Source organism: Balaenoptera physalus (genome assembly GCF_965194825.1).
Source record: "Balaenoptera physalus genome assembly, contig: HAP1_SCAFFOLD_1340, whole genome shotgun sequence".
NCBI classification, from domain to species: domain Eukaryota; kingdom Metazoa; phylum Chordata; class Mammalia; order Artiodactyla; family Balaenopteridae; genus Balaenoptera; species Balaenoptera physalus.
This window is the reverse complement of record NW_028125456.1, coordinates 22,852-167,030: the sequence shown is the minus strand read 5'-3', so window position 1 is coordinate 167,030 and position 144,179 is coordinate 22,852. Positions and strand designations below refer to the sequence as shown.

At 44.2% G+C, this 144,179-nt stretch overlaps 1 protein-coding gene, 2 long non-coding RNA genes and 2 pseudogenes across 14 annotated transcripts; 2 read left to right on the top strand and 3 right to left on the bottom strand.

Annotated features, from left to right (window-relative positions):
- Positions 1–30,248: 30,248 nt before the first annotated feature.
- Positions 30,249–32,159, bottom strand: LOC309653868 (uncharacterized protein C2orf78 pseudogene; annotated as a pseudogene). The gene has a single exon. The product of its transcript is annotated as an uncharacterized protein C2orf78 pseudogene (transcript).
- A 1,150-nt stretch (positions 32,160–33,309) lies between these two features.
- On the bottom strand, positions 33,310–48,187 carry LOC309653864 (uncharacterized protein C2orf78-like; the record flags this gene model as incomplete). The annotated part of the gene is made up of 4 exons (XM_082478645.1): positions 33,310–34,192; positions 37,080–37,195; positions 47,044–47,183; positions 47,639–48,187. Coding segments are annotated over 4 exons (1,584 nt in total), but the record flags the coding sequence as incomplete, so codon positions are not given.
- Positions 48,188–57,483: 9,296 nt separating this feature from the next.
- On the top strand, positions 57,484–133,446 carry LOC309653867. The gene is made up of 2 exons (XR_014259584.1): positions 57,484–57,602; positions 130,797–133,446. It is a non-coding gene; the product is annotated as an uncharacterized lncRNA (long non-coding RNA).
- Positions 74,382–119,532, top strand: LOC309653866. Of its 10 annotated transcripts, none has more exons than XR_014259575.1 (5): positions 74,384–74,400; positions 111,215–111,275; positions 117,248–117,421; positions 117,579–117,625; positions 118,309–119,532. It is a non-coding gene; the product is annotated as an uncharacterized lncRNA (long non-coding RNA). The 10 variants fall into 10 exon arrangements; XR_014259576.1 differs by lacking the exon at positions 74,384–74,400 and adding an exon at positions 99,734–99,811; XR_014259577.1 differs by lacking the exon at positions 74,384–74,400 and adding an exon at positions 99,924–99,940.
- Positions 112,405–116,534, bottom strand: LOC309653865 (RING finger protein 11-like; annotated as a pseudogene). Its single transcript has 3 exons — positions 114,435–116,534; positions 112,711–114,220; positions 112,405–112,575 (listed from the first exon to the last, which is right to left on the bottom strand). The product of its transcript is annotated as an RING finger protein 11-like (transcript).
- Positions 133,447–144,179: the final 10,733 nt, after the last annotated feature.

Genomic DNA, 144,179 nt, shown 5'->3' with positions numbered 1-144,179 from the left:
ACAGAAGTATATACAGTGTGGCAGTTACCGTAATCTCCTCCCCCTTGCAAACAGCCCCTCTAGAATCTCGGACCTCTAGGACTCTCTGTCTTGCATGCTTGGGTGCAAGGCCAAGCACAATGAGGTGGAGAATAATTAGAGAAAGAGGAGGACATTGGTGGAGAACTGGGAGCAGGTAAGGTGAAAGGGCACCGGAGAAAAGAGATGCATGTAGGTTTTTTGGTTTCTGTGGGAAACAAGTTGACACACTTGGGCCTCATTTTGTATTAACAGAACAGAGAGTTGTAGATATAAGTAGCTAGATCGTGCAGCAACTGCCATGAAGTCTGTACACTGAAGAGAACAGTCTCACATCTAGTTTTCATTTTGTTTTATGTCATATTACCTTATTTATAGCATTCACTGGTATGTTTGTAGAACGCAGATGTTTTCAAATGCTCTGGTTTTGTCTACATGGTTATTTCCTTGTCCTATTTGTAAGGAATCCAACATTGTAAGACATATTGCATGTTTTTCTCTTGACGATTGTTTACCTTGAAGCGTCATGAGCTAACTTGAGCTGTTGGATTTTGTGGAGAAACTTTAAAAAGGGTCTGTGAAAAAGGCATTGTGGTGAGTCGCATTATGCACCCGAGCGTAAGGAGCAGATATCTGCCACCAGCCCAGCTTGGCCTGGAATGCCTCTGTGTTAGTTCCCCTGGTTAGTGCTTTTCTCCCTAACCACTCTTGTGACTGTGATAATGTGAGTTAAGGGCTGAGTTGCTAGTGATTTATGTGTGAGGTAGGCTGGTTTGAGGGAGGAAATCTATGGACCTAGTCATTTTCCTTGGTGGTAAGCTTTCAGGGGTGCAAAGATCGATCTTCCTGGGGACTTTTCTGGTACCAGGAAGATATCGCATAGATGGGACCTCCAAAGACACACATTTAATTTTTAGGCCTGTTGTTCCTATTATGAGATGTGAGTTTCTTCACTGATGGGGATGCTGCTTATCTGAGAAGAAACTGTGAAAGGTGGTGTAGTATAGAGGTGTGGCTTAAGCTTTTAAGTTTTCTTCAAGGTTTTTCCCCTAAGCTTCATACTTCAGACGGCCTACTTACATGAGACTAGTATGTGATGTCAGGCTAACAACTTCCTAAATACCTGCAAGCCAGATCAGTGTCTCTTTTCTCTATATTCCCATGGAAATCAAGGGTCCCGCCGAATTTTCCATCGAAACAGTTGATTTGTGCTGTCTCTAGGAATTCTAAAGGGCGTACCGTTGCTTCCTAACCGGTGTCATTTGGGAGATCCCCCTCTGTACGTTCAAATGATTAATTTTGAGACTCTGCTCATGTGTGCAGTAAACCCTTTAATTCCCTAAGACCTTCCTTTCCTCCATCTCATACCCCATGATGCCCGCCTCAGTTTATCTCCTGAATTTCTTTGGAATCTGTCAGCTCTCCCTCAACATCCTAATACTGAACTTGCCTGTCTGTTGCGATTAGGTCCTAACTAGTGTCCATATATCTTGTTTCCCTCCAATCCATTCTTCACACAAGAAAGCTTCAAAGCAAGTTGGAACATTGCTCATAAACATCGCTCACAAACATTGTTTTGAGAATAGAAAACACACTGGTGGCCTTTAAGACTCTGCGTGCTCTAGAATCCTCTCTGCTTCTCTAGCCCCATCTTGTGCCACGTTTGCCCTCACTTTCTATGCTTCAGATACACTGAATTAACCTTAGTTCTCACTCATCTGACAAGTCAGTTGAGAAATTATTTTTCACTGTGATTCCTAGCATTAAGGAATTTGATGATCAGGTTTTGTATGAGGACTAAAACTAAACTGGGAAGTGGAAGAATTGCGTTTCAACTGTTTCAGTCAACACGCATGTATTAATGATACCTAAGTATTGAACACCGGGCTAGGTTTCATGAGGGATACAGAAGTTCTGGCCATCTCTGGTTTTGGGTATCCCTTATTTGTTGAGACCTTTGCGTTGTTTGGTTGCCTTTTGTCTGTTTTCCAGATGGGAAAACAGGAACAAGGGAAGTATAGGTTATTACTAGGTGGGGTTGAACAAGTGGAGCAGCAAACTGCAAAGCAGAAAGAAGAGGGACGTACTATAGAGGGATGTGATTTCCATTTTCAAGGCGCCTGCGTCCTGTGCAGGGAGACAGCCTAACATAAAATGTGCCTAACAAAAGATCTATTGACTTCTTACTAAAAATCTCCAGTTCATATAACCCAGGGGTTTATACCTTCTCCTTTAAAAGTTCTATTCCTGGGACTTCCCTGGTGGTCCAGTGGTGAAGACTCTGCGCTTCCAATGCAGCAGGCGTGGGTTCAATCCCTGGTTGGGGAGCTAAGATCCCACATGCTGCGCAGCCAAAGAAATTTTTTTCAAAAGTTATACTCCTGTGTTGTTGAATTTAGTGGTTTAGATTTTGTTTGAATGTTAAGAAGATTTCAGTTTATTTACCAGGAACAAACAAAACATAATGTAAAAATAGTTTCCCAGAAACGATTTCCATCGTTCTCTTCTTCCCTTTCTCCCGCAGACTGACTGGTGTTTCATCTTGACAAGTTCTCTGAAGTTCTCTGTCATTCCATAGGAAAGCGGTCTGGCTTGGAGGTTGCAATCCCAGGGAATTTTTCATCAGCGGGGAAGTCTCCATCACTACAGAGGAATCAAGGTTGAAGTCAGTCCCGGGTAAGTGAGATGCTCCCCCTAAACACCAACACAGCAGTCGTGTACCTTTCAAGGGGTTCAGGGGCAAGATGGGCAAGGCATTTCTACTAACTCTTCTTAAGGATCATGGACAGTGTGCCCTATGCTACGAGGTAAGCGGTGACTGTTGTAATTCTTACTGGTGATCATTTCATGTCACTGATCCTTGGCTCTCTTTGTATCTCATAGGACTGTTGTAAGTCCAATACAAAATGAGTCTTCTTTTTAAAAAACTGAAATGTTTTACAAAGCCTAGCATTCTCATAGAGAGTCCTTTAAATTCTCCCCACTTTCCCGAGAGGCTAAGAACACTTCACACCATGAACTAGGAGAGGGGGTAGAGCCCTTTCTGATGAAATATAGAAACAAAGACAGAGTCTTAGCCTGCTTGCTCTCTGGACAGGATCTCGGACCACAAGGTCTTAAATCCTGGTATAAATGACGGAAGTGAGGACAGTTCAACTGGCACTCTCATAACAAGAGTTCTGAAACACCTTCCAAAGAGACTGTAGCAGTAGACGAGGGAAGGGAGTGCTACAGTGTGGTAGTACAGGGGGAATGCTCGGCTACAGCAGTGAAAAATGTGGTACCTATTGGTGTGCTCTTGGGGTTCTTGTACATGTAGCATAGATGACCTTTACAGTGTCCCTCCCACCTTCCCACCTGCATTAGGTGTTCTGTTTTTTTGTTTGTTTGTTTGTTTTTAATTTACGTTTATTGATTGATTGATTGATTGAACTTATTTATTCTACGTATTTATTTTTTTGGCTGCACTGGGTCCTCATTGGTGTGCACGGGCTTTCTCTAGTTGCGGCTAGCGGGGTCTACTATTGGTTGCGGTGTGCGGGCTTCTCATCGCGGTGGCCTCTCTTGTTGCGGAGCATGGGCTGTAGGCGCGTGGGCTTCGGTAGTTGCGGCTCACGGGCTCTGGAATGCAGGCTCAGTCGTTGTGGCACATGCGCTTAGTTGCTGCACGGCATGTGGGATCTTCGCAGACCGGGGCTCGAAGCCGTGTCCCCTGCATTGGCAGGCGCCACCAGGGAAGCCCTAGCTGTTCTTATATAGAGTCTAAAAACAGAGAGCACTGAGAGAAGGTAGTGGTTATTAAAGGCTCAGGATCTAAATTCTACCTGTCTCTACACCCCTTCCCAGCTGTCGATTTGACCCCGTTTGTGAATGCCGACCTCATTCTTCAACTTTCTCTGCCGTTTGTATACTCACCTTGAAAACTTGTTTCTGTGATGCGTTGAGCAGACACAGGGTGGCAGATTGCAGAGGTGGAAGCTGGTGGTCGGATATTTGTGGGCTGAATCTCCTTCAGTCCCATTCCCATTTCTGGTTGCGCAGAGGCCCTACTTCCTGTGTATGACGCGGAGCCATAGGATTGCGGGCAGGAGCCAAGTTCTCCATACAGTGAAGACCCCAGTGTGCCTTGGTTATAGTAATATACCTGGCTTCCTTCCTGGTAGGGAAGTGACAGGCGGCTATGCCCCTGATTTGTTCGTGGGCCTCCTGATACAGCAGTTCCCTTGGCTCTGGCCCTGTCGTCAGCTGCCCCTAGGAGGACTCTGAGCCCTAGCCACTTCTCTGGTAGATTTGCCTATTCCCCCACTATAATCACACCTGAATAAGGCAACTCAAACCTTTCAGAGATGTGTCGTGAACCTCTTGTTTTCTGAAATACCTATCTGGTGGTTGTGAGACTTAAGGCCAACCTCCCCGAGAGACTTTGTTTCTATTTCTCCTAGTAAACCTAGACTCATCTCCTGTCACCTTCAACTCTACTCCAATTGTGTTCTTTCAACCCAGACCCCTGACCCTGCTTTTTACTTCTGCCATTTCATCCTCACTCCTGCTTCCTTTCCTAAATCCATACGTCTCTTTTGGCCTTCCTAGCCCTGGGCCAAGTTCCTTCCTCTTTCCTCAGTTTTTACCCCTTTCCTTCATTCTCCCATCCAACTTTCAGGCCTTCCTTTCTCACGCTCCAGTTAGCAGCATCTCAAAATTCGAAAGGTTTATTACTCATCTATTAATTCTATTCCATTTACTTATTCGGTTCTATACCTATCTTACCTATGTATGGAAGAACCGCTGGTAGCCAAGGTGGCAGCAAGAATCCTAGCAGCTGTCACCTGACGTATCCGTAGTAGTCAGCAATTTCCATTTCTTTGTCCCTCTGGGTGAAAAATTGCAGCTTCCCCGAAGAGGTGTATCTGGCAGCATTCTCCCGTTGTTGTTGAGCCCGCCTCTTCATGGCCTCTCGCTCTGGCCTCTGCTCTTGTTCGATGGGCTTTGACATGACTGGCTCAGGCACGTTGGGTTCCCTCCATGGAACTCGTTGCTTGCTGAAGTCTTGGAGTAGAAGTTGGGTTTGGAGCTTGGGTGGGGACTGGCGCTTAGTCACAGCAGGGGGAACAGGCTCGCGCTGGAGAGAAGCGCCAGATGAAGTTTTGTAGGGTGCAGGCCTAGGAGTAGCAGGCTGAGGGACACGAGGCTGGGTATGGTTGGTCCAAGCCGGTTGGGTTGGGTTGGCCACAGTTGGCTGAGCTGGTTTGGCGGGACCTGGCAAAGAGGCAGGAGCTGGCTGGGATGAATTGACTGCAGCAGGTTGAGCTGAGTCAGTAGAACCAGGCTGGGCACGGTAAGCCACAGCAGGCCGATGTGAGGCCAGAGACTGTGGCCTCCGAGGAGCGGGTCGAGCTTGAGGCTTGTCCCAGGCAGAAAAAGGCAGAGGTATCAACTTGACCTTCCCAGGAGGAGGCCGCTCACACTGGGATGGAGATGGACACTCTGTTTCAGCACTGCTGTCTGGTTTCTGGGCTTGGACTTGCGTTTTCTCAGGCCTCTTACCCTCACGTGGGGTATGCCGCCGTGGCTGGATCGCTGGGGGTGGCTGGGGGTCTTTGGGGTTGCTTGAATTTCCCAAGAGCCGACAGGAAGAGAGCCCAGTTTTCGTCTCATTCTTCTTCCCCAGCGCATGAAGAACCTTCACAGACTCCAGCATGCGCACGCCAAGGGAGGTTCGAGGCTTTTGAAAGCTCTCTTGGCGAAGCTCAGTTTGGTGTTCCTTTCGCTTCGTGTTGGGGATTGCTGGCTTGTCTTCTGCCTTGACTTTGTTCCCTGACTGCTTGTTCTCTTCAGCCTTGTTTCTTCCTCTGGTCCTTTTGGTCTTTTCCTGCCCATGGCTCTCAGTTTTGCTGATCTTTCCGGATGCAGCTTTCTGAGGTTTGCCTTGAGAGTGCTTGGCCGTGTTCGCAGGAGCCCTGTCACTGACTGCAGCAGTGCATATAACCGCTTCTCCCCCTAACAGGCACTCTGGATCCTTTGGCTGGATTTTGGCCTTGGGAGCACCACCGATAGGCTCAGAGGCTTTCTGTTTGTTCTTCCTGGGTTGATCAGAGGGAACCTTTACGACACTTGGCTTTTCCTGCACCTGATTCACCTTAATGGCTCTGGTGTCTTCAGCTTTGATCACGTTGGGACCTTGGGATCGATCAAGATCTTTCCAAGAATTAAAGAGCTGGGGAAGGTGAATATCCTCCGCCAGTGTAGTAATGTCTGCAAGACCACTGCTAGGTTCAGTCCCATTTTCAAGTGTCCCTAGGTCCTGACGACTCAGGCTGTTCTCTCCCAGATCAGCATTTTCAGAACCAGGCTGCTCCTCTTGGCTGAGGGGATCGGTGCAGGCCAGCGGCTGGGGAATATCAGGGATTCCTAAAGGGAGTAGTGGAGGATCTTGGTTTTCTATTGGGATCTGGTAGGCCTCCAGAGGCTTTGACAGCTTGGTTTTGATATCCTCCACGTTCTTACTCTCTGTTTGTCCCTGGCTTGGAGCTGGAGGCAGGGCCAGGAGACGCCTGGCACTCTGGACTGGAGCTGTCACTGAAATGTCCCCAAGTTCAGATGGTGGGTTACTCTCAAGTATGTGACTGTTTCTGCTACTGCAGGACTTGGGGAGTTCTTGAGTTTGTGTCACACAAAACGTCTGGCTTGGAGGTTGCAATCCCAGGGAATTTTTCATCACCAGGGAAGTCTCCATCACTACAAAGGGATCAAGGGAGAAGTCAGTCCCTGGTAAATGAGATGCTCCCCCTAAACACCAACACAGCAGTCATGTACCTTTCAAGGGGTTCAGGGGCAAGATGGGCAAGGCATTTCTACTAACTCTTCTTAAGGATCATGGACAGTGCCCTATGCTACGAGGTAAGCGGTGACTGTTGTAATGCTTAACTGGTGATCATTTCATGTCACTGATCCTTGGCTCTCTTTGTATCTCATAGGACTGTTGTAAGTCCAATACAAAATGAGTCTTCTTTTTAAACAACTGAAATGTTTTACAAAGCCTAGCATTCTCATATAGAGTCCTTTCAATTCTCCCCACTTTCCCGAGAGGCTAAGAACACTTCACACCATGAACTAGGAGAGGGGGTAGAGCCCTTTCTGATGAAATACAGAAACAAAGACAGAGTCTTAGCCTGCTTGCTCTCTGGACAGGATCTCGGACCACAAGGTCTTAAATCCTGGTATAAATGACGGAAGTGAGGACACTTCAACTGGCACTCTCATAACAAGAGTTCTGAGACACCTTCCAAAGAGACTGTAGCAGTAGACGAGGGAAGGGAGTGCTACAGTGTGGTAGTACAGGGGGAATGCTCGGCTACAGCAGTGAAAAATGTGGTACCTATTGGTGTGCTCTCGGGGTTCTTGTACATGTAGCATAGATGACCTTTACAGTGTCCCTGCCACCTTCCCACCTGCATTAGGTGTTCTTTTTGTTTTTTTGTTTTTTTGTTTTTTTTTAATTTACGTTTATTTATTGATTGATTGTTTGAACTTATTTATTCTACGTATTTATTTTTTTGGCTGCACAGGGTCTTCATTGCTGTGCACGGGCTTTCTCTAGTTGCGGCTAGCGGGGTCTACTCTTGGTTGCGGTGTGCGGGTTTCTCTTGTTGCGGAGCATGCGCTCTAGGCGCGTGGGCTTCGGTAGTTGCGGCTCACGGGCTCTAGAATGCAGGCTCAGTCGTTGTGGCACATGGGCTTAGTTGCTCCACGGCATGTGGGATCTTCCCAGACCAGGGCTCGAACCCGTGTCCCCCGCATTGCATTGGCGGGCGGATTCTTAACCACGGCGCCACCAGGGAAGCCCTAGGTGTTCTTACATAGAGTCTAAAAACAGAGGGCACTGAGCGAAGGTAGTGGTTACTAAAGGCTCAGGATCTAAATTCTACCTGTCTCTACACCCCTTCCCAGCTGTCGATTTGACCCCATTTGTGAATGCCGACCTCATTCTTCAGCTTTCTCTGCCGTTTGTATACTCACCTTGAAAACTTGTTTCTGTGATGCGTTGAGCAGACACAGGGTGGCAGATTGCAGAGGTGGAAGCTGGTGGTCGGATATTTGTGGGCTGAATCTCCTTCAGTCCCATTCCCATTTCTGGTTGCGCAGAGGCCCTACTTCCTGTGTATGACGCGGAGCCATAGGATTGCGGGCAGGAGCCAAGTTCTCCATACAGTGAAGACCCCAGTGTGCCTTGGTTATAGTAATATACCTGGCTTCCTTCCTGGTAGGGAAGTGACAGGCGGCTATGCCCCTGATTTGGAATCTGAGATGGTGCTCCCTGAGCAAGCCTGGCAGAAAGTGATGGATATAGAGGGACCATGTTATTGGCGTCTGAAGTTTTATCATACTGGGCTGCCATAAACATGGAGGAAGCAGCTGGGTGCCGGTCAGTGAGTGCCAGAGTAAAGTCTCCGAGTGAAGAGGAATTCTTTTCAGTGCTTCCTGTGATGTCCCACTCAAGAACACCTGGATAGGAAGGAGCTGAAGTGGAGATCTGGCTGTGGTCAGTAACTCCAGATAACATAGTCGTGCTGGAATGTTGGTAAAGGTAGGCACTACCCATGAGTGTCTGGAAAGAGGTACCGGTAGCCGATGCCGAACTGACGGCAGGGGCAGAGACTCTGGAGAAGTTGCAGACACTTCGTGTTAGGGAAGTTGCATTGCTCACCACAGGAAGAGAATGCTGCAGAGAATTTAGAGTTCCAAGTAGAGATGGATTTTGGAAATTTTCTGTAAGAACAAGAGGGTCATGAAAAACTCAGGGAGGTTGAGAAATTCTCACTACGTTTGAGGAACAGCATTATCTTAAGGTTCTTGCTCTCAGGACACCTCTACTATCGACCCTTCCTGAGAAACCCAAAATCAGACAGTTAATGATGGCTGTAAGGACTGAGCAGTTTTCCACTCTTCTGTATTAACTGCCTGTGCTCCCATCTTGGGCACAGATGGGCAGAAGAGCCAAGTGGTATGGTTCAGACATTGTTCTCTAGGCTGGAAGCAACCTTCTCCCTGCCCTGTCTTTCCCTTCAGCCTGCACTCGTATTGACTTCTATGCTATTTCCTAGACTGGAAGCATTTTAGAACTAGGAGGCCCTTAGAGAACTTTCTCTTTTTTCAGTCTCATTTCACAAGTAAGGAAACTGAGGCTCAGAGAGGTCGGGTTGACTTGTTCAAGTTCTCTCATTATGTTAGTGTCATTACCAGGTTTCAGAACCTAAGTATCCTGACTTCCTTGCCAGGACTCCACTCTGAGCATGATAGTGCCAGAAAGCAGGAGAAATAGAACTTATAATATAAGCATTTTTTTTGTCCATTAGAAAACAGTACGGCCATTACCATTGTCATCTTCAGTGTCTCCCTTTGCTTGTGCAGTTCCCACGCTATTACCTAGAGTTGACGTATAGCTCAGTCCAACTGGTGAACTGAAAGAGTCATTTTTGCCCTCTTCAAGCCTGGTTTCTCATCCTACCTCAAAATGATTACCCGAAAGTGGATTTCTTAAGTGCTTTTGGAAAGAGAAAAGTTATCTGATTACTTCAGATTACTCATCTATAAAGTGGTTATAACACCACCACCAATAATAATAGCAGTAATAATTAATAGATGAATAAGCTGATCTATTGCGTATGATTTATATGGAGGAAGATACAATAAGTTCTAGAAAGACAAAGAAAAATCATGAAAAACATGTTACGTAACGAAAAAGAAATCCATAGATATTAATGAAAACTGGGGTATGTGGGCAAGTATCAAAGCCTAATGAATTTACTAACAAATGACATTCTGTACCATACATGCAATATTATGAAAGTGAATTTTGCCCACTCTATTTTAGTGAATACTATTAACCAAAAAACACGATGGAGGTGATAGAGGTGAATGAATTCCTAGCCAATGCATACAGACAGAGACGATAAATCAGTAAAAAATGCACAACAAGCAACAGAATGCAACAAATGTGAATGTATAGGTAGCCACAACATATATAGACAAGTATTTCAATGAAAACCGGTACAAAGCAGACAGCAAAATAGTAAGTGTAAAAGAGTTTCATTATTGTGCTCATTCATATTTTTACCCAGCAAGTAACAGGTATTAAGCCTAGGAGAAATATATCTTTCCATGAATATAACTCATATAATAAGCAGAAAGGAAGCTTAAAAAGTATCAAGAAGGTTTTTGTATTTATCCTAGAACTTAGAATCATCTTCCACATCCAAGAAGATGACATCCCAAGACCTCAAAAAACCATCATCCCTAGAATCCAATTAAAAAAGATTTTCAAATGTAAGAAAATCCAAAGGACTCCACAACATTGTTTTAGATAAATGTGGATGTTTGTGTTTTCTTTTTTTCTTTTGCCGTGCCGCGTGGCCCTGGCCGTGAAAGCACCGAGTCCTAAAGCGCTGGACCGCCAGGGAATTCCCTAAATGGGGAATTAGAGATGTGGGGCTTGACTTTTTCTTTTTCTTCTCCGGTAGCTAAGATCTACAAGCGAACGATGGCTGTTGATCAATGTGCTCTCTGTGTTAGGAAGGAAATAACTGTAAAAATGAAAAGCAACCTTGCCTTAGAAGCTACATATCACACAAAGGAAATAGTCCTTCTGATTCAATGTAGAAGATATCATTTAAAATGTTTAATTGGTCAAATGTCTACCTAGTTTAAAAATTAGAAAGAATAGAACACTGAAAAGCAGCCCCCTAGATAACCACTTTGGTTTCTGGTTTCTAGGAAGCATCATTTCTAAAACATACTTCTAAAATGTTTCTATTCCAAACTGTCAAGTGCCAGCTGTATTCAGAGAGGCAATAAAAGAAAGAAAACGGAGTATGACTTTTCTGATAGGCTGCCCTTCCTGGTGATCCCCTGTTCTGGCCTTACTTTCCTTCTTAGTCTGTTAATGTAAGGATTTGCTACCATCAGCTTTGTTTTGCCCTGCTCTGAGCAGATTTCCCTCTGTGCTGTTTCTGCTTTAATTTAAAATCTTTGGCTCCCATCAACATTCCATGGCAAACTGCCTCTTTCTTGAGAGCTCCTCTATGCTTTCCCTCTTCATTCTTATATTTTTTTCCCATCTCTTGGTTCCTGTTGGCCTGTGCTAATGAAAACAATCCTAAACTTGCTTACGTTTGACTCTGTGCCTCCCTATATAGCCCAGTACTCTCCATCCTCTCTCCCTATTCTCTCTTTTCAACTAGTCGAAATACTAGTGGAGGGAGACCATTGGAGATGAAACATCTTGGTATATATCGCTAGTTTTCTGTGTCACCTGGCTTTTCTATGTTTCTGTTGAAACACTCTTTTGAGAAGTCTCTGATTTCATTTTCTACATGGGTACCCTTTAAGGCTCAATATTGGAAAAGAAGGGGATCAGAGTGATCAACCCAATGTGGTATCCTAACGTAACAGATAAGGAAAGCAGCAGGCTTTGTGAGGCAGTCAGTGATTTGTCCAAAGTCACACAGACAGTAAACGTCAAAGTCAAAACTGAAATTAGGTCTCCAGACTTGTAGTTCAATACTTTCCCTCATTATTCCACGCTATTTTGAATCTCCTCCTCAATTTAGGGGCAAAAGAAATCGAACGCAAAACTTTCCAAAGTTTCTTTTCTTACCTGACATGGTCAGAGAAGAGGAGACATCAACTGCAGGTACAAGGGATGAGGAGACAACACTAGAGGATGTCTGAGTGGCTGCAGCTGAACGGCGCACGTGTCCAGTACAAAGGTCACTGGTTACTGGTCCAAACGGCTCCACGGAAACCCCAAGACCTCTACCAAGTGGTAGTAGGTTTGGTAGGAGAGTGATGTCACAAAGCAGGCAGTTGAAAGGTATGAGCTAGCCAATAGGGAGGTCCGATCCCCAACAGGAGGGCGGGCTTGGGTGAAGAGAGCGTAGGAGAGCTAAAACAACCCCTCAATTTCTGAGCTCTGGGGAGGAAATCCTAGAAGACAGATTTACCTCCCCCAGGCTCTTCCATTAGGGAAATCATTGCAACATTTCTTACAGACGTTCATTAATATAATTAACTAACAGTTACTTATATTCTACAGAGTATTCTATTTTATGTATCATATACTTAGAGCTATATAGATCTTATTTAACTAGTATCCTTAGGAAGGAAAGAGCCATGTAGTTTGAACTATTACAGTTGTAACTTGGTTAAAGAGCAGGGTGAAGTTTGTTGAGTGTACCCTGTGGAGAATGTTGTGGTCCAAGGCTCTTCTCTTTTAGTTTCTTCTCCTTGACTCCTACCTTCCTTGGGCTGGGCTAGGCTGGGGGCCAGGTTGGACTTGCGACTTAACATTTCTCTTCCGCTTTCTTTTTTTTTTTTTTCTTCCATTATGGGCATTGCTTCTAGGACAAGCCTTGGTCTTGCATTGGATGTTCCTTCCTGTCAACTTCCAGCAGCAGGAGTCTTCTTTTCAGTGCTTGATGCTTCACGAAATAGACTCTGCCCATTGGCAGCAAATACCAGAGAGCTAGGAGACAGAGCTGGTTGCAGACCTTTCCTCTTCCAGCCCTTGGTTGCAATTGTTTTGCCCATGATTTGCTAGCTCTAGTTCCTTGGGCCACACAGGTATCCTGCCATCCAGCTCTTTTTATATGTGAGAGACATTCTGAACACTGTCCCTCTTTCTTTGCACAGAAGTATATACAGTGTGGCAGTTACCGTAATCTCCTCCCCCTTGCAAACAGCCCCTCTAGAATCTCGGACCTCTAGGACTCTCTGTCTTGCATGCTTGGGTGCAAGGCCAAGCACAATGAAGAGGAGAATAATTAGAGAAAGAGGAGGACATTGGTGGAGAACTGGGAGCAGGTAAGGTGAAAGGGCACCGGAGAAAAGAGATGCATGTAGGTTTTTTGGTTTCTGTGGGAAACAAGTTGACACACTTGGGCCTCATTTTGTATTAACAGAACAGAGAGTTGTAGATATAAGTAGCTAGATCGTGCAGCAACTGCCATGAAGTCTGTACACTGAAGAGAACAGTCTCACATCTAGTTTTCATTTTGTTTTATGTCATATTACCTTATTTATACCATTCACTGGTATGTTTGTAGAACGCAGATGTTTTCAAATGCTCTGGTTTTGTCTACATGGTTATTTCCTTGTCCTATTTGTAAGGAATCCAACATTGTAAGACATATTGCATGTTTTTCTCTTGACGATTGTTTACCTTGAAGCGTCATGAGCTAACTTGAGCTGTTGGATTTTGTGGAGAAACTTTAAAAAGGGTCTGTGAAAAAGGCATTGTGGTGAGTCGCCTTATGCACCCGAGCGTAAGGAGCAGATATCTGCCACCAGCCCAGCTTGGCCTGGATTGCCTCTGTGTTAGTTCCTCTGGTTAGTGCTTTTCTCCCTAACCACTCTTGTGACTGTGATAATGTGAGTTAAGGGCTGAGTTGCTAGTGATTTATGTGTGAGGTAGGCTGGTTTGAGGGAGGAAATCTATGGACCTAGTCATTTTCCTTGGTGGTAAGCTTTCAGGGGTGCAAAGATCGATCTTCCTGGGGACTTTTCTGGTACCAGGAAGATATCGCATAGATGGGACCTCCAAAGACACACATTTAATTTTTAGGCCTGTTGTTCCTATTATGGGATGTGAGTTTCTTCACTGATGGGGATGCTGCTTATCTGAGAAGAAACTGTGAAAGGTGGTGTAGTATAGAGGTGTGGCTTAAGCTTTTAAGTTTTCTTCAAGGTTTTTCCCCTAAGCTTCATACTTCAGACGGCCTACTTACATGAGACTAGTATGTGATGTCAGGCTAACAACTTCCTAAATACCTGCAAGCCAGATCAGTGTCTCTTTTCTCTATATTCCCATGGAAATCAAGGGTCCCGCCGAATTTTCCATCGAAACAGTTGATTTGTGCTGTCTCTAGGAATTCTACAGGGCGTACCGTTGCTTCCTAACCGGTGTCATTTGGGAGATCCACCTCTGTACGTTCAAATGATTAATTTTGAGACTCTGCTCATGTGTGCAGTAAACCCTTTAATTCCCTAAGACCTTCCTTTCCTCCATCTCATACCCCATTAAGCCCGCTTCAGTTTATCTCCTGAATTTCTTTGGAATCTGTCAGCTCTCCCTCAACATCCTAATACTGAACTTGCCTGTCTGTTGCGATTAGGTCCTAACTAGTGTCCATATATCTTGTTTCCCTCCAATCCATTCTTCACACAAGAAAGCTTCAAAGCAAGTTGGAACATTGCTCATAAACATCGCTCACAAACATTGTTTTGAGAATAGAAAACACACTGGTGGCCTTTAAGACTCTGCGTGCTCTAGAATCCTCTCTGCTTCTCTAGCCCCATCTTGTGCCACGTTTGCCCTCACTTTCTATGCTTCAGATACACTGAATTAACCTTAGTTCTCACTCATCTGACAGAAGTCAGTTGAGAAATTATTTTTCACTGTGATTCCTAGCATTAAGGAATTTGATGATCAGGTTTTGTATGAGGACTAAAACTAAACTGGGAAGTGGAAGAATTGCGTTTCAACTGTTTCAGTCAACACGCATGTATTAATGATACCTAAGTATTGAACACCGGGCTAGGTTTCATGAGGGATACAGAAGTTCTGGCCATCTCTGGTTTTGGGTATCCCTTATTTGTTGAGACCTTTGCGTTGTTTGGTTGCCTTTTGTCTGTTTTCCAGATGGGAAAACAGGAACAAGGGAAGTATAGGTTATTACTAGGTGGGGTTGAACAAGTGGAGCAGCAAACTGCAAAGCAGAAAGAAGAGGGACGTACTATAGAGGGATGTGATTTCCATTTTCAAGGCGCCTGCGTCCTGTGCAGGGAGACAGCCTAACATAAAATGTGCCTAACAAAAGATCTATTGACTTCTTACTAAAAATCTCCAGTTCATATAACCCAGGGGTTTATACCTTCTCCTTTAAAAGTTCTATTCCTGGGACTTCCCTGGTGGTCCAGTGGTGAAGACTCTGCGCTTCCAATGCAGCAGGCGTGGGTTCAATCCCTGGTTGGGGAGCTAAGATCCCACATGCTGCGCAGCCAAAGAAATTTTTTTCAAAAGTTATACTCCTGTGTTGTTGAATTTAGTGGTTTAGATTTTGTTTGAATGTTAAGAAGATTTCAGTTTATTTACCAGGAACAAACAAAACATAATGTAAAAATAGTTTCCCAGAAACGATTTCCATCGTTCTCTTCTTCCCTTTCTCCCGCAGACTGACTGGTGTTTCATCTTGACAAGTTCTCTGAAGTTCTCTGTCATTCCATAGGAAAGCGGTCTGGCTTGGAGGTTGCAATCCCAGGGAATTTTTCATCAGCGGGGAAGTCTCCATCACTACAGAGGAATCAAGGTTGAAGTCAGTCCCGGGTAAGTGAGATGCTCCCCCTAAACACCAACACAGCAGTCGTGTACCTTTCAAGGGGTTCAGGGGCAAGATGGGCAAGGCATTTCTACTAACTCTTCTTAAGGATCATGGACAGTGTGCCCTATGCTACGAGGTAAGCCGTGACTGTTGTAATTCTTACTGGTGATCATTTCATGTCACTGATCCTTGGCTCTCTTTGTATCTCATAGGACTGTTGTTAAGTCCAATACAAAATGAGTCTTCTTTTTAAAAAACTGAAATGTTTTACAAAGCCTAGCATTCTCATAGAGAGTCCTTTGAATTCTCCCCACTTTCCCGAGAGGCTAAGAACACTTCACACCATGAACTAGGAGAGGGGGTAGAGCCCTTTCTGATGAAATATAGAAACAAAGACAGAGTCTTAGCCTGCTTGCTCTCTGGACAGGATCTCGGACCACAAGGTCTTAAATCCTGGTATAAATGACGGAAGTGAGGACAGTTCAACTGGCACTCTCATAACAAGAGTTCTGAAACACCTTCCAAAGAGACTGTAGCGGTAGACGAGGGAAGGGAGTGCTACAGTGTGGTAGTACAGGGGGAATGCTCGGCTACAGCAGTGAAAAATGTGGTACCTATTGGTGTGCTCTCGGGGTTCTTGTACATGTAGCATAGATGACCTTTACAGTGTCCCTCCCACCTTCCCACCTGCATTAGGTGTTCTGTTTTTTTGTTTGTTTGTTTGTTTTTAATTTACGTTTATTGATTGATTGATTGATTGAACTTATTTATTCTACGTATTTATTTTTTTGGCTGCACTGGGTCCTCATTGCTGTGCACGGGCTTTCTCTAGTTGCGGCTAGCGGGGTCTACTCTTGGTTGCGGTGTGCGGGCTTCTCATCGCGGTGGCCTCTCTTGTTGCGGAGCATGGGCTGTAGGCGCGTGGGCTTCGGTAGTTGCGGCTCACGGGCTCTGGAATGCAGGCTCAGTCGTTGTGGCACATGCGCTTAGTTGCTGCACGGCATGTGGGATCTTCGCAGACCGGGGCTCGAAGCCGTGTCCCCTGCATTGGCAGGCGCCACCAGGGAAGCCCTAGCTGTTCTTATATAGAGTCTAAAAACAGAGAGCACTGAGAGAAGGTAGTGGTTATTAAAGGCTCAGGATCTAAATTCTACCTGTCTCTACACCCCTTCCCAGCTGTCGATTTGACCCCGTTTGTGAATGCCGACCTCATTCTTCAACTTTCTCTGCCGTTTGTATACTCACCTTGAAAACTTGTTTCTGTGATGCGTTGAGCAGACACAGGGTGGCAGATTGCAGAGGTGGAAGCTGGTGGTCGGATATTTGCGGGCTGAATCTCCTTCAGTCCCATTCCCATTTCTGGTTGCGCAGAGGCCCTACTTCCTGTGTATGACGCGGAGCCATAGGATTGCGGGCAGGAGCCAAGTTCTCCATACAGTGAAGACCCCAGTGTGCCTTGGTTATAGTAATATACCTGGCTTCCTTCCTGGTAGGGAAGTGACAGGCGGCTATGCCCCTGATTTGTTCGTGGGCCTCCTGATGCAGCAGTTCCCTTGGCTCTGGCCCTGTCGTCAGCTGCCCCTAGGAGGACTCTGAGCCCTAGCTACTTCTCTGGTAGATTTGCCTATTCCCCCACTATAATCACACCTGAATAAGGCAACTCAAACCTTTCAGAGATGTGTCGTGAACCTCTTGTTTTCTGAAATACCTATCTGGTGGTTGTGAGACTTAAGGCCAACCTCCCCGAGAGACTTTGTTTCTATTTCTCCTAGTAAACCTAGACTCATCTCCTGTCACCTTCAACTCTACTCCAATTGTGTTCTTTCAACCCAGACCCCTGACCCTGCTTTTTACTTCTGCCATTTCATCCTCACTCCTGCTTCCTTTCCTAAATCCATACGTCTCTTTTGGCCTTCCTAGCCCTGGGCCAAGTTCCTTCCTCTTTCCTCAGTTTTTACCCCTTTCCTTCATTCTCCCATCCAACTTTCAGTCCTTCCTTTCTCACGCCCCAGTTAGCAGCATCTCAAAATTCGAAAGGTTTATTACTCATCTATTAATTCTATTCCATTTACTTATTCGGTTCTATACCTATCTTACCTATGTATGGAAGAACCGCTGGTAGCCAAGGTGGCAGCAAGAATCCTAGCAGCTGTCACCTGACGTATCCGTAGTAGTCAGCAATTTCCATTTCTTTGTCCCTCTGGGTGAAAAATTGCAGCTTCCCCGAAGAGGTGTATCTGGCAGCATTCTCCCGTTGTTGTTGAGCCCGCCTCTTCATGGCCTCTCGCTCTGGCCTCTGCTCTTGTTCGATGGGCTTTGACATGACTGGCTCAGGCACGTTGGGTTCCCTCCATGGAACTCGTTGCTTGCTGAAGTCTTGGAGTAGAAGTTGGGTTTGGAGCTTGGGTGGGGACTGGCGCTTAGTCACAGCAGGGGGAACAGGCTCGCGCTGGAGAGAAGCGCCAGATGAAGTTTTGTAGGGTGCAGGCCTAGGAGCAGCAGGCTGAGGGACACGAGGCTGGGTATGGTTGGTCCAAGCCGGTTGGGTTGGGTTGGCCACAGTTGGCTGAGCTGGTTTGGCGGGACCTGGCAAAGAGGCAGGAGCTGGCTGGGATGAATTGACTGCAGCAGGTTGAGCTGAGTCAGTAGAACCAGGCTGGGCACGGTAAGCCACAGCAGGCCGATGTGAGGCCAGAGACTGTGGCCTCCGAGGAGCGGGTCGAGCTTGAGGCTTGTCCCAGGCAGAAAAAGGCAGAGGTATCAACTTGACCTTCCCAGGAGGAGGCCGCTCACACTGGGATGGAGATGGACACTCTGTTTCAGCACTGCTGTCTGGTTTCTGGGCTTGGACTTGCGTTTTCTCAGGCCTCTTACCCTCACGTGGGGTATGCCGCCGTGGCTGGATCGCTGGGGGTGGCTGGGGGTCTTTGGGGTTGCTTGAATTTCCCAAGAGCCGACAGGAAGAGAGCCCAGTTTTCGTCTCATTCTTCTTCCCCAGCGCATGAAGAACCTTCACAGACTCCAGCATGCGCACGCCAAGGGAGGTTCGAGGCTTTTGAAAGCTCTCTTGGCGAAGCTCAGTTTGGTGTTCCTTTCGCTTCGTGTTGGGGATTGCTGGCTTGTCTTCTGCCTTGACTTTGTTCCCTGACTGCTTGTTCTCTTCAGCCTTGTTTCTTCCTCTGGTCCTTTTGGTCTTTTCCTGCCCATGGCTCTCAGTTTTGCTGATCTTTCCGGATGCAGCTTTCTGAGGTTTGCCTTGAGAGTGCTTGGCCGTGTTCGCAGGAGCCCTGTCACTGACTGCAGCAGTGCATATAACCGCTTCTCCCCCTAACAGGCACTCTGGATCCTTTGGCTGGATTTTGGCCTTGGGAGCACCACCGATAGGCTCAGAGGCTTTCTGTTTGTTCTTCCTGGGTTGATCAGAGGGAACCTTTACGACACTTGGCTTTTCCTGCACCTGATTCACCTTAATGGCTCTGGTGTCTTCAGCTTTGATCACGTTGGGACCTTGGGATCGATCAAGATCTTTCCAAGAATTAAAGAGCTGGGGAAGGTGAATATCCTCCGCCAGTGTAGTAATGTCTGCAAGACCACTGCTAGGTTCAGTCCCATTTTCAAGTGTCCCTAGGTCCTGACGACTCAGGCTGTTCTCTCCCAGATCAGCATTTTCAGAACCAGGCTGCTCCTCTTGGCTGAGGGGATCGGTGCAGGCCAGCGGCTGGGGAATATCAGGGATTCCCAAAGGGAGTAGTGGAGGATCTTGGTTTTCTATTGGGATCTGGTAGGCCTCCAGAGGCTTTGACAGCTTGGTTTTGATATCCTCCACGTTCTTACTCTCTGTTTGTCCCTGGCTTGGAGCTGGAGGCAGGGCCAGGAGACGCCTGGCACTCTGGACTGGAGCTGTCACTGAAATGTCCCCAAGTTCAGATGGTGGGTTACTCTCAAGTATGTGACTGTTTCTGCTACTGCAGGACTTGGGGAGTTCTTGAGTTTGTGTCACACAAAACGTCTGGCTTGGAGGTTGCAATCCCAGGGAATTTTTCATCACCAGGGAAGGCTCCATCACTACAAAGGGATCAAGGGAGAAGTCAGTCCCTGGTAAATGAGATGCTCCCCCTAAACACCAACACAGCAGTCATGTACCTTTCAAGGGGTTCAGGGGCAAGATGGGCAAGGCATTTCTACTAACTCTTCTTAAGGATCATGGACAGTGCCCTATGCTACGAGGTAAGCGGTGACTGTTGTAATGCTTAACTGGTGATCATTTCATGTCACTGATCCTTGGCTCTCTTTGTATCTCATAGGACTGTTGTAAGTCCAATACAAAATGAGTCTTCTTTTTAAACAACTGAAATGTTTTACAAAGCCTAGCATTCTCATATAGAGTCCTTTCAATTCTCCCCACTTTCCCGAGAGGCTAAGAACACTTCACACCATGAACTAGGAGAGGGGGTAGAGCCCTTTCTGATGAAATACAGAAACAAAGACAGAGTCTTAGCCTGCTTGCTCTCTGGACAGGATCTCGGACCACAAGGTCTTAAATCCTGGTATAAATGACGGAAGTGAGGACACTTCAACTGGCACTCTCATAACAAGAGTTCTGAGACACCTTCCAAAGAGACTGTAGCAGTAGACGAGGGAAGGGAGTGCTACAGTGTGGTAGTACAGGGGGAATGCTCGGCTACAGCAGTGAAAAATGTGGTACCTATTGGTGTGCTCTCGGGGTTCTTGTACATGTAGCATAGATGACCTTTACAGTGTCCCTGCCACCTTCCCACCTGCATTAGGTGTTCTTTTTGTTTTTTTGTTTTTTTGTTTTTTTTTAATTTACGTTTATTTATTGATTGATTGTTTGAACTTATTTATTCTACGTATTTATTTTTTTGGCTGCACAGGGTCTTCATTGCTGTGCACGGGCTTTCTCTAGTTGCGGCTAGCGGGGTCTACTCTTGGTTGCGCTGTGCGGGCTTCTCTTGTTGCGGAGCATGCGCTCTAGGCGCGTGGGCTTCGGTAGTTGCGGCTCACGGGCTCTAGAATGCAGGCTCAGTCGTTGTGGCACATGGGCTTAGTTGCTCCACGGCATGTGGGATCTTCCCAGACCAGGGCTCGAACCCGTGTCCCCCGCATTGCATTGGCAGGCGGATTCTTAACCACGGCGCCACCAGGGAAGCCCTAGGTGTTCTTACATAGAGTCTAAAAACAGAGGGCACTGAGCGAAGGTAGTGGTTACTAAAGGCTCAGGATCTAAATTCTACCTGTCTCTACACCCCTTCCCAGCTGTCGATTTGACCCCATTTGTGAATGCCGACCTCATTCTTCAGCTTTCTCTGCCGTTTGTATACTCACCTTGAAAACTTGTTTCTGTGATGCGTTGAGCAGACACAGGGTGGCAGATTGCAGAGGTGGAAGCTGGTGGTCGGATATTTGTGGGCTGAATCTCCTTCAGTCCCATTCCCATTTCTGGTTGCGCAGAGGCCCTACTTCCTGTGTATGACGCGGAGCCATAGGATTGCGGGCAGGAGCCAAGTTCTCCATACAGTGAAGACCCCAGTGTGCCTTGGTTATAGTAATATACCTGGCTTCCTTCCTGGTAGGGAAGTGACAGGCGGCTATGCCCCTGATTTGGAATCTGAGATGGTGCTCCCTGAGCAAGCCTGGCAGAAAGTGATGGATATAGAGGGACCATGTTATTGGCGTCTGAAGTTTTATCATACTGGGCTGCCATAAACATGGAGGAAGCAGCTGGGTGCCGGTCAGTGAGTGCCAGAGTAAAGTCTCCGAGTGAAGAGGAATTCTTTTCAGTGCTTCCTGTGATGTCCCACTCAAGAACACCTGGATAGGAAGGAGCTGAAGTGGAGATCTGGCTGTGGTCAGTAACTCCAGATAACATAGTCGTGCTGGAATGTTGGTAAAGGTAGGCACTACCCATGAGTGTCTGGAAAGAGGTACCGGTAGCCGATGCCGAACTGACGGCAGGGGCAGAGACTCTGGAGAAGTTGCAGACACTTCGTGTTAGGGAAGTTGCATTGCTCACCACAGGAAGAGAATGCTGCAGAGAATTTAGAGTTCCAAGTAGAGATGGATTTTGGAAATTTTCTGTAAGAACAAGAGGGTCATGAAAAACTCAGGGAGGTTGAGAAATTCTCACTACGTTTGAGGAACAGCATTATCTTAAGGTTCTTGCTCTCAGGACACCTCTACTATCGACCCTTCCTGAGAAACCCAAAATCAGACAGTTAATGATGGCTGTAAGGACTGAGCAGTTTTCCACTCTTCTGTATTAACTGCCTGTGCTCCCATCTTGGGCACAGATGGGCAGAAGAGCCAAGTGGTATGGTTCAGACATTGTTCTCTAGGCTGGAAGCAACCTTCTCCCTGCCCTGTCTTTCCCTTCAGCCTGCACTCGTATTGACTTCTATGCTATTTCCTAGACTGGAAGCATTTTAGAACTAGGAGGCCCTTAGAGAACTTTCTCTTTTTTCAGTCTCATTTCATGAGTAAGGAAACTGAGGCTCAGAGAGGTCGGGTTGACTTGTTCAAGTTCTCTCATTATGTTAGTGTCATTACCAGGTTTCAGAACCTAAGTATCCTGACTTCCTTGCCAGGACTCCACTCTGAGCATGATAGTGCCAGAAAGCAGGAGAAATAGAACTTATAATATAAGCATTTTTTTTGTCCATTAGAAAACAGTACGGCCATTACCATTGTCATCTTCAGTGTCTCCCTTTGCTTGTGCAGTTCCCACGCTATTACCTAGAGTTGACGTATAGCTCAGTCCAACTGGTGAACTGAAAGAGTCATTTTTGCCCTCTTCAAGCCTGGTTTCTCATCCTACCTCAAAATGATTACCCGAAAGTGGATTTCTTAAGTGCTTTTGGAAAGAGAAAAGTTATCTGATTACTTCAGATTACTCATCTATAAAGTGGTTATAACACCACCACCAATAATAATAGCAGTAATAATTAATAGATGAATAAGCTGATCTATTGCATATGATTTATATGGAGGAAGATACAATAAGTTCTAGAAAGACAAAGAAAAATCATGAAAAACATGTTACGTAACGAAAAAGAAATCCATAGATATTAATGAAAACTGGGGTATGTGGGCAAGTATCAAAGCCTAATGAATTTACTAACAAATGACATTCTGTACCATACATGCAATATTATGAAAGTGAATTTTGCCCACTCTATTTTAGTGAATACTATTAACCAAAAAACACGATGGAGGTGATAGAGGTGAATGAATTCCTAGCCAATGCATACAGACAGAGACGATAAATCAGTAAAAAATGCACAACAAGCAACAGAATGCAACAAATGTGAATGTATAGGTAGCCACAACATATATAGACAAGTATTTCAATGAAAACCGGTACAAAGCAGACAGCAAAATAGTAAGTGTAAAAGAGTTTCATTATTGTGCTCATTCATATTTTTACCCAGCAAGTAACAGGTATTAAGCCTAGGAGAAATATATCTTTCCATGAATATAACTCATATAATAAGCAGAAAGGAAGCTTAAAAAGTATCAAGAAGGTTTTTGTATTTATCCTAGAACTTAGAATCATCTTCCACATCCAAGAAGATGACATCCCAAGACCTCAAAAAACCATCATCCCTAGAATCCAATTAAAAAAGATTTTCAAATGTAAGAAAATCCAAAGGACTCCACAACATTGTTTTAGATAAATGTGGATGTTTGTGTTTTCTTTTTTTCTTTTGCCGTGCCGCGTGGCCCTGGCCGTGAAAGCACCGAGTCCTAAAGCGCTGGACCGCCAGGGAATTCCCTAAATGGGGAATTAGAGATGTGGGGCTTGACTTTTTCTTTTTCTTCTCCGGTAGCTAAGATCTACAAGCGAACGATGGCTGTTGATCAATGTGCTCTCTGTGTTAGGAAGGAAATAACTGTAAAAATGAAAAGCAACCTTGCCTTAGAAGCTACATATCACACAAAGGAAATAGTCCTTCTGATTCAATGTAGAAGATATCATTTAAAATGTTTAATTGGTCAAATGTCTACCTAGTTTAAAAATTAGAAAGAATAGAACACTGAAAAGCAGCCCCCTAGATAACCACTTTGGTTTCTGGTTTCTAGGAAGCATCATTTCTAAAACATACTTCTAAAATGTTTCTATTCCAAACTGTCAAGTGCCAGCTGTATTCAGAGAGGCAATAAAAGAAAGAAAACGGAGTATGACTTTTCTGATAGGCTGCCCTTCCTGGTGATCCCCTGTTCTGGCCTTACTTTCCTTCTTAGTCTGTTAATGTAAGGATTTGCTACCATCAGCTTTGTTTTGCCCTGCTCTGAGCAGATTTCCCTCTGTGCTGTTTCTGCTTTAATTTAAAATCTTTGGCTCCCATCAACATTCCATGGCAAACTGCCTCTTTCTTGAGAGCTCCTCTATGCTTTCCCTCTTCATTCTTATATTTTTTTCCCATCTCTTGGTTCCTGTTGGCCTGTGCTAATGAAAACAATCCTAAACTTGCTTACGTTTGACTCTGTGCCTCCCTATATAGCCCAGTACTCTCCATCCTCTCTCCCTATTCTCTCTTTTCAACTAGTCGAAATACTAGTGGAGGGAGACCATTGGAGATGAAACATCTTGGTATATATCGCTAGTTTTCTGTGTCACCTGGCTTTTCTATGTTTCTGTTGAAACACTCTTTTGAGAAGTCTCTGATTTCATTTTCTACATGGGTACCCTTTAAGGCTCAATATTGGAAAAGAAGGGGATCAGAGTGATCAACCCAATGTGGTATCCTAACGTAACAGATAAGGAAAGCAGCAGGCTTTGTGAGGCAGTCAGTGATTTGTCCAAAGTCACACAGACAGTAAACGTCAAAGTCAAAACTGAAATTAGGTCTCCAGACTTGTAGTTCAATACTTTCCCTCATTATTCCACGCTATTTTGAATCTCCTCCTCAATTTAGGGGCAAAAGAAATCGAACGCAAAACTTTCCAAAGTTTCTTTTCTTACCTGACATGGTCAGAGAAGAGGAGACATCAACTGCAGGTACAAGGGATGAGGAGACAACACTAGAGGATGTCTGAGTGGCTGCAGCTGAACGGCGCACGTGTCCAGTACAAAGGTCACTGGTTACTGGTCCAAACGGCTCCACGGAAACCCCAAGACCTCTACCAAGTGGTAGTAGGTTTGGTAGGAGAGTGATGTCACAAAGCAGGCAGTTGAAAGGTATGAGCTAGCCAATAGGGAGGTCCGATCCCCAACAGGAGGGCGGGCTTGGGTGAAGAGAGCGTAGGAGAGCTAAAACAACCCCTCAATTTCTGAGCTCTGGGGAGGAAATCCTAGAAGACAGATTTACCTCCCCCAGGCTCTTCCATTAGGGAAATCATTGCAACATTTCTTACAGACGTTCATTAATATAATTAACTAACAGTTACTTATATTCTACAGAGTATTCTATTTTATGTATCATATACTTAGAGCTATATAGATCTTATTTAACTAGTATCCTTAGGAAGGAAAGAGCCATGTAGTTTGAACTATTACAGTTGTAACTTGGTTAAAGAGCAGGGTGAAGTTTGTTGAGTGTACCCTGTGGAGAATGTTGTGGTCCAAGGCTCTTCTCTTTTAGTTTCTTCTCCTTGACTCCTACCTTCCTTGGGCTGGGCTAGGCTGGGGGCCAGGTTGGACTTGCGACTTAACATTTCTCTTCCGCTTTCTTTTTTTTTTTTTTCTTCCATTATGGGCATTGCTTCTAGGACAAGCCTTGGTCTTGCATTGGATGTTCCTTCCTGTCAACTTCCAGCAGCAGGAGTCTTCTTTTCAGTGCTTGATGCTTCACGAAATAGACTCTGCCCATTGGCAGCAAATACCAGAGAGCTAGGAGACAGAGCTGGTTGCAGACCTTTCCTCTTCCAGCCCTTGGTTGCAATTGTTTTGCCCATGATTTGCTAGCTCTAGTTCCTTGGGCCACACAGGTATCCTGCCATCCAGCTCTTTTTATATGTGAGAGACATTCTGAACACTGTCCCTCTTTCTTTGCACAGAAGTATATACAGTGTGGCAGTTACCGTAATCTCCTCCCCCTTGCAAACAGCCCCTCTAGAATCTCGGACCTCTAGGACTCTCTGTCTTGCATGCTTGGGTGCAAGGCCAAGCACAATGAAGAGGAGAATAATTAGAGAAAGAGGAGGACATTGGTGGAGAACTGGGAGCAGGTAAGGTGAAAGGGCACCGGAGAAAAGAGATGCATGTAGGTTTTTTGGTTTCTGTGGGAAACAAGTTGACACACTTGGGCCTCATTTTGTATTAACAGAACAGAGAGTTGTAGATATAAGTAGCTAGATCGTGCAGCAACTGCCATGAAGTCTGTACACTGAAGAGAACAGTCTCACATCTAGTTTTCATTTTGTTTTATGTCATATTACCTTATTTATACCATTCACTGGTATGTTTGTAGAACGCAGATGTTTTCAAATGCTCTGGTTTTGTCTACATGGTTATTTCCTTGTCCTATTTGTAAGGAATCCAACATTGTAAGACATATTGCATGTTTTTCTCTTGACGATTGTTTACCTTGAAGCGTCATGAGCTAACTTGAGCTGTTGGATTTTGTGGAGAAACTTTAAAAAGGGTCTGTGAAAAAGGCATTGTGGTGAGTCGCATTATGCACCCGAGCGTAAGGAGCAGATATCTGCCACCAGCCCAGCTTGGCCTGGATTGCCTCTGTGTTAGTTCCCCTGGTTAGTGCTTTTCTCCCTAACCACTCTTGTGACTGTGATAATGTGAGTTAAGGGCTGAGTTGCTAGTGATTTATGTGTGAGGTAGGCTGGTTTGAGGGAGGAAATCTATGGACCTAGTCATTTTCCTTGGTGGTAAGCTTTCAGGGGTGCAAAGATCGATCTTCCTGGGGACTTTTCTGGTACCAGGAAGATATCGCATAGATGGGACCTCCAAAGACACACATTTAATTTTTAGGCCTGTTGTTCCTATTATGGGATGTGAGTTTCTTCACTGATGGGGATGCTGCTTATCTGAGAAGAAACTGTGAAAGGTGGTGTAGTATAGAGGTGTGGCTTAAGCTTTTAAGTTTTCTTCAAGGTTTTTCCCCTAAGCTTCATACTTCAGACGGCCTACTTACATGAGACTAGTATGTGATGTCAGGCTAACAACTTCCTAAATACCTGCAAGCCAGATCAGTGTCTCTTTTCTCTATATTCCCATGGAAATCAAGGGTCCCGCCGAATTTTCCATCGAAACAGTTGATTTGTGCTGTCTCTAGGAATTCTACAGGGCGTACCGTTGCTTCCTAACCGGTGTCATTTGGGAGATCCACCTCTGTACGTTCAAATGATTAATTTTGAGACTCTGCTCATGTGTGCAGTAAACCCTTTAATTCCCTAAGACCTTCCTTTCCTCCATCTCATACCCCATTAAGCCCGCTTCAGTTTATCTCCTGAATTTCTTTGGAATCTGTCAGCTCTCCCTCAACATCCTAATACTGAACTTGCCTGTCTGTTGCGATTAGGTCCTAACTAGTGTCCATATATCTTGTTTCCCTCCAATCCATTCTTCACACAAGAAAGCTTCAAAGCAAGTTGGAACATTGCTCATAAACATCGCTCACAAACATTGTTTTGAGAATAGAAAACACACTGGTGGCCTTTAAGACTCTGCGTGCTCTAGAATCCTCTCTGCTTCTCTAGCCCCATCTTGTGCCACGTTTGCCCTCACTTTCTATGCTTCAGATACACTGAATTAACCTTAGTTCTCACTCATCTGACAGAAGTCAGTTGAGAAATTATTTTTCACTGTGATTCCTAGCATTAAGGAATTTGATGATCAGGTTTTGTATGAGGACTAAAACTAAACTGGGAAGTGGAAGAATTGCGTTTCAACTGTTTCAGTCAACACGCATGTATTAATGATACCTAAGTATTGAACACCGGGCTAGGTTTCATGAGGGATACAGAAGTTCTGGCCATCTCTGGTTTTGGGTATCCCTTATTTGTTGAGACCTTTGCGTTGTTTGGTTGCCTTTTGTCTGTTTTCCAGATGGGAAAACAGGAACAAGGGAAGTATAGGTTATTACTAGGTGGGGTTGAACAAGTGGAGCAGCAAACTGCAAAGCAGAAAGAAGAGGGACGTACTATAGAGGGATGTGATTTCCATTTTCAAGGCGCCTGCGTCCTGTGCAGGGAGACAGCCTAACATAAAATGTGCCTAACAAAAGATCTATTGACTTCTTACTAAAAATCTCCAGTTCATATAACCCAGGGGTTTATACCTTCTCCTTTAAAAGTTCTATTCCTGGGACTTCCCTGGTGGTCCAGTGGTGAAGACTCTGCGCTTCCAATGCAGCAGGCGTGGGTTCAATCCCTGGTTGGGGAGCTAAGATCCCACATGCTGCGCAGCCAAAGAAATTTTTTTCAAAAGTTATACTCCTGTGTTGTTGAATTTAGTGGTTTAGATTTTGTTTGAATGTTAAGAAGATTTCAGTTTATTTACCAGGAACAAACAAAACATAATGTAAAAATAGTTTCCCAGAAACGATTTCCATCGTTCTCTTCTTCCCTTTCTCCCGCAGACTGACTGGTGTTTCATCTTGACAAGTTCTCTGAAGTTCTCTGTCATTCCATAGGAAAGCGGTCTGGCTTGGAGGTTGCAATCCCAGGGAATTTTTCATCAGCGGGGAAGTCTCCATCACTACAGAGGAATCAAGGTTGAAGTCAGTCCCGGGTAAGTGAGATGCTCCCCCTAAACACCAACACAGCAGTCGTGTACCTTTCAAGGGGTTCAGGGGCAAGATGGGCAAGGCATTTCTACTAACTCTTCTTAAGGATCATGGACAGTGTGCCCTATGCTACGAGGTAAGCCGTGACTGTTGTAATTCTTACTGGTGATCATTTCATGTCACTGATCCTTGGCTCTCTTTGTATCTCATAGGACTGTTGTTAAGTCCAATACAAAATGAGTCTTCTTTTTAAAAAACTGAAATGTTTTACAAAGCCTAGCATTCTCATAGAGAGTCCTTTGAATTCTCCCCACTTTCCCGAGAGGCTAAGAACACTTCACACCATGAACTAGGAGAGGGGGTAGAGCCCTTTCTGATGAAATATAGAAACAAAGACAGAGTCTTAGCCTGCTTGCTCTCTGGACAGGATCTCGGACCACAAGGTCTTAAATCCTGGTATAAATGACGGAAGTGAGGACAGTTCAACTGGCACTCTCATAACAAGAGTTCTGAAACACCTTCCAAAGAGACTGTAGCGGTAGACGAGGGAAGGGAGTGCTACAGTGTGGTAGTACAGGGGGAATGCTCGGCTACAGCAGTGAAAAATGTGGTACCTATTGGTGTGCTCTCGGGGTTCTTGTACATGTAGCATAGATGACCTTTACAGTGTCCCTCCCACCTTCCCACCTGCATTAGGTGTTCTGTTTTTTTGTTTGTTTGTTTGTTTTTAATTTACGTTTATTGATTGATTGATTGATTGAACTTATTTATTCTACGTATTTATTTTTTTGGCTGCACTGGGTCCTCATTGCTGTGCACGGGCTTTCTCTAGTTGCGGCTAGCGGGGTCTACTCTTGGTTGCGGTGTGCGGGCTTCTCATCGCGGTGGCCTCTCTTGTTGCGGAGCATGGGCTGTAGGCGCGTGGGCTTCGGTAGTTGCGGCTCACGGGCTCTGGAATGCAGGCTCAGTCGTTGTGGCACATGCGCTTAGTTGCTGCACGGCATGTGGGATCTTCGCAGACCGGGGCTCGAAGCCGTGTCCCCTGCATTGGCAGGCGCCACCAGGGAAGCCCTAGCTGTTCTTATATAGAGTCTAAAAACAGAGAGCACTGAGAGAAGGTAGTGGTTATTAAAGGCTCAGGATCTAAATTCTACCTGTCTCTACACCCCTTCCCAGCTGTCGATTTGACCCCGTTTGTGAATGCCGACCTCATTCTTCAACTTTCTCTGCCGTTTGTATACTCACCTTGAAAACTTGTTTCTGTGATGCGTTGAGCAGACACAGGGTGGCAGATTGCAGAGGTGGAAGCTGGTGGTCGGATATTTGCGGGCTGAATCTCCTTCAGTCCCATTCCCATTTCTGGTTGCGCAGAGGCCCTACTTCCTGTGTATGACGCGGAGCCATAGGATTGCGGGCAGGAGCCAAGTTCTCCATACAGTGAAGACCCCAGTGTGCCTTGGTTATAGTAATATACCTGGCTTCCTTCCTGGTAGGGAAGTGACAGGCGGCTATGCCCCTGATTTGTTCGTGGGCCTCCTGATGCAGCAGTTCCCTTGGCTCTGGCCCTGTCGTCAGCTGCCCCTAGGAGGACTCTGAGCCCTAGCTACTTCTCTGGTAGATTTGCCTATTCCCCCACTATAATCACACCTGAATAAGGCAACTCAAACCTTTCAGAGATGTGTCGTGAACCTCTTGTTTTCTGAAATACCTATCTGGTGGTTGTGAGACTTAAGGCCAACCTCCCCGAGAGACTTTGTTTCTATTTCTCCTAGTAAACCTAGACTCATCTCCTGTCACCTTCAACTCTACTCCAATTGTGTTCTTTCAACCCAGACCCCTGACCCTGCTTTTTACTTCTGCCATTTCATCCTCACTCCTGCTTCCTTTCCTAAATCCATACGTCTCTTTTGGCCTTCCTAGCCCTGGGCCAAGTTCCTTCCTCTTTCCTCAGTTTTTACCCCTTTCCTTCATTCTCCCATCCAACTTTCAGTCCTTCCTTTCTCACGCCCCAGTTAGCAGCATCTCAAAATTCGAAAGGTTTATTACTCATCTATTAATTCTATTCCATTTACTTATTCGGTTCTATACCTATCTTACCTATGTATGGAAGAACCGCTGGTAGCCAAGGTGGCAGCAAGAATCCTAGCAGCTGTCACCTGACGTATCCGTAGTAGTCAGCAATTTCCATTTCTTTGTCCCTCTGGGTGAAAAATTGCAGCTTCCCCGAAGAGGTGTATCTGGCAGCATTCTCCCGTTGTTGTTGAGCCCGCCTCTTCATGGCCTCTCGCTCTGGCCTCTGCTCTTGTTCGATGGGCTTTGACATGACTGGCTCAGGCACGTTGGGTTCCCTCCATGGAACTCGTTGCTTGCTGAAGTCTTGGAGTAGAAGTTGGGTTTGGAGCTTGGGTGGGGACTGGCGCTTAGTCACAGCAGGGGGAACAGGCTCGCGCTGGAGAGAAGCGCCAGATGAAGTTTTGTAGGGTGCAGGCCTAGGAGCAGCAGGCTGAGGGACACGAGGCTGGGTATGGTTGGTCCAAGCCGGTTGGGTTGGGTTGGCCACAGTTGGCTGAGCTGGTTTGGCGGGACCTGGCAAAGAGGCAGGAGCTGGCTGGGATGAATTGACTGCAGCAGGTTGAGCTGAGTCAGTAGAACCAGGCTGGGCACGGTAAGCCACAGCAGGCCGATGTGAGGCCAGAGACTGTGGCCTCCGAGGAGCGGGTCGAGCTTGAGGCTTGTCCCAGGCAGAAAAAGGCAGAGGTATCAACTTGACCTTCCCAGGAGGAGGCCGCTCACACTGGGATGGAGATGGACACTCTGTTTCAGCACTGCTGTCTGGTTTCTGGGCTTGGACTTGCGTTTTCTCAGGCCTCTTACCCTCACGTGGGGTATGCCGCCGTGGCTGGATCGCTGGGGGTGGCTGGGGGTCTTTGGGGTTGCTTGAATTTCCCAAGAGCCGACAGGAAGAGAGCCCAGTTTTCGTCTCATTCTTCTTCCCCAGCGCATGAAGAACCTTCACAGACTCCAGCATGCGCACGCCAAGGGAGGTTCGAGGCTTTTGAAAGCTCTCTTGGCGAAGCTCAGTTTGGTGTTCCTTTCGCTTCGTGTTGGGGATTGCTGGCTTGTCTTCTGCCTTGACTTTGTTCCCTGACTGCTTGTTCTCTTCAGCCTTGTTTCTTCCTCTGGTCCTTTTGGTCTTTTCCTGCCCATGGCTCTCAGTTTTGCTGATCTTTCCGGATGCAGCTTTCTGAGGTTTGCCTTGAGAGTGCTTGGCCGTGTTCGCAGGAGCCCTGTCACTGACTGCAGCAGTGCATATAACCGCTTCTCCCCCTAACAGGCACTCTGGATCCTTTGGCTGGATTTTGGCCTTGGGAGCACCACCGATAGGCTCAGAGGCTTTCTGTTTGTTCTTCCTGGGTTGATCAGAGGGAACCTTTACGACACTTGGCTTTTCCTGCACCTGATTCACCTTAATGGCTCTGGTGTCTTCAGCTTTGATCACGTTGGGACCTTGGGATCGATCAAGATCTTTCCAAGAATTAAAGAGCTGGGGAAGGTGAATATCCTCCGCCAGTGTAGTAATGTCTGCAAGACCACTGCTAGGTTCAGTCCCATTTTCAAGTGTCCCTAGGTCCTGACGACTCAGGCTGTTCTCTCCCAGATCAGCATTTTCAGAACCAGGCTGCTCCTCTTGGCTGAGGGGATCGGTGCAGGCCAGCGGCTGGGGAATATCAGGGATTCCCAAAGGGAGTAGTGGAGGATCTTGGTTTTCTATTGGGATCTGGTAGGCCTCCAGAGGCTTTGACAGCTTGGTTTTGATATCCTCCACGTTCTTACTCTCTGTTTGTCCCTGGCTTGGAGCTGGAGGCAGGGCCAGGAGACGCCTGGCACTCTGGACTGGAGCTGTCACTGAAATGTCCCCAAGTTCAGATGGTGGGTTACTCTCAAGTATGTGACTGTTTCTGCTACTGCAGGACTTGGGGAGTTCTTGAGTTTGTGTCACACAAAACGTCTGGCTTGGAGGTTGCAATCCCAGGGAATTTTTCATCACCAGGGAAGGCTCCATCACTACAAAGGGATCAAGGGAGAAGTCAGTCCCTGGTAAATGAGATGCTCCCCCTAAACACCAACACAGCAGTCATGTACCTTTCAAGGGGTTCAGGGGCAAGATGGGCAAGGCATTTCTACTAACTCTTCTTAAGGATCATGGACAGTGCCCTATGCTACGAGGTAAGCGGTGACTGTTGTAATGCTTAACTGGTGATCATTTCATGTCACTGATCCTTGGCTCTCTTTGTATCTCATAGGACTGTTGTAAGTCCAATACAAAATGAGTCTTCTTTTTAAACAACTGAAATGTTTTACAAAGCCTAGCATTCTCATATAGAGTCCTTTCAATTCTCCCCACTTTCCCGAGAGGCTAAGAACACTTCACACCATGAACTAGGAGAGGGGGTAGAGCCCTTTCTGATGAAATACAGAAACAAAGACAGAGTCTTAGCCTGCTTGCTCTCTGGACAGGATCTCGGACCACAAGGTCTTAAATCCTGGTATAAATGACGGAAGTGAGGACACTTCAACTGGCACTCTCATAACAAGAGTTCTGAGACACCTTCCAAAGAGACTGTAGCAGTAGACGAGGGAAGGGAGTGCTACAGTGTGGTAGTACAGGGGGAATGCTCGGCTACAGCAGTGAAAAATGTGGTACCTATTGGTGTGCTCTCGGGGTTCTTGTACATGTAGCATAGATGACCTTTACAGTGTCCCTGCCACCTTCCCACCTGCATTAGGTGTTCTTTTTGTTTTTTTGTTTTTTTGTTTTTTTTTAATTTACGTTTATTTATTGATTGATTGTTTGAACTTATTTATTCTACGTATTTATTTTTTTGGCTGCACAGGGTCTTCATTGCTGTGCACGGGCTTTCTCTAGTTGCGGCTAGCGGGGTCTACTCTTGGTTGCGCTGTGCGGGCTTCTCTTGTTGCGGAGCATGCGCTCTAGGCGCGTGGGCTTCGGTAGTTGCGGCTCACGGGCTCTAGAATGCAGGCTCAGTCGTTGTGGCACATGGGCTTAGTTGCTCCACGGCATGTGGGATCTTCCCAGACCAGGGCTCGAACCCGTGTCCCCCGCATTGCATTGGCAGGCGGATTCTTAACCACGGCGCCACCAGGGAAGCCCTAGGTGTTCTTACATAGAGTCTAAAAACAGAGGGCACTGAGCGAAGGTAGTGGTTACTAAAGGCTCAGGATCTAAATTCTACCTGTCTCTACACCCCTTCCCAGCTGTCGATTTGACCCCATTTGTGAATGCCGACCTCATTCTTCAGCTTTCTCTGCCGTTTGTATACTCACCTTGAAAACTTGTTTCTGTGATGCGTTGAGCAGACACAGGGTGGCAGATTGCAGAGGTGGAAGCTGGTGGTCGGATATTTGTGGGCTGAATCTCCTTCAGTCCCATTCCCATTTCTGGTTGCGCAGAGGCCCTACTTCCTGTGTATGACGCGGAGCCATAGGATTGCGGGCAGGAGCCAAGTTCTCCATACAGTGAAGACCCCAGTGTGCCTTGGTTATAGTAATATACCTGGCTTCCTTCCTGGTAGGGAAGTGACAGGCGGCTATGCCCCTGATTTGGAATCTGAGATGGTGCTCCCTGAGCAAGCCTGGCAGAAAGTGATGGATATAGAGGGACCATGTTATTGGCGTCTGAAGTTTTATCATACTGGGCTGCCATAAACATGGAGGAAGCAGCTGGGTGCCGGTCAGTGAGTGCCAGAGTAAAGTCTCCGAGTGAAGAGGAATTCTTTTCAGTGCTTCCTGTGATGTCCCACTCAAGAACACCTGGATAGGAAGGAGCTGAAGTGGAGATCTGGCTGTGGTCAGTAACTCCAGATAACATAGTCGTGCTGGAATGTTGGTAAAGGTAGGCACTACCCATGAGTGTCTGGAAAGAGGTACCGGTAGCCGATGCCGAACTGACGGCAGGGGCAGAGACTCTGGAGAAGTTGCAGACACTTCGTGTTAGGGAAGTTGCATTGCTCACCACAGGAAGAGAATGCTGCAGAGAATTTAGAGTTCCAAGTAGAGATGGATTTTGGAAATTTTCTGTAAGAACAAGAGGGTCATGAAAAACTCAGGGAGGTTGAGAAATTCTCACTACGTTTGAGGAACAGCATTATCTTAAGGTTCTTGCTCTCAGGACACCTCTACTATCGACCCTTCCTGAGAAACCCAAAATCAGACAGTTAATGATGGCTGTAAGGACTGAGCAGTTTTCCACTCTTCTGTATTAACTGCCTGTGCTCCCATCTTGGGCACAGATGGGCAGAAGAGCCAAGTGGTATGGTTCAGACATTGTTCTCTAGGCTGGAAGCAACCTTCTCCCTGCCCTGTCTTTCCCTTCAGCCTGCACTCGTATTGACTTCTATGCTATTTCCTAGACTGGAAGCATTTTAGAACTAGGAGGCCCTTAGAGAACTTTCTCTTTTTTCAGTCTCATTTCATGAGTAAGGAAACTGAGGCTCAGAGAGGTCGGGTTGACTTGTTCAAGTTCTCTCATTATGTTAGTGTCATTACCAGGTTTCAGAACCTAAGTATCCTGACTTCCTTGCCAGGACTCCACTCTGAGCATGATAGTGCCAGAAAGCAGGAGAAATAGAACTTATAATATAAGCATTTTTTTTGTCCATTAGAAAACAGTACGGCCATTACCATTGTCATCTTCAGTGTCTCCCTTTGCTTGTGCAGTTCCCACGCTATTACCTAGAGTTGACGTATAGCTCAGTCCAACTGGTGAACTGAAAGAGTCATTTTTGCCCTCTTCAAGCCTGGTTTCTCATCCTACCTCAAAATGATTACCCGAAAGTGGATTTCTTAAGTGCTTTTGGAAAGAGAAAAGTTATCTGATTACTTCAGATTACTCATCTATAAAGTGGTTATAACACCACCACCAATAATAATAGCAGTAATAATTAATAGATGAATAAGCTGATCTATTGCATATGATTTATATGGAGGAAGATACAATAAGTTCTAGAAAGACAAAGAAAAATCATGAAAAACATGTTACGTAACGAAAAAGAAATCCATAGATATTAATGAAAACTGGGGTATGTGGGCAAGTATCAAAGCCTAATGAATTTACTAACAAATGACATTCTGTACCATACATGCAATATTATGAAAGTGAATTTTGCCCACTCTATTTTAGTGAATACTATTAACCAAAAAACACGATGGAGGTGATAGAGGTGAATGAATTCCTAGCCAATGCATACAGACAGAGACGATAAATCAGTAAAAAATGCACAACAAGCAACAGAATGCAACAAATGTGAATGTATAGGTAGCCACAACATATATAGACAAGTATTTCAATGAAAACCGGTACAAAGCAGACAGCAAAATAGTAAGTGTAAAAGAGTTTCATTATTGTGCTCATTCATATTTTTACCCAGCAAGTAACAGGTATTAAGCCTAGGAGAAATATATCTTTCCATGAATATAACTCATATAATAAGCAGAAAGGAAGCTTAAAAAGTATCAAGAAGGTTTTTGTATTTATCCTAGAACTTAGAATCATCTTCCACATCCAAGAAGATGACATCCCAAGACCTCAAAAAACCATCATCCCTAGAATCCAATTAAAAAAGATTTTCAAATGTAAGAAAATCCAAAGGACTCCACAACATTGTTTTAGATAAATGTGGATGTTTGTGTTTTCTTTTTTTCTTTTGCCGTGCCGCGTGGCCCTGGCCGTGAAAGCACCGAGTCCTAAAGCGCTGGACCGCCAGGGAATTCCCTAAATGGGGAATTAGAGATGTGGGGCTTGACTTTTTCTTTTTCTTCTCCGGTAGCTAAGATCTACAAGCGAACGATGGCTGTTGATCAATGTGCTCTCTGTGTTAGGAAGGAAATAACTGTAAAAATGAAAAGCAACCTTGCCTTAGAAGCTACATATCACACAAAGGAAATAGTCCTTCTGATTCAATGTAGAAGATATCATTTAAAATGTTTAATTGGTCAAATGTCTACCTAGTTTAAAAATTAGAAAGAATAGAACACTGAAAAGCAGCCCCCTAGATAACCACTTTGGTTTCTGGTTTCTAGGAAGCATCATTTCTAAAACATACTTCTAAAATGTTTCTATTCCAAACTGTCAAGTGCCAGCTGTATTCAGAGAGGCAATAAAAGAAAGAAAACGGAGTATGACTTTTCTGATAGGCTGCCCTTCCTGGTGATCCCCTGTTCTGGCCTTACTTTCCTTCTTAGTCTGTTAATGTAAGGATTTGCTACCATCAGCTTTGTTTTGCCCTGCTCTGAGCAGATTTCCCTCTGTGCTGTTTCTGCTTTAATTTAAAATCTTTGGCTCCCATCAACATTCCATGGCAAACTGCCTCTTTCTTGAGAGCTCCTCTATGCTTTCCCTCTTCATTCTTATATTTTTTTCCCATCTCTTGGTTCCTGTTGGCCTGTGCTAATGAAAACAATCCTAAACTTGCTTACGTTTGACTCTGTGCCTCCCTATATAGCCCAGTACTCTCCATCCTCTCTCCCTATTCTCTCTTTTCAACTAGTCGAAATACTAGTGGAGGGAGACCATTGGAGATGAAACATCTTGGTATATATCGCTAGTTTTCTGTGTCACCTGGCTTTTCTATGTTTCTGTTGAAACACTCTTTTGAGAAGTCTCTGATTTCATTTTCTACATGGGTACCCTTTAAGGCTCAATATTGGAAAAGAAGGGGATCAGAGTGATCAACCCAATGTGGTATCCTAACGTAACAGATAAGGAAAGCAGCAGGCTTTGTGAGGCAGTCAGTGATTTGTCCAAAGTCACACAGACAGTAAACGTCAAAGTCAAAACTGAAATTAGGTCTCCAGACTTGTAGTTCAATACTTTCCCTCATTATTCCACGCTATTTTGAATCTCCTCCTCAATTTAGGGGCAAAAGAAATCGAACGCAAAACTTTCCAAAGTTTCTTTTCTTACCTGACATGGTCAGAGAAGAGGAGACATCAACTGCAGGTACAAGGGATGAGGAGACAACACTAGAGGATGTCTGAGTGGCTGCAGCTGAACGGCGCACGTGTCCAGTACAAAGGTCACTGGTTACTGGTCCAAACGGCTCCACGGAAACCCCAAGACCTCTACCAAGTGGTAGTAGGTTTGGTAGGAGAGTGATGTCACAAAGCAGGCAGTTGAAAGGTATGAGCTAGCCAATAGGGAGGTCCGATCCCCAACAGGAGGGCGGGCTTGGGTGAAGAGAGCGTAGGAGAGCTAAAACAACCCCTCAATTTCTGAGCTCTGGGGAGGAAATCCTAGAAGACAGATTTACCTCCCCCAGGCTCTTCCATTAGGGAAATCATTGCAACATTTCTTACAGACGTTCATTAATATAATTAACTAACAGTTACTTATATTCTACAGAGTATTCTATTTTATGTATCATATACTTAGAGCTATATAGATCTTATTTAACTAGTATCCTTAGGAAGGAAAGAGCCATGTAGTTTGAACTATTACAGTTGTAACTTGGTTAAAGAGCAGGGTGAAGTTTGTTGAGTGTACCCTGTGGAGAATGTTGTGGTCCAAGGCTCTTCTCTTTTAGTTTCTTCTCCTTGACTCCTACCTTCCTTGGGCTGGGCTAGGCTGGGGGCCAGGTTGGACTTGCGACTTAACATTTCTCTTCCGCTTTCTTTTTTTTTTTTTTCTTCCATTATGGGCATTGCTTCTAGGACAAGCCTTGGTCTTGCATTGGATGTTCCTTCCTGTCAACTTCCAGCAGCAGGAGTCTTCTTTTCAGTGCTTGATGCTTCACGAAATAGACTCTGCCCATTGGCAGCAAATACCAGAGAGCTAGGAGACAGAGCTGGTTGCAGACCTTTCCTCTTCCAGCCCTTGGTTGCAATTGTTTTGCCCATGATTTGCTAGCTCTAGTTCCTTGGGCCACACAGGTATCCTGCCATCCAGCTCTTTTTATATGTGAGAGACATTCTGAACACTGTCCCTCTTTCTTTGCACAGAAGTATATACAGTGTGGCAGTTACCGTAATCTCCTCCCCCTTGCAAACAGCCCCTCTAGAATCTCGGACCTCTAGGACTCTCTGTCTTGCATGCTTGGGTGCAAGGCCAAGCACAATGAAGAGGAGAATAATTAGAGAAAGAGGAGGACATTGGTGGAGAACTGGGAGCAGGTAAGGTGAAAGGGCACCGGAGAAAAGAGATGCATGTAGGTTTTTTGGTTTCTGTGGGAAACAAGTTGACACACTTGGGCCTCATTTTGTATTAACAGAACAGAGAGTTGTAGATATAAGTAGCTAGATCGTGCAGCAACTGCCATGAAGTCTGTACACTGAAGAGAACAGTCTCACATCTAGTTTTCATTTTGTTTTATGTCATATTACCTTATTTATACCATTCACTGGTATGTTTGTAGAACGCAGATGTTTTCAAATGCTCTGGTTTTGTCTACATGGTTATTTCCTTGTCCTATTTGTAAGGAATCCAACATTGTAAGACATATTGCATGTTTTTCTCTTGACGATTGTTTACCTTGAAGCGTCATGAGCTAACTTGAGCTGTTGGATTTTGTGGAGAAACTTTAAAAAGGGTCTGTGAAAAAGGCATTGTGGTGAGTCGCCTTATGCACCCGAGCGTAAGGAGCAGATATCTGCCACCAGCCCAGCTTGGCCTGGATTGCCTCTGTGTTAGTTCCCCTGGTTAGTGCTTTTCTCCCTAACCACTCTTGTGACTGTGATAATGTGAGTTAAGGGCTGAGTTGCTAGTGATTTATGTGTGAGGTAGGCTGGTTTGAGGGAGGAAATCTATGGACCTAGTCATTTTCCTTGGTGGTAAGCTTTCAGGGGTGCAAAGATCGATCTTCCTGGGGACTTTTCTGGTACCAGGAAGATATCGCATAGATGGGACCTCCAAAGACACACATTTAATTTTTAGGCCTGTTGTTCCTATTATGGGATGTGAGTTTCTTCACTGATGGGGATGCTGCTTATCTGAGAAGAAACTGTGAAAGGTGGTGTAGTATAGAGGTGTGGCTTAAGCTTTTAAGTTTTCTTCAAGGTTTTTCCCCTAAGCTTCATACTTCAGACGGCCTACTTACATGAGACTAGTATGTGATGTCAGGCTAACAACTTCCTAAATACCTGCAAGCCAGATCAGTGTCTCTTTTCTCTATATTCCCATGGAAATCAAGGGTCCCGCCGAATTTTCCATCGAAACAGTTGATTTGTGCTGTCTCTAGGAATTCTACAGGGCGTACCGTTGCTTCCTAACCGGTGTCATTTGGGAGATCCACCTCTGTACGTTCAAATGATTAATTTTGAGACTCTGCTCATGTGTGCAGTAAACCCTTTAATTCCCTAAGACCTTCCTTTCCTCCATCTCATACCCCATTAAGCCCGCTTCAGTTTATCTCCTGAATTTCTTTGGAATCTGTCAGCTCTCCCTCAACATCCTAATACTGAACTTGCCTGTCTGTTGCGATTAGGTCCTAACTAGTGTCCATATATCTTGTTTCCCTCCAATCCATTCTTCACACAAGAAAGCTTCAAAGCAAGTTGGAACATTGCTCATAAACATCGCTCACAAACATTGTTTTGAGAATAGAAAACACACTGGTGGCCTTTAAGACTCTGCGTGCTCTAGAATCCTCTCTGCTTCTCTAGCCCCATCTTGTGCCACGTTTGCCCTCACTTTCTATGCTTCAGATACACTGAATTAACCTTAGTTCTCACTCATCTGACAGAAGTCAGTTGAGAAATTATTTTTCACTGTGATTCCTAGCATTAAGGAATTTGATGATCAGGTTTTGTATGAGGACTAAAACTAAACTGGGAAGTGGAAGAATTGCGTTTCAACTGTTTCAGTCAACACGCATGTATTAATGATACCTAAGTATTGAACACCGGGCTAGGTTTCATGAGGGATACAGAAGTTCTGGCCATCTCTGGTTTTGGGTATCCCTTATTTGTTGAGACCTTTGCGTTGTTTGGTTGCCTTTTGTCTGTTTTCCAGATGGGAAAACAGGAACAAGGGAAGTATAGGTTATTACTAGGTGGGGTTGAACAAGTGGAGCAGCAAACTGCAAAGCAGAAAGAAGAGGGACGTACTATAGAGGGATGTGATTTCCATTTTCAAGGCGCCTGCGTCCTGTGCAGGGAGACAGCCTAACATAAAATGTGCCTAACAAAAGATCTATTGACTTCTTACTAAAAATCTCCAGTTCATATAACCCAGGGGTTTATACCTTCTCCTTTAAAAGTTCTATTCCTGGGACTTCCCTGGTGGTCCAGTGGTGAAGACTCTGCGCTTCCAATGCAGCAGGCGTGGGTTCAATCCCTGGTTGGGGAGCTAAGATCCCACATGCTGCGCAGCCAAAGAAATTTTTTTCAAAAGTTATACTCCTGTGTTGTTGAATTTAGTGGTTTAGATTTTGTTTGAATGTTAAGAAGATTTCAGTTTATTTACCAGGAACAAACAAAACATAATGTAAAAATAGTTTCCCAGAAACGATTTCCATCGTTCTCTTCTTCCCTTTCTCCCGCAGACTGACTGGTGTTTCATCTTGACAAGTTCTCTGAAGTTCTCTGTCATTCCATAGGAAAGCGGTCTGGCTTGGAGGTTGCAATCCCAGGGAATTTTTCATCAGCGGGGAAGTCTCCATCACTACAGAGGAATCAAGGTTGAAGTCAGTCCCGGGTAAGTGAGATGCTCCCCCTAAACACCAACACAGCAGTCGTGTACCTTTCAAGGGGTTCAGGGGCAAGATGGGCAAGGCATTTCTACTAACTCTTCTTAAGGATCATGGACAGTGCCCTATGCTACGAGGTAAGCGGTGACTGTTGTAATTCTTACTGGTGATCATTTCATGTCACTGATCCTTGGCTCTCTTTGTATCTCATAGGACTGTTGTAAGTCCAATACAAAATGAGTCTTCTTTTTAAAAAACTGAAATGTTTTACAAAGCCTAGCATTCTCATATAGAGTCCTTTCAATTCTCCCCACTTTCCCGAGAGGCTAAGAACACTTCACACCATGAACTAGGAGAGGGGGTAGAGCCCTTTCTGATGAAATATAGAAACAAAGACAGAGTCTTAGCCTGCTTGCTCTCTGGACAGGATCTCGGACCACAAGGTCTTAAATCCTGGTATAAATGACGGAAGTGAGGACACTTCAACTGGCACTCTCATAACAAGAGTTCTGAAACACCTTCCAAAGAGACTGTAGCAGTAGACGAGGGAAGGGAGTGCTACAGTGTGGTAGTACAGGGGGAATGCTCGGCTACAGCAGTGAAAAATGTGGTACCTATTGGTGTGCTCTTGGGGTTCTTGTACATGTAGCATAGATGACCTTTACAGTGTCCCTCCCACCTTCCCACCTGCATTAGGTGTTCTGTTTTTTTGTTTTTTTTTTTTTTTTAATTTACGTTTATTGATTGATTGATTGATTGAACTTATTTATTCTACGTATTTATTTTTTTGGCTGCACTGGGTCCTCATTGGTGTGCACGGGCTTTCTCTAGTTGCGGCTAGCGGGGTCTACTCTTGGTTGCGGTGTGCGGGCTTCTCATCGCGGTGGCCTCTCTTGTTGCGGAGCATGGGCTGTAGGCGCGTGGGCTTCGGTAGTTGCGGCTCACGGGCTCTGGAATGCAGGCTCAGTCGTTGTGGCACATGCGCTTAGTTGCTGCACGGCATGTGGGATCTTCGCAGACCGGGGCTCGAAGCCGTGTCCCCTGCATTGGCAGGCGCCACCAGGGAAGCCCTAGCTGTTCTTATATAGAGTCTAAAAACAGAGAGCACTGAGAGAAGGTAGTGGTTATTAAAGGCTCAGGATCTAAATTCTACCTGTCTCTACACCCCTTCCCAGCTGTCGATTTGACCCCGTTTGTGAATGCCGACCTCATTCTTCAACTTGCTCTGCCGTTTGTATACTCACCTTGAAAACTTGTTTCTGTGATGCGTTGAGCAGACACAGGGTGGCAGATTGCAGAGGTGGAAGCTGGTGGTCGGATATTTGCGGGCTGAATCTCCTTCAGTCCCATTCCCATTTCTGGTTGCGCAGAGGCCCTACTTCCTGTGTATGACGCGGAGCCATAGGATTGCGGGCAGGAGCCAAGTTCTCCATACAGTGAAGACCCCAGTGTGCCTTGGTTATAGTAATATACCTGGCTTCCTTCCTGGTAGGGAAGTGACAGGCGGCTATGCCCCTGATTTGTTCGTGGGCCTCCTGATACAGCAGTTCCCTTGGCTCTGGCCCTGTCGTCAGCTGCCCCTAGGAGGACTCTGAGCCCTAGCCACTTCTCTGGTAGATTTGCCTATTCCCCCACTATAATCACACCTGAATAAGGCAACTCAAACCTTTCAGAGATGTGTCGTGAACCTCTTGTTTTCTGAAATACCTATCTGGTGGTTGTGAGACTTAAGGCCAACCTCCCCGAGAGACTTTGTTTCTATTTCTCCTAGTAAACCTAGACTCATCTCCTGTCACCTTCAACTCTACTCCAATTGTGTTCTTTCAACCCAGACCCCTGACCCTGCTTTTTACTTCTGCCATTTCATCCTCACTCCTGCTTCCTTTCCTAAATCCATACGTCTCTTTTGGCCTTCCTAGCCCTGGGCCAAGTTCCTTCCTCTTTCCTCAGTTTTTACCCCTTTCCTTCATTCTCCCATCCAACTTTCAGGCCTGCCTTTCTCACGCCCCAGTTAGCAGCATCTCAAAATTCGAAAGGTTTATTACTCATCTATTAATTCTATTCCATTTACTTATTCGGTTCTATACCTATCTTACCTATGTATGGAAGAACCGCTGGTAGCCAAGGTGGCAGCAAGAATCCTAGCAGCTGTCACCTGACGTATCCGTAGTAGTCAGCAATTTCCATTTCTTTGTCCCTCTGGGTGAAAAATTGCAGCTTCCCCGAAGAGGTGTATCTGGCAGCATTCTCCCGTTGTTGTTGAGCCCGCCTCTTCATGGCCTCTCGCTCTGGCCTCTGCTCTTGTTCGATGGGCTTTGACATGACTGGCTCAGGCACGTTGGGTTCCCTCCATGGAACTCGTTGCTTGCTGAAGTCTTGGAGTAGAAGTTGGGTTTGGAGCTTGGGTGGGGACTGGCGCTTAGTCACAGCAGGGGGAACAGGCTCGCGCTGGAGAGAAGCGCCAGATGAAGTTTTGTAGGGTGCAGGCCTAGGAGCAGCAGGCTGAGGGACACGAGGCTGGGTATGGTTGGTCCAAGCCGGTTGGGTTGGGTTGGCCACAGTTGGCTGAGCTGGTTTGGCGGGACCTGGCAAAGAGGCAGGAGCTGGCTGGGATGAATTGACTGCAGCAGGTTGAGCTGAGTCAGTAGAACCAGGCTGGGCACGGTAAGCCACAGCAGGCCGATGTGAGGCCAGAGACTGTGGCCTCCGAGGAGCGGGTCGAGCTTGAGGCTTGTCCCAGGCAGAAAAAGGCAGAGGTATCAACTTGACCTTCCCAGGAGGAGGCCGCTCACACTGGGATGGAGATGGACACTCTGTTTCAGCACTGCTGTCTGGTTTCTGGGCTTGGACTTGCGTTTTCTCAGGCCTCTTACCCTCACGTGGGGTATGCCGCCGTGGCTGGATCGCTGGGGGTGGCTGGGGGTCTTTGGGGTTGCTTGAATTTCCCAAGAGCCGACAGGAAGAGAGCCCAGTTTTCGTCTCATTCTTCTTCCCCAGCGCATGAAGAACCTTCACAGACTCCAGCATGCGCACGCCAAGGGAGGTTCGAGGCTTTTGAAAGCTCTCTTGGCGAAGCTCAGTTTGGTGTTCCTTTCGCTTCGTGTTGGGGATTGCTGGCTTGTCTTCTGCCTTGACTTTGTTCCCTGACTGCTTGTTCTCTTCAGCCTTGTTTCTTCCTCTGGTCCTTTTGGTCTTTTCCTGCCCATGGCTCTCAGTTTTGCTGATCTTTCCGGATGCAGCTTTCTGAGGTTTGCCTTGAGAGTGCTTGGCCGTGTTCGCAGGAGCCCTGTCACTGACTGCAGCAGTGCATATAACCGCTTCTCCCCCTAACAGGCACTCTGGATCCTTTGGCTGGATTTTGGCCTTGGGAGCACCACCGATAGGCTCAGAGGCTTTCTGTTTGTTCTTCCTGGGTTGATCAGAGGGAACCTTTACGACACTTGGCTTTTCCTGCACCTGATTCACCTTAATGGCTCTGGTGTCTTCAGCTTTGATCACGTTGGGACCTTGGGATCGATCAAGATCTTTCCAAGAATTAAAGAGCTGGGGAAGGTGAATATCCTCCGCCAGTGTAGTAATGTCTGCAAGACCACTGCTAGGTTCAGTCCCATTTTCAAGTGTCCCTAGGTCCTGACGACTCAGGCTGTTCTCTCCCAGATCAGCATTTTCAGAACCAGGCTGCTCCTCTTGGCTGAGGGGATCGGTGCAGGCCAGCGGCTGGGGAATATCAGGGATTCCCAAAGGGAGTAGTGGAGGATCTTGGTTTTCTATTGGGATCTGGTAGGCCTCCAGAGGCTTTGACAGCTTGGTTTTGATATCCTCCACGTTCTTACTCTCTGTTTGTCCCTGGCTTGGAGCTGGAGGCAGGGCCAGGAGACGCCTGGCACTCTGGACTGGAGCTGTCACTGAAATGTCCCCAAGTTCAGATGGTGGGTTACTCTCAAGTATGTGACTGTTTCTGCTACTGCAGGACTTGGGGAGTTCTTGAGTTTGTGTCACACAAAACGTCTGGCTTGGAGGTTGCAATCCCAGGGAATTTTTCATCACCAGGGAAGTCTCCATCACTACAAAGGGATCAAGGGAGAAGTCAGTCCCTGGTAAATGAGATGCTCCCCCTAAACACCAACACAGCAGTCATGTACCTTTCAAGGGGTTCAGGGGCAAGATGGGCAAGGCATTTCTACTAACTCTTCTTAAGGATCATGGACAGTGCCCTATGCTACGAGGTAAGCGGTGACTGTTGTAATGCTTAACTGGTGATCATTTCATGTCACTGATCCTTGGCTCTCTTTGTATCTCATAGGACTGTTGTAAGTCCAATACAAAATGAGTCTTCTTTTTAAAAAACTGAAATGTTTTACAAAGCCTAGCATTCTCATAGAGAGTCCTTTGAATTCTCCCCACTTTCCCGAGAGGCTAAGAACACTTCACACCATGAACTAGGAGAGGGGGTAGAGCCCTTTCTGATGAAATATAGAAACAAAGACAGAGTCTTAGCCTGCTTGCTCTCTGGACAGGATCTCGGACCACAAGGTCTTAAATCCTGGTATAAATGACGGAAGTGAGGACACTTCAACTGGCACTCTCATAACAAGAGTTCTGAAACACCTTCCAAAGAGACTGTAGCAGTAGACGAGGGAAGGGAGTGCTACAGTGTGGTAGTACAGGGGGAATGCTCGGCTACAGCAGTGAAAAATGTGGTACCTATTGGTGTGCTCTTGGGGTTCTTGTACATGTAGCATAGATGACCTTTACAGTGTCCCTCCCACCTTCCCACCTGCATTAGGTGTTCTGTTTTTTTGTTTTTTTTTTTTTTTTAATTTACGTTTATTGATTGATTGATTGATTGAACTTATTTATTCTACGTATTTATTTTTTTGGCTGCACTGGGTCCTCATTGGTGTGCACGGGCTTTCTCTAGTTGCGGCTAGCGGGGTCTACTCTTGGTTGCGGTGTGCGGGCTTCTCATCGCGGTGGCCTCTCTTGTTGCGGAGCATGGGCTGTAGGCGCGTGGGCTTCGGTAGTTGCGGCTCACGGGCTCTGGAATGCAGGCTCAGTCGTTGTGGCACATGCGCTTAGTTGCTGCACGGCATGTGGGATCTTCGCAGACCGGGGCTCGAAGCCGTGTCCCCTGCATTGGCAGGCGCCACCAGGGAAGCCCTAGCTGTTCTTATATAGAGTCTAAAAACAGAGAGCACTGAGAGAAGGTAGTGGTTATTAAAGGCTCAGGATCTAAATTCTACCTGTCTCTACACCCCTTCCCAGCTGTCGATTTGACCCCGTTTGTGAATGCCGACCTCATTCTTCAACTTGCTCTGCCGTTTGTATACTCACCTTGAAAACTTGTTTCTGTGATGCGTTGAGCAGACACAGGGTGGCAGATTGCAGAGGTGGAAGCTGGTGGTCGGATATTTGCGGGCTGAATCTCCTTCAGTCCCATTCCCATTTCTGGTTGCGCAGAGGCCCTACTTCCTGTGTATGACGCGGAGCCATAGGATTGCGGGCAGGAGCCAAGTTCTCCATACAGTGAAGACCCCAGTGTGCCTTGGTTATAGTAATATACCTGGCTTCCTTCCTGGTAGGGAAGTGACAGGCGGCTATGCCCCTGATTTGTTCGTGGGCCTCCTGATACAGCAGTTCCCTTGGCTCTGGCCCTGTCGTCAGCTGCCCCTAGGAGGACTCTGAGCCCTAGCCACTTCTCTGGTAGATTTGCCTATTCCCCCACTATAATCACACCTGAATAAGGCAACTCAAACCTTTCAGAGATGTGTCGTGAACCTCTTGTTTTCTGAAATACCTATCTGGTGGTTGTGAGACTTAAGGCCAACCTCCCCGAGAGACTTTGTTTCTATTTCTCCTAGTAAACCTAGACTCATCTCTCCTGTCACCTTCAACTCTACTCCAATTGTGTTCTTTCAACCCAGACCCCTGACCCTGCTTTTTACTTCTGCCATTTCATCCTCACTCCTGCTTCCTTTCCTAAATCCATACGTCTCTTTTGGCCTTCCTAGCCCTGGGCCAAGTTCCTTCCTCTTTCCTCAGTTTTTACCCTTTCCTTCATTCTCCCATCCAACTTTCAGGCCTTCCTTTCTCACGCCCCAGTTAGCAGCATCTCAAAATTCGAAAGGTTTATTACTCATCTATTAATTCTATTCCATTTACTTATTCGGTTCTATACCTATCTTACCTATGTATGGAAGAACCGCTGGTAGCCAAGGTGGCAGCAAGAATCCTAGCAGCTGTCACCTGACGTATCCGTAGTAGTCAGCAATTTCCATTTCTTTGTCCCTCTGGGTGAAAAATTGCAGCTTCCCCGAAGAGGTGTATCTGGCAGCATTCTCCCGTTGTTGTTGAGCCCGCCTCTTCATGGCCTCTCGCTCTGGCCTCTGCTCTTGTTCGATGGCTTTGACATGACTGGCTCAGGCACGTTGGGTTCCCTCCATGGAACTCGTTGCTTGCTGAAGTCTTGGAGTAGAAGTTGGGTTTGGAGCTTGGGTGGGGACTGGCGCTTAGTCACAGCAGGGGGAACAGGCTCGCGCTGGAGAGAAGCGCCAGATGAAGTTTTGTAGGGTGCAGGCCTAGGAGCAGCAGGCTGAGGGACACGAGGCTGGGTATGGTTGGTCCAAGCCGGTTGGGTTGGGTTGGCCACAGTTGGCTGAGCTGGTTTGGCGGGACCTGGCAAAGAGGCAGGAGCTGGCTGGGATGAATTGACTGCAGCAGGTTGAGCTGAGTCAGTAGAACCAGGCTGGGCACGGTAAGCCACAGCAGGCCGATGTGAGGCCAGAGACTGTGGCCTCCGAGGAGCGGGTCGAGCTTGAGGCTTGTCCCAGGCAGAAAAAGGCAGAGGTATCAACTTGACCTTCCCAGGAGGAGGCCGCTCACACTGGGATGGAGATGGACACTCTGTTTCAGCACTGCTGTCTGGTTTCTGGGCTTGGACTTGCGTTTTCTCAGGCCTCTTACCCTCACGTGGGGTATGCCGCCGTGGCTGGATCGCTGGGGGTGGCTGGGGGTCTTTGGGGTTGCTTGAATTTCCCAAGAGCCGACAGGAAGAGAGCCCAGTTTTCGTCTCATTCTTCTTCCCCAGCGCATGAAGAACCTTCACAGACTCCAGCATGCGCACGCCAAGGGAGGTTCGAGGCTTTTGAAAGCTCTCTTGGCGAAGCTCAGTTTGGTGTTCCTTTCGCTTCGTGTTGGGGATTGCTGGCTTGTCTTCTGCCTTGACTTTGTTCCCTGACTGCTTGTTCTCTTCAGCCTTGTTTCTTCCTCTGGTCCTTTTGGTCTTTTCCTGCCCATGGCTCTCAGTTTTGCTGATCTTTCCGGATGCAGCTTTCTGAGGTTTGCCTTGAGAGTGCTTGGCCGTGTTCGCAGGAGCCCTGTCACTGACTGCAGCAGTGCATATAACCGCTTCTCCCCCTAACAGGCACTCTGGATCCTTTGGCTGGATTTTGGCCTTGGGAGCACCACCGATAGGCTCAGAGGCTTTCTGTTTGTTCTTCCTGGGTTGATCAGAGGGAACCTTTACGACACTTGGCTTTTCCTGCACCTGATTCACCTTAATGGCTCTGGTGTCTTCAGCTTTGATCACGTTGGGACCTTGGGATCGATCAAGATCTTTCCAAGAATTAAAGAGCTGGGGAAGGTGAATATCCTCCGCCAGTGTAGTAATGTCTGCAAGACCACTGCTAGGTTCAGTCCCATTTTCAAGTGTCCCTAGGTCCTGACGACTCAGGCTGTTCTCTCCCAGATCAGCATTTTCAGAACCAGGCTGCTCCTCTTGGCTGAGGGGATCGGTGCAGGCCAGCGGCTGGGGAATATCAGGGATTCCCAAAGGGAGTAGTGGAGGATCTTGGTTTTCTATTGGGATCTGGTAGGCCTCCAGAGGCTTTGACAGCTTGGTTTTGATATCCTCCACGTTCTTACTCTCTGTTTGTCCCTGGCTTGGAGCTGGAGGCAGGGCCAGGAGACGCCTGGCACTCTGGACTGGAGCTGTCACTGAAATGTCCCCAAGTTCAGATGGTGGGTTACTCTCAAGTATGTGACTGTTTCTGCTACTGCAGGACTTGGGGAGTTCTTGAGTTTGTGTCACACAAAACGTCTGGCTTGGAGGTTGCAATCCCAGGGAATTTTTCATCACCAGGGAAGTCTCCATCACTACAAAGGGATCAAGGGAGAAGTCAGTCCCTGGTAAATGAGATGCTCCCCCTAAACACCAACACAGCAGTCATGTACCTTTCAAGGGGTTCAGGGGCAAGATGGGCAAGGCATTTCTACTAACTCTTCTTAAGGATCATGGACAGTGCCCTATGCTACGAGGTAAGCGGTGACTGTTGTAATGCTTAACTGGTGATCATTTCATGTCACTGATCCTTGGCTCTCTTTGTATCTCATAGGACTGTTGTAAGTCCAATACAAAATGAGTCTTCTTTTTAAACAACTGAAATGTTTTACAAAGCCTAGCATTCTCATATAGAGTCCTTTCAATTCTCCCCACTTTCCCGAGAGGCTAAGAACACTTCACACCATGAACTAGGAGAGGGGGTAGAGCCCTTTCTGATGAAATACAGAAACAAAGACAGAGTCTTAGCCTGCTTGCTCTCTGGACAGGATCTCGGACCACAAGGTCTTAAATCCTGGTATAAATGACGGAAGTGAGGACACTTCAACTGGCACTCTCATAACAAGAGTTCTGAGACACCTTCCAAAGAGACTGTAGCAGTAGACGAGGGAAGGGAGTGCTACAGTGTGGTAGTACAGGGGGAATGCTCGGCTACAGCAGTGAAAAATGTGGTACCTATTGGTGTGCTCTCGGGGTTCTTGTACATGTAGCATAGATGACCTTTACAGTGTCCCTGCCACCTTCCCACCTGCATTAGGTGTTCTTTTTGTTTTTTTGTTTTTTTGTTTTTTTTTAATTTACGTTTATTTATTGATTGATTGTTTGAACTTATTTATTCTACGTATTTATTTTTTTGGCTGCACAGGGTCTTCATTGCTGTGCACGGGCTTTCTCTAGTTGCGGCTAGCGGGGTCTACTCTTGGTTGCGGTGTGCGGGCTTCTCTTGTTGCGGAGCATGCGCTCTAGGCGCGTGGGCTTCGGTAGTTGCGGCTCACGGGCTCTAGAATGCAGGCTCAGTCGTTGTGGCACATGGGCTTAGTTGCTCCACGGCATGTGGGATCTTCCCAGACCAGGGCTCGAACCCGTGTCCCCCGCATTGCATTGGCAGGCGGATTCTTAACCACGGCGCCACCAGGGAAGCCCTAGGTGTTCTTACATAGAGTCTAAAAACAGAGGGCACTGAGCGAAGGTAGTGGTTACTAAAGGCTCAGGATCTAAATTCTACCTGTCTCTACACCCCTTCCCAGCTGTCGATTTGACCCCATTTGTGAATGCCGACCTCATTCTTCAGCTTTCTCTGCCGTTTGTATACTCACCTTGAAAACTTGTTTCTGTGATGCGTTGAGCAGACACAGGGTGGCAGATTGCAGAGGTGGAAGCTGGTGGTCGGATATTTGTGGGCTGAATCTCCTTCAGTCCCATTCCCATTTCTGGTTGCGCAGAGGCCCTACTTCCTGTGTATGACGCGGAGCCATAGGATTGCGGGCAGGAGCCAAGTTCTCCATACAGTGAAGACCCCAGTGTGCCTTGGTTATAGTAATATACCTGGCTTCCTTCCTGGTAGGGAAGTGACAGGCGGCTATGCCCCTGATTTGGAATCTGAGATGGTGCTCCCTGAGCAAGCCTGGCAGAAAGTGATGGATATAGAGGGACCATGTTATTGGCGTCTGAAGTTTTATCATACTGGGCTGCCATAAACATGGAGGAAGCAGCTGGGTGCCGGTCAGTGAGTGCCAGAGTAAAGTCTCCGAGTGAAGAGGAATTCTTTTCAGTGCTTCCTGTGATGTCCCACTCAAGAACACCTGGATAGGAAGGAGCTGAAGTGGAGATCTGGCTGTGGTCAGTAACTCCAGATAACATAGTCGTGCTGGAATGTTGGTAAAGGTAGGCACTACCCATGAGTGTCTGGAAAGAGGTACCGGTAGCCGATGCCGAACTGACGGCAGGGGCAGAGACTCTGGAGAAGTTGCAGACACTTCGTGTTAGGGAAGTTGCATTGCTCACCACAGGAAGAGAATGCTGCAGAGAATTTAGAGTTCCAAGTAGAGATGGATTTTGGAAATTTTCTGTAAGAACAAGAGGGTCATGAAAAACTCAGGGAGGTTGAGAAATTCTCACTACGTTTGAGGAACAGCATTATCTTAAGGTTCTTGCTCTCAGGACACCTCTACTATCGACCCTTCCTGAGAAACCCAAAATCAGACAGTTAATGATGGCTGTAAGGACTGAGCAGTTTTCCACTCTTCTGTATTAACTGCCTGTGCTCCCATCTTGGGCACAGATGGGCAGAAGAGCCAAGTGGTATGGTTCAGACATTGTTCTCTAGGCTGGAAGCAACCTTCTCCCTGCCCTGTCTTTCCCTTCAGCCTGCACTCGTATTGACTTCTATGCTATTTCCTAGACTGGAAGCATTTTAGAACTAGGAGGCCCTTAGAGAACTTTCTCTTTTTTCAGTCTCATTTCACGAGTAAGGAAACTGAGGCTCAGAGAGGTCGGGTTGACTTGTTCAGGTTCTCTCATTATGTTAGTGTCATTACCAGGTTTCAGAACCTAAGTATCCTGACTTCCTTGCCAGGACTCCACTCTGAGCATGATAGTGCCAGAAAGCAGGAGAAATAGAACTTATAATATAAGCATTTTTTTTGTCCATTAGAAAACAGTACGGCCATTACCATTGTCATCTTCAGTGTCTCCCTTTGCTTGTGCAGTTCCCACGCTATTACCTAGAGTTGACGTATAGCTCAGTCCAACTGGTGAACTGAAAGAGTCATTTTTGCCCTCTTCAAGCCTGGTTTCTCATCCTACCTCAAAATGATTACCCGAAAGTGGATTTCTTAAGTGCTTTTGGAAAGAGAAAAGTTATCTGATTACTTCAGATTACTCATCTATAAAGTGGTTATAACACCACCACCAATAATAATAGCAGTAATAATTAATAGATGAATAAGCTGATCTATTGCGTATGATTTATATGGAGGAAGATACAATAAGTTCTAGAAAGACAAAGAAAAATCATGAAAAACATGTTACGTAACGAAAAAGAAATCCATAGATATTAATGAAAACTGGGGTATGTGGGCAAGTATCAAAGCCTAATGAATTTACTAACAAATGACATTCTGTACCATACATGCAATATTATGAAAGTGAATTTTGCCCACTCTATTTTAGTGAATACTATTAACCAAAAAACACGATGGAGGTGATAGAGGTGAATGAATTCCTAGCCAATGCATACAGACAGAGACGATAAATCAGTAAAAAATGCATAACAAGCAACAGAATGCAACAAATGTGAATGTATAGGTAGCCACAACATATATAGACAAGTATTTCAATGAAAACCGGTACAAAGCAGACAGCAAAATAGTAAGTGTAAAAGAGTTTCATTATTGTGCTCATTCATATTTTTACCCAGCAAGTAACAGGTATTAAGCCTAGGAGAAATATATCTTTCCATGAATATAACTCATATAATAAGCAGAAAGGAAGCTTAAAAAGTATCAAGAAGGTTTTTGTATTTATCCTAGAACTTAGAATCATCTTCCACATCCAAGAAGATGACATCCCAAGACCTCAAAAAACCATCATCCCTAGAATCCAATTAAAAAAGATTTTCAAATGTAAGAAAATCCAAAGGACTCCACAACATTGTTTTAGATAAACGTGGATGTTTGTGTTTTCTTTTTTTCTTTTGCCGCGCCGCGTGGCCCTGGCCGTGAAAGCACCGAGTCCTAAGCGCTGGACCGCCAGGGAATTCCCTAAATGGGGAATTAGAGATGTGGGGGCTTGACTTTTTCTTTTTCTTCTCCGGTAGCTAAGATCTACAAGCGAACGATGGCTGTTGATCAATGTGCTCTCTGTGTTAGGAAGGAAATAACTGTAAAAATTGAAAAGCAACCTTGCCTTAGAAGCTACATATCACACAAAGGAAATAGTCCTTCTGATTCAATGTAGAAGATATCATTTAAAATGTTTAATTGGTCAAATGTCTACCTAGTTTAAAAATTAGAAAGAATAGAACACTGAAAAGCAGCCCCCTAGATAACCACTTTGGTTTCTGGTTTCTAGGAAGCATCATTTCTAAAACATACTTCTAAAATGTTTCTATTCCAAACTGTCAAGTGCCAGCTGTATTCAGAGAGGCAATAAAAGAAAGAAAACGGAGTATGACTTTTCTGATAGGCTGCCCTTCCTGGTGATCCCCTGTTCTGGCCTTACTTTCCTTCTTAGTCTGTTAATGTAAGGATTTGCTACCATCAGCTTTGTTTTGCCCTGCTCTGAGCAGATTTCCCTCTGTGCTGTTTCTGCTTTAATTTAAAATCTTTGGCTCCCATCAACATTCCATGGCAAACTGCCTCTTTCTTGAGAGCTCCTCTATGCTTTCCCTCTTCATTCTTATATTTTTTTCCCATCTCTTGGTTCCTGTTGGCCTGTGCTAATGAAAACAATCCTAAACTTGCTTACGTTTGACTCTGTGCCTCCCTATATAGCCCAGTACTCTCCATCCTCTCTCCCTATTCTCTCTTTTCAACTAGTCGAAATACTAGTGGAGGGAGACCATTGGAGATGAAACATCTTGGTATATATCGCTAGTTTTCTGTGTCACCTGGCTTTTCTATGTTTCTGTTGAAACACTCTTGAGAAGTCTCTGATTTCATTTTCTACATGGGTACCCTTTAAGGCTCAATATTGGAAAAGAAGGGGATCAGAGTGATCAACCCAATGTGGTATCCTAACGTAACAGATAAGGAAAGCAGCAGGCTTTGTGAGGCAGTCAGTGATTTGTCCAAAGTCACACAGACAGTAAACGTCAAAGTCAAAACTGAAATTAGGTCTCCAGACTTGTAGTTCAATACTTTCCCTCATTATTCCACGCTATTTTGAATCTCCTCCTCAATTTAGGGGCACAAGAAATCGAACGCAAAACTTTCCAAAGTTTCTTTTCTTACCTGACATGGTCAGAGAAGAGGAGACATCAACTGCAGGTACAAGGGATGAGGAGACAACACTAGAGGATGTCTGAGTGGCTGCAGCTGAACGGCGCACGTGTCCAGTACAAAGGTCACTGGTTACTGGTCCAAACGGCTCCACGGAAACCCCAAGACCTCTACCAAGTGGTAGTAGGTTTGGTAGGAGAGTGATGTCACAAAGCAGGCAGTTGAAAGGTATGAGCTAGCCAATAGGGAGGTCCGATCCCCAACAGGAGGGCGGGCTTGGGTGAAGAGAGCGTAGGAGAGCTAAAACAACCCCTCAATTTCTGAGCTCTGGGGAGGAAATCCTAGAAGACAGATTTACCTCCCCCAGGCTCTTCCATTAGGGAAATCATTGCAACATTTCTTACAGACGTTCATTAATATAATTAACTAACAGTTACTTATATTCTACAGAGTATTCTATTTTATGTATCATATACTTAGAGCTATATAGATCTTATTTAACTAGTATCCTTAGGAAGGAAAGAGCCATGTAGTTTGAACTATTACAGTTGTAACTTGGTTAAAGAGCAGGGTGAAGTTTGTTGAGTGTACCCTGTGGAGAATGTTGTGGTCCAAGGCTCTTCTCTTTTAGTTTCTTCTCCTTGACTCCTACCTTCCTTGGGCTGGGCTAGGCTGGGGGCCAGGTTGGACTTGCGACTTAACATTTCTCTTCCGCTTTCTTTTTTTTTTTTTTTTTTCTTCCATTATGGGCATTGCTTCTAGGACAAGCCTTGATCTTGCATTGGATGTTCCTTCCTGTCAACTTCCAGCAGCAGGAGTCTTCTTTTCAGTGCTTGATGCTTCACGAAATAGACTCTGCCCATTGGCAGCAAATACCAGAGAGCCAGGAGACAGAGCTGGTTGCAGACCTTTCCTCTTCCAGCCTTTGGTTGCAATTGTTTTGCCCATGATTTGCTAGCTCTAGTTCCTTGGGCCACACAGGTATCCTGCCATCCAGCTCTTTTTATATGTGAGAGACATTCTGAACACTGTCCCTCTTTCTTTGCACAGAAGTATATACAGTGTGGCAGTTACCGTAATCTCCTCCCCCTTGCAAACAGCCCCTCTAGAATCTCGGACCTCTAGGACTCTCTGTCTTGCATGCTTGGGTGCAAGGCCAAGCACAATGAAGAGGAGAATAATTAGAGAAAGAGGAGGACATTGGTGGAGAACTGGGAGCAGGTAAGGTGAAAGGGCACCGGAGAAAAGAGATGCATGTAGGTTTTTTGGTTTCTGTGGGAAACAAGTTGACACACTTGGGCCTCATTTTGTATTAACAGAACAGAGAGTTGTAGATATAAGTAGCTAGATCGTGCAGCAACTGCCATGAAGTCTGTACACTGAAGAGAACAGTCTCACATCTAGTTTTCATTTTGTTTTATGTCATATTACCTTATTTATAGCATTCACTGGTATGTTTGTAGAACGCAGATGTTTTCAAATGCTCTGGTTTTGTCTACATGGTTATTTCCTTGTCCTATTTGTAAGGAATCCAACATTGTAAGACATATTGCATGTTTTTCTCTTGACGATTGTTTACCTTGAAGCGTCATGAACTAACTTGAGCTGTTGGATTTTGTGGAGAAACTTTAAAAAGGGTCTGTGAAAAAGGCATTGTGGTGAGTCGCATTATGCACCCGAGCGTAAGGAGCAGATATCTGCCACCAGCCCAGCTTGGCCTGGATTGCCTCTGTGTTAGTTCCCCTGGTTAGTGCTTTTCTCCCTAACCACTCTTGTGACTGTGATAATGTGAGTTAAGGGCTGAGTTGCTAGTGATTTATGTGTGAGGTAGGCTGGTTTGAGGGAGGAAATCTATGGACCTAGTCATTTTCCTTGGTGGTAAGCTTTCAGGGGTGCAAAGATCGATCTTCCTGGGGACTTTTCTGGTACCAGGAAGATATCGCATAGATGGGACCTCCAAAGACACACATTTAATTTTTAGGCCTGTTGTTCCTATTATGGGATGTGAGTTTCTTCACTGATGGGGATGCTGCTTATCTGAGAAGAAACTGTGAAAGGTGGTGTAGTATAGAGGTGTGGCTTAAGCTTTTAAGTTTTCTTCAAGGTTTTTCCCCTAAGCTTCATACTTCAGACGGCCTACTTACATGAGACTAGTATGTGATGTCAGGCTAACAACTTCCTAAATACCTGCAAGCCAGATCAGTGTCTCTTTTCTCTATATTCCCATGGAAATCAAGGGTCCCGCCGAATTTTCCATCGAAACAGTTGATTTGTGCTGTCTCTAGGAATTCTACAGGGCGTACCGTTGCTTCCTAACCAGTGTCATTTGGGAGATCGATCCCCCTCTGTACGTTCAAATGATTAATTTTGAGACTCTGCTCATGTGTGCAGTAAACCCTTTAATTCCCTAAGACCTTCCTTTCCTCCATCTCATACCCCATGAAGCCCGCTTCAGTTTATCTCCTGAATTTCTTTGGAATCTGTCAGCTCTCCCTCAACATCCTAATACTGAACTTGCCTGTCTGTTGCGATTAGGTCCTAACTAGTGTCCATATATCTTGTTTCCCTCCAATCCATTCTTCACACAAGAAAGCTTCAAAGCAAGTTGGAACATTGCTCATAAACATCGCTCACAAACATTGTTTTGAGAATAGAAAACACACTGGTGGCCTTTAAGACTCTGCGTGCTCTAGAATCCTCTCTGCTTCTCTAGCCCCATCTTGTGCCACGTTTGCCCTCACTTTCTATGCTTCAGATACACTGAATTAACCTTAGTTCTCACTCATCTAACAGAAGTCAGTTGAGAAATTATTTTTCACTGTGATTCCTAGCATTAAGGAATTTGATGATCAGGTTTTGTATGAGGACTAAAACTAAACTGGGAAGTGGAAGAATTGCGTTTCAACTGTTTCAGTCAACACGCATGTATTAATGATACCTAAGTATTGAACACCGGGCTAGGTTTCATGAGGGATACAGAAGTTCTGGCCATCTCTGGTTTTGGGTATCCCTTATTTGTTGAGACCTTTGCGTTGTTTGGTTGCCTTTTGTCTGTTTTCCAGATGGGAAAACAGGAACAAGGGAAGTATAGGTTATTACTAGGTGGGGTTGAACAAGTGGAGCAGCAAACTGCAAAGCAGAAAGAAGAGGGACGTACTATAGAGGGATGTGATTTCCATTTTCAAGGCGCCTGCGTCCTGTGCAGGGAGACAGCCTAACATAAAATGTGCCTAACAAAAGATCTATTGACTTCTTACTAAAAATCTCCAGTTCATATAACCCAGGGGTTTATACCTTCTCCTTTAAAAGTTCTATTCCTGGGACTTCCCTGGTGGTCCAGTGGTGAAGACTCTGCGCTTCCAATGCAGCAGGCGTGGGTTCAATCCCTGGTTGGGGAGCTAAGATCCCACATGCTGCGCAGCCAAAGAAATTTTTTTCAAAAGTTATACTCCTGTGTTGTTGAATTTAGTGGTTTAGATTTTGTTTGAATGTTAAGAAGATTTCAGTTTATTTACCAGGAACAAACAAAACATAATGTAAAAATAGTTTCCCAGAAACGATTTCCATCGTTCTCTTCTTCCCTTTCTCCCGCAGACTGACTGGTGTTTCATCTTGACAAGTTCTCTGAAGTTCTCTGTCATTCCATAGGAAAGCGGTCTGGCTTGGAGGTTGCAATCCCAGGGAATTTTTCATCAGCGGGGAAGTCTCCATCACTACAGAGGAATCAAGGGAGAAGTCAGTCCCGGGTAAGTGAGATGCTCCCCCTAAACACCAACACAGCAGTCGTGTACCTTTCAAGGGGTTCAGGGGCAAGATGGGCAAGGCATTTCTACTAACTCTTCTTAAGGATCATGGACAGTGTGCCCTATGCTACGAGGTAAGCGGTGACTGTTGTAATTCTTACTGGTGATCATTTCATGTCACTGATCCTTGGCTCTCTTTGTATCTCATAGGACTGTTGTAAGTCCAATACAAAATGAGTCTTCTTTTTAAAAAACTGAAATGTTTTACAAAGCCTAGCATTCTCATAGAGAGTCCTTTGAATTCTCCCCACTTTCCCGAGAGGCTAAGAACACTAGTTCACACCATGAACTAGGAGAGGGGGTAGAGCCCTTTCTGATGAAATATAGAAACAAAGACAGAGTCTTAGCCTGCTTGCTCTCTGGACAGGATCTCGGACCACAAGGTCTTAAATCCTGGTATAAATGACGGAAGTGAGGACAGTTCAACTGGCACTCTCATAACAAGAGTTCTGAAACACCTTCCAAAGAGACTGTAGCAGTAGACGAGGGAAGGGAGTGCTACAGTGTGGTAGTACAGGGGGAATGCTCGGCTACAGCAGTGAAAAATGTGGTACCTATTGGTGTGCTCTCGGGGTTCTTGTACATGTAGCATAGATGACCTTTACAGTGTCCCTCCCACCTTCCCACCTGCATTAGGTGTTCTGTTTTTTTGTTTGTTTGTTTGTTTTTAATTTACGTTTATTGATTGATTGATTGATTGAACTTATTTATTCTACGTATTTATTTTTTTGGCTGCACTGGGTCCTCATTGCTGTGCACGGGCTTTCTCTAGTTGCGGCTAGCGGGGTCTACTCTTGGTTGCGGTGTGCGGGCTTCTCATCGCGGTGGCCTCTCTTGTTGCGGAGCATGGGCTGTAGGCGCGTGGGCTTCGGTAGTTGCGGCTCACGGGCTCTGGAATGCAGGCTCAGTCGTTGTGGCACATGCGCTTAGTTGCAGCACGGCATGTGGGATCTTCGCAGACCGGGGCTCGAAGCCGTGTCCCCTGCATTGGCAGGCGCCACCAGGGAAGCCCTAGCTGTTCTTACATAGAGTCTAAAAACAGAGAGCACTGAGAGAAGGTAGTGGTTATTAAAGGCTCAGGATCTAAATTCTACCTGTCTCTACACCCCTTCCCAGCTGTCGATTTAACCCCGTTTGTGAATGCCGACCTCATTCTTCAACTTGCTCTGCCGTTTGTATACTCACCTTGAAAACTTGTTTCTGTGATGCGTTGAGCAGACACAGGGTGGCAGATTGCAGAGGTGGAAGCTGGTGGTCGGATATTTGTGGGCTGAATCTCCTTCAGTCCCATTCCCATTTCTGGTTGCGCAGAGGCCCTACTTCCTGTGTATGACGCGGAGCCATAGGATTGCGGGCAGGAGCCAAGTTCTCCATACAGTGAAGACCCCAGTGTGCCTTGGTTATAGTAATATACCTGGCTTCCTTCCTGGTAGGGAAGTGACAGGCGGCTATGCCCCTGATTTGTTCGTGGGCCTCCTGATGCAGCAGTTCCCTTGGCTCTGCCCCTGTCGTCAGCTGCCCCTAGGAGGACTCTGAGCCCTAGCCACTTCTCTGGTAGATTTGCCTATTCCCCCACTATAATCACACCTGAATAAGGCAACTCAAACCTTTCAGAGATGTGTCGTGAACCTCTTGTTTTCTGAAATACCTATCTGGTGGTTGTGAGACTTAAGGCCAACCTCCCCGAGAGACTTTGTTTCTATTTCTCCTAGTAAACCTAGACTCATCTCCTGTCACCTTCAACTCTACTCCAATTGTGTTCTTTCAACCCAGACCCCTGACCCTGCTTTTTACTTCTGCCATTTCATCCTCACTCCTGCTTCCTTTCCTAAATCCATACGTCTCTTTTGGCCTTCCTAGCCCTGGGCCAAGTTCCTTCCTCTTTCCTCAGTTTTTACCCCTTTCCTTCATTCTCCCATCCAACTTTCAGGCCTTCCTTTCTCACGCCCCAGTTAGCAGCATCTCAAAATTCGAAAGGTTTATTACTCATCTATTAATTCTATTCCATTTACTTATTCGGTTCTATACCTATCTTACCTATGTATGGAAGAACCGCTGGTAGCCAAGGTGGCAGCAAGAATCCTAGCAGCTGTCACCTGACGTATCCGTAGTAGTCAGCAATTTCCATTTCTTTGTCCCTCTGGGTGAAAAATTGCAGCTTCCCCGAAGAGGTGTATCTGGCAGCATTCTCCCGTTGTTGTTGAGCCCGCCTCTTCATGGCCTCTCGCTCTGGCCTCTGCTCTTGTTCGATGGGCTTTGACATGACTGGCTCAGGCACGTTGGGTTCCCTCCATGGAACTCGTTGCTTGCTGAAGTCTTGGAGTAGAAGTTGGGTTTGGAGCTTGGGTGGGGACTGGCGCTTAGTCACAGCAGGGGGAACAGGCTCGCGCTGGAGAGAAGCGCCAGATGAAGTTTTGTAGGGTGCAGGCCTAGGAGCAGCAGGCTGAGGGACACGAGGCTGGGTATGGTTGGTCCAAGCCGGTTGGGTTGGGTTGGCCACAGTTGGCTGAGCTGGTTTGGCGGGACCTGGCAAAGAGGCAGGAGCTGGCTGGGATGAATTGACTGCAGCAGGTTGAGCTGAGTCAGTAGAACCAGGCTGGGCACGGTAAGCCACAGCAGGCCGATGTGAGGCCAGAGACTGTGGCCTCCGAGGAGCGGGTCGAGCTTGAGGCTTGTCCCAGGCAGAAAAAGGCAGAGGTATCAACTTGACCTTCCCAGGAGGAGGCCGCTCACACTGGGATGGAGATGGACACTCTGTTTCAGCACTGCTGTCTGGTTTCTGGGCTTGGACTTGCGTTTTCTCAGGCCTCTTACCCTCACGTGGGGTATGCCGCCGTGGCTGGATCGCTGGGGGTGGCTGGGGGTCTTTGGGGTTGCTTGAATTTCCCAAGAGCCGACAGGAAGAGAGCCCAGTTTTCGTCTCATTCTTCTTCCCCAGCGCATGAAGAACCTTCACAGACTCCAGCATGCGCACGCCAAGGGAGGTTCGAGGCTTTTGAAAGCTCTCTTGGCGAAGCTCAGTTTGGTGTTCCTTTCGCTTCGTGTTGGGGATTGCTGGCTTGTCTTCTGCCTTGACTTTGTTCCCTGACTGCTTGTTCTCTTCAGCCTTGTTTCTTCCTCTGGTCCTTTTGGTCTTTTCCTGCCCATGGCTCTCAGTTTTGCTGATCTTTCCGGATGCAGCTTTCTGAGGTTTGCCTTGAGAGTGCTTGGCCGTGTTCGCAGGAGCCCTGTCACTGACTGCAGCAGTGCATATAACCGCTTCTCCCCCTAACAGGCACTCTGGATCCTTTGGCTGGATTTTGGCCTTGGGAGCACCACCGATAGGCTCAGAGGCTTTCTGTTTGTTCTTCCTGGGTTGATCAGAGGGAACCTTTACGACACTTGGCTTTTCCTGCACCTGATTCACCTTAATGGCTCTGGTGTCTTCAGCTTTGATCACGTTGGGACCTTGGGATCGATCAAGATCTTTCCAAGAATTAAAGAGCTGGGGAAGGTGAATATCCTCCGCCAGTGTAGTAATGTCTGCAAGACCACTGCTAGGTTCAGTCCCATTTTCAAGTGTCCCTAGGTCCTGACGACTCAGGCTGTTCTCTCCCAGATCAGCATTTTCAGAACCAGGCTGCTCCTCTTGGCTGAGGGGATCGGTGCAGGCCAGCGGCTGGGGAATATCAGGGATTCCCAAAGGGAGTAGTGGAGGATCTTGGTTTTCTATTGGGATCTGGTAGGCCTCCAGAGGCTTTGACAGCTTGGTTTTGATATCCTCCACGTTCTTACTCTCTGTTTGTCCCTGGCTTGGAGCTGGAGGCAGGGCCAGGAGACGCCTGGCACTCTGGACTGGAGCTGTCACTGAAATGTCCCCAAGTTCAGATGGTGGGTTACTCTCAAGTATGTGACTGTTTCTGCTACTGCAGGACTTGGGGAGTTCTTGAGTTTGTGTCACACAAAACGTCTGGCTTGGAGGTTGCAATCCCAGGGAATTTTTCATCACCAGGGAAGTCTCCATCACTACAAAGGGATCAAGGGAGAAGTCAGTCCCTGGTAAATGAGATGCTCCCCCTAAACACCAACACAGCAGTCGTGTACCTTTCAAGGGGTTCAGGGGCAAGATGGGCAAGGCATTTCTACTAACTCTTCTTAAGGATCATGGACAGTGCCCTATGCTACGAGGTAAGCGGTGACTGTTGTAATGCTTAACTGGTGATCATTTCATGTCACTGATCCTTGGCTCTCTTTGTATCTCATAGGACTGTTGTAAGTCCAATACAAAATGAGTCTTCTTTTTAAACAACTGAAATGTTTTACAAAGCCTAGCATTCTCATATAGAGTCCTTTCAATTCTCCCCACTTTCCCGAGAGGCTAAGAACACTTCACACCATGAACTAGGAGAGGGGGTAGAGCCCTTTCTGATGAAATACAGAAACAAAGACAGAGTCTTAGCCTGCTTGCTCTCTGGACAGGATCTCGGACCACAAGGTCTTAAATCCTGGTATAAATGACGGAAGTGAGGACACTTCAACTGGCACTCTCATAACAAGAGTTCTGAGACACCTTCCAAAGAGACTGTAGCAGTAGACGAGGGAAGGGAGTGCTACAGTGTGGTAGTACAGGGGGAATGCTCGGCTACAGCAGTGAAAAATGTGATACCTATTGGTGTGCTCTCGGGGTTCTTGTACATGTAGCATAGATGACCTTTACAGTGTCCCTGCCACCTTCCCACCTGCATTAGGTGTTCTTTTTGTTTTTTTGTTTTTTTTAATTTACGTTTATTTATTGATTGATTGTTTGAACTTATTTATTCTACGTATTTATTTTTTTGGCTGCACAGGGTCTTCATTGCTGTGCACGGGCTTTCTCTAGTTGCGGCTAGCGGGGTCTACTCTTGGTTGCGGTGTGCGGGCTTCTCTTGTTGCGGAGCATGCGCTCTAGGCGCGTGGGCTTCTCTTGTTGCGGCTCACGGGCTCTAGAATGCAGGCTCAGTCGTTGTGGCACATGGGCTTAGTTGCTCCACGGCATGTGGGATCTTCCCAGACCAGGGCTCGAACCCGTGTCCCCCGCATTGCATTGGCAGGCGGATTCTTAACCACGGCGCCACCAGGGAAGCCCTAGGTGTTCTTATATAGAGTCTAAAAACAGAGGGCACTGAGCGAAGGTAGTGGTTACTGAAGGCTCAGGATCTAAATTCTACCTGTCTCTACACCCCTTCCCAGCTGTCGATTTGACCCCATTTGTGAATGCCGACCTCATTCTTCAACTTTCTCTGCCGTTTGTATACTCACCTTGAAAACTTGTTTCTGTGATGCGTTGAGCAGACACAGGGTGGCAGATTGCAGAGGTGGAAGCTGGTGGTCGGATATTTGTGGGCTGAATCTCCTTCAGTCCCATTCCCATTTCTGGTTGCGCAGAGGCCCTACTTCCTGTGTATGACGCGGAGCCATAGGATTGCGGGCAGGAGCCAAGTTCTCCATACAGTGAAGACCCCAGTGTGCCTTGGTTATAGTAATATACCTGGCTTCCTTCCTGGTAGGGAAGTGACAGGCGGCTATGCCCCTGATTTGGAATCTGAGATGGTGCTCCCTGAGCAAGCCTGGCAGAAAGTGATGGATATAGAGGGACCATGTTATTGGCGTCTGAAGTTTTATCATACTGGGCTGCCATAAACATGGAGGAAGCAGCTGGGTGCCGGTCAGTGAGTGCCAGAGTAAAGTCTCCGAGTGAAGAGGAATTCTTTTCAGTGCTTCCTGTGATGTCCCACTCAAGAACACCTGGATAGGAAGGAGCTGAAGTGGAGATCTGGCTGTGGTCAGTAACTCCAGATAACATAGTCGTGCTGGAATGTTGGTAAAGGTAGGCACTACCCATGAGTGTCTGGAAAGAGGTACCGGTAGCCGATGCCGAACTGACGGCAGGGGCAGAGACTCTGGAGAAGTTGCAGACACTTCGTGTTAGGGAAGTTGCATTGCTCACCACAGGAAGACAATGCTGCAGAGAATTTAGAGTTCCAAGTAGAGATGGATTTTGGAAATTTTCTGTAAGAACAAGAGGGTCATGAAAAACTCAGGGAGGTTGAGAAATTCTCACTACGTTTGAGGAACAGCATTATCTTAAGGTTCTTGCTCTCAGGACACCTCTACTATCGACCCTTCCTGAGAAACCCAAAATCAGACAGTTAATGATGGCTGTAAGGACTGAGCAGTTTTCCACTCTTCTGTATTAACTGCCTGTGCTCCCATCTTGGGCACAGATGGGCAGAAGAGCCAAGTGGTATGGTTCAGACATTGTTCTCTAGGCTGGAAGCAACCTTCTCCCTGCCCTGTCTTTCCCTTCAGCCTGCACTCGTATTGACTTCTATGCTATTTCCTAGACTGGAAGCATTTTAGAACTAGGAGGCCCTTAGAGAACTTTCTCTTTTTTCAGTCTCATTTCACGAGTAAGGAAACTGAGGCTCAGAGAGGTCGGGTTGACTTGTTCAGGTTCTCTCATTATGTTAGTGTCATTACCAGGTTTCAGAACCTAAGTATCCTGACTTCCTTGCCAGGACTCCACTCTGAGCATGATAGTGCCAGAAAGCAGGAGAAATAGAACTTATAATATAAGCATTTTTTTTGTCCATTAGAAAACAGTACGGCCATTACCATTGTCATCTTCAGTGTCTCCCTTTGCTTGTGCAGTTCCCACGCTATTACCTAGAGTTGACGTATAGCTCAGTCCAACTGGTGAACTGAAAGAGTCATGTTTGCCCTCTTCAAGCCTGGTTTCTCATCCTACCTCAAAATGATTACCCGAAAGTGGATTTCTTAAGTGCTTTTGGAAAGAGAAAAGTTATCTGATTACTTCAGACTACTCATCTATAAAGTGGTTATAACACCACCACCAATAATAATAGCAGTAATAATTAATAGATGAATAAGCTGATCTATTGCGTATGATTTATATGGAGGAAGATACAATAAGTTCTAGAAAGACAAAGAAAAATCATGAAAAACATGTTACGTAACGAAAAAGAAATCCATAGATATTAATGAAAACTGGGGTATGTGGGCAAGTATCAAAGCCTAATGAATTTACTAACAAATGACATTCTGTACCATACATGCAATATTATGAAAGTGAATTTTGCCCACTCTATTTTAGTGAATACTATTAACCAAAAAACACGATGGAGGTGATAGAGGTGAATGAATTCCTAGCCAATGCATACAGACAGAGACGATAAATCAGTAAAAAATGCATAACAAGCAACAGAATGCAACAAATGTGAATGTATAGGTAGCCACAACATATATAGACAAGTATTTCAATGAAAACCGGTACAAAGCAGACAGCAAAATAGTAAGTGTAAAAGAGTTTCATTATTGTGCTCATTCATATTTTTACCCAGCAAGTAACAGGTATTAAGCCTAGGAGAAATATATCTGTCCATGAATATAACTCATATAATAAGCAGAAAGGAAGCTTAAAAAGTATCTAGAAGGTTTTTGTATTTATCCTAGAACTTAGAATCATCTTCCACATCCAAGAAGATGACATCCCAAGACCTCAAAAAACCATCATCCCTAGAATCCAATTAAAAAAGATTTTCAAATGTAAGAAAATCCAAAGGACTCCACAACATTGTTTTAGATAAACGTGGATGTTTGTGTTTTCTTTTTTTCTTTTGCCGCGCCGCGTGGCCCTGGCCGTGAAAGCACCGAGTCCTAAGCGCTGGACCGCCAGGGAATTCCCTAAATGGGGAATTAGAGATGTGGGGCTTGACTTTTTCTTTTTCTTCTCCGGTAGCTAAGATCTACAAGCGAACGATGGCTGTTGATCAATGTGCTCTCTGTGTTAGGAAGGAAATAACTGTAAAAATTGAAAAGCAACCTTGCCTTAGAAGCTACATATCACACAAAGGAAATAGTCCTTCTGATTCAATGTAGAAGATATCATTTAAAATGTTTAATTGGTCAAATGTCTACCTAGTTTAAAAATTAGAAAGAATAGAACACTGAAAAGCAGCCCCCTAGATAACCACTTTGGTTTCTGGTTTCTAGGAAGCATCATTTCTAAAACATACTTCTAAAATGTTTCTATTCCAAACTGTCAAGTGCCAGCTGTATTCAGAGAGGCAATAAAAGAAAGAAAACGGAGTATGACTTTTCTGATAGGCTGCCTTTCCTGGTGATCCCCTGTTCTGGCCTTACTTTCCTTCTTAGTCTGTTAATGTAAGGATTTGCTACCATCAGCTTTGTTTTGCCCTGCTCTGAGCAGATTTCCCTCTGTGCTGTTTCTGCTTTAATTTAAAATCTTTGGCTCCCATCAACATTCCATGGCAAACTGCCTCTTTCTTGAGAGCTCCTCTATGCTTTCCCTCTTCATTCTTATATTTTTTTCCCATCTCTTGGTTCCTGTTGGCCTGTGCTAATGAAAACAATCCTAAACTTGCTTACGTTTGACTCTGTGCCTCCCTATATAGCCCAGTACTCTCCATCCTCTCTCCCTATTCTCTCTTTTCAACTAGTCGAAATACTAGTGGAGGGAGACCATTGGAGATGAAACATCTTGGTATATATCGCTAGTTTTCTGTGTCACCTGGCTTTTCTATGTTTCTGTTGAAACACTCTTTTGAGAAGTCTCTGATTTCATTTTCTACATGGGTACCCTTTAAGGCTCAATATTGGAAAAGAAGGGGATCAGAGTGATCAACCCAATGTGGTATCCTAACGTAACAGATAAGGAAAGCAGCAGGCTTTGTGAGGCAGTCAGTGATTTGTCCAAAGTCACACAGACAGTAAACGTCAAAGTCAAAACTGAAATTAGGTCTCCAGACTTGTAGTTCAATACTTTCCCTCATTATTCCACGCTATTTTGAATCTCCTCCTCAATTTAGGGGCAAAAGAAATCGAACGCAAAACTTTCCAAAGTTTCTTTTCTTACCTGACATGGTCAGAGAAGAGGAGACATCAACTGCAGGTACAAGGGATGAGGAGACAACACTAGAGGATGTCTGAGTGGCTGCAGCTGAACGGCGCACGTGTCCAGTACAAAGGTCACTGGTTACTGGTCCAAACGGCTCCACGGAAACCCCAAGACCTCTACCAAGTGGTAGTAGGTTTGGTAGGAGAGTGATGTCACAAAGCAGGCAGTTGAAAGGTATGAGCTAGCCAATAGGGAGGTCCGATCCCCAACAGGAGGGCGGGCTTGGGTGAAGAGAGCGTAGGAGAGCTAAAACAACCCCTCAATTTCTGAGCTCTGGGGAGGAAATCCTAGAAGACAGATTTACCTCCCCCAGGCTCTTCCATTAGGGAAATCATTGCAACATTTCTTACAGACGTTCATTAATATAATTAACTAACAGTTACTTATATTCTACAGAGTATTCTATTTTATGTATCATATACTTAGAGCTATATAGATCTTATTTAACTAGTATCCTTAGGAAGGAAAGAGCCATGTAGTTTGAACTATTACAGTTGTAACTTGGTTAAAGAGCAGGGTGAAGTTTGTTGAGTGTACCCTGTGGAGAATGTTGTGGTCCAAGGCTCTTCTCTTTTAGTTTCTTCTCCTTGACTCCTACCTTCCTTGGGCTGGGCTAGGCTGGGGGCCAGGTTGGACTTGCGACTTAACATTTCTCTTCCGCTTTCTTTTTTTTTTTTTTTTTTCTTCCATTATGGGCATTGCTTCTAGGACAAGCCTTGATCTTGCATTGGATGTTCCTTCCTGTCAACTTCCAGCAGCAGGAGTCTTCTTTTCAGTGCTTGATGCTTCACGAAATAGACTCTGCCCATTGGCAGCAAATACCAGAGAGCCAGGAGACAGAGCTGGTTGCAGACCTTTCCTCTTCCAGCCTTTGGTTGCAATTGTTTTGCCCATGATTTGCTAGCTCTAGTTCCTTGGGCCACACAGGTATCCTGCCATCCAGCTCTTTTTATATGTGAGAAACATTCTGAACACTGTCCCTCTTTCTTTGCACAGAAGTATATACAGTGTGGCAGTTACCGTAATCTCCTCCCCCTTGCAAACAGCCCCTCTAGAATCTCGGACCTCTAGGACTCTCTGTCTTGCATGCTTGGGTGCAAGGCCAAGCACAATGAAGAGGAGAATAATTAGAGAAAGAGGAGGACATTGGTGGAGAACTGGGAGCAGGTAAGGTGAAAGGGCACCGGAGAAAAGAGATGCATGTAGGTTTTTTGGTTTCTGTGGGAAACAAGTTGACACACTTGGGCCTCATTTTGTATTAACAGAACAGAGAGTTGTAGAAAGAAGTAGCTAGATCGTGCAGCAACTGCCATGAAGTCTGTACACTGAAGAGAACAGTCTCACATCTAGTTTTCATTTTGTTTTATGTCATATTACCTTATTTATAGCATTCACTGGTATGTTTGTAGAACACAGATGTTTTCAAATGCTCTGGTTTTGTCTACATGGTTATTTCCTTGTCCTATTTGTAAGGAATCCAACATTGTAAGACATATTGCATGTTTTTCTCTTGACGATTGTTTACCTTGAAGCGTCATGAGCTAACTTGAGCTGTTGGATTTTGTGGAGAAACTTTAAAAAGGGTCTGTGAAAAAGGCATTGTGGTGAGTCGCATTATGCACCCGAGCGTAAGGAGCAGATATCTGCCACCAGCCCAGCTTGGCCTGGATTGCCTCTGTGTTAGTTCCCCTGGTTAGTGCTTTTCTCCCTAACCACTCTTGTGACTGTGATAATGTGAGTTAAGGGCTGAGTTGCTAGTGATTTATGTGTGAGGTAGGCTGGTTTGAGGGAGGAAATCTATGGACCTAGTCATTTTCCTTGGTGGTAAGCTTTCAGGGGTGCAAAGATCGATCTTCCTGGGGACTTTTCTGGTACCAGGAAGATATCGCATAGATGGGACCTCCAAAGACACACATTTAATTTTTAGGCCTGTTGTTCCTATTATGGGATGTGAGTTTCTTCACTGATGGGGATGCTGCTTATCTGAGAAGAAACTGTGAAAGGTGGTGTAGTATAGAGGTGTGGCTTAAGCTTTTAAGTTTTCTTCAAGGTTTTTCCCCTAAGCTTCATACTTCAGACGGCCTACTTACATGAGACTAGTATGTGATGTCAGGCTAACAACTTCCTAAATACCTGCAAGCCAGATCAGTGTCTCTTTTCTCTATATTCCCATGGAAATCAAGGGTCCCGCCGAATTTTCCATCGAAACAGTTGATTTGTGCTGTCTCTAGGAATTCTACAGGGCGTACCGTTGCTTCCTAACCGGTGTCATTTGGGAGATCGATCCCCCTCTGTACGTTCAAATGATTAATTTTGAGACTCTGCTCATGTGTGCAGTAAACCCTTTAATTCCCTAAGACCTTCCTTTCCTCCATCTCATACCCCATGAAGCCCGCTTCAGTTTATCTCCTGAATTTCTTTGGAATCTGTCAGCTCTCCCTCAACATCCTAATACTGAACTTGCCTGTCTGTTGCGATTAGGTCCTAACTAGTGTCCATATATCTTGTTTCCCTCCAATCCATTCTTCACACAAGAAAGCTTCAAAGCAAGTTGGAACATTGCTCATAAACATCGCTCACAAACATTGTTTTGAGAATAGAAAACACACTGGTGGCCTTTAAGACGCTGCGTGCTCTAGAATCCTCTCTGCTTCTCTAGCCCCATCTTGTGCCACGTTTGCCCTCACTTTCTATGCTTCAGATACACTGAATTAACCTTAGTTCTCACTCATCTGACAGAAGTCAGTTGAGAAATTATTTTTCACTGTGATTCCTAGCATTAAGGAATTTGATGATCAGGTTTTGTATGAGGACTAAAACTAAACTGGGAAGTGGAAGAATTGCGTTTCAACTGTTTCAGTCAACACGCATGTATTAATGATACCTAAGTATTGAACACCGGGCTAGGTTTCATGAGGGATACAGAAGTTCTGGCCATCTCTGGTTTTGGGTATCCCTTATTTGTTGAGACCTTTGCGTTGTTTGGTTGCCTTTTGTCTGTTTTCCAGATGGGAAAACAGGAACAAGGGAAGTATAGGTTATTACTAGGTGGGGTTGAACAAGTGGAGCAGCAAACTGCAAAGCAGAAAGAAGAGGGACGTACTATAGAGGGATGTGATTTCCATTTTCAAGGCGCCTGCGTCCTGTGCAGGGAGACAGCCTAACATAAAATGTGCCTAACAAAAGATCTATTGACTTCTTACTAAAAATCTCCAGTTCATATAACCCAGGGGTTTATACCTTCTCCTTTAAAAGTTCTATTCCTGGGACTTCCCTGGTGGTCCAGTGGTGAAGACTCTGCGCTTCCAATGCAGCAGGCGTGGGTTCAATCCCTGGTTGGGGAGCTAAGATCCCACATGCTGCGCAGCCAAAGAAATTTTTTTCAAAAGTTATACTCCTGTGTTGTTGAATTTAGTGGTTTAGATTTTGTTTGAATGTTAAGAAGATTTCAGTTTATTTACCAGGAACAAACAAAACATAATGTAAAAATAGTTTCCCAGAAACGATTTCCATCGTTCTCTTCTTCCCTTTCTCCCGCAGACTGACTGGTGTTTCATCTTGACAAGTTCTCTGAAGTTCTCTGTCATTCCATAGGAAAGCGGTCTGGCTTGGAGGTTGCAATCCCAGGGAATTTTTCATCAGCGGGGAAGTCTCCATCACTACAGAGGAATCAAGGTTGAAGTCAGTCCCGGGTAAGTGAGATGCTCCCCCTAAACACCAACACAGCAGTCGTGTACCTTTCAAGGGGTTCAGGGGCAAGATGGGCAAGGCATTTCTACTAACTCTTCTTAAGGATCATGGACAGTGTGCCCTATGCTACGAGGTAAGCGGTGACTGTTGTAATTCTTACTGGTGATCATTTCATGTCACTGATCCTTGGCTCTCTTTGTATCTCATAGGACTGTTGTTAAGTCCAATACAAAATGAGTCTTCTTTTTAAAAAACTGAAATGTTTTACAAAGCCTAGCATTCTCATAGAGAGTCCTTTGAATTCTCCCCACTTTCCCGAGAGGCTAAGAACACTTCACACCATGAACTAGGAGAGGGGGTAGAGCCCTTTCTGATGAAATATAGAAACAAAGACAGAGTCTTAGCCTGCTTGCTCTCTGGACAGGATCTCGGACCACAAGGTCTTAAATCCTGGTATAAATGACGGAAGTGAGGACAGTTCAACTGGCACTCTCATAACAAGAGTTCTGAAACACCTTCCAAAGAGACTGTAGCAGTAGACGAGGGAAGGGAGTGCTACAGTGTGGTAGTACAGGGGGAATGCTCGGCTACAGCAGTGAAAAATGTGGTACCTATTGGTGTGCTCTCGGGGTTCTTGTACATGTAGCATAGATGACCTTTACAGTGTCCCTCCCACCTTCCCACCTGCATTAGGTGTTCTGTTTTTTTGTTTGTTTGTTTGTTTTTAATTTACGTTTATTGATTGATTGATTGATTGAACTTATTTATTCTACGTATTTATTTTTTTGGCTGCACTGGGTCCTCATTGCTGTGCACGGGCTTTCTCTAGTTGCGGCTAGCGGGGTCTACTCTTGGTTGCGGTGTGCGGGCTTCTCATCGCGGTGGCCTCTCTTGTTGCGGAGCATGGGCTGTAGGCGCGTGGGCTTCGGTAGTTGCGGCTCACGGGCTCTGGAATGCAGGCTCAGTCGTTGTGGCACATGCGCTTAGTTGCAGCACGGCATGTGGGATCTTCGCAGACCGGGGCTCGAAGCCGTGTCCCCTGCATTGGCAGGCGCCACCAGGGAAGCCCTAGCTGTTCTTACATAGAGTCTAAAAACAGAGAGCACTGAGAGAAGGTAGTGGTTATTAAAGGCTCAGGATCTAAATTCTACCTGTCTCTACACCCCTTCCCAGCTGTCGATTTGACCCCGTTTGTGAATGCCGACCTCATTCTTCAACTTGCTCTGCCGTTTGTATACTCACCTTGAAAACTTGTTTCTGTGATGCGTTGAGCAGACACAGGGTGGCAGATTGCAGAGGTGGAAGCTGGTGGTCGGATATTTGCGGGCTGAATCTCCTTCAGTCCCATTCCCATTTCTGGTTGCGCAGAGGCCCTACTTCCTGTGTATGACGCGGAGCCATAGGATTGCGGGCAGGAGCCAAGTTCTCCATACAGTGAAGACCCCAGTGTGCCTTGGTTATAGTAATATACCTGGCTTCCTTCCTGGTAGGGAAGTGACAGGCGGCTATGCCCCTGATTTGTTCGTGGGCCTCCTGATGCAGCAGTTCCCTTGGCTCTGGCCCTGTCGTCAGCTGCCCCTAGGAGGACTCTGAGCCCTAGCCACTTCTCTGGTAGATTTGCCTATTCCCCCACTATAATCACACCTGAATAAGGCAACTCAAACCTTTCAGAGATGTGTCGTGAACCTCTTGTTTTCTGAAATACCTATCTGGTGGTTGTGAGACTTAAGGCCAACCTCCCCGAGAGACTTTGTTTCTATTTCTCCTAGTAAACCTAGACTCATCTCCTGTCACCTTCAACTCTACTCCAATTGTGTTCTTTCAACCCAGACCCCTGACCCTGCTTTTTACTTCTGCCATTTCATCCTCACTCCTGCTTCTTTTCCTAAATCCATACGTCTCTTTTGGCCTTCCTAGCCCTGGGCCAAGTTCCTTCCTCTTTCCTCAGTTTTTACCCCTTTCCTTCATTCTCCCATCCAACTTTCAGGCCTTCCTTTCTCACGCCCCAGTTAGCAGCATCTCAAAATTCGAAAGGTTTATTACTCATCTATTAATTCTATTCCATTTACTTATTCGGTTCTATACCTATCTTACCTATGTATGGAAGAACCGCTGGTAGCCAAGGTGGCAGCAAGAATCCTAGCAGCTGTCACCTGACGTATCCGTAGTAGTCAGCAATTTCCATTTCTTTGTCCCTCTGGGTGAAAAATTGCAGCTTCCCCGAAGAGGTGTATCTGGCAGCATTCTCCCGTTGTTGTTGAGCCCGCCTCTTCATGGCCTCTCGCTCTGGCCTCTGCTCTTGTTCGATGGGCTTTGACATGACTGGCTCAGGCACGTTGGGTTCCCTCCATGGAACTCGTTGCTTGCTGAAGTCTTGGAGTAGAAGTTGGGTTTGGAGCTTGGGTGGGGACTGGCGCTTAGTCACAGCAGGGGGAACAGGCTCGCGCTGGAGAGAAGCGCCAGATGAAGTTTTGTAGGGTGCAGGCCTAGGAGCAGCAGGCTGAGGGACACGAGGCTGGGTATGGTTGGTCCAAGCCGGTTGGGTTGGGTTGGCCACAGTTGGCTGAGCTGGTTTGGCGGGACCTGGCAAAGAGGCAGGAGCTGGCTGGGATGAATTGACTGCAGCAGGTTGAGCTGAGTCAGTAGAACCAGGCTGGGCACGGTAAGCCACAGCAGGCCGATGTGAGGCCAGAGACTGTGGCCTCCGAGGAGCGGGTCGAGCTTGAGGCTTGTCCCAGGCAGAAAAAGGCAGAGGTATCAACTTGACCTTCCCAGGAGGAGGCCGCTCACACTGGGATGGAGATGGACACTCTGTTTCAGCACTGCTGTCTGGTTTCTGGGCTTGGACTTGCGTTTTCTCAGGCCTCTTACCCTCACGTGGGGTATGCCGCCATGGCTGGATCGCTGGGGGTGGCTGGGGGTCTTTGGGGTTGCTTGAATTTCCCAAGAGCCGACAGGAAGAGAGCCCAGTTTTCGTCTCATTCTTCTTCCCCAGCGCATGAAGAACCTTCACAGACTCCAGCATGCGCACGCCAAGGGAGGTTCGAGGCTTTTGAAAGCTCTCTTGGCGAAGCTCAGTTTGGTGTTCCTTTCGCTTCGTGTTGGGGATTGCTGGCTTGTCTTCTGCCTTGACTTTGTTCCCTGACTGCTTGTTCTCTTCAGCCTTGTTTCTTCCTCTGGTCCTTTTGGTCTTTTCCTGCCCATGGCTCTCAGTTTTGCTGATCTTTCCGGATGCAGCTTTCTGAGGTTTGCCTTGAGAGTGCTTGGCCGTGTTCGCAGGAGCCCTGTCACTGACTGCAGCAGTGCATATAACCGCTTCTCCCCCTAACAGGCACTCTGGATCCTTTGGCTGGATTTTGGCCTTGGGAGCACCACCGATAGGCTCAGAGGCTTTCTGTTTGTTCTTCCTGGGTTGATCAGAGGGAACCTTTACGACACTTGGCTTTTCCTGCACCTGATTCACCTTAATGGCTCTGGTGTCTTCAGCTTTGATCACGTTGGGACCTTGGGATCGATCAAGATCTTTCCAAGAATTAAAGAGCTGGGGAAGGTGAATATCCTCCGCCAGTGTAGTAATGTCTGCAAGACCACTGCTAGGTTCAGTCCCATTTTCAAGTGTCCCTAGGTCCTGACGACTCAGGCTGTTCTCTCCCAGATCAGCATTTTCAGAACCAGGCTGCTCCTCTTGGCTGAGGGGATCGGTGCAGGCCAGCGGCTGGGGAATATCAGGGATTCCTAAAGGGAGTAGTGGAGGATCTTGGTTTTCTATTGGGATCTGGTAGGCCTCCAGAGGCTTTGACAGCTTGGTTTTGATATCCTCCACGTTCTTACTCTCTGTTTGTCCCTGGCTTGGAGCTGGAGGCAGGGCCAGGAGACGCCTGGCACTCTGGACTGGAGCTGTCACTGAAATGTCCCCAAGTTCAGATGGTGGGTTACTCTCAAGTATGTGACTGTTTCTGCTACTGCAGGACTTGGGGAGTTCTTGAGTTTGTGTCACACAAAACGTCTGGCTTGGAGGTTGCAATCCCAGGGAATTTTTCATCACCAGGGAAGTCTCCATCACTACAAAGGGATCAAGGGAGAAGTCAGTCCCTGGTAAATGAGATGCTCCCCCTAAACACCAACACAGCAGTCGTGTACCTTTCAAGGGGTTCAGGGGCAAGATGGGCAAGGCATTTCTACTAACTCTTCTTAAGGATCATGGACAGTGCCCTATGCTACGAGGTAAGCGGTGACTGTTGTAATGCTTAACTGGTGATCATTTCATGTCACTGATCCTTGGCTCTCTTTGTATCTCATAGGACTGTTGTAAGTCCAATACAAAATGAGTCTTCTTTTTAAACAACTGAAATGTTTTACAAAGCCTAGCATTCTCATATAGAGTCCTTTCAATTCTCCCCACTTTCCCGAGAGGCTAAGAACACTTCACACCATGAACTAGGAGAGGGGGTAGAGCCCTTTCTGATGAAATACAGAAACAAAGACAGAGTCTTAGCCTGCTTGCTCTCTGGACAGGATCTCGGACCACAAGGTCTTAAATCCTGGTATAAATGACGGAAGTGAGGACACTTCAACTGGCACTCTCATAACAAGAGTTCTGAGACACCTTCCAAAGAGACTGTAGCAGTAGACGAGGGAAGGGAGTGCTACAGTGTGGTAGTACAGGGGGAATGCTCGGCTACAGCAGTGAAAAATGTGGTACCTATTGGTGTGCTCTCGGGGTTCTTGTACATGTAGCATAGATGACCTTTACAGTGTCCCTGCCACCTTCCCACCTGCATTAGGTGTTCTTTTTGTTTTTTTGTTTTTTTTAATTTACGTTTATTTATTGATTGATTGTTTGAACTTATTTATTCTACGTATTTATTTTTTTGGCTGCACAGGGTCTTCATTGCTGTGCACGGGCTTTCTCTAGTTGCGGCTAGCGGTGTCTACTCTTGGTTGCGGTGTGCGGGCTTCTCTTGTTGCGGAGCATGCGCTCTAGGCGCGTGGGCTTCGGTAGTTGCGGCTCACGGGCTCTAGAATGCAGGCTCAGTCGTTGTGGCACATGGGCTTAGTTGCTCCACGGCATGTGGGATCTTCCCAGACCAGGGCTCGAACCAGTGTCCGCCGCATTGCATTGGCAGGCGGATTCTTAACCACGGCGCCACCAGGGAAGCCCTAGGTGTTCTTATATAGAGTCTAAAAACAGAGGGCACTGAGCGAAGGTAGTGGTTACTAAAGGCTCAGGATCTAAATTCTACCTGTCTCTACACCCCTTCCCAGCTGTCGATTTGACCCCATTTGTGAATGCCGACCTCATTCTTCAACTTTCTCTGCCGTTTGTATACTCACCTTGAAAACTTGTTTCTGTGATGCGTTGAGCAGACACAGGGTGGCAGATTGCAGAGGTGGAAGCTGGTGGTCGGATATTTGTGGGCTGAATCTCCTTCAGTCCCATTCCCATTTCTGGTTGCGCAGAGGCCCTACTTCCTGTGTATGACGCGGAGCCATAGGATTGCGGGCAGGAGCCAAGTTCTCCATACAGTGAAGACCCCAGTGTGCCTTGGTTATAGTAATATACCTGGCTTCCTTCCTGGTAGGGAAGTGACAGGCGGCTATGCCCCTGATTTGGAATCTGAGATGGTGCTCCCTGAGCAAGCCTGGCAGAAAGTGATGGATATAGAGGGACCATGTTATTGGCGTCTGAAGTTTTATCATCCTGGGCTGCCATAAACATGGAGGAAGCAGCTGGGTGCCGGTCAGTGAGTGCCAGAGTAAAGTCTCCGAGTGAAGAGGAATTCTTTTCAGTGCTTCCTGTGATGTCCCACTCAAGAACACCTGGATAGGAAGGAGCTGAAGTGGAGATCTGGCTGTGGTCAGTAACTCCAGATAACATAGTCGTGCTGGAATGTTGGTAAAGGTAGGCACTACCCATGAGTGTCTGGAAAGAGGTACCGGTAGCCGATGCCGAACTGACGGCAGGGGCAGAGACTCTGGAGAAGTTGCAGACACTTCGTGTTAGGGAAGTTGCATTGCTCACCACAGGAAGAGAATGCTGCAGAGAATTTAGAGTTCCAAGTAGAGATGGATTTTGGAAATTTTCTGTAAGAACAAGAGGGTCATGAAAAACTCAGGGAGGTTGAGAAATTCTCACTACGTTTGAGGAACAGCATTATCTTAAGGTTCTTGCTCTCAGGACACCTCTACTATCGACCCTTCCTGAGAAACCCAAAATCAGACAGTTAATGATGGCTGTAAGGACTGAGCAGTTTTCCACTCTTCTGTATTAACTGCCTGTGCTCCCATCTTGGGCACAGATGGGCAGAAGAGCCAAGTGGTATGGTTCAGACATTGTTCTCTAGGCTGGAAGCAACCTTCTCCCTGCCCTGTCTTTCCCTTCAGCCTGCACTCGTATTGACTTCTATGCTATTTCCTAGACTGGAAGCATTTTAGAACTAGGAGGCCCTTAGAGAACTTTCTCTTTTTTCAGTCTCATTTCACGAGTAAGGAAACTGAGGCTCAGAGAGGTCGGGTTGACTTGTTCAGGTTCTCTCATTATGTTAGTGTCATTACCAGGTTTCAGAACCTAAGTATCCTGACTTCCTTGCCAGGACTCCACTCTGAGCATGATAGTGCCAGAAAGCAGGAGAAATAGAACTTATAATATAAGCATTTTTTTTGTCCATTAGAAAACAGTACGGCCATTACCATTGTCATCTTCAGTGTCTCCCTTTGCTTGTGCAGTTCCCACGCTATTACCTAGAGTTGACGTATAGCTCAGTCCAACTGGTGAACTGAAAGAGTCATTTTTGCCCTCTTCAAGCCTGGTTTCTCATCCTACCTCAAAATGATTACCCGAAAGTGGATTTCTTAAGTGCTTTTGGAAAGAGAAAAGTTATCTGATTACTTCAGATTACTCATCTATAAAGTGGTTATAACACCACCACCAATAATAATAGCAGTAATAATTAATAGATGAATAAGCTGATCTATTGCGTATGATTTATATGGAGGAAGATACAATAAGTTCTAGAAAGACAAAGAAAAATCATGAAAAACATGTTACGTAACGAAAAAGAAATCCATAGATATTAATGAAAACTGGGGTATGTGGGCAAGTATCAAAGCCTAATGAATTTACTAACAAATGACATTCTGTACCATACATGCAATATTATGAAAGTGAATTTTGCCCACTCTATTTTAGTGAATACTATTAACCAAAAAACACGATGGAGGTGATAGAGGTGAATGAATTCCTAGCCAATGCATACAGACAGAGACGATAAATCAGTAAAAAATGCACAACAAGCAACAGAATGCAACAAATGTGAATGTATAGGTAGCCACAACATATATAGACAAGTATTTCAATGAAAACCGGTACAAAGCAGACAGCAAAATAGTAAGTGTAAAAGAGTTTCATTATTGTGCTCATTCATATTTTTACCCAGCAAGTAACAGGTATTAAGCCTAGGAGAAATATATCTTTCCATGAATATAACTCATATAATAAGCAGAAAGGAAGCTTAAAAAGTATCAAGAAGGTTTTTGTATTTATCCTAGAACTTAGAATCATCTTCCACATCCAAGAAGATGACATCCCAAGACCTCAAAAAACCATCATCCCTAGAATCCAATTAAAAAAGATTTTCAAATGTAAGAAAATCCAAAGGACTCCACAATATTGTTTTAGATAAACGTGGATGTTTGTGTTTTCTTTTTTTCTTTTGCCGCGCTGCGTGGCCCTGGCCGTCAAAGCACCGAGTCCTAAAGCGCTGGACCGCCAGGGAATTCCCTAAATGGGGAATTAGAGATGTGGGGCTTGACTTTTTCTTTTTCTTCTCCGGTAGCTAAGATCTACAAGCGAACGATGGCTGTTGATCAATGTGCTCTCTGTGTTAGGAAGGAAATAACTGTAAAAATGAAAAGCAACCTTGCCTTAGAAGCTACATATCACACAAAGGAAATAGTCCTTCTGATTCAATGTAGAAGATATCATTTAAAATGTTTAATTGGTCAAATGTCTACCTAGTTTAAAAATTAGAAAGAATAGAACACTGAAAAGCAGCCCCCTAGATAACCACTTTGGTTTCTGGTTTCTAGGAAGCATCATTTCTAAAACATACTTCTAAAATGTTTCTATTCCAAACTGTCAAGTGCCAGCTGTATTCAGAGAGGCAATAAAAGAAAGAAAACGGAGTATGACTTTTCTGATAGGCTGCCTTTCCTGGTGATCCCCTGTTCTGGCCTTACTTTCCTTCTTAGTCTGTTAATGTAAGGATTTGCTACCATCAGCTTTGTTTTGCCCTGCTCTGAGCAGATTTCCCTCTGTGCTGTTTCTGCTTTAATTTAAAATCTTTGGCTCCCGTCAACATTCCATGGCAAACTGCCTCTTTCTTGAGAGCTCCTCTATGCTTTCCCTCTTCATTCTTATATTTTTTTCCCATCTCTTGGTTCCTGTTGGCCTGTGCTAATGAAAACAATCCTAAACTTGCTTACGTTTGACTCTGTGCCTCCCTATATAGCCCAGTACTCTCCATCCTCTCTCCCTATTCTCTCTTTTCAACTAGTCGAAATACTAGTGGAGGGAGACCATTGGAGATGAAACATCTTGGTATATATCGCTAGTTTTCTGTGTCACCTGGCTTTTCTATGTTTCTGTTGAAACACTCTTTTGAGAAGTCTCTGATTTCATTTTCTACATGGGTACCCTTTAAGGCTCAATATTGGAAAAGAAGGGGATCAGAGTGATCAACCCAATGTGGTATCCTAACGTGACAGATAAGGAAAGCAGCAGGCTTTGTGAGGCAGTCAGTGATTTGTCCAAAGTCACACAGACAGTAAACGTCAAAGTCAAAACTGAAATTAGGTCTCCAGACTTGTAGTTCAATACTTTCCCTCATTATTCCACGCTATTTTGAATCTCCTCCTCAATTTAGGGGCACAAGAAATCGAACGCAAAACTTTCCAAAGTTTCTTTTCTTACCTGACATGGTCAGAGAAGAGGAGACATCAACTGCAGGTACAAGGGATGAGGAGACAACACTAGAGGATGTCTGAGTGGCTGCAGCTGAACGGCGCACGTGTCCAGTACAAAGGTCACTGGTTACTGGTCCAAACGGCTCCACGGAAACCCCAAGACCTCTACCAAGTGGTAGTAGGTTTGGTAGGAGAGTGATGTCACAAAGCAGGCAGTTGAAAGGTATGAGCTAGCCAATAGGGAGGTCCGATCCCCAACAGGAGGGCGGGCTTGGGTGAAGAGAGCGTAGGAGAGCTAAAACAACCCCTCAATTTCTGAGCTCTGGGGAGGAAATCCTAGAAGACAGATTTACCTCCCCCAGGCTCTTCCATTAGGGAAATCATTGCAACATTTCTTACAGACGTTCATTAATATAATTAACTAACAGTTACTTATATTCTACAGAGTATTCTATTTTATGTATCATATACTTAGAGCTATATAGATCTTATTTAACTAGTATCCTTAGGAAGGAAAGAGCCATGTAGTTTGAACTATTACAGTTGTAACTTGGTTAAAGAGCAGGGTGAAGTTTGTTGAGTGTACCCTGTGGAGAATGTTGTGGTCCAAGGCTCTTCTCTTTTAGTTTCTTCTCCTTGACTCCTACCTTCCTTGGGCTGGGCTAGGCTGGGGGCCAGGTTGGACTTGCGACTTAACATTTCTCTTCCGCTTTCTTTTTTTTTTTTTTTTTTCTTCCATTATGGGCATTGCTTCTAGGACAAGCCTTGATCTTGCATTGGATGTTCCTTCCTGTCAACTTCCAGCAGCAGGAGTCTTCTTTTCAGTGCTTGATGCTTCACGAAATAGACTCTGCCCATTGGCAGCAAATACCAGAGAGCCAGGAGACAGAGCTGGTTGCAGACCTTTCCTCTTCCAGCCTTTGGTTGCAATTGTTTTGCCCATGATTTGCTAGCTCTAGTTCCTTGGGCCACACAGGTATCCTGCCATCCAGCTCTTTTTATATGTGAGAGACATTCTGAACACTGTCCCTCTTTCTTTGCACAGAAGTATATACAGTGTGGCAGTTACCGTAATCTCCTCCCCCTTGCAAACAGCCCCTCTAGAATCTCGGACCTCTAGGACTCTCTGTCTTGCATGCTTGGGTGCAAGGCCAAGCACAATGAAGAGGAGAATAATTAGAGAAAGAGGAGGACATTGGTGGAGAACTGGGAGCAGGTAAGGTGAAAGGGCACCGGAGAAAAGAGATGCATGTAGGTTTTTTGGTTTCTGTGGGAAACAAGTTGACACACTTGGGCCTCATTTTGTATTAACAGAACAGAGAGTTGTAGATATAAGTAGCTAGATCGTGCAGCAACTGCCATGAAGTCTGTACACTGAAGAGAACAGTCTCACATCTAGTTTTCATTTTGTTTTATGTCATATTACCTTATTTATAGCATTCACTGGTATGTTTGTAGAACGCAGATGTTTTCAAATGCTCTGGTTTTGTCTACATGGTTATTTCCTTGTCCTATTTGTAAGGAATCCAACATTGTAAGACATATTGCATGTTTTTCTCTTGACGATTGTTTACCTTGAAGCGTCATGAGCTAACTTGAGCTGTTGGATTTTGTGGAGAAACTTTAAAAAGGGTCTGTGAAAAAGGCATTGTGGTGAGTCGCATTATGCACCCGAGCGTAAGGAGCAGATATCTGCCACCAGCCCAGCTTGGCCTGGATTGCCTCTGTGTTAGTTCCCCTGGTTAGTGCTTTTCTCCCTAACCACTCTTGTGACTGTGATAATGTGAGTTAAGGGCTGAGTTGCTAGTGATTTATGTGTGAGGTAGGCTGGTTTGAGGGAGGAAATCTATGGACCTAGTCATTTTCCTTGGTGGTAAGCTTTCAGGGGTGCAAAGATCGATCTTCCTGGGGACTTTTCTGGTACCAGGAAGATATCGCATAGATGGGACCTCCAAAGACACACATTTAATTTTTAGGCCTGTTGTTCCTATTATGGGATGTGAGTTTCTTCACTGATGGGGATGCTGCTTATCTGAGAAGAAACTGTGAAAGGTGGTGTAGTATAGAGGTGTGGCTTAAGCTTTTAAGTTTTCTTCAAGGTTTTTCCCCTAAGCTTCATACTTCAGACGGCCTACTTACATGAGACTAGTATGTGATGTCAGGCTAACAACTTCCTAAATACCTGCAAGCCAGATCAGTGTCTCTTTTCTCTATATTCCCATGGAAATCAAGGGTCCCGCCGAATTTTCCATCGAAACAGTTGATTTGTGCTGTCTCTAGGAATTCTACAGGGCGTACCGTTGCTTCCTAACCGGTGTCATTTGGGAGATCGATCCCCCTCTGTACGTTCAAATGATTAATTTTGAGACTCTGCTCATGTGTGCAGTAAACCCTTTAATTCCCTAAGACCTTCCTTTCCTCCATCTCATACCCCATGAAGCCCGCTTCAGTTTATCTCCTGAATTTCTTTGGAATCTGTCAGCTCTCCCTCAACATCCTAATACTGAACTTGCCTGTCTGTTGCGATTAGGTCCTAACTAGTGTCCATATATCTTGTTTCCCTCCAATCCATTCTTCACACAAGAAAGCTTCAAAGCAAGTTGGAACATTGCTCATAAACATCGCTCACAAACATTGTTTTGAGAATAGAAAACACACTGGTGGCCTTTAAGACTCTGCGTGCTCTAGAATCCTCTCTGCTTCTCTAGCCCCATCTTGTGCCACGTTTGCCCTCACTTTCTATGCTTCAGATACACTGAATTAACCTTAGTTCTCACTCATCTGACAGAAGTCAGTTGAGAAATTATTTTTCACTGTGATTCCTAGCATTAAGGAATTTGATGATCAGGTTTTGTATGAGGACTAAAACTAAACTGGGAAGTGGAAGAATTGCGTTTCAACTGTTTCAGTCAACACGCATGTATTAATGATACCTAAGTATTGAACACCGGGCTAGGTTTCATGAGGGATACAGAAGTTCTGGCCATCTCTGGTTTTGGGTATCCCTTATTTGTTGAGACCTTTGCGTTGTTTGGTTGCCTTTTGTCTGTTTTCCAGATGGGAAAACAGGAACAAGGGAAGTATAGGTTATTACTAGGTGGGGTTGAACAAGTGGAGCAGCAAACTGCAAAGCAGAAAGAAGAGGGACGTACTATAGAGGGATGTGATTTCCATTTTCAAGGCGCCTGCGTCCTGTGCAGGGAGACAGCCTAACATAAAATGTGCCTAACAAAAGATCTATTGACTTCTTACTAAAAATCTCCAGTTCATATAACCCAGGGGTTTATACCTTCTCCTTTAAAAGTTCTATTCCTGGGACTTCCCTGGTGGTCCAGTGGTGAAGACTCTGCGCTTCCAATGCAGCAGGCGTGGGTTCAATCCCTGGTTGGGGAGCTAAGATCCCACATGCTGCGCAGCCAAAGAAATTTTTTTCAAAAGTTATACTCCTGTGTTGTTGAATTTAGTGGTTTAGATTTTGTTTGAATGTTAAGAAGATTTCAGTTTATTTACCAGGAACAAACAAAACATAATGTAAAAATAGTTTCCCAGAAACGATTTCCATCGTTCTCTTCTTCCCTTTCTCCCGCAGACTGACTGGTGTTTCATCTTGACAAGTTCTCTGAAGTTCTCTGTCATTCCATAGGAAAGCGGTCTGGCTTGGAGGTTGCAATCCCAGGGAATTTTTCATCAGCGGGGAAGTCTCCATCACTACAGAGGAATCAAGGTTGAAGTCAGTCCCGGGTAAGTGAGATGCTCCCCCTAAACACCAACACAGCAGTCGTGTACCTTTCAAGGGGTTCAGGGGCAAGATGGGCAAGGCATTTCTACTAACTCTTCTTAAGGATCATGGACAGTGTGCCCTATGCTACGAGGTAAGCGGTGACTGTTGTAATTCTTACTGGTGATCATTTCATGTCACTGATCCTTGGCTCTCTTTGTATCTCATAGGACTGTTGTTAAGTCCAATACAAAATGAGTCTTCTTTTTAAAAAACTGAAATGTTTTACAAAGCCTAGCATTCTCATAGAGAGTCCTTTGAATTCTCCCCACTTTCCCGAGAGGCTAAGAACACTTCACACCATGAACTAGGAGAGGGGGTAGAGCCCTTTCTGATGAAATATAGAAACAAAGACAGAGTCTTAGCCTGCTTGCTCTCTGGACAGGATCTCGGACCACAAGGTCTTAAATCCTGGTATAAATGACGGAAGTGAGGACAGTTCAACTGGCACTCTCATAACAAGAGTTCTGAAACACCTTCCAAAGAGACTGTAGCAGTAGACGAGGGAAGGGAGTGCTACAGTGTGGTAGTACAGGGGGAATGCTCGGCTACAGCAGTGAAAAATGTGGTACCTATTGGTGTGCTCTCGGGGTTCTTGTACATGTAGCATAGATGACCTTTACAGTGTCCCTCCCACCTTCCCACCTGCATTAGGTGTTCTGTTTTTTTGTTTGTTTGTTTGTTTTTAATTTACGTTTATTGATTGATTGATTGATTGAACTTATTTATTCTACGTATTTATTTTTTTGGCTGCACTGGGTCCTCATTGCTGTGCACGGGCTTTCTCTAGTTGCGGCTAGCGGGGTCTACTCTTGGTTGCGGTGTGCGGGCTTCTCATCGCGGTGGCCTCTCTTGTTGCGGAGCATGGGCTGTAGGCGCGTGGGCTTCGGTAGTTGCGGCTCACGGGCTCTGGAATGCAGGCTCAGTCGTTGTGGCACATGCGCTTAGTTGCAGCACGGCATGTGGGATCTTCGCAGACCGGGGCTCGAAGCCGTGTCCCCTGCATTGGCAGGCGCCACCAGGGAAGCCCTAGCTGTTCTTACATAGAGTCTAAAAACAGAGAGCACTGAGAGAAGGTAGTGGTTATTAAAGGCTCAGGATCTAAATTCTACCTGTCTCTACACCCCTTCCCAGCTGTCGATTTGACCCCGTTTGTGAATGCCGACCTCATTCTTCAACTTGCTCTGCCGTTTGTATACTCACCTTGAAAACTTGTTTCTGTGATGCGTTGAGCAGACACAGGGTGGCAGATTGCAGAGGTGGAAGCTGGTGGTCGGATATTTGCGGGCTGAATCTCCTTCAGTCCCATTCCCATTTCTGGTTGCGCAGAGGCCCTACTTCCTGTGTATGACGCGGAGCCATAGGATTGCGGGCAGGAGCCAAGTTCTCCATACAGTGAAGACCCCAGTGTGCCTTGGTTATAGTAATATACCTGGCTTCCTTCCTGGTAGGGAAGTGACAGGCGGCTATGCCCCTGATTTGTTCGTGGGCCTCCTGATGCAGCAGTTCCCTTGGCTCTGGCCCTGTCGTCAGCTGCCCCTAGGAGGACTCTGAGCCCTAGCCACTTCTCTGGTAGATTTGCCTATTCCCCCACTATAATCACACCTGAATAAGGCAACTCAAACCTTTCAGAGATGTGTCGTGAACCTCTTGTTTTCTGAAATACCTATCTGGTGGTTGTGAGACTTAAGGCCAACCTCCCCGAGAGACTTTGTTTCTATTTCTCCTAGTAAACCTAGACTCATCTCCTGTCACCTTCAACTCTACTCCAATTGTGTTCTTTCAACCCAGACCCCTGACCCTGCTTTTTACTTCTGCCATTTCATCCTCACTCCTGCTTCTTTTCCTAAATCCATACGTCTCTTTTGGCCTTCCTAGCCCTGGGCCAAGTTCCTTCCTCTTTCCTCAGTTTTTACCCCTTTCCTTCATTCTCCCATCCAACTTTCAGGCCTTCCTTTCTCACGCCCCAGTTAGCAGCATCTCAAAATTCGAAAGGTTTATTACTCATCTATTAATTCTATTCCATTTACTTATTCGGTTCTATACCTATCTTACCTATGTATGGAAGAACCGCTGGTAGCCAAGGTGGCAGCAAGAATCCTAGCAGCTGTCACCTGACGTATCCGTAGTAGTCAGCAATTTCCATTTCTTTGTCCCTCTGGGTGAAAAATTGCAGCTTCCCCGAAGAGGTGTATCTGGCAGCATTCTCCCGTTGTTGTTGAGCCCGCCTCTTCATGGCCTCTCGCTCTGGCCTCTGCTCTTGTTCGATGGGCTTTGACATGACTGGCTCAGGCACGTTGGGTTCCCTCCATGGAACTCGTTGCTTGCTGAAGTCTTGGAGTAGAAGTTGGGTTTGGAGCTTGGGTGGGGACTGGCGCTTAGTCACAGCAGGGGGAACAGGCTCGCGCTGGAGAGAAGCGCCAGATGAAGTTTTGTAGGGTGCAGGCCTAGGAGCAGCAGGCTGAGGGACACGAGGCTGGGTATGGTTGGTCCAAGCCGGTTGGGTTGGGTTGGCCACAGTTGGCTGAGCTGGTTTGGCGGGACCTGGCAAAGAGGCAGGAGCTGGCTGGGATGAATTGACTGCAGCAGGTTGAGCTGAGTCAGTAGAACCAGGCTGGGCACGGTAAGCCACAGCAGGCCGATGTGAGGCCAGAGACTGTGGCCTCCGAGGAGCGGGTCGAGCTTGAGGCTTGTCCCAGGCAGAAAAAGGCAGAGGTATCAACTTGACCTTCCCAGGAGGAGGCCGCTCACACTGGGATGGAGATGGACACTCTGTTTCAGCACTGCTGTCTGGTTTCTGGGCTTGGACTTGCGTTTTCTCAGGCCTCTTACCCTCACGTGGGGTATGCCGCCGTGGCTGGATCGCTGGGGGTGGCTGGGGGTCTTTGGGGTTGCTTGAATTTCCCAAGAGCCGACAGGAAGAGAGCCCAGTTTTCGTCTCATTCTTCTTCCCCAGCGCATGAAGAACCTTCACAGACTCCAGCATGCGCACGCCAAGGGAGGTTCGAGGCTTTTGAAAGCTCTCTTGGCGAAGCTCAGTTTGGTGTTCCTTTCGCTTCGTGTTGGGGATTGCTGGCTTGTCTTCTGCCTTGACTTTGTTCCCTGACTGCTTGTTCTCTTCAGCCTTGTTTCTTCCTCTGGTCCTTTTGGTCTTTTCCTGCCCATGGCTCTCAGTTTTGCTGATCTTTCCGGATGCAGCTTTCTGAGGTTTGCCTTGAGAGTGCTTGGCCGTGTTCGCAGGAGCCCTGTCACTGACTGCAGCAGTGCATATAACCGCTTCTCCCCCTAACAGGCACTCTGGATCCTTTGGCTGGATTTTGGCCTTGGGAGCACCACCGATAGGCTCAGAGGCTTTCTGTTTGTTCTTCCTGGGTTGATCAGAGGGAACCTTTACGACACTTGGCTTTTCCTGCACCTGATTCACCTTAATGGCTCTGGTGTCTTCAGCTTTGATCACGTTGGGACCTTGGGATCGATCAAGATCTTTCCAAGAATTAAAGAGCTGGGGAAGGTGAATATCCTCCGCCAGTGTAGTAATGTCTGCAAGACCACTGCTAGGTTCAGTCCCATTTTCAAGTGTCCCTAGGTCCTGACGACTCAGGCTGTTCTCTCCCAGATCAGCATTTTCAGAACCAGGCTGCTCCTCTTGGCTGAGGGGATCGGTGCAGGCCAGCGGCTGGGGAATATCAGGGATTCCCAAAGGGAGTAGTGGAGGATCTTGGTTTTCTATTGGGATCTGGTAGGCCTCCAGAGGCTTTGACAGCTTGGTTTTGATATCCTCCACGTTCTTACTCTCTGTTTGTCCCTGGCTTGGAGCTGGAGGCAGGGCCAGGAGACGCCTGGCACTCTGGACTGGAGCTGTCACTGAAATGTCCCCAAGTTCAGATGGTGGGTTACTCTCAAGTATGTGACTGTTTCTGCTACTGCAGGACTTGGGGAGTTCTTGAGTTTGTGTCACACAAAACGTCTGGCTTGGAGGTTGCAATCCCAGGGAATTTTTCATCACCAGGGAAGGCTCCATCACTACAAAGGGATCAAGGGAGAAGTCAGTCCCTGGTAAATGAGATGCTCCCCCTAAACACCAACACAGCAGTCGTGTACCTTTCAAGGGGTTCAGGGGCAAGATGGGCAAGGCATTTCTACTAACTCTTCTTAAGGATCATGGACAGTGCCCTATGCTACGAGGTAAGCGGTGACTGCTGTAATGCTTAACTGGTGATCATTTCATGTCACTGATCCTTGGCTCTCTTTGTATCTCATAGGACTGTTGTAAGTCCAATACAAAATGAGTCTTCTTTTTAAACAACTGAAATGTTTTACAAAGCCTAGCATTCTCATATAGAGTCCTTTCAATTCTCCCCACTTTCCCGAGAGGCTAAGAACACTTCACACCATGAACTAGGAGAGGGGGTAGAGCCCTTTCTGATGAAATACAGAAACAAAGACAGAGTCTTAGCCTGCTTGCTCTCTGGACAGGATCTCGGACCACAAGGTCTTAAATCCTGGTATAAATGACGGAAGTGAGGACACTTCAACTGGCACTCTCATAACAAGAGTTCTGAGACACCTTCCAAAGAGACTGTAGCAGTAGACGAGGGAAGGGAGTGCTACAGTGTGGTAGTACAGGGGGAATGCTCGGCTACAGCAGTGAAAAATGTGGTACCTATTGGTGTGCTCTCGGGGTTCTTGTACATGTAGCATAGATGACCTTTACAGTGTCCCTGCCACCTTCCCACCTGCATTAGGTGTTCTTTTTGTTTTTTTGTTTTTTTTAATTTACGTTTATTTATTGATTGATTGTTTGAACTTATTTATTCTACGTATTTATTTTTTTGGCTGCACAGGGTCTTCATTGCTGTGCACGGGCTTTCTCTAGTTGCGGCTAGCGGTGTCTACTCTTGGTTGCGGTGTGCGGGCTTCTCTTGTTGCGGAGCATGCGCTCTAGGCGCGTGGGCTTCGGTAGTTGCGGCTCACGGGCTCTAGAATGCAGGCTCAGTCGTTGTGGCACATGGGCTTAGTTGCTCCACGGCATGTGGGATCTTCCCAGACCAGGGCTCGAACCAGTGTCCGCCGCATTGCATTGGCAGGCGGATTCTTAACCACGGCGCCACCAGGGAAGCCCTAGGTGTTCTTATATAGAGTCTAAAAACAGAGGGCACTGAGCGAAGGTAGTGGTTACTAAAGGCTCAGGATCTAAATTCTACCTGTCTCTACACCCCTTCCCAGCTGTCGATTTGACCCCATTTGTGAATGCCGACCTCATTCTTCAACTTTCTCTGCCGTTTGTATACTCACCTTGAAAACTTGTTTCTGTGATGCGTTGAGCAGACACAGGGTGGCAGATTGCAGAGGTGGAAGCTGGTGGTCGGATATTTGTGGGCTGAATCTCCTTCAGTCCCATTCCCATTTCTGGTTGCGCAGAGGCCCTACTTCCTGTGTATGACGCGGAGCCATAGGATTGCGGGCAGGAGCCAAGTTCTCCATACAGTGAAGACCCCAGTGTGCCTTGGTTATAGTAATATACCTGGCTTCCTTCCTGGTAGGGAAGTGACAGGCGGCTATGCCCCTGATTTGGAATCTGAGATGGTGCTCCCTGAGCAAGCCTGGCAGAAAGTGATGGATATAGAGGGACCATGTTATTGGCGTCTGAAGTTTTATCATCCTGGGCTGCCATAAACATGGAGGAAGCAGCTGGGTGCCGGTCAGTGAGTGCCAGAGTAAAGTCTCCGAGTGAAGAGGAATTCTTTTCAGTGCTTCCTGTGATGTCCCACTCAAGAACACCTGGATAGGAAGGAGCTGAAGTGGAGATCTGGCTGTGGTCAGTAACTCCAGATAACATAGTCGTGCTGGAATGTTGGTAAAGGTAGGCACTACCCATGAGTGTCTGGAAAGAGGTACCGGTAGCCGATGCCGAACTGACGGCAGGGGCAGAGACTCTGGAGAAGTTGCAGACACTTCGTGTTAGGGAAGTTGCATTGCTCACCACAGGAAGAGAATGCTGCAGAGAATTTAGAGTTCCAAGTAGAGATGGATTTTGGAAATTTTCTGTAAGAACAAGAGGGTCATGAAAAACTCAGGGAGGTTGAGAAATTCTCACTACGTTTGAGGAACAGCATTATCTTAAGGTTCTTGCTCTCAGGACACCTCTACTATCGACCCTTCCTGAGAAACCCAAAATCAGACAGTTAATGATGGCTGTAAGGACTGAGCAGTTTTCCACTCTTCTGTATTAACTGCCTGTGCTCCCATCTTGGGCACAGATGGGCAGAAGAGCCAAGTGGTATGGTTCAGACATTGTTCTCTAGGCTGGAAGCAACCTTCTCCCTGCCCTGTCTTTCCCTTCAGCCTGCACTCGTATTGACTTCTATGCTATTTCCTAGACTGGAAGCATTTTAGAACTAGGAGGCCCTTAGAGAACTTTCTCTTTTTTCAGTCTCATTTCACGAGTAAGGAAACTGAGGCTCAGAGAGGTCGGGTTGACTTGTTCAGGTTCTCTCATTATGTTAGTGTCATTACCAGGTTTCAGAACCTAAGTATCCTGACTTCCTTGCCAGGACTCCACTCTGAGCATGATAGTGCCAGAAAGCAGGAGAAATAGAACTTATAATATAAGCATTTTTTTTGTCCATTAGAAAACAGTACGGCCATTACCATTGTCATCTTCAGTGTCTCCCTTTGCTTGTGCAGTTCCCACGCTATTACCTAGAGTTGACGTATAGCTCAGTCCAACTGGTGAACTGAAAGAGTCATTTTTGCCCTCTTCAAGCCTGGTTTCTCATCCTACCTCAAAATGATTACCCGAAAGTGGATTTCTTAAGTGCTTTTGGAAAGAGAAAAGTTATCTGATTACTTCAGATTACTCATCTATAAAGTGGTTATAACACCACCACCAATAATAATAGCAGTAATAATTAATAGATGAATAAGCTGATCTATTGCGTATGATTTATATGGAGGAAGATACAATAAGTTCTAGAAAGACAAAGAAAAATCATGAAAAACATGTTACGTAACGAAAAAGAAATCCATAGATATTAATGAAAACTGGGGTATGTGGGCAAGTATCAAAGCCTAATGAATTTACTAACAAATGACATTCTGTACCATACATGCAATATTATGAAAGTGAATTTTGCCCACTCTATTTTAGTGAATACTATTAACCAAAAAACACGATGGAGGTGATAGAGGTGAATGAATTCCTAGCCAATGCATACAGACAGAGACGATAAATCAGTAAAAAATGCACAACAAGCAACAGAATGCAACAAATGTGAATGTATAGGTAGCCACAACATATATAGACAAGTATTTCAATGAAAACCGGTACAAAGCAGACAGCAAAATAGTAAGTGTAAAAGAGTTTCATTATTGTGCTCATTCATATTTTTACCCAGCAAGTAACAGGTATTAAGCCTAGGAGAAATATATCTTTCCATGAATATAACTCATATAATAAGCAGAAAGGAAGCTTAAAAAGTATCAAGAAGGTTTTTGTATTTATCCTAGAACTTAGAATCATCTTCCACATCCAAGAAGATGACATCCCAAGACCTCAAAAAACCATCATCCCTAGAATCCAATTAAAAAAGATTTTCAAATGTAAGAAAATCCAAAGGACTCCACAATATTGTTTTAGATAAACGTGGATGTTTGTGTTTTCTTTTTTTCTTTTGCCGCGCTGCGTGGCCCTGGCCGTCAAAGCACCGAGTCCTAAAGCGCTGGACCGCCAGGGAATTCCCTAAATGGGGAATTAGAGATGTGGGGCTTGACTTTTTCTTTTTCTTCTCCGGTAGCTAAGATCTACAAGCGAACGATGGCTGTTGATCAATGTGCTCTCTGTGTTAGGAAGGAAATAACTGTAAAAATGAAAAGCAACCTTGCCTTAGAAGCTACATATCACACAAAGGAAATAGTCCTTCTGATTCAATGTAGAAGATATCATTTAAAATGTTTAATTGGTCAAATGTCTACCTAGTTTAAAAATTAGAAAGAATAGAACACTGAAAAGCAGCCCCCTAGATAACCACTTCGGTTTCTGGTTTCTAGGAAGCATCATTTCTAAAACATACTTCTAAAATGTTTCTATTCCAAACTGTCAAGTGCCAGCTGTATTCAGAGAGGCAATAAAAGAAAGAAAACGGAGTATGACTTTTCTGATAGGCTGCCTTTCCTGGTGATCCCCTGTTCTGGCCTTACTTTCCTTCTTAGTCTGTTAATGTAAGGATTTGCTACCATCAGCTTTGTTTTGCCCTGCTCTGAGCAGATTTCCCTCTGTGCTGTTTCTGCTTTAATTTAAAATCTTTGGCTCCCGTCAACATTCCATGGCAAACTGCCTCTTTCTTGAGAGCTCCTCTATGCTTTCCCTCTTCATTCTTCTATTTTTTTCCCATCTCTTGGTTCCTGTTGGCCTGTGCTAATGAAAACAATCCTAAACTTGCTTACGTTTGACTCTGTGCCTCCCTATATAGCCCAGTACTCTCCATCCTCTCTCCCTATTCTCTCTTTTCAACTAGTCGAAATACTAGTGGAGGGAGACCATTGGAGATGAAACATCTTGGTATATATCGCTAGTTTTCTGTGTCACCTGGCTTTTCTATGTTTCTGTTGAAACACTCTTTTGAGAAGTCTCTGATTTCATTTTCTACATGGGTACCCTTTAAGGCTCAATATTGGAAAAGAAGGGGATCAGAGTGATCAACCCAATGTGGTATCCTAACGTGACAGATAAGGAAAGCAGCAGGCTTTGTGAGGCAGTCAGTGATTTGTCCAAAGTCACACAGACAGTAAACGTCAAAGTCAAAACTGAAATTAGGTCTCCAGACTTGTAGTTCAATACTTTCCCTCATTATTCCACGCTATTTTGAATCTCCTCCTCAATTTAGGGGCACAAGAAATCGAACGCAAAACTTTCCAAAGTTTCTTTTCTTACCTGACATGGTCAGAGAAGAGGAGACATCAACTGCAGGTACAAGGGATGAGGAGACAACACTAGAGGATGTCTGAGTGGCTGCAGCTGAACGGCGCACGTGTCCAGTACAAAGGTCACTGGTTACTGGTCCAAACGGCTCCACGGAAACCCCAAGACCTCTACCAAGTGGTAGTAGGTTTGGTAGGAGAGTGATGTCACAAAGCAGGCAGTTGAAAGGTATGAGCTAGCCAATAGGGAGGTCCGATCCCCAACAGGAGGGCGGGCTTGGGTGAAGAGAGCGTAGGAGAGCTAAAACAACCCCTCAATTTCTGAGCTCTGGGGAGGAAATCCTAGAAGACAGATTTACCTCCCCCAGGCTCTTCCATTAGGGAAATCATTGCAACATTTCTTACAGACGTTCATTAATATAATTAACTAACAGTTACTTATATTCTACAGAGTATTCTATTTTATGTATCATATACTTAGAGCTATATAGATCTTATTTAACTAGTATCCTTAGGAAGGAAAGAGCCATGTAGTTTGAACTATTACAGTTGTAACTTGGTTAAAGAGCAGGGTGAAGTTTGTTGAGTGTACCCTGTGGAGAATGTTGTGGTCCAAGGCTCTTCTCTTTTAGTTTCTTCTCCTTGACTCCTACCTTCCTTGGGCTGGGCTAGGCTGGGGGCCAGGTTGGACTTGCGACTTAACATTTCTCTTCCGCTTTCTTTTTTTTTTTTTTTTTTTTTTTCTTCCATTATGGGCATTGCTTCTAGGACAAGCCTTGATCTTGCATTGGATGTTCCTTCCTGTCAACTTCCAGCAGCAGGAGTCTTCTTTTCAGTGCTTGATGCTTCACGAAATAGACTCTGCCCATTGGCAGCAAATACCAGAGAGCCAGGAGACAGAGCTGGTTGCAGACCTTTCCTCTTCCAGCCTTTGGTTGCAATTGTTTTGCCCATGATTTGCTAGCTCTAGTTCCTTGGGCCACACAGGTATCCTGCCATCCAGCTCTTTTTATATGTGAGAGACATTCTGAACACTGTCCCTCTTTCTTTGCACAGAAGTATATACAGTGTGGCAGTTACCGTAATCTCCTCCCCCTTGCAAACAGCCCCTCTAGAATCTCGGACCTCTAGGACTCTCTGTCTTGCATGCTTGGGTGCAAGGCCAAGCACAATGAAGAGGAGAATAATTAGAGAAAGAGGAGGACATTGGTGGAGAACTGGGAGCAGGTAAGGTGAAAGGGCACCGGAGAAAAGAGATGCATGTAGGTTTTTTGGTTTCTGTGGGAAACAAGTTGACACACTTGGGCCTCATTTTGTATTAACAGAACAGAGAGTTGTAGATATAAGTAGCTAGATCGTGCAGCAACTGCCATGAAGTCTGTACACTGAAGAGAACAGTCTCACATCTAGTTTTCATTTTGTTTTATGTCATATTACCTTATTTATAGCATTCACTGGTATGTTTGTAGAACGCAGATGTTTTCAAATGCTCTGGTTTTGTCTACATGGTTATTTCCTTGTCCTATTTGTAAGGAATCCAACATTGTAAGACATATTGCATGTTTTTCTCTTGACGATTGTTTACCTTGAAGCGTCATGAGCTAACTTGAGCTGTTGGATTTTGTGGAGAAACTTTAAAAAGGGTCTGTGAAAAAGGCATTGTGGTGAGTCGCATTATGCACCCGAGCGTAAGGAGCAGATATCTGCCACCAGCCCAGCTTGGCCTGGATTGCCTCTGTGTTAGTTCCCCTGGTTAGTGCTTTTCTCCCTAACCACTCTTGTGACTGTGATAATGTGAGTTAAGGGCTGAGTTGCTAGTGATTTATGTGTGAGGTAGGCTGGTTTGAGGGAGGAAATCTATGGACCTAGTCATTTTCCTTGGTGGTAAGCTTTCAGGGGTGCAAAGATCGATCTTCCTGGGGACTTTTCTGGTACCAGGAAGATATCGCATAGATGGGACCTCCAAAGACACACATTTAATTTTTAGGCCTGTTGTTCCTATTATGGGATGTGAGTTTCTTCACTGATGGGGATGCTGCTTATCTGAGAAGAAACTGTGAAAGGTGGTGTAGTATAGAGGTGTGGCTTAAGCTTTTAAGTTTTCTTCAAGGTTTTTCCCCTAAGCTTCATACTTCAGACGGCCTACTTACATGAGACTAGTATGTGATGTCAGGCTAACAACTTCCTAAATACCTGCAAGCCAGATCAGTGTCTCTTTTCTCTATATTCCCATGGAAATCAAGGGTCCCGCCGAATTTTCCATCGAAACAGTTGATTTGTGCTGTCTCTAGGAATTCTACAGGGCGTACCGTTGCTTCCTAACCGGTGTCATTTGGGAGATCGATCCCCCTCTGTACGTTCAAATGATTAATTTTGAGACTCTGCTCATGTGTGCAGTAAACCCTTTAATTCCCTAAGACCTTCCTTTCCTCCATCTCATACCCCATGAAGCCCGCTTCAGTTTATCTCCTGAATTTCTTTGGAATCTGTCAGCTCTCCCTCAACATCCTAATACTGAACTTGCCTGTCTGTTGCGATTAGGTCCTAACTAGTGTCCATATATCTTGTTTCCCTCCAATCCATTCTTCACACAAGAAAGCTTCAAAGCAAGTTGGAACATTGCTCATAAACATCGCTCACAAACATTGTTTTGAGAATAGAAAACACACTGGTGGCCTTTAAGACTCTGCGTGCTCTAGAATCCTCTCTGCTTCTCTAGCCCCATCTTGTGCCACGTTTGCCCTCACTTTCTATGCTTCAGATACACTGAATTAACCTTAGTTCTCACTCATCTGACAGAAGTCAGTTGAGAAATTATTTTTCACTGTGATTCCTAGCATTAAGGAATTTGATGATCAGGTTTTGTATGAGGACTAAAACTAAACTGGGAAGTGGAAGAATTGCGTTTCAACTGTTTCAGTCAACACGCATGTATTAATGATACCTAAGTATTGAACACCGGGCTAGGTTTCATGAGGGATACAGAAGTTCTGGCCATCTCTGGTTTTGGGTATCCCTTATTTGTTGAGACCTTTGCGTTGTTTGGTTGCCTTTTGTCTGTTTTCCAGATGGGAAAACAGGAACAAGGGAAGTATAGGTTATTACTAGGTGGGGTTGAACAAGTGGAGCAGCAAACTGCAAAGCAGAAAGAAGAGGGACGTACTATAGAGGGATGTGATTTCCATTTTCAAGGCGCCTGCGTCCTGTGCAGGGAGACAGCCTAACATAAAATGTGCCTAACAAAAGATCTATTGACTTCTTACTAAAAATCTCCAGTTCATATAACCCAGGGGTTTATACCTTCTCCTTTAAAAGTTCTATTCCTGGGACTTCCCTGGTGGTCCAGTGGTGAAGACTCTGCGCTTCCAATGCAGCAGGCGTGGGTTCAATCCCTGGTTGGGGAGCTAAGATCCCACATGCTGCGCAGCCAAAGAAATTTTTTTCAAAAGTTATACTCCTGTGTTGTTGAATTTAGTGGTTTAGATTTTGTTTGAATGTTAAGAAGATTTCAGTTTATTTACCAGGAACAAACAAAACATAATGTAAAAATAGTTTCCCAGAAACGATTTCCATCGTTCTCTTCTTCCCTTTCTCCCGCAGACTGACTGGTGTTTCATCTTGACAAGTTCTCTGAAGTTCTCTGTCATTCCATAGGAAAGCGGTCTGGCTTGGAGGTTGCAATCCCAGGGAATTTTTCATCAGCGGGGAAGTCTCCATCACTACAGAGGAATCAAGGTTGAAGTCAGTCCCGGGTAAGTGAGATGCTCCCCCTAAACACCAACACAGCAGTCGTGTACCTTTCAAGGGGTTCAGGGGCAAGATGGGCAAGGCATTTCTACTAACTCTTCTTAAGGATCATGGACAGTGTGCCCTATGCTACGAGGTAAGCGGTGACTGTTGTAATTCTTACTGGTGATCATTTCATGTCACTGATCCTTGGCTCTCTTTGTATCTCATAGGACTGTTGTTAAGTCCAATACAAAATGAGTCTTCTTTTTAAAAAACTGAAATGTTTTACAAAGCCTAGCATTCTCATAGAGAGTCCTTTGAATTCTCCCCACTTTCCCGAGAGGCTAAGAACACTTCACACCATGAACTAGGAGAGGGGGTAGAGCCCTTTCTGATGAAATATAGAAACAAAGACAGAGTCTTAGCCTGCTTGCTCTCTGGACAGGATCTCGGACCACAAGGTCTTAAATCCTGGTGTAAATGACGGAAGTGAGGACAGTTCAACTGGCACTCTCATAACAAGAGTTCTGAAACACCTTCCAAAGAGACTGTAGCAGTAGACGAGGGAAGGGAGTGCTACAGTGTGGTAGTACAGGGGGAATGCTCGGCTACAGCAGTGAAAAATGTGGTACCTATTGGTGTGCTCTCGGGGTTCTTGTACATGTAGCATAGATGACCTTTACAGTGTCCCTCCCACCTTCCCACCTGCATTAGGTGTTCTGTTTTTTTGTTTGTTTGTTTGTTTTTAATTTACGTTTATTGATTGATTGATTGATTGAACTTATTTATTCTACGTATTTATTTTTTTGGCTGCACTGGGTCCTCATTGCTGTGCACGGGCTTTCTCTAGTTGCGGCTAGCGGGGTCTACTCTTGGTTGCGGTGTGCGGGCTTCTCATCGCGGTGGCCTCTCTTGTTGCGGAGCATGGGCTGTAGGCGCGTGGGCTTCGGTAGTTGCGGCTCACGGGCTCTGGAATGCAGGCTCAGTCGTTGTGGCACATGCGCTTAGTTGCAGCACGGCATGTGGGATCTTCGCAGACCGGGGCTCGAAGCCGTGTCCCCTGCATTGGCAGGCGCCACCAGGGAAGCCCTAGCTGTTCTTACATAGAGTCTAAAAACAGAGAGCACTGAGAGAAGGTAGTGGTTATTAAAGGCTCAGGATCTAAATTCTACCTGTCTCTACACCCCTTCCCAGCTGTCGATTTGACCCCGTTTTTGAATGCCGACCTCATTCTTCAACTTGCTCTGCCGTTTGTATACTCACCTTGAAAACTTGTTTCTGTGATGCGTTGAGCAGACACAGGGTGGCAGATTGCAGAGGTGGAAGCTGGTGGTCGGATATTTGCGGGCTGAATCTCCTTCAGTCCCATTCCCATTTCTGGTTGCGCAGAGGCCCTACTTCCTGTGTATGACGCGGAGCCATAGGATTGCGGGCAGGAGCCAAGTTCTCCATACAGTGAAGACCCCAGTGTGCCTTGGTTATAGTAATATACCTGGCTTCCTTCCTGGTAGGGAAGTGACAGGCGGCTATGCCCCTGATTTGTTCGTGGGCCTCCTGATGCAGCAGTTCCCTTGGCTCTGGCCCTGTCGTCAGCTGCCCCTAGGAGGACTCTGAGCCCTAGCCACTTCTCTGGTAGATTTGCCTATTCCCCCACTATAATCACACCTGAATAAGGCAACTCAAACCTTTCAGAGATGTGTCGTGAACCTCTTGTTTTCTGAAATACCTATCTGGTGGTTGTGAGACTTAAGGCCAACCTCCCCGAGAGACTTTGTTTCTATTTCTCCTAGTAAACCTAGACTCATCTCCTGTCACCTTCAACTCTACTCCAATTGTGTTCTTTCAACCCAGACCCCTGACCCTGCTTTTTACTTCTGCCATTTCATCCTCACTCCTGCTTCTTTTCCTAAATCCATACGTCTCTTTTGGCCTTCCTAGCCCTGGGCCAAGTTCCTTCCTCTTTCCTCAGTTTTTACCCCTTTCCTTCATTCTCCCATCCAACTTTCAGGCCTTCCTTTCTCACGCCCCAGTTAGCAGCATCTCAAAATTCGAAAGGTTTATTACTCATCTATTAATTCTATTCCATTTACTTATTCGGTTCTATACCTATCTTACCTATGTATGGAAGAACCGCTGGTAGCCAAGGTGGCAGCAAGAATCCTAGCAGCTGTCACCTGACGTATCCGTAGTAGTCAGCAATTTCCATTTCTTTGTCCCTCTGGGTGAAAAATTGCAGCTTCCCCGAAGAGGTGTATCTGGCAGCATTCTCCCGTTGTTGTTGAGCCCGCCTCTTCATGGCCTCTCGCTCTGGCCTCTGCTCTTGTTCGATGGGCTTTGACATGACTGGCTCAGGCACGTTGGGTTCCCTCCATGGAACTCGTTGCTTGCTGAAGTCTTGGAGTAGAAGTTGGGTTTGGAGCTTGGGTGGGGACTGGCGCTTAGTCACAGCAGGGGGAACAGGCTCGCGCTGGAGAGAAGCGCCAGATGAAGTTTTGTAGGGTGCAGGCCTAGGAGCAGCAGGCTGAGGGACACGAGGCTGGGTATGGTTGGTCCAAGCCGGTTGGGTTGGGTTGGCCACAGTTGGCTGAGCTGGTTTGGCGGGACCTGGCAAAGAGGCAGGAGCTGGCTGGGATGAATTGACTGCAGCAGGTTGAGCTGAGTCAGTAGAACCAGGCTGGGCACGGTAAGCCACAGCAGGCCGATGTGAGGCCAGAGACTGTGGCCTCCGAGGAGCGGGTCGAGCTTGAGGCTTGTCCCAGGCAGAAAAAGGCAGAGGTATCAACTTGACCTTCCCAGGAGGAGGCCGCTCACACTGGGATGGAGATGGACACTCTGTTTCAGCACTGCTGTCTGGTTTCTGGGCTTGGACTTGCGTTTTCTCAGGCCTCTTACCCTCACGTGGGGTATGCCGCCGTGGCTGGATCGCTGGGGGTGGCTGGGGGTCTTTGGGGTTGCTTGAATTTCCCAAGAGCCGACAGGAAGAGAGCCCAGTTTTCGTCTCATTCTTCTTCCCCAGCGCATGAAGAACCTTCACAGACTCCAGCATGCGCACGCCAAGGGAGGTTCGAGGCTTTTGAAAGCTCTCTTGGCGAAGCTCAGTTTGGTGTTCCTTTCGCTTCGTGTTGGGGATTGCTGGCTTGTCTTCTGCCTTGACTTTGTTCCCTGACTGCTTGTTCTCTTCAGCCTTGTTTCTTCCTCTGGTCCTTTTGGTCTTTTCCTGCCCATGGCTCTCAGTTTTGCTGATCTTTCCGGATGCAGCTTTCTGAGGTTTGCCTTGAGAGTGCTTGGCCGTGTTCGCAGGAGCCCTGTCACTGACTGCAGCAGTGCATATAACCGCTTCTCCCCCTAACAGGCACTCTGGATCCTTTGGCTGGATTTTGGCCTTGGGAGCACCACCGATAGGCTCAGAGGCTTTCTGTTTGTTCTTCCTGGGTTGATCAGAGGGAACCTTTACGACACTTGGCTTTTCCTGCACCTGATTCACCTTAATGGCTCTGGTGTCTTCAGCTTTGATCACGTTGGGACCTTGGGATCGATCAAGATCTTTCCAAGAATTAAAGAGCTGGGGAAGGTGAATATCCTCCGCCAGTGTAGTAATGTCTGCAAGACCACTGCTAGGTTCAGTCCCATTTTCAAGTGTCCCTAGGTCCTGACGACTCAGGCTGTTCTCTCCCAGATCAGCATTTTCAGAACCAGGCTGCTCCTCTTGGCTGAGGGGATCGGTGCAGGCCAGCGGCTGGGGAATATCAGGGATTCCCAAAGGGAGTAGTGGAGGATCTTGGTTTTCTATTGGGATCTGGTAGGCCTCCAGAGGCTTTGACAGCTTGGTTTTGATATCCTCCACGTTCTTACTCTCTGTTTGTCCCTGGCTTGGAGCTGGAGGCAGGGCCAGGAGACGCCTGGCACTCTGGACTGGAGCTGTCACTGAAATGTCCCCAAGTTCAGATGGTGGGTTACTCTCAAGTATGTGACTGTTTCTGCTACTGCAGGACTTGGGGAGTTCTTGAGTTTGTGTCACACAAAACGTCTGGCTTGGAGGTTGCAATCCCAGGGAATTTTTCATCACCAGGGAAGGCTCCATCACTACAAAGGGATCAAGGGAGAAGTCAGTCCCTGGTAAATGAGATGCTCCCCCTAAACACCAACACAGCAGTCGTGTACCTTTCAAGGGGTTCAGGGGCAAGATGGGCAAGGCATTTCTACTAACTCTTCTTAAGGATCATGGACAGTGCCCTATGCTACGAGGTAAGCGGTGACTGTTGTAATGCTTAACTGGTGATCATTTCATGTCACTGATCCTTGGCTCTCTTTGTATCTCATAGGACTGTTGTAAGTCCAATACAAAATGAGTCTTCTTTTTAAACAACTGAAATGTTTTACAAAGCCTAGCATTCTCATATAGAGTCCTTTCAATTCTCCCCACTTTCCCGAGAGGCTAAGAACACTTCACACCATGAACTAGGAGAGGGGGTAGAGCCCTTTCTGATGAAATACAGAAACAAAGACAGAGTCTTAGCCTGCTTGCTCTCTGGACAGGATCTCGGACCACAAGGTCTTAAATCCTGGTATAAATGACGGAAGTGAGGACACTTCAACTGGCACTCTCATAACAAGAGTTCTGAGACACCTTCCAAAGAGACTGTAGCAGTAGACGAGGGAAGGGAGTGCTACAGTGTGGTAGTACAGGGGGAATGCTCGGCTACAGCAGTGAAAAATGTGGTACCTATTGGTGTGCTCTCGGGGTTCTTGTACATGTAGCATAGATGACCTTTACAGTGTCCCTGCCACCTTCCCACCTGCATTAGGTGTTCTTTTTGTTTTTTTGTTTTTTTTAATTTACGTTTATTTATTGATTGATTGTTTGAACTTATTTATTCTACGTATTTATTTTTTTGGCTGCACAGGGTCTTCATTGCTGTGCACGGGCTTTCTCTAGTTGCGGCTAGCGGTGTCTACTCTTGGTTGCGGTGTGCGGGCTTCTCTTGTTGCGGAGCATGCGCTCTAGGCGCGTGGGCTTCGGTAGTTGCGGCTCACGGGCTCTAGAATGCAGGCTCAGTCGTTGTGGCACATGGGCTTAGTTGCTCCACGGCATGTGGGATCTTCCCAGACCAGGGCTCGAACCAGTGTCCGCCGCATTGCATTGGCAGGCGGATTCTTAACCACGGCGCCACCAGGGAAGCCCTAGGTGTTCTTATATAGAGTCTAAAAACAGAGGGCACTGAGCGAAGGTAGTGGTTACTAAAGGCTCAGGATCTAAATTCTACCTGTCTCTACACCCCTTCCCAGCTGTCGATTTGACCCCATTTGTGAATGCCGACCTCATTCTTCAACTTTCTCTGCCGTTTGTATACTCACCTTGAAAACTTGTTTCTGTGATGCGTTGAGCAGACACAGGGTGGCAGATTGCAGAGGTGGAAGCTGGTGGTCGGATATTTGTGGGCTGAATCTCCTTCAGTCCCATTCCCATTTCTGGTTGCGCAGAGGCCCTACTTCCTGTGTATGACGCGGAGCCATAGGATTGCGGGCAGGAGCCAAGTTCTCCATACAGTGAAGACCCCAGTGTGCCTTGGTTATAGTAATATACCTGGCTTCCTTCCTGGTAGGGAAGTGACAGGCGGCTATGCCCCTGATTTGGAATCTGAGATGGTGCTCCCTGAGCAAGCCTGGCAGAAAGTGATGGATATAGAGGGACCATGTTATTGGCGTCTGAAGTTTTATCATCCTGGGCTGCCATAAACATGGAGGAAGCAGCTGGGTGCCGGTCAGTGAGTGCCAGAGTAAAGTCTCCGAGTGAAGAGGAATTCTTTTCAGTGCTTCCTGTGATGTCCCACTCAAGAACACCTGGATAGGAAGGAGCTGAAGTGGAGATCTGGCTGTGGTCAGTAACTCCAGATAACATAGTCGTGCTGGAATGTTGGTAAAGGTAGGCACTACCCATGAGTGTCTGGAAAGAGGTACCGGTAGCCGATGCCGAACTGACGGCAGGGGCAGAGACTCTGGAGAAGTTGCAGACACTTCGTGTTAGGGAAGTTGCATTGCTCACCACAGGAAGACAATGCTGCAGAGAATTTAGAGTTCCAAGTAGAGATGGATTTTGGAAATTTTCTGTAAGAACAAGAGGGTCATGAAAAACTCAGGGAGGTTGAGAAATTCTCACTACGTTTGAGGAACAGCATTATCTTAAGGTTCTTGCTCTCAGGACACCTCTACTATCGACCCTTCCTGAGAAACCCAAAATCAGACAGTTAATGATGGCTGTAAGGACTGAGCAGTTTTCCACTCTTCTGTATTAACTGCCTGTGCTCCCATCTTGGGCACAGATGGGCAGAAGAGCCAAGTGGTATGGTTCAGACATTGTTCTCTAGGCTGGAAGCAACCTTCTCCCTGCCCTGTCTTTCCCTTCAGCCTGCACTCGTATTGACTTCTATGCTGTTTCCTAGACTGGAAGCATTTTAGAACTAGGAGGCCCTTAGAGAACTTTCTCTTTTTTCAGTCTCATTTCACGAGTAAGGAAACTGAGGCTCAGAGAGGTCGGGTTGACTTGTTCAGGTTCTCTCATTATGTTAGTGTCATTACCAGGTTTCAGAACCTAAGTATCCTGACTTCCTTGCCAGGACTCCACTCTGAGCATGATAGTGCCAGAAAGCAGGAGAAATAGAACTTATAATATAAGCATTTTTTTTGTCCATTAGAAAACAGTACGGCCATTACCATTGTCATCTTCAGTGTCTCCCTTTGCTTGTGCAGTTCCCACGCTATTACCTAGAGTTGACGTATAGCTCAGTCCAACTGGTGAACTGAAAGAGTCATTTTTGCCCTCTTCAAGCCTGGTTTCTCATCCTACCTCAAAATGATTACCCGAAAGTGGATTTCTTAAGTGCTTTTGGAAAGAGAAAAGTTATCTGATTACTTCAGATTACTCATCTATAAAGTGGTTATAACACCACCACCAATAATAATAGCAGTAATAATTAATAGATGAATAAGCTGATCTATTGCGTATGATTTATATGGAGGAAGATACAATAAGTTCTAGAAAGACAAAGAAAAATCATGAAAAACATGTTACGTAACGAAAAAGAAATCCATAGATATTAATGAAAACTGGGGTATGTGGGCAAGTATCAAAGCCTAATGAATTTACTAACAAATGACATTCTGTACCATACATGCAATATTATGAAAGTGAATTTTGCCCACTCTATTTTAGTGAATACTATTAACCAAAAAACACGATGGAGGTGATAGAGGTGAATGAATTCCTAGCCAATGCATACAGACAGAGACGATAAATCAGTAAAAAATGCATAACAAGCAACAGAATGCAACAAATGTGAATGTATAGGTAGCCACAACATATATAGACAAGTATTTCAATGAAAACCGGTACAAAGCAGACAGCAAAATAGTAAGTGTAAAAGAGTTTCATTATTGTGCTCATTCATATTTTTACCCAGCAAGTAACAGGTATTAAGCCTAGGAGAAATATATCTTTCCATGAATATAACTCATATAATAAGCAGAAAGGAAGCTTAAAAAGTATCAAGAAGGTTTTTGTATTTATCCTAGAACTTAGAATCATCTTCCACATCCAAGAAGATGACATCCCAAGACCTCAAAAAACCATCATCCCTAGAATCCAATTAAAAAAGATTTTCAAATGTAAGAAAATCCAAAGGACTCCACAATATTGTTTTAGATAAACGTGGATGTTTGTGTTTTCTTTTTTTCTTTTGCCGCGCCGCGTGGCCCTGGCCGTGAAAGCACCGAGTCCTAAAGCGCTGGACCGCCAGGGAATTCCCTAAATGGGGAATTAGAGATGTGGGGCTTGACTTTTTCTTTTTCTTCTCCGGTAGCTAAGATCTACAGGCGAACGATGGCTGTTGATCAATGTGCTCTCTGTGTTAGGAAGGAAATAACTGTAAAAATGAAAAGCAACCTTGCCTTAGAAGCTACATATCACACAAAGGAAATAGTCCTTCTGATTCAATGTAGAAGATATCATTTAAAATGTTTAATTGGTCAAATGTCTACCTAGTTTAAAAATTAGAAAGAATAGAACACTGAAAAGCAGCCCCCTAGATAACCACTTTGGTTTCTGGTTTCTAGGAAGCATCATTTCTAAAACATACTTCTAAAGTGTTTCTATTCCAAACTGTCAAGTGCCAGCTGTATTCAGAGAGGCAATAAAAGAAAGAAAACGGAGTATGACTTTTCTGATAGGCTGCCTTTCCTGGTGATCCCCTGTTCTGGCCTTACTTTCCTTCTTAGTCTGTTAATGTAAGGATTTGCTACCATCAACTTTGTTTTGCCCTGCTCTGAGCAGATTTCCCTCTGTGCTGTTTCTGCTTTAATTTAAAATCTTTGGCTCCCATCAACATTCCATGGCAAACTGCCTCTTTCTTGAGAGCTCCTCTATGCTTTCCCTCTTCATTCTTATATTTTTTTCCCATCTCTTGGTTCCTGTTGGCCTGTGCTAATGAAAACAATCCTAAACTTGCTTACGTTTGACTCTGTGCCTCCCTATATAGCCCAGTACTCTCCATCCTCTCTCCCTATTCTCTCTTTTCAACTAGTCGAAATACTAGTGGAGGGAGACCATTGGAGATGAAACATCTTGGTATATATCGCTAGTTTTCTGTGTCACCTGGCTTTTCTATGTTTCTGTTGAAACACTCTTTTGAGAAGTCTCTGATTTCATTTTCTACATGGGTACCCTTTAAGGCTCAATATTGGAAAAGAAGGGGATCAGAGTGATCAACCCAATGTGGTATCCTAACGTAACAGATAAGGAAAGCAGCAGGCTTTGTGAGGCAGTCAGTGATTTGTCCAAAGTCACACAGACAGTAAACGTCAAAGTCAAAACTGAAATTAGGTCTCCAGACTTGTAGTTCAATACTTTCCCTCATTATTCCACGCTATTTTGAATCTCCTCCTCAATTTAGGGGCACAAGAAATCGAACGCAAAACTTTCCAAAGTTTCTTTTCTTACCTGACATGGTCAGAGAAGAGGAGACATCAACTGCAGGTACAAGGGATGAGGAGACAACACTAGAGGATGTCTGAGTGGCTGCAGCTGAACGGCGCACGTGTCCAGTACAAAGGTCACTGGTTACTGGTCCAAACGGCTCCACGGAAACCCCAAGACCTCTACCAAGTGGTAGTAGGTTTGGTAGGAGAGTGATGTCACAAAGCAGGCAGTTGAAAGGTATGAGCTAGCCAATAGGGAGGTCCGATCCCCAACAGGAGGGCGGGCTTGGGTGAAGAGAGCGTAGGAGAGCTAAAACAACCCCTCAATTTCTGAGCTCTGGGGAGGAAATCCTAGAAGACAGATTTACCTCCCCCAGGCTCTTCCATTAGGGAAATCATTGCAACATTTCTTACAGACGTTCATTAATATAATTAACTAACAGTTACTTATATTCTACAGAGTATTCTATTTTATGTATCATATACTTAGAGCTATATAGATCTTATTTAACTAGTATCCTTAGGAAGGAAAGAGCCATGTAGTTTGAACTATTACAGTTGTAACTTGGTTAAAGAGCAGGGTGAAGTTTGTTGAGTGTACCCTGTGGAGAATGTTGTGGTCCAAGGCTCTTCTCTTTTAGTTTCTTCTCCTTGACTCCTACCTTCCTTGGGCTGGGCTAGGCTGGGGGCCAGGTTGGACTTGCGACTTAACATTTCTCTTCCGCTTTCTTTTTTTTTTTTTTTTTTTTTTTCTTCCATTATGGGCATTGCTTCTAGGACAAGCCTTGATCTTGCATTGGATGTTCCTTCCTGTCAACTTCCAGCAGCAGGAGTCTTCTTTTCAGTGCTTGATGCTTCACGAAATAGACTCTGCCCATTGGCAGCAAATACCAGAGAGCCAGGAGACAGAGCTGGTTGCAGACCTTTCCTCTTCCAGCCTTTGGTTGCAATTGTTTTGCCCATGATTTGCTAGCTCTAGTTCCTTGGGCCACACAGGTATCCTGCCATCCAGCTCTTTTTATATGTGAGAGACATTCTGAACACTGTCCCTCTTTCTTTGCACAGAAGTATATACAGTGTGGCAGTTACCGTAATCTCCTCCCCCTTGCAAACAGCCCCTCTAGAATCTCGGACCTCTAGGACTCTCTGTCTTGCATGCTTGGGTGCAAGGCCAAGCACAATGAAGAGGAGAATAATTAGAGAAAGAGGAGGACATTGGTGGAGAACTGGGAGCAGGTAAGGTGAAAGGGCACCGGAGAAAAGAGATGCATGTAGGTTTTTTGGTTTCTGTGGGAAACAAGTTGACACACTTGGGCCTCATTTTGTATTAACAGAACAGAGAGTTGTAGATATAAGTAGCTAGATCGTGCAGCAACTGCCATGAAGTCTGTACACTGAAGAGAACAGTCTCACATCTAGTTTTCATTTTGTTTTATGTCATATTACCTTATTTATAGCATTCACTGGTATGTTTGTAGAACGCAGATGTTTTCAAATGCTCTGGTTTTGTCTACATGGTTATTTCCTTGTCCTATTTGTAAGGAATCCAACATTGTAAGACATATTGCATGTTTTTCTCTTGACGATTGTTTACCTTGAAGCGTCATGAACTAACTTGAGCTGTTGGATTTTGTGGAGAAACTTTAAAAAGGGTCTGTGAAAAAGGCATTGTGGTGAGTCGCATTATGCACCCGAGCGTAAGGAGCAGATATCTGCCACCAGCCCAGCTTGGCCTGGATTGCCTCTGTGTTAGTTCCCCTGGTTAGTGCTTTTCTCCCTAACCACTCTTGTGACTGTGATAATGTGAGTTAAGGGCTGAGTTGCTAGTGATTTATGTGTGAGGTAGGCTGGTTTGAGGGAGGAAATCTATGGACCTAGTCATTTTCCTTGGTGGTAAGCTTTCAGGGGTGCAAAGATCGATCTTCCTGGGGACTTTTCTGGTACCAGGAAGATATCGCATAGATGGGACCTCCAAAGACACACATTTTATTTTTAGGCCTGTTGTTCCTATTATGGGATGTGAGTTTCTTCACTGATGGGGATGCTGCTTATCTGAGAAGAAACTGTGAAAGGTGGTGTAGTATAGAGGTGTGGCTTAAGCTTTTAAGTTTTCTTCAAGGTTTTTCCCCTAAGCTTCATACTTCAGACGGCCTACTTACATGAGACTAGTATGTGATGTCAGGCTAACAACTTCCTAAATACCTGCAAGCCAGATCAGTGTCTCTTTTCTCTATATTCCCATGGAAATCAAGGGTCCCGCCGAATTTTCCATCGAAACAGTTGATTTGTGCTGTCTCTAGGAATTCTACAGGGCGTACCGTTGCTTCCTAACCGGTGTCATTTGGGAGATCGATCCCCCTCTGTACATTCAAATGATTAATTTTGAGACTCTGCTCATGTGTGCAGTAAACCCTTTAATTCCCTAAGACCTTCCTTTCCTCCATCTCATACCCCATGAAGCCCGCTTCAGTTTATCTCCTGAATTTCTTTGGAATCTGTCAGCTCTCCCTCAACATCCTAATACTGAACTTGCCTGTCTGTTGCGATTAGGTCCTAACTAGTGTCCATATATCTTGTTTCCCTCCAATCCATTCTTCACACAAGAAAGCTTCAAAGCAAGTTGGAACATTGCTCATAAACATCGCTCACAAACATTGTTTTGAGAATAGAAAACACACTGGTGGCCTTTAAGACTCTGCGTGCTCTAGAATCCTCTCTGCTTCTCTAGCCCCATCTTGTGCCACGTTTGCCCTCACTTTCTATGCTTCAGATACACTGAATTAACCTTAGTTCTCACTCATCTGACAGAAGTCAGTTGAGAAATTATTTTTCACTGTGATTCCTAGCATTAAGGAATTTGATGATCAGGTTTTGTATGAGGACTAAAACTAAACTGGGAAGTGGAAGAATTGCGTTTCAACTGTTTCAGTCAACACGCATGTATTAATGATACCTAAGTATTGAACACCGGGCTAGGTTTCATGAGGGATACAGAAGTTCTGGCCATCTCTGGTTTTGGGTATCCCTTATTTGTTGAGACCTTTGCGTTGTTTGGTTGCCTTTTGTCTGTTTTCCAGATGGGAAAACAGGAACAAGGGAAGTATAGGTTATTACTAGGTGGGGTTGAACAAGTGGAGCAGCAAACTGCAAAGCAGAAAGAAGAGGGACGTACTATAGAGGGATGTGATTTCCATTTTCAAGGCGCCTGCGTCCTGTGCAGGGAGACAGCCTAACATAAAATGTGCCTAACAAAAGATCTATTGACTTCTTACTAAAAATCTCCAGTTCATATAACCCAGGGGTTTATACCTTCTCCTTTAAAAGTTCTATTCCTGGGACTTCCCTGGTGGTCCAGTGGTGAAGACTCTGCGCTTCCAATGCAGCAGGCGTGGGTTCAATCCCTGGTTGGGGAGCTAAGATCCCACATGCTGCGCAGCCAAAGAAATTTTTTTCAAAAGTTATACTCCTGTGTTGTTGAATTTAGTGGTTTAGATTTTGTTTGAATGTTAAGAAGATTTCAGTTTATTTACCAGGAACAAACAAAACATAATGTAAAAATAGTTTCCCAGAAACGATTTCCATCGTTCTCTTCTTCCCTTTCTCCCGCAGACTGACTGGTGTTTCATCTTGACAAGTTCTCTGAAGTTCTCTGTCATTCCATAGGAAAGCGGTCTGGCTTGGAGGTTGCAATCCCAGGGAATTTTTCATCAGCGGGGAAGTCTCCATCACTACAGAGGAATCAAGGTTGAAGTCAGTCCCAGGTAAGTGAGATGCTCCCCCTAAACACCAACACAGCAGTCGTGTACCTTTCAAGGGGTTCAGGGGCAAGATGGGCAAGGCATTTCTACTAACTCTTCTTAAGGATCATGGACAGTGTGCCCTATGCTACGAGGTAAGCGGTGACTGTTGTAATTCTTACTGGTGATCATTTCATGTCACTGATCCTTGGCTCTCTTTGTATCTCATAGGACTGTTGTTAAGTCCAATACAAAATGAGTCTTCTTTTTAAAAAACTGAAATGTTTTACAAAGCCTAGCATTCTCATAGAGAGTCCTTTGAATTCTCCCCACTTTCCCGAGAGGCTAAGAACACTTCACACCATGAACTAGGAGAGGGGGTAGAGCCCTTTCTGATGAAATATAGAAACAAAGACAGAGTCTTAGCCTGCTTGCTCTCTGGACAGGATCTCGGACCACAAGGTCTTAAATCCTGGTATAAATGACGGAAGTGAGGACAGTTCAACTGGCACTCTCATAACAAGAGTTCTGAAACACCTTCCAAAGAGACTGTAGCGGTAGACGAGGGAAGGGAGTGCTACAGTGTGGTAGTACAGGGGGAATGCTCGGCTACAGCAGTGAAAAATGTGGTACCTATTGGTGTGCTCTCGGGGTTCTTGTACATGTAGCATAGATGACCTTTACAGTGTCCCTCCCACCTTCCCACCTGCATTAGGTGTTCTGTTTTTTTGTTTGTTTGTTTGTTTTTAATTTACGTTTATTGATTGATTGATTGATTGAACTTATTTATTCTACGTATTTATTTTTTTGGCTGCACTGGGTCCTCATTGGTGTGCACGGGCTTTCTCTAGTTGCGGCTAGCGGGGTCTACTCTTGGTTGCGGTGTGCGGGCTTCTCATCGCGGTGGCCTCTCTTGTTGCGGAGCATGGGCTGTAGGCGCGTGGGCTTCGGTAGTTGCGGCTCACGGGCTCTGGAATGCAGGCTCAGTCGTTGTGGCACATGCGCTTAGTTGCTGCACGGCATGTGGGATCTTCGCAGACCGGGGCTCGAAGCCGTGTCCCCTGCATTGGCAGGCGCCACCAGGGAAGCCCTAGCTGTTCTTACATAGAGTCTAAAAACAGAGAGCACTGAGAGAAGGTAGTGGTTATTAAAGGCTCAGGATCTAAATTCTACCTGTCTCTACACCCCTTCCCAGCTGTCGATTTGACCCCGTTTGTGAATGCCGACCTCATTCTTCAACTTGCTCTGCCGTTTGTATACTCACCTTGAAAACTTGTTTCTGTGATGCGTTGAGCAGACACAGGGTGGCAGATTGCAGAGGTGGAAGCTGGTGGTCGGATATTTGCGGGCTGAATCTCCTTCAGTCCCATTCCCATTTCTGGTTGCGCAGAGGCCCTACTTCCTGTGTATGACGCGGAGCCATAGGATTGCGGGCAGGAGCCAAGTTCTCCATACAGTGAAGACCCCAGTGTGCCTTGGTTATAGTAATATACCTGGCTTCCTTCCTGGTAGGGAAGTGACAGGCGGCTATGCTCCTGATTTGGAATCTGAGATGGTGTTACCTAAGCAAGCCTGGCAGTAAGTGATGGATATAGAGGGACCATGTTATTGGCATCTGAAGTTTTATCATACTGGGCTGCCATAAACATGGAGGAAGCAGCTGGGTGCCGGTCAGTGAGTGCCAGAGTAAAGTCTCCGAGTGAAGAGGAATTCTTTTCAGTGCTTCCTGTGATGTCCCACTCAAGAACAGCTAGATAGGAAGGAGCTGAAGTGGAGATCTGGCTGTGGTCAGTAACTCCAGGTAACATAGTCGTGCTAGAATGTTGGTAAAGGTAGGCACTACCCATGAGTGTCTGGAAAGAGGTACCGGTAGCCGATGCCGAACTGACGGCAGGAGCAGGGACTCTGGAGAAGTTGCAGACGCTTCGTGTTAGGGAAGTTGCATTGCTGCAACAGATTTTTCAGCAACAGAGCAATCCAGCCAAGTTTATATTTTAGAGAGAGAACATCTTCCATATGGAGGATCAGTTGAAATAGAAGAGATTGTTAGAATTGTAGGGTGGTAGTAATCCAGGCAGGAGATGACGAATGCCAGACACCACCTAGTCACAGACATAGCTTTTGCAGCGATCAGCTACATGTTGTTGTTTTTTATTTACTCTCTCATATAATTTTTTTTAAGTCCTGGACCACAAAATACTGTGGCATAGTTGGAAAAATCTGAGACTCGATTCTAGTCTTTTTTCTGTTTGCCTGCTGTGCAGCTTGGGCTTACGTCTCGAGCCTTACTTTTTCATTGTGAAACAAGAACAGTGCTACTTAACCCGAGAACTCCACAGGCACATAAACCCGTGGCGTGTGAGGAGCAGTGAAGGAGAGAAGGAATGGAAGTGCTTTGGGGGACCCCAAGAGCCCTTCAGAAACCGTTTGTTCTTTTTATTATTGAGCATTAAAAGTGAAGGCATTCCATTTGTTTCACTCAGAAACAAATTCTGTTCTTCTGATAGCCTGTTTTTTTTTTCCACTCCCTTTTTCTGTAGTCAGATCAGTTCCTGATGGGCATTCTCCAGTCCACACTATTGCATCTGATTGGAGGCTATGCAAAATTTCCCAGAGACAATGAATTTTGACTGTATAGTAGTTAATTCTTTATAGTACGTTCCTGCAAAAACACTCTTTTCTTCAGAGTTTTTCCTTTTCAGGATAGTGGTAGTGTTGTGGTAACTAATAAAGGCTACTCTTGAGAAAATTGTCTAACTTGTTTTTAGTGTATCTACTTCGCTTACTTAATTCCATATTCCCTGTTTTCTAGACAGACTTCTTGGTGTCCACTGTACCCATGGTTTCAACAGGACTGGCTACCTCATGTGCAGGTGAGTTGCCAACCCCAAGAGGCAGAGCATGTTTAAATTGTTCTGTTTACAATAGTAATGTAAGCTAATGTAAGCTGAATGCAAAAAATGCAGTCAGAGAAGTGTATGAAGTGGAAGGCAATTTTGCCCCCTACTCAGATGTTACCACCAGTAATAATTTAGCACATATTTTTTCAGACGTAAAAAATGCAGATATAAGCATATACAATGGTCCCTTGGTATCTGCAGGGGGATTGGTTTTAGGACTCCCCATGGATCCGAAAATCCTCGGATGCTCAAGTCCCGTATGTAAAATGGTGTAGTACAGTCGGGCTTCCATATCTGCAGGTTATGGAACCGTTGGATATACAGAACTGACTGTACATGTGATTTAATGGTATAGTGTTTTAGACATTCTGGTTTATAATTTAATATATGGAGGACATCTTCCTCTGACAATATTTGGAGACCTCATTCTTATTTATTTATTATTCTTTTTTTTCCTCCAAATTTGCTTTATGTAGTTGGATATAAATAAATGAGCACAAACTTAAGCAAGATACATGTAACAATTTAATAGAACCTGATACTCTAATTCTTTCAGTGTTTCTCCAACTCATCATGGGGCTCGTAAGAAAAGTAACCAACATGGATACTACTACAGTTGAATGTCAAATCTTTAAGTGCTTATGACATACTAAATCCTTGTATAATGCACTTATGAAGAACCCTTCAAGGGACTTGTGTTTTGTATGTAGCAAAAAGTGTTAAGAGTCAAATATTCAACTCAATATAAAATAATAAGAAACACTTCTGATTTGTTAGGTTGAGATTGCTTCTCCTTTTACTAATGAATGATTTTTTTAGCTGTAATATCACTGAGCTGAACAAATATGTCACCTTGGAGTACATAAGGAAAAATAAACACATGCTAAATGGGTAAAACATTACAACTACATCTTTACTAGACCATCTCTACTAACGCTTCAGAAGCTTAGAGATTCAGAGTGTTCTTACGTTATGTGCAAGAAAAATAGAAAGAGAGAAATTCCTTCTTTTTTGAGATCACAGCTGTGAAGTCGTGATTATACAGATTCTTCATTTGTGTGCGAAACATGAAACACATTTCTCTAAATTCTCCCTGCTTAGAATTGTCAGTCAACTAGCAGGACTTTCCTTCCAAGAAACAGAGACTGAGATGTGTTTTATATAACTTCAATAACCTCAGCACTACCATAAGAAGACATGCAGTATCCTTTTGCTGTGCTTCAAGACAACAGGGAAGGAGGTCACAGGAAAGAATAAATCAAAATTGTTACAACTGAGAAACTTTTCTCAGTTTAACCATGGTGCCACTTTCATTTTTACATAAGCATGGTGGCATAAGTCAAGCTCCATACATCAGAATTCTTAATATTTAAAATTTACCTTGACTTTTAATTATCACCATGTTAACCACCAAAATAATTTGACGAAACTCATAAGAAAGGGTAATGTTAAACCCCACTTTACTAGAGTTAGTTTCTGGACACATTAGCTCATTTTTTTTATAGAAGAGGGACAGTGAATCTCAGTTTGCCTACAAGCTAGGAGATCACTTTGAATTCTGCATTTCTTAACTGCAAACAGATACAGCACTTGTAACAGGTTATAACTGGTTTTCAGCTGGTTTTCAAGCACAGAGCCAGCCCCAACAGTAATAGTACACTATTTAAAAAGACCTAAGGCAATGAATTCCATTTCCAGTGGAAAGAAAGAATCGTATGGTCTTGGACAAACAATTCTGATGGTTCACTTAACAGTCACTTAGTAGTTCTTCCTTGCTCATAGAACTTTATGACTTTTTTGAGGAGTGAAGCATTCAGCTTGAGTGGATAAATCCTTGTTAGGCTAAGACAATCATTATCATATCCCTCTTTGCCATGAATTGTCTTATGAATGGTCATATCAGTCTGTTTTGGCAAATGAGTAATTAAGGGAAGGCTGTTATTGTGCTTATGAGAATGATATTTTTCTCTGACAAAAGATAAATAGGCATTAGGAAAATGACCATTTGGGCTCTTTTTCTGCTTCCTCCTTGTTTTGTGAGAATATGATATTTGGTTTTACAGCAGCCATCTTGTGACCCTGAGATGATCATATGCCAATAATGACAAATGGTAGATTAGAAAGAACCAGCAAAGACAGAAAACAGCAACATCAGTAGTAACAACAATCACAGCAAAAGAACAATGGGACCTTAACTTGTAGAGTTCCTATAAAGTAAAAAATAAGTGCTCTATGTTTATTCTAAAACAAAAAAAGAACTATGCAAACCAGCTTAAAACTCCTTTTTTTGTGCCAGTGTTCTAAAATGTGGCTTTTAATAAAACCTTGACCCAAATGCCAGCAACTTCAGAAAAGAATTTGGGTAGGGGGAAGAAGAAAGTTATCTCACTTAGGAAAAACAACCACTATCTTTATCCTAATCTTTGACACACAATTGAAACATATATAGCTGCTGTAACACTTTACACAATTCCTATGTACTGGAGGAATAACAAGATCTAAATAACAATTATATTTTTCAACACGGGGTGAAGGCTTTACATAAAAATACCATCCTACTTTTTCCCCCTAAATTTCTAAAATATCACGTGCTTTTCCCCAACATCTGCAGCCGTTCAGGAATTTTTAGGAAACTTTCATGCATGATCTTAATTCCTAATCCCTGGCTCTTTGGGCTCAACGACAAAAGATCAAAACCACCAAAAATGATGGTTCACTTGAAGTCAGGTGAGAGACACTGGCTCAGTTAGTCTCGTAGGACAAAAGCAGTGCTGCATCAACTGTCTCCATGCAGGAGGGGCACGTGAAGGATCTCATCAGCCAGTCATCTGTACAGCCCAGGTGATCTGCATACACAGCAGAAATCAAATTGGGTTCTCATAAACAAAGTGCATCATACAGATCACACACTCCCCGATCTGTTTTTTAAATATTTGTTTTATTTTATTTATTCATTTATTTGGTTGTGCCGGGTCTTAATTGCAGTCGGTGGGCTCCTTAGTTGTGGCATGCAAACTCTTAGTTGCGGCATGGATGTGGGATCTAGTTCCCTGACCAGGGAACGAACCCGGGCCCCCTGCATTGGGAGTGTGGAGTCTTTAGCCGCTGCACCACCAGGGAAGTCCCCCGGATCCTTTTTTCTGATCCGTTTCTTCCAGGGTCATAAACTCCTTCAGGCTGATGCTGTATGAGGCCTATTCTTTGAGCTATCCTAATTTGCTCCTCTCAGCTGAGGTGCTAGGCGAGTCTGACTAGGTGTTGGATGAGAGACCAAAACTGGAACTTGATCCAGATATGGCAGCAGCAGCTCCTGATCCAGCTCCGTCCCCTTGCCAAAGCTAGCCCAGTCGGACTGAGACTTGTGAGGCAGGGAGATGTCATCCGAAGTGGGGGACTTAAGGCAGTTCCCCATCTTCCGGGACTTGAGTGTGTGATCTGTGTGCTGTTTTGACAGTCTCCCAACCTCATTCTTTTTTTTTTTTTTTTTTTTTTTAATTAATTAGTTTATTTATTTATTTATTTTTGAATTTTTAAAATTTATTTATTTTTTATACAGCAGGTTCTTATTAGTTATCTGTTTTATACATATTAGTGTATATATGTCAATCCCAATCTCCCAATTCATCTCACCACCACCGGCCCCCGCCCTGCCCCGCTTTCCCCCCTTGATGTCCATACGTTTGTTCTCTACATCTGTGTCTCTATTTCTGCCTTGCAAACCGGTTCTTCTGTACCACTTTTCTAGATTCCACATATATGCATTAATATATAATATTTGTTTTTCTCTTTCTGACTTACTTCACTCTGTATGACAGTCTCTAGGTCCATCCACGTCTCTACAAATGACCCAAGTTCGTTCTTTTTTATCGCTGAGTAATATTCCATTGTATATGCGTACCACATCTTCTTTGTCCGTGCATCTGTCGATGGGCGTTTAGGTTGCTTCCGTGACCTAGCTATTGCGAATAGTGCTGCAGTGAACATTGGGGTGCATATGTCTTTTTGAATTATGGTTTTCTCTGGGTATATGCCCAGTAGTGGGATTGCTGGGTCATATGGTAATTCTATTTTTAGTTTTTAAGGAACCTGCATACTGTTCTCCATAGTGGCTGTATCAGTTTACATTCCCACCAGCAGTGCAAGAGGGTTCCCTTTCCTCACATCCTCTCCAGCATTTGCTGTTTGTAGATTCTCTGATGATGCCCATTCTAAGCGGTGTGAGGTGATACCTCATTGTAGTTTTGATTTGCATTTCTTTAATAATTAGTGATGTTGAGCAGCTTTTCGTGTGCCTCTTGGCCATCTGTATGTCTTCTTTGGAGAAATGTCTATTTAGGTCTTCTGCCCATTTTTTGATTGGGTTGTTTGTGTTTTTAATAGTGAGCTGCATGACCTATTTATATATTTTGGAGATTAATCCTTTGTCTGTTGATTGGTTTATTTATTATTTTTTTAAGGCTGCATTGTTCCTTTGCTTACTGATGAACATGTACAAGTCAGAAGTTTTTGATATTATAAAACGTCAAAGTAATGAACATTCCTGTGTGAACATCTTTGAATATATATGCTTTGTCTCAGTTAACTTCACTCAGAATGGGACTTCTGCATCAAGGAGTTTATGCCCTTATGCTTTTTGTGGGTGTTGCTACACTGTACCAATGTATGGTTGTTCGTGCAGGAAATACTTATTGAGCATCTGTTATGTTTAAGCACTGTGCTGGGTGCTAGCAAAAAGACTTGAGAAATTTTGTGAGTGAGGAGACTTGACCTGCCCTTTGTGAATTCTAGCAGTCCAGAGAGGGAATAGATATTCAAGTATCACACTCTGCATGTAGAATTACAACTCTGACAAGTGCCAAGGAGAGGGACATGGTACCATGAGAGCATATTTTAGGGAGGATTTGATCTCATCATGGAGATTAGAGAAGGTTTAGGGATGTTTCAGCTGATATCTGAAGGATGAGTAGGTATTAACCCGATAGGGACGTTGGGGAGAGATTTCTGAGCATAAGGAATAGCAAAAGACCCTATAAGAGGAAAGCATATGCTGTGTTGGAGGAACTGGCCAGGAAGGTGGGGCCGTTGGGGGAGCATGTCATTATAATGGAGCTGCAAGTGTGGGTAGGAGCTCGATCGTGCAGGCTTATGTTTAAGGTTTCAGACTTGAAGAGTAATAGAAAACCATTGAACTTTTTTTTGTTGAAGGTGAGTGTGTGGAACATACCCAGTTGCATTTTCAACCTATCGTTTTTGCTACCGAGTGGAGAATACACTGCAGGGAGAAAGAGTGGAAGCGAGGAAACAAGTTAGGAGACTTGTGTAGAAATTGGGCATAATGGTGGCTTGGACCAGGGTATGGTGGTCATTTTGGTGGAAAGATGTGGACAGATTCTAGAGGTATGTAGGCAGTATCATTGTCAGCACTGGTGGTGGGTTGAGGATGAGGGTGAGGGAGAAATAGCTGTCAGTGATGGTGATGCCTAAGTTTCTGGCTCCTATGGTTGGTTAGATGGGGTTTTTTTAGATATGATGTTAATATTTGTCCTAATTTGTCTTTTGTTATTTGTTGGTTCTTGATGAATACTCTGTCATATTAAGTCTCCTGTTTTTAGTGTACAAAGCATTTTGACCGAAACTGACCCGTTGTATGTTATCAGATAACTTTTTAACATCTGCCAGTTTGGTCCTGTATTTTATTCTCTTTCATTTATTAATTAAATTGTTGTATTAATGTAAATAACTATATTAATAGATTTTCTAAAGTTGCGTTATCCTTGCATCCTTGGTCCTTGGAATAAAGCCTTTTTTTTTTTTTTTTTTTTTTTTTTTTTTGGCTGTGTTGGGTCTTTGTTTCTATGCGAGCGCTTTCCCTAGTTGCGGCAAGCGGGGGCCACTGTTCATCGCGGTGGGCGGGCCTCTCACTATCGCGGCCTCTCTTGTTGCAGAGCACAGGCTCCAGACGCGCAGGCTCAGTAGTTGTGGCTCACGGACCCAGTCGCTCCGGGGCATGTGCGATCTTCCCAGACCAGAGCTCGAATCCGTGTCCCGTGCATTGGCAGGCAGATTCTCAACACTGCGCCACCAGGGAAACTCCGGAATAAAGCCTTTTTGTAGTCATGGTATATATCATTCTTTAATAATTATTGATTAGATATGCTGATATTTTCTTAGGATTTTTCTATCTATATTTGTAAAGCACAATTGGACCCTTTTTTGTAAAAACTTGATTTTCTTTCCTTTTTATTTACAAATGACTCGAATTTTGTTGTTTTGTAGATATTTGATTGATGTAGAAGGCATGTGGCCAGATGATGCAATTGAATGTAAGTATAAGGGTTGTCACTACTTTTCCCTTGTTATAAAATTTGAAGGGAGAAATGTAAGGGAATTTCTCAAATTTTGGAAAAATAGAAAAGTCTGTAATTCATTTGTTCTGATATACGATAACCTTTTACCAAAAGTTTATAAAGGGATGTATCTGGAAATAGCAAGATATAATAGCCTGAATAATTAGTCAGTGGATTTCAGCATTTTTTTTCTTTTTTAAATTTATTTAATTAATTAATTTACTTTTGATATTATATCCACTGCCCCACCAAGGAAGTCCCTTTTTCTTCCTTCCTTCCTTCCTTTAAAGCTCCAAGTCATTTAAAATACATGACTTCTCACTAAAAATCTCCAGTTCATGTAACCAAGGGGTTTATAACTTCTCCTTTAAAAGTTATATTCCTGGGACTTCCCTGGTCGTCCAGTGGTGAAGACTCTGCGCTTCCAATGCAGCAGGCCTGGGTTCAGTCCCTAGTTGGGGAGCTAAGATCCCACGTGCTACGCAGCCAAAGAAATTTTTTTTAAAAGTTATATTCCTGTATTATTGAATTTAGTGGTTTAGTTTTTTTTTTAATGTTTAGAAGATTTCAGTTTCTTTACCAGGAACAAACAAAACGTAATGTAAAACTAGTTTTCCAGAAACGATTTCCATCATTCTCTTCTTCCCTTTCTCCTGCAGACTGGTGTTTTATCTTTACAAGTTCTCCATCATTCCATAAGAAAGCTGCTCGTCTTCTGGTTTCATAAGAGATGGTGAACAGTGGTAAAATATCGAGTTGACCGAAATTTCTAGAGTACACTTCAGGGAGCGAATGATGGGGTGGAATGTTGGGGCAGAGTGAGAGATACAGATTCTGGTGAGACTGAGAGTCATGCACAAAAATTACTGGGCTGTGGTGAAGGGAGAACAAAACTAAATCAGGTTCCTGCTGGTGGACAGGAAGCCAAAATGAAGAAGAATGGTGCGTAGCTGGGCAGTGTAATTAGGCCCCTAAGTGCTGTGTCTTCTGATAGTAATTATGAACAGAAACCAAATAATAGTTACTAATAACATGGAGGTGACCAATCCTTGAGAGCTGAGGCAGAGAGAAGGAAAGATGGCATTATGCCTTGTCTCTGGTTCCTTGAGTTTCCCAGGCTGGTTTGTGACCAATCTTGGGTGAAATCATAACTAAGTCATTTCTGCTAAGGTGATCAGCTTTCGTGGGGTCCTTTCTCTGCACTCTGTCCAATGATAAAGCCCACTGGTTTATGCCTCCTGGAAAACAGTTATTCCAAAGCAGTATAAGTGAAGCATTGATGAAACAGCCATGAAGAACATGTTTCCACATGGCCTCGCACCACCTTTTCAAAGTGCTGTAAAACTTTTTTCACCCAAAAATCAGTAACAGAAAAGGATTGGGATCAAATCCCGTACAGAGGTAGTGTAAGAAAAAAGAGAATAAGGAGCAGAATAGCATGTCTTCAGACAATAAAATCAAGTTGGAAAAGACAGGTCCACAAAACAGATCAAAACTGTAACCTATTATTTCAAAGTAGGCTAAAAGACGTTAGGAAAAACAATGCGAAAGATGAAAGAACATGGATCGAGGAGGGAATGGGAAGTTATTGTTTAGTGGCTATAGAGTCTCTGTTTGGGATGGTGAAAAAGTTCTGGAAATGGTAAATGCTGATAAATGCCACCTATGGGTGTTTGGTTTTAGTTGATCTTCTTCCATGAAAGGGTTTGGAGAGATTCAGAAACTATGCTGCTGCCTCCATCTTTCTGATGTCCTGCTCAATCTTTTGACATAATTATTTTGAATTTGCACAGTGGTGATGGTTGCACAGCATTGTGAATGTATTTAATGTCACTGAATTGTATACTTGAAAATGGTTGAAATAATAAATTTTGTTTTATGTATATTTTACCATAATAAAAAAAAGATGAAAGAACAGCATAAACCAGAATTAGGTAAGATGATAGAACTCAAGACAGAATTCAAAATAAAAGAAAAAAGTTTCAGAAGTGAGGACTAAATTTAAAATAATACAAGAGTGGGGACTTCCCTGGTTGTCCAGTGGTTAAGAATCCACCTTGCAATGCAGGGGATGCAGGTTCGGTCCCTGGTTGGGGAACTGAGATCCCACATGCTGCAGGGCAACTAAGCCCGCACGCCGCAACTACTGAGCCCACGTGCTCTGGAGCCCACGCGCCACAACTGGAGAGCCCACGAGCCGCAAGGAAGAGCCCACGCACTGCAACAAAGAGCCCACGTGCTGCAACTAATACCCGACACCTCCAAAAATAAATAAGTTAATTAATTAAATAAATTAAATAAAATAATACGAGTGAATGAACATAATGGATAATGCCTTAAGAGAAACAAACAAGAAGAGGAAAAAATTTTTTTAAATCTAAAAGAAGATAAAAAGAATTTTAGAGAAATGGCAAACATAACAGATAGGCAAAAAAGAGTCAGGACAGCTCTGAAAAGAGTAAATACGTATAAGGGGCTTTCCTGGTGGTGCAGTGGTTAAGAACCCTCCTGCCAATGCAGGGGATATGGGTTCGATCCCTGGCCCAGGAAGATCCCACATGCCGTGGAGAAGCTAAGCCCGTGAGACACAACTACTGAGCCTGTGTGCCACAACTACTGAAGCCCACGCGCCTAGAGCCCGTGCTCGGCAACACGAGGAGCCACCGCAATGAGAAGCCCGCTTGCCGCAACTAGAGAAAGCCTGCGCACAGCAACAAAGACCCAAAGCAGCCAAAAATAAATAAATAAATACATTTATATATATATATATATATATATATATATATATATATATATATATGTATAAGAATCTGTTATACCATAAAAGTGACATTTCAAATCAGTGGGACAGATTAGTCAGTAAATTGTGATACATAAATGTTGGGGTATAAATATTTCTCTGGAAGGATCCACAGCACGGCCAAAGCAGATGTCTCTGAGGAGGGAAATGTGTGGCTGGGGAACGTGGGGAAAAGGGTCACTTTTCATTGAATACCCTTGTGTAGCTTTTCTAGTGTTCTGTCATGTGAATCTATTACCTGTGAAGTTTGCCTGAGTTCAAACCCCAGTTCCCCCAATTGCTAGCTCTTAATCTTGGGCAAACTCTTCACACTCTCCAAGCCTCTTTATCTGTGAAGTAAGGTCAGTAACTTAGCCTGGTGCTGCCTGGCACAGAATAAACTCTCAAAAAATGGACATTATTAGTGAAAAAAGCCCAAATGCCCATCAGTGGATGAATGGATTTTTAAAATGTGGTGTATATGTGAAATATTATACAGCCATAAAAAGGAATGAAGTACTAACACATGCTACAACATGGACGAACTTGAAAACATTATGCTAAGTGAAAGAAGCCAGAGACAGCGGTCACATTTGTATTATTTCATGAAATGTCCAGAAAAGGCAAAAACCATAGCGACAGAAAGCAAATTAATGGTTGCCAGGACTGAAGGAAGAGGGGATGAAGAGTGCCTGCTGATGCTTAAGGGGGCTTCTTTTTGGGGTGATGAAAACGTGATGGGTTAGATGCCGGTGATGGTTGCATAGGCTTGTGGATGTACTAAATGACACTGAATTTGCAGTTTCAGAAGGTGAATTTTATGGCATGTGAATGACATCTCAAAAAAATAATTTTGAAAATGAAAATTGCCTGTTTTCCCATAGTCACTATCCACTGTCTCCATCTCTCCCTTCTCCCCACTGCATTCCTTTTCACGCCCACCCCTGCCGCTCTCTCCCATCGTCACTCCCTCGAGCTGCCCCACGAGGCCTCCCAGGGAGCCTCTGAACCCCTGGGCGCCTGCGTCCTGTGGCTGTTGGAGCTGCTGCCCAGTGCGCGTGCCCCCACCACTCTCACCCGTGAGAGTGGACGCTTCCGTCGGATTTTTTCTCATGCGTTTCAGTTGATGGTGATGTTTACAAAAGGCGGCACGTGCCCTGCTCAATGGAGGAAGCCCCTCAAGTTAATATTTAGGCGCGTGCAGAAGTTTGATCTCGTCCACCAGTAACCTCAGGATGCTGTGCTCTGAAAGCCAGGTTGGCCGCCTACGGGCATCTGCAAATACAGAGGACTTCAGAGGCATTTGGGCCTCAAGTTGAGTCCTTGTACCTCCACATGGGATGTGACCTCAGCCCTTTGCTGCACCTCTGTAAGTGAAGTGGCACAGGAATACCGGCCTTGCCCGTCGTTGCCAAGGTTAACTGAATAGTGCATTCGCTCCCCTCGTGCTTAGGTGTTGAGTACATCGTGATTTACATACCAGGCCCTATTCGTGGGCCTCCTGATGCAGCAGTTCCCTTGGCTCTGCCCCTGTCGTCAGCTGCCCCTAGGATAACTCTGAGCCCTAGCCACTTCTCTGGTAGATTTCCCTATTCCCCCACTATAATCACACCTGAATAGGGCAACTCAAACCTTTCAGAGATGTGTCGTGAACCTCTTGTTTTCTGAAATACCTATCTGGTGGTTGTGAGACTTAAGGCCAACCTCCCCGAGAGACTTTGTTTCTATTTCTCCTAGTAAACCTAGACTCATCTCCTGTCACCTTCAACTCTACTCCAATTGTGTTCTTTCAACCCAGACCTCTGACCCTGCTTTTTACTTCTGCCATTTCATCCTCACTCCTGCTTCCTTTCCTAAATCCATACATCTCTTTTGGCCTTCCTAGACCTGGGCCAAGTTCCTTCCTCTTTCCTCAGTTTTTACCCCTTTCCTTCATTCTCCCATCCAACTTTCAGGCCTTCCTTTCTCACGCCCCAGTTAGCAGCATCTCAAAATTCGAAAGGTTTATTACTCATCTATTAATGGTATTCCATTCACTTATTCAGTTCTATACCTATCTTACCTATGTATGGAAGAACCGCTGGTAGCCAAAGTGGCACCAAGAATCCTAGCAGCTGTCACCTGACGTATCCGTAGTAGTCAGCAATTTCCATTTCTTTGTCCCTCTCAGTGAAAAATTGTAGCTTCCCCGAAGAGGTGTATCTGGCAGCATTCTCCCGTTGTTGAGCCCGCCTCTTCATGGCCTCTCGCTCTGGCCTCTGCTCTTGTTCGATGGGCTTTGACATGACTGGCTCAGGCACATTGGGTTCCCTCCATGGAATTCGTTGCTTGCTGAAGTCTTGGCATAGAAGTTGGGTTTGGAGCTTGGGTGGGGACTGGCGCTTAGTCACAGCAGGGGGAACAGGCTCGCGCTGGAGAGAAGCGCCAGATGAAGTTTTGTAGGGTGCAGGCCTAGGAGCAGCAGACTGAGGGGACACTAGGCTGGGTATGGTTGGTCCAAGCCGGTTGGGTTGGGTTGGCCACAGTTGGCTGAGCTGGTTTGGCAGGACCTGGCAGAGAGGCAGGAGCTGGCTGGGATGAATTGACTGCAGCAGGTTGAGCTGAGTCAGTAGAACCAGGCTGGGCACGGTAAGCCACAGCAGGCCGATGTGAGGCCAGAGACTGTGGCCTCTGAGGAGCGGGTCGAGCTTGAGGCTTGTCCCAGGCAGAAAAAGGCAGAGGTATCAACTTGACCGTCTCAGGAGGAGGCAGCTCATACTGGAATGGAGATGGACACTCTGTTTCAGCACTGCTGTCTGGTTTCTGGGCTTCGACTTGAGTTTTCTCAGCACTCTTACCCTCACGTGGGGTATGCCGCCATGGCTGGATAGCTGGGGGTGGCTGGGGGTCTTTGGGGTTGCTTGAATTTCCCAAGACCCGACAGGAAGAGAGCCCAGTTTTCTTATCATCCTTCTTCCCCAGCGCATGAAGAACCTTCACAGACTCCAGCATGCGCACGCCAAGGGAGGTTCGAGGCTTTTGAAAGCTCAGTTTGGTGTTTCTTTCGCTTCGTCTCGGGAATAGTTGGCTTCTCTTCTGCCTTGACTTTGTTCCCTGACTGCTTGTTCTCTTCAGCCTTGTTTCTTCCTCTGGTCCTTTTGGTCTTTTCCTGCCCATGGCTCTCAGTTTTGCTGATCTTTCTGGATGCAGCTTTCTGAGGTTTGCCTTTAGAGTGCTTGGCCGTGTTCACAGGAGCCCTGTCACTGACTGCAGCGTTGCATATAACCACTTCTCCCCCTAACAGGCACTCTGGATTCTTTGGCTGGATTTTGGCCTTGGGAGCACCACTGATAGGCTCAGAGGCTTTCTGTTTGTTCTTCCTGGGTTGATCAGAGGGAACCTTTATGACACTTGGCTTTTCCTGCACCTGATTCACCTTAAAGGCTCTGGTATCTTTGGCTTTGATCCCGTTGGAACCTTGGGATTGATCAAGATCTTTCCAAGAACTAAAGAGCTGGGGAAGGTGAATATCCTCCGCCAGTGTAGTAATGTCTGCAAAACCACTGCTAGATTCGATCCCATTTTCAAGCGTCCCTAGGTCCTCACGACTCAGGCTGTTCTTTCCCAGATCAGCATTTTCAGATCCAGGCTGCTTCTCTTGGCCGAGGGGATCGGTGTAGGCCAGCGGCTGGTGAATATCAGGGATTTCTAAAGGGAGTAGTGGAGGATCTTGGTTTTCTTTTGGGATGTGTTAGGCATCCAGAATCTTTGAAAGCTTGGTTTTAATATCATCCACGTTCTTACTCTCTATTTGTCCCTGGCTTGGAGCTGGAGACAGGGCCAGGAGACGACTGGCACTCTGGGCTGGAGCTGTCACTGAAATGTCCCCAAGTTCAGGTGTCGGGTTACTCTTAAGTATCTGAATATTTCTGCTACTTCAGGGCTTGGGGAGTTCTTGAGTTTGTGTCACACAAAATGTCTGGCTTGGAGGTTGCAATCCCAGGGAATTTTTCATCACCTGGGAAGTCTCCATCACTACAAAGAAATCAAGGTAAAAGTCAGTCCCTGGTAAGTGAGATGCTCCCGCTAAACTCCAACACAGCAATCATGTACCGTTCAAGGTACATGATTGCTGTGTTGGTGTTTAGGGGCAGGATGGGCGAGGCATTTCTAGTAACTCTTCTTAAGGATCATGGACAATGCCCTATGCTACGAGATAAGCGGTGACTGTTGTAATTCTTACTGGTGATCATTTCATGTCACTGATTCTTGGCTTTCTTTGTATTTCATAGGATTGTTATAAGTCCAATACAAAATGAGTCTTATTTTTAAAAAACTGAAGTGTTTTACAAAGCCTAGCATTCTCATGTAGAGTCCTTCCAATTCTCCCCACTTTCCTGAGAGGCTAAGAACACTTCACACCATGAACTAAGAGAGGGAGTAGAGCCCTTTCTGATGAAATATAGAAACAAAGACAGAGTCTTAGCCTGCTTGCTCTGGACAGGATCTCGGACCACAAGGTCTTATATCCTGGTATAAATGAAGGAAGTGAGGACAGTTCAACTGGCACTCTCATAACAAGAGTTCTGAAACACCTTCCAAAGAGACTATAGCAGTAGATCAGGGAAGGGAGTGCTACAGTGTGGTAGTACAGGAGGAATGCTCGGCTACAGCAGTGAAAAATGTGGTACCTATTGGTGTGCTCTCGGGGTTCTTGTACATGTAGCATAGATGACCTTTACAGTGTCCCTCCCACCTTCCCACCTGCATTAGGTGTACTGTTTTTTTTTTTTAATTTGTTTATTTTTTGAACTTATTTATTTTATGTATTAGTTTTTTTGGCTGCACTGGGTCTTCATTGCTGTGCACGGGCTTTCTCTAGTTGCGGCTAGCGGGGGCTACTCTTGGTTGCGGTGTGCGGGTGTCTCATTGCGGTGGCTTCTCTTGTTGCGGAGTATGGGCTCTAGGCGCGTGGGCTTCAGTAGTTGTGGCTCACGGGCTCTAGAATGCAGGCTCCGTAGCTGTGGCACATGCGCTTAGTTGCTGCACGGCATGTGGGATCTTCCCTGACTAGGCCTCGAACCCGTGTCCCCTGCCTTGGCAGGCCGATTCTTAACCACGGCGCCACCAGGGAAGCCCTAGGTGTTCTTATATAGAGTCTAAAAACAGAGAGCACTGAGCGAATGTAGTGCTTATTAAAGGCTCAGGATCTACATTCTACCTGTCTGTACACCCCTTCCCAGCTGTAGATGTGACCCCATTTTTGAATGCTGACCTCATTCTTCAACTTTCTTGCTGTTTGTGGGGCTTGCCCTTTGGCATTTTCTTAAAAGCTAAACATAAACTTACCATATGACCCAGCAATTCCAATCCTACGTATATATGCAAAAGAAATGAAAACATATGTCCACAGAAAAACTTTTACAAAAATGTTCATAGCAGCATGATTCACGTTATCCGAAAAAGAAAAAAAATGAAACAATCCAAATGTCCAACAACTGGCAACGGGATAAACAAAATGTGGTAGAGCTATACAATGGAATACTAACCAGCAATAAAAAGGAGTACTGGTACACACTATAACAAGGATGAATCTTGAAAACATCATGCTAAGAAGCTAGATGCAAAGACTAGATATTATATAATTCTATTTACGTGAAATGTGCAGAAAAGGAAAAAGGCAGATTGGAGGTTGTCTGGGGCTGGGAATGTGGATTGATTGCAAACAGGTATAAGGGACTTTTCTGGGTAACAGAAGTGTTCTAAAACTGGATTGTGGTGATGATTGCACAGCTCTGTAAATTTACTAAAAATAATTGAATTGTATACTTAAAATGGATGTATTTTATGGTATGTAAATTAAACTTCTATAAAGTGTTTTAAAAATCTCTGTAAAGATATGCAAGAACAAGTCACACTGAGTAGCTCTGGAAAAGAAAGATGGGTGCCTGGGAAACGGGAGAGGGAAGACACTTTATCAAATACTCCTTTATATATTTTTAATTTTGTACCATGTATTATCAGTTTAAGAAATGAGAATAAACAAAACAAAAACTTACAAGGAAGAGTGTGGCAATAAAGGTTTAATGGCTTTGGTGAGTTCAATAGGAGTAAAACATATGTAAGGCCATAGAAATGTTCTAGCTTACAGAAAGGAAGATGATAGATCCTCTGTCACCATCTGAAGCACAACATGCTTAGTTCAAAGGGACATGCTTAAAAACAGGATGTCAACAAATAGACCCAGAAGCTGTCAACTTAGGAAAGGGGAGTAGAAAGGATGACCTGTGAGAAATGGTTCAAAGAGTGAAGACCTGAGGGGAAATACTTCAGGGAAGGAAGTGGGGACCTGAGAGGTAGAAGATTAGGTCTCTTTTGTGCCTTCAGAGAGCAGAACTGGAAGCAGAGCCAGGAAATCTAGTACAGGCAGATTTTGGATCTTTTTAAGTTTTAAAACCTTTGCCAGCTGGAGCCTTAGACAAATGAAACAAGTTGCCAATGAGCGGCAAGTGAGTGGTGGAGCTGTTGAAGCAGAGGCTGGAGCACCCTGTGGAGCAGAGGCCGCGGGAGTGTTGACGGTCCCTTCCGAGAACGAGTCTGAGAACCTCTGGCACTTCCAGAGGACATGGTATGCACCGCTGGGTGTAAAGCACACACGTTTACATCGGATTAAATGAGGAGCCTTGGTGTGTGTGTTTCTGCTTCTAGTTTCAATCTTTCTGATTAAGTTCATTCCTGCCTATAAAACGGTAAACATTTAAAAATAGAAAATAGTCTAAAAATAAATTCTTTCTCAACAAAATGTATCTAGTTAGCCCTCTAGGATGGTGAAAATCAAAAGGACAGACGACAACAAGTGTTTTCAAGGATGTGGAGAAATGGGAACCTTCACACATTGCTGCTAGGAATGCAAAATGGTAACAATACTTTGCGTAACAGTCTGGTAGTTCCTCAAATGGTTAAATATAGAGTTAACCGTATTATCCAGAGTATATCCATTCGTCGGCATATGCCCAAAAGAAATGTAAAATACGTCCACACAAAAACTTGTACATGGATGTTCACAGCAGCTTTGTTAATAGTAGCCAAGCAGTGGAAGAAATGCAAATGTCCAGTAACTGATGAATAGATAAGTGAAATATGAGCATTCATACAGTGGAATATGATTTGGTCATAAAAAGGAATGAATACATGCTACAATGTAGATGAACTCTGAAAATATTAAGTGAAAGAAGCCAGTCACAAAAGATCACATGTTGTATGATTCCATTTACATGAAATGTCCAGAATAATGAAATCTATAGAGACAGAAAGCAGATTAGTAACCACAGCCGGGGCAGGGGCTGGGGCAGCGGTGGGAGATTGGGAGAAATGAGTGACTGCTAATGTACATAGTGTGCTTATGGTACGTGTTGAAAATGTCTTAAAATTAAATTGGGGTGATGGTTGCACAACTCGGTGAATACACTAAAACACACTTAACTGTACGCTTTAAATAGGTGACTTTTATGGTATGTTAAGGATCTCAAGAAAGCTATAACAATGTGTTTATTCATGTACGCAAACTGAAATACATGTCGATTATGAAGCCTTATTTGGAGAAAAAAGCTTCTCGGGCTCTCAGTTCTTACATCTTCTGTTACTGAATCAGGGGTACAAGAACAATGGAAGGTGACCAACAGCGTCATTTCCATTTAACAGTGGACAGTCCGAACAAAAATGTGGGCGCTGGGTATTGTACGTTTGGTGCAGCGCTACACACACTACGGCTAGCGCTAAGTGCAAACCGTCAGAACCGTGCCGTCACGCTAATTTGGCCTCCACAGATTGAATCAGTAACCACAATTCACAGGTCTGCACTGTGTGTGACAATTTGTGCTGAGGACCCACCATGGGCTAGAACATAGAATTGTTGCTGAATTCATTTACAGATGCTGTCGGTAAACCACAGCAATCCACTTTCCTTAGTCCGTGGGAGAGTCTCAGGCATTTCCTCTAATGATCTCATCATCCCTGAGCGCCTGGATGTGAATCAACCCACTCTGTTCTCTGCAACTGGGCTTACACATAAAGATTGAAGTGACTACAAGTCAACTCACATTATCAGCTACCATGATTTAAGCTTTCTGTTGCAGAGCGTCTTGAAAGGAGATACACACTGGCTGGCTTCTTCTGTTATAATTTCTATTATTGTGAGAGTAAACTCACCTGTTAATGCCTTATTACAACTGGGGGAAAAGTAACTGCCACCATCTCAGAGATGTTTCAGGCTTTTTGTAGTACTTTTTAGTTTAATTAAAATCTAGGTGAAATTCATTCCCGCATTCCCGTGTTCATTGATCAGACAAACCATCATAGAGACCCGGGGGGGGGGGGGGGGGGAGAAAGCTTTTCAATTAAATAATGACTTCTTAGATGGAAACTGAACTTAGGAAAACATCTCTAATATAGGAAAAAGGCTGTATTTTCTTACATCACCGTATACAGCTATTCTTCATGTATGAAGATTGTTATTGCCGACCTGCTGCCAGCAAGGTGCCTGCCGAAAGATGCTTTTCTTTCAGAAAAATGGGTTTATGCTAATTTACTTATAACCACTAAAGTTTAGGACCAGAGATACACATTGATAAGACAGAGTCAAAATTAGAAATACAGTCGATGGCACCAAAAGACAGTCTTTTCTTGTGAAAAGTTTTTAGCTATGCACAGTTCAAACTGGCAACTGGCGTTTCAGTACCAAAACTTACTAGCTTGTCTGCCCCCAAAATAACATTTTGACGTAGATTTAATTCTGAAAGGCAAGATTAGAACTTCTAAAAGCAGGAACTAAGGTGATAACTGTCTATTAGTCACCATCAGAAAATCAGAACTGGTCAATTATTTCTGCAAGTGTGGTAGATGATAACTCTAATATATCCTCCCCCTCAAATCAAAAATGCATTGCGCCTGCAGAATGGTCCTCAGAAAATTTCTTTTCATACATGAATGAGTAAAGATTGCAGAGACATAACGAATCTGAATAATGCCAAAATTCAAAGTATGGCCATGAGACTGTAGAGTTAAAATGTAATGGAAGTACTTGTCATTAGAACCGAGGTCAAGAAACTAACAGGATGGTAAGGTTCCCAGATAGTGGCTGGGTTTGGGGTAGAAAAGAAAGAAAATCAAGAGCTAAAGTCCTCAATTAATATACAGGAAAAACTGGAAGGTTAGCAAATGATCATTAAAATCTTGTAGAGGGTGGTAGAGCTAGATGACTTAAGTCCCAAAGGATTTTCTATCAGGTTTGAAAAATTATGGTCTGGAAGTGACCCTCTCACTCTCTTTTCTTCTCTGCATTCTCTGAAATCTTTCCTCTTAGCTTTAGTATTTGTGAGGATTATGATCACCTTTTTTACATGGATGGCTCTAAAATCTTTATTCCACTCATGACATACTCATGAGGTCATACGTAGCTATGTTTTTAGATATTTTCACTTGGATGTTTTGATCTAACTTCAACTTTAATCAATAAAACTCCTTCATATTTCAGTCAGAATTAGTTTCCTCTTCCAATCTCTCCATTTTGATAAGGTGTTTGCATAGTATTTTAGTTGCTTTGGGTAGAAATTTCCAAAGAACCACGGCTATTAATTACCAAGTCCAAGTGACGAGAGTCCAGCTTAGTTTCTTCTCATAAATTAATTTATGAGTATCACTTTCTTACTTAAAAATCTCTACTGACAATTAGCTAAACATTTGGCAATAAAATTATATCTAGACACACAAAATAAATTCCATGTGGATTAAGTGTTTAAATGCATTGCCCTCCACCCTAAATAAGTATTAAAAAAAAAAAAAAAGGAGAATACTTTTTTATAATCTTGTGGTTGGGGACATCTTTCTTAGCATGGAAAAAAGAAAGAAGTTGAGTACACAACAATGCTATTACACTATTAATGCAATATAAATAATGCTCAAGAATTAATAAGAAAAATTCTTCAGAGAAAAATGGGCATGTAAATTATATCCTTCAGAGGATATAAGCAGCTAATTCTCAAAACAGGAAATGTAAAGAGCAATCTCTGAAACCTAATATTTAAAAAATGCAACTTAAAGCAATGAGTTTTTTCACACATTAGATTAGCAAATATTAAAAAGACTGATACTACCCATAGTTGGCAAAGGAATGAAGAAACACATCCTCTCATACTTTTGGTGGGCACATATATTTGTACAAAATTCCTGGAGGGCACATAGTTAGAGGTGGGGAGGTCTACAGATTACTGACAGTCTTTTAAATTTCTATTATTAATGATCTACTTAGGATTTAAAACTTCTTGGTCAATTCTGTTCATTTATATTTTCTTAGAAAATCACCCATCTAATTTAGGTTTTAAAATATATCAGCCTAGGGCTTCCCTGGTGGCGCAGTGGTTGAGAATCTGCCTGCCAATGCAGGGGACACGGGTTCGAGCCCTGGTCTGGGAGGATCCCACATGCCGCAGAGCAACTAGGCCCGTGAGCCACAACTACTGAGCCTGCGCGTCTGGAGCCTGTGCCCCGCAACAAGAGAGGCCGCGACAGTGAAAAGCCCGCGCACTGCGACGAAGAGTGGCCCCCGCTTGCCCCAACTAGAGAAAGCCCTCGCGTAGAAACGAAGACCCAACACAGCCAAAAAAATAAAATAAATAAATAAATAAAATCCAGCCATTCATATTTAAAAAAAAAGGAAAAAAAAATATATATCAGCCTAAAGTTGCATACAGTAATCTTTTTTAAAAAAACACTTCTTTGACTGTGGTTATACCCTTCCATACTATTAGTGTTGATCCTTTTCCTCATGGTCAGAATAACCAGAGATTTGGTCTGTTTTTTTTTTTCAAAGAACCAGATCTTGGTTAAATCGATCAATTCTGGGGACTCATTTATAGAATGCTTATTTCAATTATTTCCTAGTTGAGTTTGTTGAACTAAAATATCATTGAAGGCTATACATTTTCCTCTCAATATAGATTTAGTCACATCCCGTAAGTTTTGGATATGTGCTTTTACTGTCATTAATGAAAAAAATTCTATAATCTCAATTTTTAGTTGTCCTATAGCCCAGAAGTTTAGAATGTTTTAAAATGTTTATTTAAGGAAAAAGTTATAGTTGTTAAATTCCAACCTTATTGTACTGTGGTTAGAGAATATAAGCTTAGTTAGAAATGTTCTACTTTGCGGATTTATCAACATTTTGCCTAAATGTACAGTTAATTTTTGTAAATACTCCGTGGGCATTTGGAACAACTGTGGATGCTGTGTTTTGGGAATAAAGTTTTCTATAGATACTTTAAATCAAACTTCTTAATATTGCTATTCAAATCTTCCATATCTTTTATCTGTTATATGTCAAAATCTGATAAAAACAATGAAAATATCCCATTCTTGTACTTTTGTCACGTTGTATATTGTAATTATGTCTGGATGAACATATGAATGCACTCTGGTTGAAAGCACAGCAGTAATTTTGGAAGTGTCTGAAAGACTCTTTCTTCCCTTGGAAATTACAGAGTGGAGATAGGGTAGATTCTCAAGACAAGTAACATTTAATTAAAAATGACCCAAAAACCCTACCTTTCCATGGTATGGAAACTTGTATTTCTAATCCGGAAAAACTATAAATTATTGGCAGAAAGGTGGAAGTATAGGAATTTTCATGCATTGCAGGGAGGAATATAGACTGGAAATTAATTTGGTACTAATGTAGAAAATTAAGTATACATATAGCTTATGATCCAAGATTTCCACTTGTGGGTCTGTGCAACAAAGGTAGTCTCACAAGGTCCATAAGGCAATGTGGACAAGGATGTGCACTGCTGGTGTTTTGCCTTGTTGGGAATTGACGGCGACCTGGGTGTCCATTACAGGGAAAGTGCATAGGTAAATTGGTAGATGCACTCCATGGAGTACTATGCAGTGATCAGAAACCTGAATTAGATGTATGTATAGCAATGTGATGAATCTTAAAAATACAAGCTTAGTGAAAATAACAAAAATAATGACATACCTTTTATATAAGTTGAAAATACATGACAACACAGAATACATATTTTGTAAGAACTCTTGTAAGCCAAAAGATATTTACATAACATGGCCAGTTCCGATGGGAGGACAGGAATGAGGATGGGATCTGGGAATGAAATTTTAAAAAGAGAGGCCATGAACCTAGGAGTATACTTAACTCAACTCTTGGCAGCTGAAGTTAAAAAAAATTTTTTAACTTTATCTTGGCATAGAAACTGCGTACTAATTCTATGCTTTCGCTCTGCTTCTAGAAGGATTTGTTATGACTAGATTGGAGGTTCAAATAGGTACTTTAGGCAGAAACTAGAACACAATGAAAACTTGAGAATTCTCTCTTCCAGCTCATAACTAACGTTTTATGTTTGATCAGTCTGGCTGAGGTCACTTTTTAATTAATGTCACAAAGAAATTTTTATGGTTTCATATTAGAAAAGATGTGCTGCTTGTTTAAAAAAATACATGAAAAATTAAAAAGAAAAAATGTATAATCCCATAATCTTAAAATAATCTGCTAATATTTAATTTTGATCCAGTCATCTAAATACATGTAAATATTATATCTTGCTTTTTACCTCTTAGCATATAATGAAATTTATCCTTGGGTTCCAAGATACTGCTTTGGACTGTTGTTTCTCTCCATATATGTGTGATTGTGAAGAGTGATACGAAATTAGCCTGTTTTATAAAAATGTAAGAAACACTGGTAAACATTTAATTAAATATTACTAAAGCTCTCATTTTATTCTCTCATGGAGGTCTCTTTGTTTGGTAGTTAGTTTGTGTTGTTCATTTGCCCCACTGCTGAAAACGTGGGCAACTGGAAATAATGAGAGGTCAAAAATACAGAGAAATTATTCATCTTCAGCTTTTTCTCCGTAAACAAAAACTGATAAATATGGCTTCTTTTGTACTGACAGTAGTAAACTATCCCTTTTCTTTGATCCCAGTATACACCCAGACATTGAGAGAAAAAGATGGGAAAGGGAGGGGGGGAAAGAAAGAAAAAACAGGGAGAGAGAGAAAGAGCACAGAGACAAACACAAGCAAGAACATGAGAGAAGGAGAGGAGAAAAGGAGTAAGCAGAAGAACAAGAGAGATACACAGCAGAGACAGTGAGACAAGAGACAGCATGGGGTGGGGTGGAGGAGAGCACAAGTGCACAGAATGCGGGTGCACAGAGGCAGAGAGAAAGAACACAGAAGCAGACAGGGTGCAAAGACACTGTAATAAGAGAAAAGCATGAACTATAGAGCCTGGGGACAGCCTGCATAGACACAGCAGAGAGAGGCACAGAAAGAATGAGTCAAAGAAAGAGTAGGTGTAATCAAAGGAAGAAGGGAAGAACAAGCAGGCAGTTGCACTTATTCCCTTATATTCACTCTTAACCCCTCAAATGTACATGTCCTGGGTACACATGTTCAGGGAAAAAAAGCATTAGCATATCTAAGGAAACCTGGGTTAAAGATAAGATAGGCAGTTCAAAAAAGAAGAAATACGGTCGATCAACACACAAAAGAAACTAAAAACTCCGTGTGATTAAAGAAATGTGGATCAGGATAGATACCATATTTCTGGCCTATGTGGCAAGTATTAACAAGAATGCTGTTGGCAGGTATTGACCAAAATATTATTGCACATTACTGGTGAACAAATAATTGAATCAACATTTCAGAAGGACAATTTAGTAGTGTGGCTTAAACATTTTTAATGTGCCTACTTGGTAACCCAGAAATTCCATGTTTAGAAATGTTTCTCAAGGAAATTGAAAAATTCAGAAAGATGTAACAAGACTACCCATCGAAGTGCGGATTATGATAAAGAAAATTTCCAAAAAAACTTAAATATCTGTCATTTGGAACTAACTAACTATTATATTTATACAATGGAACCCATAAAGCTATTAACAATGACTACATAAATCTTTATTTACTGCATAGAAAGATGTCTATGATATACTAAGTGCAGAGCTTCAAAACAATATACATAGTATGATTTCATTTTTTTGGACTGTTGTTTCTCTCCATATATGAACATGATTGTGAAGACTGGTATGAAATCGGCCTGTTTTATAAAAGTGTAAGAAACACTGGTAAACATTTAATTAAACATTAAAAAAGCTCTCATTTTATGCTCTCATGGAGTTCTTCATTTGATATTTAGCTTCATTAGATTGCAGACCTAATAAAATAGATCCAAGATAGGCAGTAGGTATGAGAATCATAAAATATAAACCTGGAAGCTTATCTGTAATGTTAATCACGACTATTTCAGGATGGTGAGAATTATGGGTGATTTCCAAGGTCTTTATATTTTATATATTATCTAAACTCTTTATATTTAGTTATCTTTTTACTTTTACACTCAAAAGTAATAAAACATCTTTTTTGACAAAAGTATTTAGTAATAAAGAGAAGAGAGAGATGTAAAGTGGTAGAAGCATCAACCACAGGCAAGCCCTCCACTCCCCAGTCTATGATAAGGAGAGACATAAGCATGGTTCTAGCTGAGAGGAAGGAGCCTACAGAAAAGGAAGAAATCGAATATAAAAGAGAGAGAGAAAACAAAACTGAGAAAACAGATAATGGATTTTAGAAAATATGACAGCACAGAGACCTTAATGAACCTTTTCTTTCATAACTGAGAGACACAAACAAAAAACATCAAAAAGTAAAAGAAACAGGGCTTCTCTGGTGGCACAGTGGTTGAGAATCCACCTGCCAAGACAGGGGACATGGGTTCGAGCCCTGGTCAGGGAAGATCCCACATGCCGTGGAGCAACTAAGCCCGTGTGCCACAGCTACTGAGCCTGCGCTCTAGAGCCCACGAGCCATAACTACTGAGCCCATGTGCCACAACTACTGAAGCCCACATGCCTAGAGCCCGTGCTCCACAACAAGAGAAGCCACCACGATGAGAAGCCCGCGCACCACAACGAAGAGTAACCCCCCCCTCACCACAACCAGAGAAAGCCTGTGCACAAAGACCCAACGCAGCCAAAATAACTAACTACATAAATAAACAAATTTATTTAAAAAGTAAAAAAATATTCAGAATGTAGGGAACAGACTCAACTCACACCACAAAATCCCAGAAATAATATCTAAAGAAACAACTGGGAATAAATATAAGGAGCCACCACAAAGCTCTTCCTACACAAAGGACCATACAGCAGAAGGGTAAAAGGTGAGTCAACAATTCAAAATATCCCACTGGTATCTCAGAAAAGGGACTGAGGTGATAAGTGGCCCAGGAGAAAGATAAATGTCCCAATTGGAGACATGTTCCCTGTGAAAAAATAGCTCCTTATGTCCTTGCCAGAATGGTTTACTGTATGCCTGCTCTGGCCAGGAAGAAGTCAGAAAAAGGGATGGGAAATAACCTTTTAAGTCTAAATATCTTAGTTTTATTACTAAGATTTGCTAGAAAAAAATAAGGCCTCAGCCATATCACTGCCCACACAACAATGCTATGAAAGCAGCTGCCAGGTGACTTTACAGTAGTGTAATAGCAAAACCCCAAGGGCATGTCCTATAGAACAAGATACTTTCCTCACCTCCACACTTGATAAGGTGGCCATCAATTTATGAGTTTCACAACAATGGCAGAGAAAAATGTCACCTACTGTAGCTGTCCAGAGTCCTAGAATCAATTACTATCTTTCTGCCTTTCCCAAACTCTGAGGGGCAAAAGAAATACAAGCCATACACAATGAGCCTTCAAGTTCATGTCCTAGGAAGGGGACTCAAGCAGTATCTTGTAAATAGGTAATAAGGTCATCAAATGTGATCAAATAAATGGTTGTGATCAAATAAATGGCTTCCACAGAATGTTTTGAGACAAAGGTCATCTGAAAACAAAAGAGAAGGATTTATGAAAATATTCTATAGCATTAAAGTGGAAGAAAGGGGGCTTCCCTGGTGGCGCAGTGGTTAAGAATCCGCCTGCCAATGCAGGGGACACGGGTTCGAGCCCTGGTCTGGGAAGGTCCCATATGCCACGGAGCAAAAAAGCCAAGGTGCCACAATTACTGAGCCTGTGCTCTAGAGCCTGTGAGCCACAACTACTGAGCTCACGTGCCACAACTACTGAAGCCTGCGTGCCTAGAGCCCGTGCGCCACAACAAGAGGAGCCACGGCAATGAGAAGCTCCCGCACCACAATGAAGAGTAGCCCTCGCTCACCACAACTAGAGAAAGCCTGGGTGCAGCAATGAAGGCCCAACGCAGCCAAAAATAAATAAATAAAATAAATAAATTTATAAAGAAACAAGTGGAAGAAAGGAAGGAAAAAAAGAAGGGAAAGAGAAAGAATTTATTTTGCCCGAAGGTTTACCCATTTTAGTCAATAAAGAATTTGTAGTCTCACTCTAGAGAAAATTGAAAAAGAACATGGACTTAATGAAATGGATCCAAGATAAGCTAGGACAATACAGGGAGACTAAAAGGTAGTTGACAAATTCACACACTTCATCCAAAAATTAATGAATGTCTGCCATGTGTTGGAAAACCAAGGACAGGTACCAAAGGAAAAGAACTGACAGAAATGAAGGGAGACATAGACAATTCAATAGTAATAGCTGGAGACTGCAATAGTACACTTTCAAAATGGGTAGAAAAACTCGACAGACCAATAAGGAAATAGAAGGCTTGAACAACACTATAATCCAACTAGACCTAAAGACATATACATAATACTCCAACCAACAGAAGCAGAATACACATTCTTCTGAGGGAACATAATAATGTTCTCCAGGAGAGACCATGTGCTAGGCCACAAAACAAGTCACAATATATTTACAAATTATACAAAGTATGTTTTCTGACCACAATGGAATGAAACTAGAAATCAATAAGGAAATTTGGGAAATTCAAAAATATAGAGAAATTAAATGACACACTCTTAACTACCAATGTTCAAAGAAGAAATCACAAGGGCAATTAGAAAATACTTTGAGATGAATGAAAATGAAAGCAAAACATACCAAAACCTTTGGGATGCAGTGAAGGCAGAGCTTACAGATATTTGTATCTGTAAATGTCCATATTAAAAGAAGAAAGATTTCGAAACTATAACCTCACCTTCAACCTTAAGAAACCAGAAAAAGAAGACCAAATAAAACCCAAAGCAGGCAAAATGAAGGAAATTATATAGATTAGAATGAAAATAAATGAATCAGAGAATCAAAAAAAGAGAAAAATCAAAGAAATCAAAAGTTGGTTCTTGGAAAAGGTCAACAAAAATGGACAAATCTTTAGCTAGAATTCACCAAAGGCAAAAAGGGGAAAACTCAAATCATTTACATTAAGAATGAACCAGGGGATGTTACTACCAATCACACAGAAATTAAAAAGGATCATAAGGGAATATTATGAACAATCACATGTCAACAAATTAGGTAACCTAGATGAAATAGACAAATTCCTAGAAAAACAACCTAGCAAAACTGACTCAAGCAAAAATAGAAAATCTGAACAAACCTATAATAAGGACAGAGGCTGAGACAGTAATCAGAAAACACCCCCCAAAGAAAAGCCCAGGCCCAAACTGGTGAATTCTAAAAAACATTTAAAGTAGAATTAACAACAACCATTCACAAACTCAAAAAACAACATCATCATCAAAACAAAATGAGAAGAAGGATTACTTCCCAATTCTTTCTATAAGGAGATTATTACCCTGATAAAAAAGGCAAAGATACAGTAAAACTACAGACCAATACCCCTTATGAATATAGAAGGAAAATCCTCAACAAAATACTAGCAAACTGAATCCAGCAACACAGAAGAGGGATTGATTATACATTAAGACCAAGAGGAATTTATCCCAAGAAGGCAAAGTTGGTTCAATATATGATTATCAATCAACGTAACACACCATCTTCATAAAGAAAACATAGGATCATTTCACTATACATAGAACAAGCATATGGCAAAACCCAAAACCCTTCCATAATAAAAACACTCAACAAAACAGGAATAGAAGTTCCTCAACCTGATAAAGGGCATTTATAAAAAAAACTCACAGCTAACATCATGCTTAATGACCAGAAAGATTTCTCCTTAAAATCAGGAACAAGACAAGGATACTCATTCTTAACACTTCTATTCAACACAGTACTGGAGGTTCTAGCAAGGGCAACTAGGGAAGAAAAAGAGATAAATGACATGATATCGGAAAGAAGAAGGAAAACTATCTCTATTTGCAAATGACACAATATTTTATATAGAAAACACTAAGGAACACACAAACACAAATTACTCAAACTTATAAGCAAGTTCAGCAAAGTTGCAGGAACCAAAATACATACAAAAACCAGTAATATTCCTGTACCACAAGGAAAATTCCCAAAATGAACTTAAGAAACCAATACTAGTTACACTGGTATCAAAAAGAATAAAATACTCAGGGATACTTTTAACAACAGAAGTGCCAAACTACAAAGAAGTGGAACCCACAAACATCGTTGAAGAAATTAAAGATGACCTAAATAAATGGAAAAACACCCCAGTTCATGGATTAGAAGATTTAATATCGTTATGACAGCAGTACTCCCTAAATTTTTCTACAGTTTCAATGCAATCCCTACCCAAGATTCAAGTTGTCTTTTTTTTTCTTTTTGGCAGAAATTGACAAGCTGATCTGAATATTCCTATGACTTAAGAATAGATAAAACAATCTTGAAAAAGAAAAAACAAAGTTGGAGGAGTCACACTAGTTAGACAGTGTGGTAGTGGCATAAAGAGTGACATATAGATCAATAAAATAGGGTTTATCGTCTAGAATAAACCCTTACATTTATAATCAATCGCTTTTTTTTCATTTTTTAAGTTTATTTTGATTTTTCTGATTTTTTTTTTCTTATGATCAATTGATTTTTGCCAAGGGTGCCCAGACAATTCAATGGAAGAAAGAATAGTCTTTGCAACAAATGGTACTAAGACACTGGATATCCACAGGCAAAAGAATAAAACTGTACTACCTCAATGCCACATACAAAAGTTAACTAAAAAATGATCATAGAACTAAAAGTAAGAACTAAAATTATAAAACTTTTAGAAGAAAACAAAGAGTCAATATTTTGTAACCTTGGGTTAGACAATAGTTTTAGATATGACATGAAAAGCACAAGTGACAAAAGAAGAAACAGACAAATTGTACTTTGTCAAAATTAAAACTTTTGTACCACAAGTAAAATCATCAAGAAAGTGAAAAGGACGGCACAGAATGAAAGAACATGTTTGCAAAACATATCCTAATAAGGGATTTGTATTCAGAATAGACAAAGAAACAGAACTCAGTAATAAAATGACAAATAAGCCAATTTTAAAATGGGCAAAGGATTGGAATAGACATTTCTCTAAAGGTAAACAAATGGCCAATAAGCATATGAAAAGATGCTCAACATCTTAGTCATTAGCGAAATGCAAATTAAAATCATTAAAAAGTGAGATACCTCTTCACACCCATTAAGATAGCTGTTCTCAAAAGACAGACAACAAGTGTTGATGAGGATGTAGACAAACTGAAATATGATCCAGGTGGGAATATAAAATGGTGCAGCCACTCTGGAAGACACTTTGGCAGTTACTCAGAAGCTTAAACAGAGTTACCATATGATCCAGCAATTCTACGCCTAGGTATGTACGTAAGAAAATTGAAGGAACATGTCCACACAAAAACCTGTACATTAATGTTTACAGCACCATTTTTCATAATGGCCAAAAAAGCAGAAACAATCCACATGTCCAACAACTCATGAATAAACATGTTGTATATGTATTTGAAATACTGTTTGTTACTGTTCATAACAAACAACAAGTACTGATTCCTGCTACAAAATGGATGGACCTTGAAAATATTAAGTAAAAGAAGCCAGACACAAAAGGCCACATATTGCATGATTTGCTTATATAAAATGTGCCCAATGGGCAAATCCATAGATACAGAAAGTAGATTAATGGTTGAAGGCTAGGAAATGACTGTGAAGGGGCACAGGGTTTCTTTTTGGTATGACAAAAAGTTCTGGAATTAGTGGTGACAGTTGTATAACCTCCTCTGAATATACTGAAAACCACGGAATTGTATACTTTACAAGAATGAATTGTAAGGTATGTAAATTTTATTTTTAAAAAATCAATAGAGATTGACCAACGCTGAGACATACCCTGGGAAAGTAAGAAAACTTAAATTTTAAAAACCCAACAACAATCCAGGATCCAATAGGGAAAAAATATTAGGGTTGCCTCTGGCACAGAAATATTAATTGTATGTGTCCAGAAAGGGGGAGCAAATCTGACTGAGTTTTGAATTAAAGATTATTATTCAAAAGTTTTGTACCCAAACAAGTTGTTATTCCTATACAAAGGTTACAGAATGATAATCTCAAATTTATAAGAACTGAAGAGATGCTCACTCCTGAACAACTGTTGAAAAATCTAGCTAATCAATAAAATTATTTAAATTAATAAACTCACAAACAGTTACACTGAAAAGACTGATGATATTGACCCCCTTTAAAAAACACATAAAATGGTGATTTTGCTTATAACATGGAAGAAAAATGCTATACTTCTTAAAAATAAAGCTAATCAATACAGCAGTAATACTACCATAATGAACTGAGACAACATTCACAAAATTAACGAATATTGTTATGTTGGGGGAAGTGTGTGTAGGTGGAGAGTGGGGAGAAGTAGGGCAAGTGCAACCAGTTTCTTAATTTTTCATATAATGGAGTCAATAGATACTATTTCATATCTGAGTGGTACATTGAGACAGTGGCTTAAGCATATTTGTTAATTACATGGCTGCTAAGTTAGCAAAAAAACAACTCAAAGAAAATCATATAGCAATAAAAAAATGGAAAACAATAAGAAATCATTAAAAATGATAAGAAACCCTGAAGAACCAAAACAATTTTGAAAGAGAACAACAAAGTTGGAGGATTCACACTTCCTGATTTCAAAACAGTAATACAGGGCTTCCCTGGTGGCGCAGTGGTTGAGAATCTGCCTGCCAATGCAGGGGACACGGGTTCGAGCCCTGGTCTGGGAAGATCCCACATGCCGCGGAGCAACTACGCCCGTGAGCCACAATTACTGAGCCTGCGCGTCTGGAGCCTGTGCTCCGCAACAAGAGAGGCCGCTACAGTGAGAGGCCCGTGCACCATGATGAAGAGTGGCCCCCACTTGCCACAACTAGAGAAAGCCCTCGCACAGAAACGAAGACCCAACACAGCCATAAATGAATGAATAAATAAATAAATGAATAAATAAAAATTTTTAAAAAAGTATTTGTTTAAAAAAAAAAAACAGTAATACAATAACAGTGTGATACTGGCATAAAGATAAATAGATCAATGGACTAGAATAGAGAGCCCAGAAATAAACCTTTGTGCCACATGGTCAAATGATCTCTGACCCTTGACAAGGGGCCAAGACCATTCAACAGGAAAAGAGCAGTCTCCTTAACAAATGGTGCTGGGAAAACTGGATATGCACATGCTCTTAGAAAGAATGAAATGGTGGGGGGTGGGGGGGGGAGAATGAAGTTGGAGCCTTATCTTACATCGTATACAAAAATTACCTCAAAATGGATTAAAGACCTAAAACCATAACATTCTTGGAAGAACACACTGGGGAAAAGCTTCATGGCATTGGACTTGGTAATGACTTCTTAGATATGACACCAAAAGCACAGGCAGCAAAAGCAAAACTCGACAATTGGGACTACATCAATATTAAAAATTTCTGGGCATCAAAGGACACAATCAACAAAGGTGAGAAGGCAACCCACTGATTGGGAGAAAAATTTATAAATCATATATCTGATAAGAGGTTCATACTCAGAATATGTAAAGAACTTCTACAACTCAATGACCAAAAAATAACGCGATTCAAGAATGGGCAAAGTACTTGAATAGACATTTCTCCAAAGATGATATACAAATGGCCAAGAAGTATATAAAAAGATGCTCAATATAATCATGAAAGAAATGCAAATCAAAAACATATCACTTCATGCACATTAGAATGCCACTATAAAAAAAAACAGAAAATAACAAGTGTTGACAAAGATGTGGAAAAAGTGGAACCATTGTGTGCTGTTGGTGGGACTGTAAAATGGGCAGCTGCTGTGGAAAACAGTAGGGTGGTTCCTCAAATAATTACAAATAGAACTACCATATAATCCAGCCATTCCACTTCTGGATATGTAACCCCCAAAATTGAAAGCAGGATCTTGAATGGATATTTGTACACTCATGTTCATAGCAGCATTATCCACAATGGTCTAAAGGTGGAAGCAACACAAGTATCTATTAACGGATGGATGAATGAATGAACAAACAAAATGTGGTATGTACATACAACGCAGTATCATTCAGTCGTAAAAAAAAAGACAATCCTGTCAGATGGTACAACACTGATGATCCTTGAGGACATTATGCTAAGTGAAGTAAACTTGTTACTTAAAGACAAATACTGTATTCCAATTACGTGAGGTACCTAGAGTAGTCAAATTCTTAGAATGGTGGTTGCCAGGGGCTTGAGCATAAGGTGGAATGGGGAGTTGCTATTTGAGTCAGTGTAGAAATTCAGTTTTGCAAGATGAAAAGAGTTCTAGAGATGGGTGACGGTGATGTCTGCACAACAATATGAATGTATTTAATACCATTAAACTACACCATGCACAAAAACAAATTCAAAATGGATTAAAGACTTAAATGTAAGAACTGAAACCACAACCAAAAAAAGAGACAAAGCTTCTTGAAGAAAACATAGGCACTGAGCTCTTTGACACTGATCTTAATAATTTTTTTTTGCATATGTGTCCTCAGGCAAGGGAAACAAAACCAAAAATACACAAATGGGACTACATCAAACTAAAGAGCTATTCCACAGTGAAGGGAACTATCATCTACTGAATGGGAGAAGATATCTGCAAGCAATCTATCTGATAAGGGGTTAATACCCAGAATATACAAAGAACTCATACAACTCAACATCAAAAACCCAAACAACCTGATCTTTAAAAATGGGCAAAGGATCTGAATAGACATTTTTGCAAAGAAGACATACAGATGGCCAAGAAGCACATGAAAAGATGCTCAACATTATTAATCATCAGGGAAATAAAAATCAAAACCACAATGAGATATCACCTCCCACTTGTCAGAATGGCTATTAGCAAAATACAACAAGTACTGGCAAGGATGAAGAGAAAAGGGAAGACTCGTGCACTGTTGGTGGGAATGTAAATTGGTGCAGCCACTATGGAAAACAGTTTGGAGGCTCCTCACAAAATTAAAAACAGAACTATCACATGATCCAACAATTAACATATGGGTATTTTTCTGAAGAAAACAAAAACACTCATTCGAAAAGGTATATACACCCCTATGGTCACTGCAGCATAATTTACAATAGCCAAGATATGGAAGCAACCTAAATGCCCATGGATAAAGAAAATGTGGTGTATATATTTATGAAATGGAATATTGCTCAGCCATAAAAAGAATGAAATCTTGCCATTTGCAACAACATGGATGGACCTAGAGGGTATTATGCTAAGTGAAATCTAAAAACCAAAACAAACAAACATAACAAAACAGAAACAGAGTTATAGATAGAAAACAAACAGGTGGTTGTCAGAGGGGAGGTGGTGAAGGGAGGAAAGAAATAAGTGAGGGAGATTAAGAAGTCCAAACTTCCATTTGTAAAATAA